General features: G+C 35.1%; 2 protein-coding genes across 6 annotated transcripts in view; one reads left to right on the top strand and one right to left on the bottom strand.

Annotated features, from left to right (window-relative positions):
* Positions 1-38,009: 38,009 nt before the first annotated feature.
* On the bottom strand, positions 38,010-129,234 carry CCDC18 (coiled-coil domain containing 18). Of its 5 annotated transcripts, none has more exons than XM_023503381.2 (29): positions 128,714-129,234; positions 124,767-124,901; positions 123,496-123,670; positions 122,045-122,215; positions 121,428-121,534; positions 118,979-119,107; positions 107,184-107,280; positions 103,558-103,679; positions 101,994-102,285; positions 99,178-99,302; positions 98,894-99,051; positions 95,388-95,611; positions 93,823-93,933; positions 93,441-93,572; positions 80,855-80,989; positions 80,617-80,694; positions 73,831-73,947; positions 71,547-71,714; positions 66,668-66,810; positions 58,852-59,015; positions 57,246-57,459; positions 55,601-55,700; positions 54,888-55,004; positions 53,299-53,442; positions 51,661-51,864; positions 50,500-50,637; positions 48,453-48,653; positions 42,929-43,399; positions 38,010-38,162 (listed from the first exon to the last, which is right to left on the bottom strand). In XM_023503381.2, exons 1-29 carry the CDS (start codon positions 129,157-129,159, stop codon positions 38,148-38,150), a joined length of 4,833 nt encoding a protein of 1,610 aa, XP_023359149.1. In that variant the 5' UTR covers positions 129,160-129,234; the 3' UTR covers positions 38,010-38,147. The 5 variants fall into 5 exon arrangements, with proteins under 5 accessions (XP_023359149.1, XP_031822952.1, XP_031822951.1 ...); XM_031967092.1 differs by having other exon boundaries at positions 127,959-128,805; XM_031967095.1 differs by lacking the exon at positions 38,010-38,162 and adding an exon at positions 42,142-42,516.
* Positions 129,235-133,051: 3,817 nt separating this feature from the next.
* Positions 133,052-144,179, top strand: part of TMED5 (transmembrane p24 trafficking protein 5) — a 26,516-nt gene continuing 15,388 nt past the window's right edge. The window contains exon 1 of the mRNA XM_031967096.1: positions 133,052-133,642. Within this exon, the coding sequence (XP_031822956.1) occupies positions 133,640-133,642 (3 nt within the window). The 5' untranslated portion in view covers positions 133,052-133,639. The remainder of the gene's footprint in view (positions 133,643-144,179) is intronic.

The raw sequence follows: 144,179 nt of genomic DNA, 5'->3' as shown, positions 1-144,179 counted from the left end.
CCTGAGGCCTGGTCCTCCTATATATCCACTACACTGCGTAGGGGAAAGAGAGAAGGAGCTAATAAAATTGGAATGCTATCTTGGAGTGGTTTTGTAAAGGGCTTTAAATGCCAGACGGAAGAGATTATGTTTTATCCTGGGGATAACAGGGAGTCACTGGAGTTTAGAGAGCAGGGTAGTGACATGATTAAACTAGTGCCGAATAAAATAAGATTGGCATCTTTAGAAATAAGGAATTAGTTTGGAAGTTCAGAGGATAGGAAGAGGAGGAAGAGAAGCTCAGAAGGATCTAAGGCTGAAATGTAGTGTGGTGAGAGGCTCGGGAAAGCCTTGAGTGCCAGAAGGAAGCTGGAAGGGTAGTTGGTAATCTGGGGAGAGGGTAGAGAGAGCAGTGAAAAAGGCAACATCCTTACAAGTTCAACCTACAAAGTTATTCTCCCTAGTTCAGATGCTGTCTGTGGGTGATAAAATAGCAACTTGAATGCGTGAGTGTGGGAGAACCCCAGGGATGTAAACTACTTTGTATCCCCACCAATCCGGGAATAATCTTTGGGTAGCAGGTGCTTCGTGACCATCCACTGATTCATCAAAAGATTGCTTTGGGAATTGCTGCAGCACAAACAGTTCTTCCCTAACATACCCTTAATTCCTGTCCAGCAAACCCTCCCTCCTCTGGGAGCTGCTTAGAACCTCTTGTTCCAGAAATGTTTGTCTCCCATGCATCTTGAAAAATCAATGCATCCCTGTCTGTGACATCGGAGGTCAGAAATAATCAGATACACAAGAGATGCACTCAATCCCTCCCCTGAATGAGAGTTTTATCCTATTGCATGTGATTGTCCAGAAAAAAGAGAGAAAAACAAACAGGAGGAACGGAGTGTTTGGCCCTGGATGCCAGGGCAGGAAGATAATTCCTTTGATCATTTATTCCTTTCTCTCCTCCTAAGATGATAAAGCCAGCACTGGAAAGGATCTCAGCAAGCATTTAGTTTCTCTTTTTGCAGATGGGGAAATTGAGGCACAAAAATGAAGTGATTTGTCCAAGATTGTACATGGCACCTGGAGCACTCAGAACCAGTCCCTCTGGCTCCAAATTCCACGGCTGATCCATCATGCCCTTCCCGGGGTCTCATGACCCGAGGCCCAAAATCTGTTTGTATCTTTGTTTTAGCGGCAGGAATGATCCCTAGGTATCCTTGTCTGGTCTCTTTCTCTTTATGCCTTCTTCCTGCCTCTATGTCTCTAAAATAAAATGTCTTCTCTCATGTGAGGCTCAGATGATCACATCAGAGGAAAGGTCTGGACCCACTGGAGGATTCCAGAAAAAGATGAACAGGATGAACAGAAAAGGACAGAAAAGTATGGGGTAGGAAGGTGTGTTGAAACAACTAAAAATTAGCCTGAAGAATAAAAACTGGATTGGGGATGAGATGGCGTGTGGAAGGGGGAATGAAGCATGTGTTCCAGGGACTGCCATTTTATGAAGGAGGTTAGGCTTATTATGTTTGGCCCCAAAGGACAAAACTAGGAACAAGGGATGGGATAAATGCCAGAGGGCAAAGTTAAGGTTTGGCTGATTGTAGGGAAAACCCTCCTAACAATTAGTGCTATTGAAATGTGGAATGGACTCACTTGGGGAGGTACTAGGTTCTGGACAAGCATTTTTAAGGAATATTGCAAAGAGAATCACTGTTCAGAAAGGAATGGCACTGGATGGACAGCAAGGTCCCTTCCAAAACTATAATTCTGAAAAGCACACAGTAACATAGTGGAGATCTTATTTAAATAAGTAGAGAAAATGTTATAAGAATTTCAATAGGGATACAATATTTCTAATGAGTGTGCTCAACAAATTTGTCCTCAATATTTCAGACATTTTATGATTGTCAAATGCCTAATACCCACTGACAACCATGGAGAGGCTATTTGTTGCAAATTAATGTAAACAGTCTTGAGCACACAGTAGGTCATTACCTCATGTTGATTTGACTTTCCTCCCTGCTATCAAAGGACTGATTATAGGGATTGATTTGCTTCTTTTCAACAGCCAGCCATTGCTATAATAACACAGTATTTTAATGCCCTCTAACTCTTCCCTGCATCCTGGTTAAATAAAGAAATCACCCAATACACACGCACACATCTCTATAAGGAGGTAGCATTATATTTTAAAGTGGTAACAATAACAAAAAAAAATAATAAACACCCCCCTCAAGAAAAAAGTATTCATTCTTCCACATTAACTGATGGGATCCTCTTCTAATGAAGTCTCATCATGCATCATATGTGGTGATGAAACATTAGCTCTATGATAGAAGAGATATCACAAATATCTTTGGGTTTTGGAGTAGTTGGGTTTTTTTTGTTTTGTTTTGTTTTGTTTTTTGTTTTTTTAGTTCCCTTGAAATAAGCAAGAGTATAAATATTTTACAACTAGTATTTTGGAATGTAGAACTTGTGCTGTAAAGTACACTAATCTAACCTTTTCATAAATAAAATTCGCGCTGGGCTGCTGCCACATTTTTATAATTTTATATTACACAAGTAGTCAGAAATTTGCTTAATACAAAGAATATCAGAAATGCATTTACACTGCATATATATATGCATGCTTCTACCTTATTTTTATATTGTAAATAATCTCATGTCTTTTTTTCCTGCCTTAAATCTCTCTTTCCTCTGATTTTCTGACTAAACAATCCATCCTGTCTGATTCTCTCATTTGCTCTTTTGCTTTCTCCTTATTGTCATGCTTTTAGTATGGGGATATGACATATCTCCTTGAATAGAAGCATCTTCAGAACAAGGACAGTGTTTATTTTATCTTTGCATCCCCAACACCTAACACAGTTCCTTGCATATATATGGCAGGTACTTAATTTGTTAAATGACAAAATGAAAAAATTTGACATCTCTCCTAAAGGCATAAGCTCTCAAAGGAAGCTACTGATTTGGTTAAATAAAGAAACGGCATGGTCAGAACTGTGCTTAAAATGATCACGTGGGCAGTAAAGTATAAGATATGCTGGCTTAGTGAGCGACTTGAGCCTGGACAACCAATTGGGAGCTGTTGCAGTAATGTAGACACAAAGATAAAGGTGTGACTGAAGGTGGTAGTAATATGAGTATAAAATGATGGAAGAGAGATAACAATGGAAAGATTTGGCGATAGCTGGCTATGTGGAATGAGGGAGAGTGAAGAGTAGAGGATAAGGCTGAGGTTATAAACCTGGAAGACTAGAAGAATGGTGTTATTTATGAAGCTTGAGATGACTTTAGAAGACAGCCTGGAAGTAGAGTGCTGGACTTAAAATCAGAAAAAAGCATGAGATCCATTTATGAACTTTCTGGGTGGGTGACCTTGATAAGTTACTTAAGCTACATGTACCTCAGACAATTCCTGTGACATCTAAAAATCATAGAGGGAAGGAAAAAAATTAAGTAAAATGGATAAAAGGATTTAAACTTAGGAAGATGAGGCCAAATCTTGCTTCCTATACTTATAGCTGAGCAAGTCGCCTAACTACTCAGTACCTAACTACTAAAAAAATTGCTTAATTTCTCAGCACCTAACACAGCTACTAACTCTCCAATACTGTATACTAGTTGAGTAACTTAACTTGAATCACTGAAAAAGGATCCATTCAGATACTTCTTTACACTGATGAAATCACAAATCTAAATCCAGACTATCTCCTCCTCCTCCACTACATTATCATTTTTTGTTTTTATATCATAGGTACTATTGAAACACATCATTAACCTTTCTGTACTCTAAAATCTACATGTTTTAACCATAGGAACTGTTAGCCAGCCATGTCTATTCTATACTTATTTTTTAACCCAAAGATATTTATATTTTTCCTATAAAATTCCATTTTCTTAGTTAAATAATTCCAATTTATTGATATTTATATAGCTATTTCATTAAATGTTTCCTAAATACATGAAAATATTTCTATTTTAAAAACATGATTTCCAAATTCTCTCCCTCTGTCCTCTCCCCATCTCTTTCAGAAGGCAAGTAATAAGATATTGATATTAATCATGCTATAAAAGAAAGCATATGCCAAAAAACATCACAAGGATGTATAAAAAAAAAGTACGCTCCAATCTGCTCTCAGCATTCTTCTTTTAGTTTTATCTCTGAAGGTAGAAAGCATCTTTTTTTAAATCATGAGTCCTTTGGAATTGTCTTGGATCATAGTCTTGATCAGAGTAGCTACTCTTAGTCGATAGCTCATCCTTACAATATTGCTATTACTATGTACTATGTTCTCCTGGTTTTGCTCATTTCACTTTGCATCAGTTCATATGAGCCTTTCCAGATTTTCCTGATCACCAATTTTTATAGCACAACAGGTTCTCAATGTTGAGACCCATTTGGATCCTGATGCTTTTGACCAAAATACTAGATATTTTAATTTTATGTCAAATATGATATTGTCAAAGAGGAAAGAGCTGAGCATATCTCATAATTAAAGTCCTCATTCTAACATTCAATTATCTAATTCACTTATTACTTTCTTTTAGAAGGGTGGAGTAGTGGTAAGTACTTTCAGCATATGTTGTGAAGAGTTCTAAATATCATGAAAGGTTTGAAAATATAAATCTGCTTGTCTAAGTTTTAATGGAGATTTTTAAATGCTACTTCTGGGAAATAAGGAGTATCTCATTTTATAGAGACATTTTATTGTAATAGAATAGTGAGGCTTATTTTATAGCTTTTAGAGATCTTGTCGTTAAACATTAAAAGTTAGGTTGCTTGTTCACAACTTGAAGCATAAATAGTGTGGGGCAATGTCTAGGATTTGCCATTAGCTGAGACTGAGTGTTTTATTATGTAAGCTCAGCTCTTGCTTTGGAGAATTAAGAAATGACATAATTACAAAATTACTACTCTGGGAGAGATCATACTCCTGCAAATGCTAGAATGAGTTATTGAGAAGACAAAGTGCTAAATTGGGTGGGGAAGCAATAGACAAAAGAGAAATTTATGGCAAGAATTGATGTTAGGATAAAATGAAGTTTTAACACTTGTGAAGAGATTAGATCTAGGAGTCAGAGTGAAGGATTTGCTACTAGGATAACAAAGATGTCTGAGTTCAATAAAGAGTTCACATAATTAACTATACTTAGCCTCTTGAAGGTGGGTGAATTTTCTTTAACCCAGCTATTTAAGTTCCCCAAATCAGTTGTGGCTGGATAGCTCCTAAGGCAACTTTAAATTGCTGACCTTATAATATAATTTCAATATTAAGTATTCTCAGAGCTAAGGTTTTCTAGGAGTTAACTACCCAAGGTTAAAAAATGGTGAGTCTGAACGCCTAAAACAATTAGCACATGAACTCCACCAATAATAGCCAGAGAATACACTTAACTTAATGCAAAGAGATAGCATCATAAAAAAAGTAGCTATAAAATAATCCCCTAATAAACCTGAAAATTTTTCTTCAAGCAATATACATGCTATTGATCCAACAGTGTCTCTACTGGGCCTATATCCCAAAGAGATCATAAAAGAGGAGAAAGGACCCACCTGTACAAAAATGTTTATAGCACTTCTGGCAAGGAACTAGAAAGTGAGTGGATGTCCTTCAGTTGGGGAATGAGTGAATAAGTTATGGTATATGAATGTAATGAAATATTATTTTTCTTTAAGAAACAATCAGCAAGATGATATCAGAAAGGCCTGAAGAAAGCAAATGATGCTAAGGGAAATGAGCAGAACCAAGAGAACATTGTATACAGCAACAAGATTATGTGATCAACTGTGATGGACTTGATTCTTTTTAACCATGAGGTGATTCAAGGCAGTTCCATTAGACTTGTGATGGAAAATACAACCAGAGAGAGAGAAAACAATGAAACTGAATAAAAGCATAGTATTTTCATCTCTTTTTGTTTTTGTTTTTTCTTTCTCATGTTTTTCCCCTTTTGATCTGATTTTTATTGTGCAGCATGAGGGATATGGAAATATGTTTAGAAGAACTGCATATATTTAACCTGTATTAGATTGCTTATTGTCTTGGGAATGGGGTAGGGGAGAAAAATTTGCAACACAAGGTTTTACAAAGGTGAATGTAGTATATAGAGTGGATTGGATGATCATTAAGGTCCCTTTTAACACTTCAATTTTGTGATGCTGTGACACTTAGGGAACACATGTGGCCAACATGACTCCTAGTCCAATGTTTTAGGATACTAAGTGGCCTTTCTTTTCTCATCGTGTCCTAATTGTTGCCCCCTGACCTTTGAAGCACTTCTGCCTACTAGGTATCCTTGGCCTCTTTCCTTTTGAGTATGATATCTCTTATAGGGTTAGTTGCTTCACTTCAATGGGAGAGTGTGGAAGAGAAAAAATTCTACTCCCCAACCCCTCAAAAGTCAAGAGTACCTTCTGCTCAAGAGCAGGATTTTTCTTCCATGATTGGCTCTCTACTCAATATTTATCCTGTAGAAAGTGTGTCTTGCTCTTTTAAAAGCTATCAGAACATGGCTGACTCTTTGACTAGCTGATGGCTAGCTCTCCTATCATTCATTGAGTCTATTTGAAAAACTTCTTCATTCTTCCTTAAAGAGTAACAAAGTTTAAACACATCCTTAACACTTCATTTTAGAACACCTTAATACTTTATCTTTGTTATCTGTTCCCTTACATTTTATAATTTCATGATCAGGCTGGGAAAAACTGATTAGGAGTTTTCTGATCAACCTCACTCCTCTCCCACCTGCAAACTACATATACCCAGTAAATACAATGTAGTTTTGGAAATGAAGATACTAGCAGTTTGGCGGGTATGGAGGAAGACATCAGGAAAAGTTTCATGCAGAAGGAGAAATTTGAACTACATCTTGAAGAAAATCAGGAATTCCAAGAGGCAGAAATGAGAAGGAAGAACATTCTAAGCTTAGGAATATAGCCAAAGCAAAGGCACAGAGATAGGAGTTAAGGTATCATATTACAGAAGATCAAGGACTAGTGACCAAATGATAGTGTGCCAGGGATAATCACATGTACAAAGGCTGGAAAAGCAGGAAGAGATCAGGTTACAAAGGGCTTCAAATTTTCTGATATTCACCATATATGATGCAAAAGCATCCTAAAATAAATTATCTCTGATCTTAATTCAGATGAAAGTTTTTCATACAAATCTACTCTTCTTTATTCCCATGGTTCTTAATAGATAACAAAATACCTTAATTTTGTATTCAGATCTGGATATTTTAGTTGTGATTTTGTAAAAGATTGAGGAAGAACAAGGAGGCTGAACCAAAGTATAAGAGGAAAGTGACTTTTGATTGTTTTTTTTTCTTATGGTTTTTTCCCCCTTTGCTTTGATTTTTCTTGTGCAGCATGATGAATATGGAAATATGTTTAGAAGAATTGTACATATTTAATCTATAATGGATTATTTGTTTTCTTGGGGAGGGAGGGAGAAAAATTTGGAGTACAAGGTTTTGCAAAAGTGAATGCTGAAAACTATCTTTGCATGGATTTGGAAAAATAAAATACTATTAAAAGTTAAAAAACAAAACAAAACCAAGAAGGTGAGTAAAAGATGAAAAATCAGACTCCAAGGATAGGCTGGGATCAGGTTTTACAAGGAAACTGAAGTACTTTTTTCTCCAGCTCATTTTACAGATGAAGAACTGAGGTAAACAGGTTAAGTTAGCTTGCCCTGGGTCATCCAGCTAGTAAGTATTAGAGGCTGGATTCAAACTTGACTCCAAGCCTAGAACTCTATGTACTATGGCACTGCCTCACTATTCTATGACTTGCAGTTAGGAAGACTAAATTCTAATCCCAGCTCAGACACTTATTAGTTATATGATCCTAAACATATCACTTAATCTTAATTTGTAAAATGAGGGAACTGTATTCATAATGACCTCTGAGATCCCTGGAAGCTTTAAATCTATGATACTATGTTTCTTTGAGAAGAGAGTACAAAACATTGGATATAATACTACTTTGAAATTATCTTGATATGAATTATTGAGTACTGTGGATAATGGAGAGTTGAGTATAAAGTTACCAAAAGTTTGTAAAATTAACTTTGGTATTCTTGAATAATAATGATACTTTTACATAATGCTTCCAACTAACTTGGATTAATACTGGTATTATTTTAATGGTCTAAATCAGCCTATAAGCAGTACTAGCAATATTTTAAAAATAGAACTTAAAAATTTTGTTAAAAATAAAATTAAATTTAAAAAATAAGAAAAATATTTTAAAAGAGCCTTTAAAGTAGCTGTTACTGAAAAGAGGAGGATAGTATGATGGAAGAAGCATGGAATTCTTGGAATTCCAAGACCTAGATTTGAGTCTTTACTTGGTCAGTTAGAAGTGTAATGAATGGATATAATCAAAGATACCTCCCCTCTCCATTGGCTCTGGATAGACTACACCCCAAGAAGAGTGCCTGGAACTGGGCTCCTTTCAAATTCCCATGTGCTACCTTCAGAGTAGGCCCTTGCCCTCTCTGTAAGTGCAATAATAAAATAAATGTGCAACAGAGATTTATGAATGGATTCCATATTATGTTCCCCACACTATCACCCCCTATTTAGTGTTAGAGATGTGGTTAAAGGAACATAAGAGAACAAAAGCCATTGAATCAGGAAGAGATTTTCACTGGGTAGACCTTAAAAGGAGTGACTCTTTGGAAAAAAAAAACATCCTCTTCCTCTCTAGAAAGCATTTGGCATGCAATTATCTCTGAGACTTCATTGGGGTTGGAGAGAATATTTCTTATTCTCTATCTTCCAAACACCAGCAATTATGGTGACTTTAAATACTTATGCTCTCTACTTGGTCTCCATCACCAAGAGATCAAAAAAAGAGGAAAATTTCCCAGATATACAAAAATAATTATAGCAGCTCTTTTTTTGTAGAGGCAAAAGACTGAAATAGAGTGCCCATAAATTGGGAAATGACTAAGCAAATTATGGTATATTCATGTAATGGATTACTATTCTGCCTTAAGAAATGATGAAAAAGTTGGATTCAGAGAAACCCAGGAAGACTTGTATGAATGACCTGATGCAAAGTAAAGTGATCAGAATCAAGAGAACAATGTATATCCTAGCAACATCACTGAAAAGAGAAGTAACTTTGAAAGACATAAGATTTCTGATTAAAGCAGTGACCAATTGTGATTCTAGAAACCTATAATAATCTATTGTTTCATAATATGGGAACCCAGATCATCATAGATTTCTAGAATCACAATTCATGATATGGGAAGGAGGCATTTTTGGATGTGGACAATGTGGACATTTACTTTGTTTGGTTAGCCATATTTGTTATAAAGTTATTGGGTTTTTCTAAGTTGGGAGCAGGATAGAAGGGAAAGAAAATAAAAATTTTTTCATTATAAAAATAAATGGAAAGAAATAACACATGCTGCCTCTTTGGTTTCTTTCTTTATCTGAGTTTAAGGGATTAAATTGAGATTGTGAAATAGACATTTCTAAACTTTGAGGTGATTCACTAAGTTCTAGAGATGAGGAGCTTCTGAGTCTGTCTCTCACTTGTTAGCTACACAGAGCATGAAATTCTGCCATTATACCCACCTCAGAGGACGATGACCATTAGGTAGAAGAAAGGATGTCCACTCCCCTCCCCCAGGTAGTTTACCAGAGTTATAAACTTTAAGGGAGCTATTCACCAAGGTGAAGGTGAAATGCCTATTCATTAGTTTCATTAAGTGTTTCATGTTTTAACATGATTAAATACCACCTCCTAGAATAGCATAGTAGTAGATATAAATTATTGCTTCAGATTTAACTGTCATTTGTGAGTCTTCTGTGTTTTAAAGAGTTGAGTGGGAAAATAGGTTTTTTATAAGGATCTACCTAATACACAGATTCCCTTTCTATCCTCTTTTGAAAAACTTGAAACAAGAGCTAAACTTTAAGTGATTGCCCCCTGGGGCTTTAGATTGAAGGCAAGAGAGATTGAGAATTTGAAGAAAAGACCTAGGGGCCAGGCTCCACTAGGAAAGATAGAACTTGGTTTGCATCTATGGGTTCATAATTGGGAGACCCTTTCCTAGAAGGTGAGTGCCCAGACCATCTGAGTCTGGCAATAGCTTTATGTTGTTATACTAGTTTTGTGATCATGATTAAAACTCTCTGAACTTGTTTCATCACATGAAAAATAGGAATTATATATTACCTGCCCTGTCCTGCCCACAGCCTCTCTTAAGGATTTTTTGTGAGATCAAGTCAGATGATGTTTGTGGAAGACTTTTTTTTAACTGAAAAGTAACTTGCAGATGTAGTTATTTTAAGGTTGTTTGTGGAGTTTTTAATGTATTTCTTTTCTTTTTTTTTTTTAAGGATATGTTGGTCAGTTATGACTATCCTAATTTTAAAATTCTTTAGTATTTTATTTTCCCCTAGTTACATGTAAAAAACATTCATTTTTAAAACTGAGTTCCAAATTCTCTTCTTTCCACCATTCCCACATCCCACTTCATTGAGAAGGAAAACAATTTGATATAGGTGACATATATGTAGTCATCCAGAACATTTCCATATTGGTCATGTTATGAAGAGACAAAAAAACCCCAAACCCAAAAATCTCAAGAAAAATAAAATTTATAAAGTATGCTTCAGTTCATATTCAGATGTCATCAACTCTCTGTTTAGGGATGGATAGCATTTTTCATCATAAGTTCGTCAGCGTTGTCTTAGATCATCATATTGCTGAGAATGGCAATCATTCACAGTGGATAATCTTATATTATTGTTGTTACTATTACACTGTACATTTCACTTTGCAGCAACTCATATAATCAGGTCACCTTTCTGAGAGCATCCATCCTACTCATCATTTCTTATAGCAAATCGTATTCCATCATAATTAAATATTACAATCAGTTCAGCCAATTCCCAATTGATGGGAATTCCTCAATTTTCAATTTTGTCACCAGAAAAGAGATGCTGCCATAAATATTTGTGCACATGTAGACCCTTTCTTTTTCATTCGTTTTTTTTTCTTTTCCTTTTCTTTCATAGCCTCCCTTTCTCTCCCTCTCTCCTTCCTTTCCTCCTACCTCCTTCTCTTCCTACCTCTTTCTCTTTCTCCCTCCTTCCCTTCCTTTCTTCTTTTTTCCTTTCTTCTTCTTTCCTTCCTTTTTTTAAAAATCTCTTTTGAGATAAAGACCTAGTATTGTTAGATCAAAGAGTATGTATAGTTTTATAGTCCTTTGGCCATAGTTCCCAATTGCTCTACAAAATGATTAAATCAGTTTACAATTCCACTAACAATGTATTCATGTTTCATTTTTCCCATATCTCCTCCTATCCTTATCATTTTCCTTTTTTCTTCTATTAATCAATCTAATAGGTATGAGATAGTACCTCAGAATTTTTTTTTATTTTTTAAAATAGCATTTTCCCCTGGTTATATATCAAGAAAATTTTGACATTCATTTTTACAAGACTTCAAGTTCCAAAATTTTCTCCTTTCCTCCTCTCCTGAAGATGGTATGTTTGGTATAGTTTCTACATGTGCTATGGTATAAAACATATTTCCATATTTCATAGTTGTGAAAGAAGTAATAGATTAAAAGGAAAAATAACATGAGAAAGAATAAAGTGGAAAAAATATGCTATCTGCATTCCAACTCTATCAGTTCTTTATCTGATTATAATAATTTTCTTTCATCAGTCCTTTGTACTTGCCTTGAATCATCTGTTGCTGACAAGAGCTGAGTCAATCATAGTTGATCATCACACAATATGGTTGAAACAGTATACAAGTTTTCCTGGTTCTGCTCATTTCATTTTGCATCAATTTGTACAAGTCTTTCCAGGTTTTTCTGAAATCTGCCTGTTTATAATTTTTTATTGCACAATAGCATTCCATTATACTCCTATACCACAGCTTAACCCATTCCCCAAATGATGGCCTTCCCCTCAGTTTCCAATATTTTTCCACCTCAAAAAGGGCTGCTATACATATTTTGGTATATGTAAGTCCTTTTCCTTTTTTATGTTCTCTTTAGGATATAAACCTAGTAACAATATTATTGGATTAAAGGGTATATGCAGAGTTTGGTTGCCCTTTGGGCATAGTTTTAAATTATACTCCAGACTGTGAACTCCAGTTCACAATACACCAAAACTGTGCATTAGTATCCCAATTTCCCCACATCCCTTTCAACATTTGTTATTTTCCTCTTCTGTCCTATTAGCAAATCTAATACTTATGAGGTAGTAATATCTCAGAATTATTTTAATTTTCATTTCTCCAATTAAGAGTGAGAATTTTTTGAGTTACTATTGCTATTTATCACCACCTATCTTCCCCCATACACCTATTTTATTCTATTCATTCTCTCCTTTCATCCTGCATTTCCTCAAAAGTTTTTTGCTTTTAACTACACCCTCCCCCAACCTGTCCTCCTTTATCACCCCCTTCTCCCTCCTTCTCTTCTCTCTTTCTCTTTCTACTTTCCTGTAGGGTAAGGAATATTTCTATACCTGAGAGTGTATGTTATTCCCTCCTTGAGCCAATTCTGATGAGAATAAGATTTGCTTACTCCTCCTCCTATCACTCCTCTTCCCCTCCACTGTAGAAGTTTTTTCTTGCCTCTTTTATGTGAGATAATTTATCCCATTCTACCTCTTCCTTTCTCTTTCTCCCAGTACATTCTTTTCACCCCTTATTTTTAGATAGTTCATATTTAACTCACTCCTGTGTCTTCTGTCTATATATGCTCCTCCTTCTAAATGCCCAAATAATGAGAAAGTTCTTATGAGTTATTTTCTTATGAATCATCATGTAGGAATGAAAATAGTTTAACCTTATTTAACCCCTTATGATTTCCCTTTCCTGTTTACCTTTTAATGCTTCTCTTGAATCTTCTATTTGGAAGTCAAATTTTCTCTTCATTTCTGGTCTTTTCATCCAATAGTGCTTGAAAGTCCTCTATTTCAGTGAATACCCATTTTTCCCCCTAAAGAATTATACTCAGTTTTATAAGGTAGGCAACTCTTGGTTGTAATCCTAGCTCCTTTGCCCTCTGGAACATCACATTTTAACCCTCTGATCCTTTTAGGTAAGAAAATGCTAAATCTTATTTAATCCTGACTCCATGATATATGAATTTCTTCTTTCTAGGTACTTGCAAATGTTTTCTCCTTGATCTGGGAGCTCTGGAATTTGAATGACATTCCTGAATGTTTTCATTTGGGAATTTCTTTTAGGAATTGAATGGTGAATTCTTTCAATTTCTATGTTACCCTCTGATTCTAGGGTATTAGGACAGTTTTTCTTGATAATTTCTTGAAAGATGATGTCTAGGCTCTTTTTGTTTTGACCATGGTTTTCAGATAAGTCCAATAATTTTTAAATCATCTCTTCTGGATCCATTTTCCTGGCCAGTTGTTTTTCCAGTGAGATATTTCAAATTGCCTTCATTTTTTCATTCTTTTGGTTTTATATCATTGTTTCTCATTGTCCCACCAATTCATTAGCTTCCACTTGCTCAATTCTAATTTTTAAGGAATTATTTTCTTCAGTGAATTTTTGTACCTCCTTTTTTCCATTTGGCCAATGCTAGGCATTTTTTTCTTCAGTGAATTTTTGTGTTTCTTTTTCCATTTGGCCAATTAACTTTTCAAGGCATTGTTCTCCTCACTGGTTTTTATATCTCTTTTGCCTTTTATTCCCTTGTTTAAGGTGGTGTTTTCTTCAGTTTTTTGTACCTCCTTTATCGAACTGTTTACTCTTTTTTTCGTGATTTTCTTGCATCACTCTCATTTTTCTTCCCAATTTTCCTTTACCTCTCTTACTTGATTTTCAAAATCCTTTTTGAGCTCTTCCATGGTCTGAGAACAATTTTACATTATTCTTGAAGGCTTTGGATGTAGGAGCTTTGACTTTGTTATCTTCTTCTGAGTGCGAGTTCTGATATTCCATGTCACCATAGTAACTTTTTATGGTCAGAATTTTTTTCTTTTGTTTGCTCATTTCTCCAGCCTAGTTCTTGACTTTTAACTCTTTGTTAAAGTAGGACTCTGCTTCCATGGTGGAGGGGTCATTGTTCCAAGCTTCAAGGGTTTTGTGCAGCTATTTTCAAAAATCCTTCTAGGGACTTGCAAGTTTTCAGATCCTCCAAGATGGTATGATCTAAAGAGAGCTGTGTTTACTATTCTCTCTCCTGGTCTGTGGTAGTGTATGAGTGTATGAGTAATCACACACACTCTTTTCTGCTCTAGAACTGTGACCAGCATCTCTGCTCCAGTGTGACTACAGATTCTGTGATGCTTGGGCTCTTCCTCTCCCTGGGACTGCAACCCAAGACTTTGACTCAGATCCAAGTATGGGCAAAGCAACAGAGTCCTGATTCAGTGCTAGCAAAGAGATCTCTTTAATCTCCTCCTGACCAGTTGTTTAACTCCCTTACAATCTGAAGGCTTGAGAGCTCCAGAAGGAATTGCTGCTGCTGCTAAATTCAGGGACTCCCAAGGCCTGCTCTTTGTTCACTAGGGCTAGTGCTATAATGGCCTATCCTGTTCTAGATTGTGCTCCACTTCCACCCTGGTGCAACAGACCTTTGCTGACTCTCAGTTTTTTGGCTGGAAAATTATTTCAGCCCATCTCTTTGGGATTCTGCTGCTCCAGATTTGTTTTATGGCATTGTTAAAGATGTTCAGAGGAGTCTTGGGGAGAGCTCAGGTGAGACTGCCTTTTCTCCATCATCTTGGCTCTGTCCCCCTAATAAAACTTAACTTGAGATACCTAGAGAAAAAAAGCCATAAGATCAAGTTGCCTTGCCACTTTAACTTCAATATCTATTTTCCTAGCGGACCCCAGCAATAAGTGCTTCTCTCCCTCTTTCTGATTTAGTTTGGGATGAGAAGGTGGGAATCCTCAGCAAAAATCTGGAAAATCTTTCAAACAGAGAACTATTTCTGTAAAATGATCCAGAGCCAAGACTGGATCTTCTTGAGGACAAAATGGAAATTTTCCTGGTGCCACCTTAGGGGAAAGGATTGTCAGAAGTAAAAGGCCAACAAATATATTGGAAAAGTCTTGTGACTGACTGATGACATTGTGGAAAGAACCCTCTTCTGAAGTCAGAGGATCTGGAAGTGAATCCTGTGTCTGATAGAATACTACATGTCTGCCCTTGAGATCAGTCACTTAACCCATCAGTGCTTCTGTTTCCTCATCCATAAAAAAGGGGTGGGGAATGGTTGTGCCCAATGTCCTGTGAGGCTCCCCTCAGTCAGGCAAGCTTTTATTAAGCATTTACTCTGTGCTGGCTGTGGAATTAAATAAGTGATGTATATACAAAGAAAGGCAGATCTAGATATAAGATCCTATTCTCCTATTCTTGCATCCTGAAGCCTGATGTGGGGGCACTGTGCCTAATATCCCACTGCAATGAAAGGATTCCTCTTCCTCTCATTCAACATCTGTTCCACTTCAGTCTTTTCAGTTCAGGGAGTCCATAAGGATTTCTTCACACAAAGATTATTGTGGTTTCCATCTAAAACAGGGATTCTTGGATTGATTTCATGGGGTCCATAAATTTGTGGGTTAAAAATGTTTAATACCTGTAGTCCAACCTTACTGGTTTATTTGGTAATCGAATGTATTCTATTTTATGCATTTTAAAATATCATTTTAACACAGATCCATAGGCTTCACCAGACTGCTCAACACCTTACACCCCTGGTGTGAAAGCCAAAAGCTGCTGCTTGTCAAGAAATCCAAGAAGTTGAATCCCCAGGCTTTTATTGCTGGTTAAAAGGCATCAGGTGTTATTAGCACGAATTTATTCCCAGCTGCTTTTCAAGAGCTAGAAAGCAGTATGGTAAAGGTTCTCTGGGCCTCCGGGACTTTGGTTCCAGAGCTCTTGGCCAGAAAAATATATTTTGCATATGATTTGAATTTCAATAAGCCAGCACCTCAAATCCTTGCCAGCGACAAAGGTCTTTGTCCCACCTCCTAGAAAATTTCTGTGTGTGAGCATTCAGTCTTGGTAGCCATGCAGATTAACCCTTCTCATCTCACATTCAACATACTCGGCACTGTCAGGCTGATGAAACAGTGAAGTGGGATCTGGTCTGGGCCCTGTGCCTTAGGAAGGAGCCCTTTTGTGAGGTCCAATTGTGAGTGATTGTGGAGGGAAAAAAGGTTGGAAAATCAGCCCTCACTTAGGTGGGAGGAAAGGGATATGCATTCTATTACTGACTAAAGTCCCCATAGAAATGTTTTGTCCCTTTTTGTACACCACAAAAATCCTGATGTGAAGCCAATTTTTCCTATGCTACTTTAAAATCAGAAGTTGAGCAACTTGTAATAGTCATGAGCTGCTGTTTTGTGCTTTGTTGTTCCTGATGTATAATTTCTTTAGTGTGGGAAACTCTTTTCACAGAGGCAGATCTGCTGACACTCAAGAGTCTTTAGAGAGCTTCTTGACCACTAGGCTCTAGGCCCAGGCTTTTGAACTTAAGATTTCCTGGTTCTAAGGCTAGGCTCAGGAGTATGCTGAAAACAGCTTAACAACTAATAATTTTAAGCTGACTCAAAATTATTTATGTTTTCCTCTATCACTTAAATCCCGACAATCAACAGAATAATAAATCAAGCTCCGATTTGTAGTTTATTGATTTCCAACATGTAAATGTTTGCCCTGAACATTGAGCTGGCTCCAGCACTTCCCCTAACTTTGGTTCATCAACAATTAACTTGTATTCATACAAACCCAAGCATATAGAGCACCCCACCTCCTCCACTTTTAGCCAAGTTAACTATTGGTTACCATATATTTCTAAGGTTAAGGGAGAAATTATCATTTTACAAATAGAAAATAAGAGGATAGGAGAGCTCTCTAGATTCATAAGGAAATAAAGACAATATTTCTTTTGGACCCACTCTCTCTGTAAGACTTTCTTGATCTCATTCTCCTTCCTTGCTTTCCCGATACTTTCAGGACCTAGTCACATAATGGTGTTATTTTTTTACTGACCACTTAGAAATAAAAAAGCTTATATACTCATCAGGAGATTGTTGCAACCTGTTCTTCCTTCTTTAACCCCCAACTCCATCCAAGCTCCTTCTTCCTCAAGCAAATGACTTTCCCAATATTTATATTTTTGAATTAAGTCTGACATTCACAGGTAATATGGCTTAAGATGTATAGCACTGGTCTTAGAATCAGAAAGCCGTGGGTTCTGTTGTATAATTAATCACTTCATCTCTTGAGTTTTTTTCATTTCCCAAATTAATTTATTATTATCAACTATTAATGTTTATATTCATGGGAATAATAATAGATAATAGATGTATAAGGGTGGTATTGATTCAGTCACTCACCCCAACTTATATTGGCCTCCTCCTGGCCTCCCACAAATTCTCCATCTCTTGATTCCAGGCATTTTCACTGGCTGGTTTCCATGCCTGGAATACTCTCTATTATCATCTCTGCTTTCTGGCTTCCTTTACGTCCCAGCTAAAATCGCACCTTTTAAAGGAAGACTTTTTCTCTTAATTCTAGTGCCTTTCCTCATATCCTGTATATAGCTTGTTAGTCCATAGTTCATTGCATGTCATTACTCTTTCCTGCATTAGATTGTGAGCTCCTTGAAGGCAGGGACTGACCATCTCAGCTTGCTTTGTATCCCCAGTACTTAGCAAGTGTCTGGCACACAGAAGGCTCTTAATAAATGTTTACTGATAGAACAAGGCCTGCAATGAATCAGGCAAGGCATTTCAATCAGACCCTACTGGAACCTTTTCAGATTGGTTAAGGGTCTTGGTTCTATCTATAAAAATTTCATACTAAAAATAAAATAATCCCTTCTCTCAATTTATAATTTTATAAAGAAAAAGACATAAATATAAATAGATACAAAATATATACAAAGTAAATATAGGGTGATTTTTGGAGGGGGTTGAGGTTAAGATTAGGATTATGGACCTAGCCCTGGAAAAGACTTTAGAGGCTCCTCATTTTATGGAAGTAGAAATAAGAGGCACAAAAAAGGCCCAAGAGATTTGTCCAAAGTCCAGCAAATTATAAATTACAGCACCAAGATTTGAACCCCCAAGTTTGTCACTTTTTCTCTGGGTCTGTTTCCTTATCTAAAAGATGAGGGCAATTTGACAAAATGATCTCCAAGGTCTCTTCCATTTCTATATCTATGATCTTATGATCTTTTCATTGTACCAGGTCTACAGAGAACTATATAAATGCTAATTGTTATTACTAGAGTCAGAGCTAGCAATTGTTATACATGGAGCAAATAGCTTTGCCAGGGAGAGAATAGGAGGGAAGAGGTTTAACTGAGGTACAATTTTGGGATGGGAAAAAAAAAAGTCATCTCACTGTGAGACCATTAATACTCCCATAATGAAAGATGTGTCCCCAGGACTGATGGAATTAAGTTTAAATGTAATGTTTATTAGAATGAATAAAACACAATACAACCTAGAGAATATTTGCATTTTTTAAGTCAATATGCTGTGTAAGGAACCAATTTCTATTTGAGTTTGATACTACTGTTCTAATTATTATTATTATTATTTTTTTTTTTTTTTTTGCTGACGCAGTTGGGGTTAAGTGACTTGCTCAGGGTCACACAGCTAGGAAGTGTTACACAGCTAGGAACTTAAGTGTCTTGAGGTCAGATTTAAACTCAGGTACTCCTGACTTCAGGGTTGGTGCTCTATCTACTGCACTACCTAGCTGTTCCTACTGTTCTAATTATCCATCCAGCTCAAAGACTCAATGGCCCTTCCTCAGTTCCAGCTCTAGTTATTATTATTCAAGAGATATAAAACAGCAGCAATGACAATAGCAGAAGGAAGCCATGCATTTGGATAAAATGATGAAAAAAATACTGAATGGAATTATTAGAGAATGTATTTATTTTTCAGATTCTCATGGGGTTGAAGTATCATGTGCTAAAGCACAAAAAATTCATAAGTAAATGCAAAAAGTCAGAGACCTTAAGTATATCTTTTTTGAACATAAAATGAAAATTATAATAAAGAAACTATTAAGAGAGTTGGGTCTAATAATTACATAATGCTCCTTTTCACTCATTCTCTGGTCGAGCTAAACTGACCTTTGTACTGGCTGAGAAAGTTGGTGGGACCTTGGGTGGAGGGCTATGCCTGGAGCAAGGGAAAACCTAAATTCAAATTCAGCCTCAGACACTTATTCGCTGAAATTTTGGGCAAATTACTTCTGTCTTAGTTTTCTCAACCATAAAATTGAAATAATAATACCTATTGATGAGTTATTTTAAGGATCAAATGAGAAAACGTTCAGCACAGTGGATAAATGCTTATTCTAACTTCTTCCCCTTCAAACATGACTCTCCATCACCATTCTATGCCTTTCCACTGTCTGTTCTTCATGCGTAGAATGTATTCTATTCTTACCTCTGCCCCTTAGAATCCTTAGTTTCTTTCAAAACAACTAAAAACTCTATCTTTTACACTAAACTGATGTCCCATGCTCCAGCCCCATCTTATCTCAATATACTGCTTGTACCTTTTCCCTCCATCTTGCCAATTACATTGTATTTTCTATATTCATAAATGTTGTCTCCTTGAATAGCATGTAACTGGCTTGAGAGTAGGGACTCTTTCAAATGCAATGGCTCACACAGCAGGCACTTAATAAATGCATGCTGATTGGTTGTCTAAAAACCAACCAAAATGATGAGTGGGTTAGAGATCAAATCATAAGGGTAATAAAAAATTCTATTAAAGAGAATGATAATGAAATCTCATACTGAGTTTCACGGGTTCTTCTTGCTTTTTCTTTCCACTGCTTCCTTCCTTTCAATCTGCAGATATGTTCAAGTTTCCCTTCCCTTGACTTTTCCACTCCTTTGAGATATTATTTTTAATGTAGTAAAGAAGCCTTGGACTTGGAGGGAGATCTGGGTTCAAATTTCAGCTGGCATTGGTAGTTTGGGTCTGATATTAGAACAAAAGAAAACAAGATCCATTCTAAGTCTTTCAGTAGTTAAAAAGGGATTTACTCAGCTACAGCAGGAGGATAGGCATGGAAAGCACTCTGTGGTAAATCAGCTGAGTAAAGCATCTTTGCCTGAGCTACCCATCGTGATCCACCAGTCAAACATTAGAATGTCTAGAGTTCTCCTTGCTATTTTACTAAGCAATGAGGAAAGTGATTTCAGTAATCTGAGTCTTTACTGTGCTGAGCCAATCACAGTTCAGAAGCAGTCTCAGCAACTTTTTTAGGAGAAACCGGTTTATCTTGGTGAGGGAGGGAATTAATGTATTGTTCTTATATGATACTGAGGGATCTTTGGCCAATCACTTGACTTCTCTAAATTCAATTACTTCTCCAGGTGATACAAAAAGCATTTTGTAAACTTTTAAGTATGAGTTAATAATTATCCTCTACTTCCCCTCTCCTTCCCTAAGCTTATAGAAAATATAAGCTATACTTATTGCCTCTACTTCCTTCCCACCTATTCATTTCTTAGTTTCATTCCTTGCTCCTGTCCAAGTCTCATTCCACTTGTCAACAAGCTTGAAATCTTTTAATTTCCATACCCAATGGTCTTTTTTTCAGTCATTATTCTCTCACTTTTAGGTAGCATTTGAACACTGTTGACCATTGACTCTTTCTTGGTCATCTGTCCACTGCCAGATTTCATTATGCCATTTTTTTCTTGGTTTTCGTGCCCTACTTTATTCCCAATTCCACTCTTCAGTTTTCTCCTCCTTACCTGACATCTTGTCCCCTCAGAGAAAATTCTACCCCTAGACATTTTTTTCTGATTGGTGACTGCCTACCTGGGATACTATATCAGGAGGCGCCTCAACAGGATTCTGCTTCCTTTCTGATTCTTCTCTCTGTAATTCTTTTCTTCTTCCTCTTTTTCTTTTTCCTTGACCCTGTGTAGATACCAACCCACCTCTATTGTATCCCTTAAATATTTTGTCTCTCCCATTAAATTTTTGAGTTGATTTCCTCTTGGTTCAGTTTGACATAGTAAGACCTATCTCTTGCTCTAATCTCTCCTCTCTCTCTCTACTGGTCTCAGTGCAGTTTTTGGCACATAGTAAGTGCTTAATAGATGCCTTATCATCGCTTTCTCTCTCTCTCTCTCTCTCTCTCTCTCTCTCCTCCTCCCCATTTAATCTCTTTCATTGTCATCTTCCTATAATTTTAAAATTTAATCTGTTCCTCAAATCTCTAGCTTCTCTCTCACTCTCTCGAAAAAATAAAGCCTAAGGAACCAACAAACTTTTCCAATCTCATATTTATCAAAGACTTCATAATTAGACAGTTTCTTTTACAAATGATTCTGTCCTCTGCCTCTAAATTGTAGCATTTGCTTTCATCTTCTCTCTTCTCCCAATCACAAAAGTAATTTCCATGTTAGCATGCTCTAAAAAGAAAACAAAGGAATAAATATAGATTTCAATATGCACTCTAAATTCTCATTTTCTATCGAAGCAGGTAGATTTAGGACATTTGATCTTTCACAGTTGTATTGGATCATTGCATGGTCCGTTAATTTTTAATCATTATCTTTAATAAATTCTCTCTGCTCACTTCGAATCCAAATATTAGAAATATATGACATTTTTGAGCCAATTCTCTCTAAAGAAAACCAAGGAGGTGAACTGATATAATTTGAAATGCACTCTAAATCTCGTTTTTATCTGTAACTGTATATCTTTTATAATCTTTTAATATATACGATCATTGTGTATTGATTGTACTTTATCCTTTATTTTGAAAATGCAACCCTTTTCATGGGAAGACTTCAGAATCTATATAGAGATTAAATATATGATTATCTATTTCAAGCCAAACATTCCCTAATAGATCTTACACCTAAACCTATAATAGGCAAAAATATTATGGACAGACTTCCAATAAGATTCTGGTATACTTCCTCCAACCTGCTTAATATCTCTGCTAGTTCATTAAGGATTATATTTATATACTTTGTCCAATAATTTTTGACTATAAAATATCACCACTATGATATTCATAGAGGTCAAAGAAAGGCAAAGGTCTCTATTGTTACAAAAATATAGTTTTTGTGGTTAGCTAAAAGCCTTGAAAGATCTTACCTAAACCTATAATAGGGCCAAAAAATATTTATTTACCCAGAATTCACAATAAAGACTATTGGTATACTGTCCTCCCAACCTGCTCTAATATTCTGCTAGTTCATTAAGGGATAATTATATACTTTGTCAAAAATGTTTGGACCTCACTAAGCAATATCACTCACTAAGTGATATTCGATAGAGGTCAAAGAAAAAGGAAAAGGTCCTATCTGTACAAAAATATAGCAGCTCTTTTTGTGGTAGCAAAGAATTGGAAATTGAATTTTCTTTCAACTGGGGAATGACAGAACAAGTTGTGAATTTCTCTCCAATACCATCTTAAGTCCTTAGAGAAAGTGGGCTCAGGCTTGTGGAGTTTCTACTTAGCATTGATATCACCAAGTAATATATGACATTTCTGCTGGATGAAACTTCATCTCATTTATGGCTGAGATTAGTTCTGGTGATCCTTCCTTGCTCCTGCGGGCTTCATCACTGGATTCTGTGGATTTTACTCCTGGACTTTGGGTGACCTCATTCCTTTGACCTCTCAAAGCACATAGGGTTATAATAATCTTCAGTCTCCCTCACCTTAAATGAAAGAACAAACACCAAGGCAAAAACCTGAGCCCATGTTTATGGGTCATATGTTGTTCTCAGATGGGGAGAGCCCAAAACTCTCCCGTCATAGTATTTCTCTCTATGCTCTTTCTGCTCTAGGCAGGAAGGAGTCAGATTAAAAGAGAAAAGACAGATTCTGATCAATGAGTGTCTTTTAAATGTTTCCCAGTTTCCATTCTAAAGCTAAAGAAACCTCTTCTTCTTCACTATATGCTTAGTAGATCAAAACTAGTTCCTGATGGTCTGCACATGCTTCAAAGTCCACATAGGGATTGCATCAGCCAAGCAGCCTGCATATCCTCATAAAGGCTGATCTTACTGGTCAATTCCCCAGTTATAAAATGAGGAAGTTGGACCAAGTGATTTCTAAAGTCCTTTTTAACTCTACTAAATTCTTTAATACATTATTTACTCACATAAAGACACTCTAGATAAGAATCCCAAGTTTAAACTATTCTGTGGGTTTATCTCTACTAAAAACCCTTACAAGCTCTCAATGATATATTTCATTTTACTTGTCAGTCAGTGGACACTATTACTTAAAAGGAAAGACTTTTGATGAAATAGCATTGTGGAAAAAGTAACAATAGGATGTTTCCCCCATAAACCTGGGGCATATTTTTCTACAAATGTGCCATCATTTGGAAAAACACACACAAGAAACATGGCAGGCTAGGGTATACATATGATGAGGTATGAAGAGAAACAGACAGAAGGGAGAGAGGAGAGATGAAAGAAGAACAAGAACAAGAAAAGACAAAGAACAAGAAAATGAACAAGAACAAGAACAAGAAAGAAAGGGAGAGGAGGAAAAAAGGAGGAGAAAAAAAGAGAGGAGGAGGAAAAGAAGGGAGGACACACATACACAGAGAAAGAGAGAGACAGAGAAGAGAGAATGAATACATTGCCACATGATTGTGTTATCCTCCGATCTAGTCATGTGGATAATGGGCAGGTAAAATTCTAAGAATAAACTGAAATTCCACATCAGAGTCCATCAAAGTTAATTTTAAATGATGTTTATTCTTTAGAATTAAGTCTAGAAACCATGTAAGTTTTCATTAATTTTTAAACTCTCTTTTCTTTTTTACAATTTAGATCACTTTAAATCTTCATAAGAAGCATCTTTGGATGCTTCCTTCCCATCTGATGTCTGAATTTACCTGAGCATTCAAGAAGTCTTTAGATGTTCTTTTGGCTACATACCATGGAAAGGCAGACAGTTTGACTAGAGCTTGAACTTTATTCTGGAATTAGCATCACTTTTTTTTCTTGGTTCTATCATGAGTCTTTTTATCCTAAAAGTCTTAGTGCAGTTTTAGGCTTTAACAACTTAAAACTACACTTTGATTTTTGGGATACCCTGTATCTTACTTCATTATGCTCACCAAGTTGGGCAAACAGTAGAGGCAGTTTTGCAAAAACCAAGCCATGCAGTGTGTATGTACTTATAAAAACTTAAGTTCCAGGTGTAAAAATATTTGGCCCTCCAACATTTCTCAGGAATGAATCACAGTAGTTGCCATTCCACTTTCAGCATAGCAACAGAACTGGTCTGGCTGGCCAGCCAGGCTTGAGAACACTGCTCTAGTAGAGGGATGTGCTTTTCTCTAAAGAAAAAAGCACCTAAGGTGAATTTTTACCCCTCAGATGTAGGCCACTGTTTTTAGGGTTTTATTGGCAATTTCATCACCCACATAAAGGCATTCACATTTACTAACGATACATGGAGGGAACAGATGGACATATAGAAAAACACACAAGATGATCTTCAGGGTCTGGAGAACAGAATGCCAGGCCTTCCCCTTCCCCAGAACTGCCTTATAATTCTAGATGGGATTATTTCAAGGTATTTACTAAGAAGAAAAAGTTTAGAAAGTCCAGAAAAACCTGGAAGAAAGCATTTGGTTCCAATTCACAAATCATAAATAAACAAGTACTTTTAAGATTTAATAACAAAATATTTAAAGTTTTGTTGACAAAGAACATTTTTCCTTTTGATTATAGAGTGCCCTAATTTTGGAGTGTACTCTTTTCTTCCTCCAAAAAAGGGCTTGCTTAAAAGTGCAGTAAAACTTTTAGTTCATCCTTTATAATCTAAGGGAACAATGTACTTTGCCAATATTACTTAAATCTTGCCACTCTATAAAGCAGTTTCCATTTCCTTTCCATATGGGAAACTAAATTAGAAATGGGATTAAGGCACTTGGTGCCTTAGGTAATAGTGAGAGAGGTTACCTAACATGGACTTTTCTGGGTTTAAACTGAGTAAACATTGAATGACTCTTAAAACTAGGGGAGAAAAAAATTAAGGTAAATTAGATTCCAGGTCAAGAAGTAAAATTATCTAAAATAATCTTTGCTGTTAATGCTATCTTTATTGTTGGGGCGGGGGGTGGGGGGCGGGAGTGGTTAGTGGTAAAAAAAAAGGTTGAGCCATTGTTTATTTGATTAAACTGCAGCAGCCCAATTTCAATAAATTGGAATCTCCAGACGGGGCTACAAAAACAAAAACAGAAGCTAACATGCAGTGCACAAATGTGTATATAGGTATCAAGTAAATAAAAGTTCATTGTTTGGGGGGGGGAATATATAATGAGGGAGAAAACAGCGGTGATCAAGTATAAGGCAATTTATAAACTAAAGATTCTCCACCATCTTTCAAAGAGTAAAATTCCATCCATTTATAGCACACTTATTAAGGTAAGAAAGTTAAGAAACTCAACAAATCCAGTACCCATTATGTACAAAATACTTTAATGGACACTTTGAGAGATAAAAAAGTATATGCAAAGGTCTATTCCTGAAGGTACTTATAATCTAATTGGAAAAATAAACTGGAGCTAGAAATCAGAGTTCAGAGCAAAGACTAGAAATTGGGAAGGACGAATTTTGACTTAATGGAGGAACTTCCTTGCAATTTGAGCTACAGATTTAGGTTGAAGTGAGCTGCCTTATGAGTTTAATGTCTTTAGATCCAGGCTGGTTCAGATACATTGCAGAGGAAATTTTTTTTTTTTTTTAGGGATTGTATTTGGCTCTTTGAGAATCCTTCCAGCTAAAATCCACTGACTAAGGCTAATTCAAGAAAAGCTAACAAATTAATGGTAAAAAGGCATTATGATAAATGACTAATGAGTGAGACTCTATATTCTATAGGATATAATTCTATAGGATTTCAGAGAAGGGAGAGACATCTAGCTGGGAGGTTTTCAGGATAGGTGGGATTCAAAAAGGAAGAGGAAGAACATTCCAAAGCAAATGGAATGATGTGAACAAAGAAACAAAAACAAGAATTGGAAAGGATTCATAGAATTTTTAAAATTTTATTTCAGATTAGAAACTTGGTAAACCATAAAATAAACATTTCAGTATACAAAACAAAAATCATATATGAGATTATGAATTATTTGTACTTTTCAGAAATACATATATACATTAACATGATACATTTTTCTTCTAACTGCATTGATGGTTTTGTGCAAAAACTTTTCAGTTTTATGTATTAAAATTGTCCATTTTATCTTTTATGATCATTTCTGTTCCTCATTTAGTTAAGAATTCTTCCCATAGAAGCAACAAACTGGGAAAACATCTTCACAGTTAAAGGTTCTGATAAAGGCCTCATTTCCAAAATATATTAGAGAATTGACTCTAATTTATAAGAAATCAAGCCATTCTCCACTTGATAAATGGTCAAAGGATATGAACAATTTTCAGATGATTAAATTGAAACTATTTCCACTCATATTAAAGTGTTCCAAATCACTATTGATCAAAGAAATGTAAATTAAGACAACTCTGAGATACCACCACACACCTGTCAGATTGGCTAAGATGACAAGAAAAAATAATGATGAATGTTGGAGGGGATGTGGGAAAACTGGGACATTGATGCACTGTTGGTGGAGTTGTGAATGAATCCAACCGTTCTGGAGAGCCATCTGGAATTATGCCCCAAAAGTTATCAAACTGTGCATACCCTTTGATACAGCAGTGTTACTACTGGGCTTATATCCCAAAGAGATACTAAAGAAGGGAAAGGGTCCTGTATGTGCCAGAATGTTTGTGGCAGCCCTGTTTGTAGTGGCTAGAAGCTGAAAAATGAATGGATGCCCATCAATGGGAGAATGGTTGAATAAATTGTGGTATATGAATGTTATGGAATATTATTGTTCTGTAAGAAATGACCAGCAGGATGAATACAGAGAGGCTTGGACAGACTTACATGAACTGATGCTAAGTGAAATGAGCAGAACCAGGAGATCATTATATACTTCAACAACGATACTGTATGAGGATGTATTCTGATGGAAGTGGATTTCTTCGACAAAGAGAAGATCTAACTCAAGTTTCAGTTGATCAGTGATGGACAGAAGCAACGACACCCAAAGAAAGAACACTGGGAAATGAATGTAAACTGCTTGCATTTTTGTTTTTCTTCCCAGGTTTTTACCTTCTGAATCCAATTCTTCCTGGGCAACAAGAGAACTGTTTGGTTCTGCACACATATATTGTATCTAGGATATACTGTGCCATATTTAACATGTATAGGACTGCTTGCCATGTAGGGGAGGGGGTGGAGGGAGAGGGGAAAAATCGGAACAGAAGTGAGTGCAAGGAATAATGTTGAAAAAAATTACCCCGGCATGGGTTCTATCAATAAAAAGTTATAATTATTAAAAATAATAATAATAAAGAAGTTCTGTTAACTTGCAAAAAAAAAAAAAGAATTCTTCCCATACCTAAAGTTGTGAAAGGTATCTTTCCTTTATCTAATTTGTTTAAGACATGACAATTTAATATTATATTGTGATAAATGATGCAAGATGTTGATAGGGAAGCAAAATCTAAAACTGAAGAGCTCTGGTCTTGTTCCTAGGTCCTTCTCTACTTTCTAGGCAGATGCTTATTTCTGCTTTTTTTTTCTTTTTCTCCTTTTAATGTCCCTTTAATGATCTGCCATCTGAATCGGAAATGTAGTTTGCTTAGGACTATTCCCTAGATTTGGGATTTAAAAATTTTTTTCATTCCTAACTCCTTTTCATCAGAGAAATTTTTACTTGTCCCCAGGTATTTAAATTAGGCATAAAATCAAACATTTTCTGATAATAAATCATAATTTCACAACACCCACATTCAATTACAAAGTGTCTCGAACCACAATTTAAGAAGCTGGATCCTACTAGAGTGGGGAAATGACAAAATAGTAGAGGGAATGTGGGGAAAATGAGATTTTTAAAATTATGTATACTCTTTGACCTAACAATATCAGTACTAGACATATATCCCCAAAAGAGATTTCTTTTAAAAGGAAAAATCTACATGTGCAAAAGTATTTATAGCAGATCTTTTTTGAGGGCAAAGAGTTGGAAACTGAGGGGAAGTTTATCAATTGAGGAATGGCTGAATAAGTTGTAGCGTGTGGTTATGATAGAATCGTTCTATGAGCAGGATGCTCTCAGAAAAACCTGCCAAGTCCCCTCCATAAGCTCATGCAAAGTGAAATGTAGAAAAGTAATAGCAATGTTCTGGGATGATCAGTTGTCAATGACTTTGCTATTCTCAGTTATACAGTGATCTAAGACTAGTCTGAAGAACTTATGAAAAACATTATTCATATTCAGATAAAGAATTGATTGGGATTAGTTTGAAACATACTTAAATTTTTTTTTCTTGAGTTTATTTTTAGGTGTGTGTGGGATATCTTATGTTTTCTTTTACAATATTTTTATTGACATGTTTTGCATAATCTCACATGCTTTCTCAATGTGGGAACATGGGTTGGAGAAGGAGGAAGAGAGGAAATCTGGAACTCAAAGTTTTAAAAGCTAATGTTAAAGATTGTTTTACATGTAACTGGGAAAAATAAAATAACAAGAAAGAAAAAAAATTTTTTTAAAAGAAGCTAGACCCTAGATGAGGGCAGCTAGGTGGTACAGTGGATAAAGTGCTGGGCCTAGAATCAGTAAGATTTCTCTTCCTGAGTTCAAATCTGACCTCTGACGCACACTAGTTGTATGACCCTGGACAAGTCAACCCCCTAAGTTTTTTCATCTTCATGTAAAATGAGCTGGAGAAGGAAATGGCAAACCACTCTGGTACCTTTGCCAAGAAAATATCAAATGGGTTCACAAAGAGTTGGGTACAACTGAACAACAATAAAATCCCTAGATGACACAGTGAATAGGTAGGCCTGGAGTCAGGAAGACCTGAGTTCAAATTCAGCCTCAAACAAATTAGCCATGTAACCCTGGGCAAGTCACTTAACCTGCTTCCCTCAATTTCCTCAACTGTTAAATGAAGATAACCTCTCAATATTGTGATGAGGATCAAATGAAATATTTGTAAGTTCTTAGCATAGTGCCTGGTTATTAGTAGATGGAATAAACACACAAAAGAAAGCAGGAAAGAGGCTGAGGGTGTGTGTGTGTGTGTGGATAAGGAATTCTCCTTTGGACATGTTGTGTTTTGAGATACTGGTGAGACATGGAGATGAAATGATCAGCTGGCATTGATGACTCAGGACTGCAGCTCAGGAAGGGCTGGATATGTAGATTTTTGGAGTCATTGAAATAAAGCTAAAGCCAAGATTTGACAAAATCTTTAAGACAGGTAGAGACTCAGGACAGACCCCTGAGTTTGACCTCTCAAGGGACTGGGATGTGGATGATGATCTTGTAAAGGAGATTGAGAAGTAATAACCAGACAAATTGAATCACAAATAAATAATAGCACAAAAACCCAGAGATGATGTTTTTTCTGTAAAGCTTTTCCTGGTTCTCCCTGTGGCCAGTGCATTTCATTTCAAGGTGCTAAATTATCTCCTCTGTGTGTGTTTGTGTGTGTGTGTGTGCATATAGAACATATATTCTTATGTTGCTTCTATCGTCTTATGTTGCTGGCATTAGAATGTTAGGCCCTTTGAGGGCTGACACTTCCCTTGTATCTTTTGTTTTTTCAGCCCCTAGCAGAGCAGTGGGCCTATTAACCAACACTGCACAGATGACTGAAGTAGATGAGAGTGGGCAAGTTGCAGAGAAATCAGAAGCACAAGGATTGAGAAAAGCCTGTTGTATTTAGTAACAAGATCTTTGGTGACTTTGGAGAGAAGTTTTAGGTGTATGGGGGTGGCAGATTGAAATGAAATGAGGAATGGGAAATGAGGAATAGAAGTATGGTTTTAAGGCATTTTACCATGAAAGGTGAAGTGATAGTAGAGTCAAATAAAGGGTTTCTTTCTTCCTTTCTTTTTTTAAGGACAGGAGAGATCCAAATGAATTAACTCTAGTTGAAGGGTAAAGAATCTGATTAAGAAAGTTCACATATGGAAATAGTGAGAAATAATGCTGTAATTACATTGGAAATGTAAATTGGAGCCAGATGAAGAAAAACTTTGAATTCCAGGTTTAAGAGTTTGAACTTTATCCTAAAGGCAATGAGGAGTTAGTTATTGGAGAATTTTGAGCCATGAAGTGACATGATTTAAGTTTGTATTTAGAGAAATTAATTTGGTGTCAGATACAGGATAAATCAGCAGGGGATCCAGCATCAGAGAGGCCAATTAGGAGCCTGAGGCAAAAAAAAACCAAAACTAAAAAGTCCTTCACAAAGATTTCCCAAACAACAAAGGCTGAGACAAAATGGTTTCCTGACTCAATTTGAAATGAGCAGGAAATTCTATCATTCACAGCACTCTACTGCTGGGACATGTGGGTTAATCAGGATTTAGCAATATTTAGCTCCCTTCACAGCTATTGTTAATAGTTACTCGAGTGCCACATACACTGTAGGGGATAGATCAGTGTGTACTGGTGAGTCTAAATCTGTCATCAGACCCATACATATACTTTATAATTAATTTGAAGAAAAACTGGTATACGTCTGTTCTCCATCCTGTGACTTGGATTTTTTTTTTTTTTTTTGGTAGAGGATTTGTATTTTACATAAAAAGATAGCTCACCAGATTCATTTCTTAAACTAAAAAAAAAAAAATCAAATATTTACAGCATTTTCCTTTTTTCTTTCTTTAAAACAATGGAGGGAAAAAAATCCTTGTAACAAATATATCTAATCAAGTAAAACAAATTCCTTCATTGGCCATGGACAATGGCCAATATAGACAGATAGATATTTCATTCTGCACCATACTCACTTCTCTATCAACTAGAAGACAATATGCTTTACTGTGTGTCCTCTGGAATTGTGGTTAGTTGTTACATTGATCAAAATTCTTAAAATCTTCATTGTTTTTATTGTATAATTATGTACATTTATAACAAAGCTTCTTTGGTACACTGTAACCTTTTACTGCTGCCCTTTGTAGTTACCTAACTCAATTCCCTTTTGTTAATTTTTTGTAACCAAAGATGCATCTCCATTATCTCCTCCTGTGCCTCATTCTATCTCACTCTACTCATAAAACTCCAATCAAAGGATACCAAACACCTACTAATGGTCTTTTCTCAGTTCTCTTCTCTTTGACCATCCTTAAACTTCTGACACTATTTTCTTTGTAATTCTGGGTCCTTTTGCCTGCTAAGACCCTGGTCTCCCCACTTTGTTTTGTCTCTCTGAACATACCTCTCTTTATTTTACTGGATCTTCTTCCACTTTACCTTCTGTAAATGGAGACACTTACCAGTAGATCTAGGGCTATTCTTTTTAGACATGCTCACTCTGAGACATTTCAGTCATTTTCACCTTCCACAACTGGGATATCTATAGGAATAAAAGCTGTCTGCAGCCTTGGCCTTTGGGACATTTGCCTTAGATGATCTGTCAATGTCTCAAACTTAGCCTGACTATCACATTAGGTGAGTATTGACCTGGATGTGCTGACCCCATTGGGGGAAGAAGGAAGAGCAAAGTCTGACAGCAGTGTCTCCTTTGGACAGGCTGGCCTAAGAAAGCCTCTGTTCTCTGAACCAGCTACGCCCAGAGAAAGAACTCTGGGAGATGACTAAAAACCATTACATTGAATTCCCAATCCCTATATTTATGCCCACCTGCATTTTTTATTTCCTTCACAAGCTAATTGTACAATATTTCAGAGTCTGATTCTTTTTATACAGCAAAATAATGTTTTGGTCATGTATACTTATTGTGTATCTAATTTATATTTTAATGTATTTAACATCTAATGACTAAAAACCATTACATTGAATTCCCAATCCCTATATTTATGCCCACCTGCATTTTTGATTTCCTTCACAAGCTAATTGTACAATATTTCAGAGTCTGATTCTTTTTATACAGCAAAATAATGTTTTGGTCATGTATACTTATTGTGTATCTAATTTATATTTTAATGTATTTAACATCTACTGGTCATCCTGCCATCTAGGGGAGGGGGTGGGGGGTAAGAGGTGAAAAATTGGAACAAGAGGTTTGACAATTGTTAACGCTGTAAAGCTACCCATGCATATAACCTGTAAATAAAAGGCTATTTAAAAAAAAAAAAAAAAGAAAGCCTCTGTTCTAAAAGAGGACTCATTGTCTTCCCACCAGTTTAACTCTTCTTACCAACTATGCTTGTAACTATTAAAGGTTCTGTTATCTCCCTGGGTTCAAAATGTCAGAATCATCTTTGATCTCATCATCCCCTTTTCCTTGTCTCTCACATCCAAAGAAGCTAATTCATGTCTTTATTGCATTATAAGTGGTACATTTGTCAGCTTTAACTTATCAAACTTGAAAAGATTTAAAAATAAGAGTCAAAAAGGGAGAGAGAGAAAAAAAAGAAATAGTTCTCAACTGTGCAATTTCACATATAATAAATGCATAAATTGAGATTGTCTTTTGGAAGAAATGAGATGGAAGAATTTTCATGTGAGGAAATCAGTAAATCAAAGACTTAAGAGTTGGAAAAGACTTCAGAAGTTTTCAGGGCAAACTCTCTCCAACTCATGAATCCTGTCTGTAAAAAACTCAAATGGGGCAAAATGATGAAAAGAGAGACAGACTTACTACTTGAATAAGACTATGATAATGAATAATGGAGCAAAAGCAATTTATAATCATTCAATTCTTACTTGGCTTCCATATACTTTGTTAAGAATCAACTTCAAAGTAAAAATGACAGAACAGAAATGGTTAATAAGGAGCCACTTGTTAAAATTTCTGCCTATCCTTTCAAGCACAGCTCAGGTTCCACCAGAAAGCCTTCCTTGATGTTCCTATCAGGAGCAAAAATTTCTTAACTCCCTAGTTCATCATAGATTCATATTTTCTTATTTTTTAAAATCACAGACACAGACACACACACACATACAACATGTAGCTGTTTAGACTTTTGTCTTCATCTGTGTAGAAAACTTCTGGAGCATCTTTTCCTTCCAACAAAGCAGATCTACAATGCTAGACTGGGACAAGTCTTGAATTCAGATCTTCCTGGGTCTGAATGGCTTTTACTCTACTACCATGGCCTATCATACCTATAGGGATAGAGACAAGAGTAGGACCTGTGACTTCATTAGTATAGAAACCAAAGTAGGTGATAACCTTCTCTGCTTGATCAATTGAATGCAAGTAGATGAACTAGAGATCAAGAGAGCCAGAAAAAAAAAAAAAAAAGAGAGAGAGAGAGAGAGAAAACAGGAAAATAGAACCATATGAAATTTAGTGAACATTATTTGAGCCACTATAAAGGGGAAAGACCACTGAAATCATAGGACCTGGGTTCAGATGCCATTGTACAATTTTGGCAAGTCTTTAATCTTCATGGGTTCTCAATTACCTCATTTGGAAAAGCAGGGGTCTTCCCTTCCAGCTTTGGATCTATGATTTATGACTGTCAAATTTTCAATTGATAGAATTTATTATACTTTGCCTCGAAAATGGGGACGGGAGAAAGATCAAGAAAAGAAGTGGGACTCAGGCCCTGGTGTGCCTTAGTTTTCATCCTAGTATGTGTCCATGAAATTAATAAATTATTCAAGCAAGGGCGTCTGGAACTTGGTTCCATATGGGCTTTTTGAGGCTACATAAACTCATATCTCCTTCAGCACTTGGGACATTGTTCTGTAACACAATAGGTGCTCAAACAAAGCTTTAATTCTTGTTTTAACCAGAAGGAAAACAACTCTAGGATGTTCAGCAGCACTCCTGGGATTAATAGGATTTGTTCTTGAGTACATACGACTGAGGCCATCTAGTGGGCTTATCAGTCTCCTACAGGGAGCCCGTGCATTCTAAGACTTGGGGAGGGCCAGGTGTTGATTTGGATCCCACCCTTCCTGCACTCTACCCTTGACCTCAAGGAGTTTCAATCCCCTACCCCAAGTGCTGTAGCTACAGCCCTAAATCAGACTGCAGCTAGATACAATTAAAGTTCATAATTCTTTTCAAAAAGATAAGCTTCACTAAAGCAAAATTAGAGGCAAGGAGACAGCAGAAGCTAGTTCATTACTACATTATGACATGGACCTGGAAGACAGAGGGAATGGATGGGGAAATAAAGATTAAATCTTTTTTGAGGATAGAGAGGTCCAAGTGCTTAGTATATGTGGGAAATGGCTCTTGGTCTCAAATATATGTGTTCATTCTTTGTACAAGATGGCCCCAAAGTTTCATGGAGTTTTAAGCTATTAAAAACAGGAAGACTTTTGGGAAACATCTTAGATATCATATTCACAGTCTATAACTGAGTTAAGAAAGCATATTTATATAAAAACTCAATCTAGCTTTAACCCACTGAGGTTTTCTCTCCTTTTGAGTTCTAAATAAAGCAAAATTAAATTCTTCATGTTTCTTCTGGAATTTATTTTATTGGAATGAAATTGATGATAATATAGTAGAAAGAGATGTGAAATTAGAGGACCTGACTCCAAATCCCAGCTCTATTAACAACTATCTATATGAAGTTGGTCAGGTAAATTTAACCTCTCTGGGACAGTGTTCTCAATGGTAAAATGAGGGAAGTTGAATTAAAAAATCATTACATTTTTCTTCTAACTCAAGATCTTTAGATGACACTAATTTTTTACTTCATTTGGACTGAATCATATACTTGGCTGAACCAACTTCATAAAATGGAGTTTGCCCTGATTTCTTGGTATCCAATCTGTTTTAATCTTTACAAATTCTTAAATACTAAAAAAAGATTTCCCTACATACAAAACACAAAAAGATGATTCTATGTGAAACAATGAATTTCATTTCACAAAACTTGCTTAAAACATGCATAACCACCACCACCACCTTATAACATATAATCAAGCAAAATGAATCCATACAGTGGCTATGTCCCTCTGTATCTTGAGTTCATTACTTCTCTGTCAGGAGCTGAATAACATGTTTCATCATAGGTTTATCATGGGTTCTCTGGAGAAATGTTTGGTCACTGCATTTATCAGAATTCTAAAATCCTTTTAAGTTTTCTTTTTTTATAGTGTCATGGTACTAGTATGCATTGTACCGGTTCTGCTCACTTCACTGTGTATCAATTCTTCCTACTCAGCTATCACTGACCTTCTTTCATAATTTCTTAGGTCTCAATACCATCTCATTATATTCATATGCCACAATTTGTTTTGCTCTTCCTTGTGTAAGAAGTGATCTAAGGCATTCATTTAAGATTCTACTTATTTTAACATTCAACCCTTTCAGGATCAGGGAGCTTGTTTTACGTGTTACTATTCCCTCCATCTTAGCCTTATCCCTCAATTTTTTCTAACTATTTGTAGGAGTGTGTCTCTGTGTGTGTGTGTTCGTGTTCAATCTTCTTCTGTTTTAGATTACACTGAGGTTCATCTGGTATCCACTTCTCCCATCCCTCCCTCCATGGCTATATATTATTCTCATGAACCCCAATTTTCTTCATTTCTTCTATCTTAGTGTATCCTTCCCTCTCTTTCCTTACTTCAAATATTTAAAACAGAACCCACCCAATATTCAGGTTCTTTAGACATTTGTTTCTTCTCCCTATTAGAATGGGAATACTACATCATCATATGGCTCCTTCTAGCTGCTCAAATAAATTTGCCTCCCTAGGTTTTTCTGGACTGTTAGGTTTGATTTTCAAACTTCCTTCTCAACTCTGGACTCTTCATCAGAAATACTTGAAATAAATGTTCAGGTCTTGTGTGATTCTAACTGTAGCTCTGACTATAGGTATGTTAACTGCTTCTTTCTGTATCTTTATATTATTTTTTCTTTGACATGGGGGTTCTAGAATTTAGCTGTGACATTCTTGGGACTTTTCTTTTTGGCATTTCTTTTGGGAGATAATTAATGGTTTATTTACATCTTTATTTCACATTATGGTTCTAATAGATTGTTTGAAAATAGTGTCTAGCTTTGAAAAAAACTTCATGAATGTTAGGGATTATACCACCTGGGGTTTGGACCCTTGGATCTCTGAGCTTCAGGAAGCTGACTATCTCAGGGTGTTAAGGACCTCAGAGCCTTATGCTGCCTTGGGCTGAGCTCTGTAGCACTACAGATAAATCAAGTAGCGTTTATATAGAAGCTCATGTGACTCAAGTGCTATGGACAAACAGAGTAGTCTGGGTTTGCTACTCCTAATCAGGCCTTGGGCTTGGCCCAGTGATGGCAGTTGCTCTTTCTGCTGCAATTCCTCTCCTTGGTGAGATGGGAAAATGGCTCTTGGGAGGCAACATATTTGCACAGACCTTTCTCTAAACCCAAGCCTCTAATTGTGAATAGACATTGGTATGAATCTTTTGAATTTTCTGTCAGTGTTCACATGGGAGCTGGGAGCCATTTTCCTTATTTATAAAGATGTAGGCATAGAACAAAAAGAGATCTTGTAGGAAGAATTGGTAGATCAAATCATAAATTAGAGTTAACTGTATAAAAGCTCTTAAGATGGAAGCCACAGGATGCAGTTATAAATGAATCAATAATTAAACCTCCCTTCTTTTCTACAATCTCTCAAATGGGTACCTAGTCTTTTATTTCTATTCAATCAACCACCCAACCAAACAATAAATATTTATTAAGTACCTACAATGTACCAGGCATTGTAAGAAGTGTAGGAGATACAAAGAAAATCAAAACAGGCTCAGCTCTGGAGGACATTACATTCTGAGGAGATTATATGTACATAGATAAGCATATACAGCATATAGATCAAACAAACATAAGGTTAACTGTGAAAGAGAATTTCCTCCTATTGCTTCTTTGAGGTACAATTTTAGGTTCTTTTTCCTCACTTACCAAAATAAAGTATTGATCTAAAGGTATTAAGATTGGAAATCCTGTGATATCATCCATAATTTATTTTTGAAGAAAAAAGTACAAAAAAGCATATCATATAGTTTGAGTCTCTAGTAGACTTATAGCTCCAAATTCTTTTAACATTTATCATCAATACATTTTTTCTTTATGCAAAAAAAAAAGTTTGTAATATTCAGCAAAATCATTTACATAGTGGTAAATCTTTCAAATTTCAGAAAATAATCAGGGTTTGTTAAATAATGTAGAACACTTTAGTGAATTGGGGAGGAACAACTCTCCTTAGGGAAGCGAATGATATAAAAAAGTGACTCCTTTTGAACTGGTTATTACTTCTGATATTAGCATGTGTTCATTCTTCTTCCAGCATGTGTTCTTTCTAAAGAAAAAGCACTGAGTTTGGGACTGTTTCTGCCAAGTAACCCCTTAGTGTAATTTGGCTTGCTTTCAAGATTAATTACCAAATTTTCTAGCTTTTTGCTTCCAATGTTTGATGCCCTGTTCTGCTCCCTGTGAGTATGTGAATGCCCTGTGATCTTTGTCAGGAGCTGTGGTAGATTGTATAAGCTGTATAAGATTGTCCCAACTTGGTCTGGAGAAGGATTCTCTGACAGAACCTACAGAAAGTCTACCTCTCTATTGGAACTTCTAGGACAGGAAAATCCATCACCATATCATATATTGGACCATATTATAAGAGAGGAGCATTGGGCTCATGATAAAAGCTTACATACTACTTGTTACTTTTCAATATCACACAAAGATTCCATTTGATCCCAGTCATAGAGAATAAATAGGAGCTAACTAGCACAACAACAAAATCAATAACAGAATGGTCTCTTAGATTAATTATTACTTGCCAATTAAAAAAATCAGATATTAATATAAACTACATTAAATAAAATAGATAGCAATTTGACTGCAAATTTTAAAAAACCTTAAAGCATTTTTAAAAGTACCAAACAAATCAACAAAGCATTTAACTAGATGTCAAATAAAGACCAAAGAAATATTATTAGGTTTATTAACAAAAAAGCTATTAAGTAACATTTTAAAAATTATCACCTGAAATTCAAATTAAAGTTTTAAAAATACTTCCTCCAAAAGATAATGCAATGTTAAATATAAAATTTATTCAGTGATAAAAATAGTCAATATAAAATAGAAACTATATATGGTACTTAAGGATAATAGAGTGTCAATGGTTCAATTTTCTCATCATACCAGTATCTTCATTTAATCACAAATCTTCCTCCTGGAATAATGTGAAATGCATAAGGTTAATATATTTGAAATATTATCCTTTTGATTTATCTCATTTGAGAGCCCACTATAATAACTACAACTAAAACTTAACCCGTTAAATGGGGAACATTTTCTATAAAGGTTTGTTGAACCACAGGGAGGAAAAAATCCACAGAGAGCTTATAAGGAAGTAAAACACTACTCCTAATATTTCAAGATCTATGATTTTCTACATATCTCCTATGGCGGAGTCCTGGGCCCTCTTCTCTTTGACCTCTATATTATTTCAGTATTTCAGTATTTGGGATCCCATCAGCTGCCACAGCATCTCTATACAGATGATTACCAGATCTACATATCCAGCTCCAAGCAACATCAAATGATGCATGGATTTCTCAAATTGGATGTCTTGTAGCCATCTTAAACTCAACCTGGTCAAAGAGAACTCATTTCCCCCCAACTCCCTAACTTCCTCTAAATTTCTCTACTCTTTGAAAACCATTAGTCTCCCAATCATCTAGGTTTCCCAACTCCTTAATTCATTACTCTCACCCCAAAATCTAATCTGTTGCCAAATTTCCCCATTTTAATCCACCCCTCTATTCAACTGTCAAAGAGATTTTTTTTAAAGCATAGATTTGATCATGTCATCTCTCCACTTAAAAAAACCTCTAGTGGCTCATTATTATCTCTAAGTACATGTCTTTAAATATGAAGTCTATTTAAAAGGCCTCTTTTATTTAAAGGTTTTCATAACCTACCTCAGAGCAGGGACTATGTGATTTTTTAATAATAGCTTTTTAATTTCAAAATATATGCAAAGATACTTTTCAGTATTCACCCTTGCAAAACCTTTTGCTCCAAATTTTCCAACCTACCTTCCCCCCATCCTCTCCCCCAGACAGAAAGTAATCCAATATATGTTAAACACATGAAATTCTTCTATACATATTTCCACATTTGTCATGCTGCACAAGAAAAATCAGATCAAAAAGGGGAAAAATGAAAAAAGAAAAAAACCAAGCAAACAACAACAACAAAAAAGAAAATACTATGCTGTGATCCACATTCAGTCTCCACAGGCTCTTTCTGGATGAAGATGGCTCTCTCCATCACAAGTCTATTGGATTACCTCATTGTTGAAAAGAGCTACGAGGGACTGCATTTTAACCATTTTTGTATTTTTGGAATGTTTAGCATAAAGCATGAAACATATTAAGCATTTGATAAATACTTGTGGATTGATTAATTTATGATGTCATTGTTATAACTATCTTCAATCTATCCACATTTTCTTATCCTGTACAACTTCTGTATGCCCATGTTAACTACTACTGTATGTGTTTTCCTATAAATCTTCCACAAGGTGTCCACACTGAGGTCAACATGGTAACCAATGGAAGAAATGGGCACATCTTCCCTTTCTACATGAATGATCCATTCCTTCTTGGTCATTAATTTCTTTGATACACTGACACTTCTTTCTCCTATGCTTCTTTCTCCTTTTTCATGATTCTATCCTAGAAATACTATCAAAACTGGGAATGTTGTTATTTTGGCACAATGGCTTTTACTTTTCACCTCTTCTCTTAGAGAAAGTACTCACCAACAAATATTTGATAACTGGGCTATATTCTACTTTTCCAATGCTATAAACCGCATTTTATCTCTAGCCTATGTGTCTTTGCATGAGCTGTGCCCTATGTCTGGAATGTTCTTCTTGGGCAGATATGATTTTTTTTAAAAAAGTGAATTGTTAAGTAGAGAAAGGAGCTAATATACAATTGGTGAAATTAAGAAACACTTCATGAAGGAGATAGAATCTGAATTGGTTGCTGAGGAGAGAGATTTTTACAACTAGAAATGGGGAGGAGTCATTCTAGGTATAAAAGGACAGCATAGACATTTTAAGTAATGGAAAAAGAAGATGGTAAATAGGGAAGTTTAATTGGAATATGATAGAATGAGGAGTGAAATAAATCCAGAAAAGTAGAATTGAACAAATGGAAGCTAATAACTTTCCGAGACATCAAGAATCAGTCAAACAAAATTTTTGAAAAAAATAAAAGAAAATATAAGATATGTCATTGGAAAAACAACTGGCCTAAAAAATAATCCAGGAGATAATTTAAGAATTAATGGATTACCTGAAACCCTTGATTAAAAAAAAAAACAAAAAACAAAAAACAAAAACCTTGGACATCATCTCAGTGTCCTGATATTCTAGAACTAGATGGGATAAAACAGAAATTGAAAGAATACACTAATCACCTCCTGAAAGAGATCCCAAGATGAAGACTCCCAGGAATATTATAGCCAAATTCTGGAACTTCCAGATCAAGGAGAAAATACTGCAAGTAACCAAGAATACTTGAATTGCATAGTGGAGCCACAGTCAGGTTAGCACAAGATTTAGTAGCTTCTACATTAAAGGACCAGCGGGCTTGGAATATGGTATTCCAGAGGACAAAGGATCTAGGAGTTACAACCAAGAATCCCAGCAAAACTGAGTATAATCCTTCAAGGAAAAATGGATATTCAATGAAAAAGAGAACTTATAAGCATTCTTGATAAAAATACTAGAGTTGAGTAGAAAATTTGATTTTAAAATACAAGACTCAAGAGAAACAAAAAGGTAAACAGGAAAGGGAAATCATTAAGGACTTCATAAAGTTAAACCATTTACATTTCTAAATAGGATGAAAAACTTTATCCCCAAAACTTTATCACTGATTAGGACATTTAGAAGGAGTATACATAGACAGAGACATAGGTGTGAGTTGACTTTGAGTTGTGTGAGTTGTGTGAGTTGAATTTTTTTAAAAATTAAGGTGTGAGAAAGAGGGATGTATTAGGAGAAGGGGAGAGAGGTAGAATGAGGTAAATTATTTCACATAAAAGATATGTGAAAAGAGTTTTTGTTATGGAAGGGAAGATAGGTTTATAGGTAATGCTTGAATTTTATTCTCATCAGAACTGGCTCAAAAAAGGAATAACATAACACAGTTTGGTATAGAAACCTATTTTGTCCTATAAGGAAGTAGGTGAGGTAGGGAATAAAAGAAGAGTGGGGCTGATAGAAGGGAGGGCAGAATGGAGGAAGCAGTGGTCATAAGCAAAATATTTTTAATGAAGGACAGGATGAAAGGAGAGAGAGAAAAGGATAGATGGGAAAATAGGATTGAGGGAAACACACAATTAATAATCATAACTGTGAATGTGAGTGAGATGAACTCACCCATAAAACAGAAGTGGATAGCAGAATAGATTAAAAACCAGAAACCAACATGTTATTTATAGGAAACACTTCAAACAGTGAGACACACAAAGTAAATAAATGTTTAAGTGACTGGAGCAGAGTCTTTTATACTTTAGCTGAAATAAAAAAAAAAGCAGGGGTAGCAATTATAATTTCAAACAAAGCAAAAATAGACCAAATTAAAAGAGATAAGCCGGGAAACTACATCTTGTTAAATGGAATAATAGATAATGAAGTAATGCCAATGCTAAACATATATACACCAAATGTAACCAAATAGTTAAAGGCAAAATTGAATGAGCTGTAGGAAGGATAATAAAACTATCAACCTTCCCATGTCAGAAGTAGAAAATAAACAATAAATATATTAAGGAGATGAATAGAATTTCTTTAAAGTTAGATATGATAGGCTTCTGGAGGATACTGAATGAGAATAAAAAAGAATATACCTTTTTCTTAGTGGTATATGGCAGCAGCACAAAAACTGATCATGTATTATAACAGGCATTAAAAACTTCACAAATTCAGAAAAGTAGAAATGTTAAATCCATCCTTTTCAAATCATAATGCAACAAAAATTACACTTAAAAAATTTTTCAAAAAAATTACATTTAACAAAGGACTATGCAAAAGTAGATTAAAATTTATTTGAGACTAAAGAATCTAAACTTAAAGAATGAGTGGGTCAAAGAATAAATCATAAAAACAATAATTTCATCAAAGAAAATGACAATGAGACAAAATGCCAAAATTTATGGGATTTAACCAAAGTAGTATTTAGGGAAAATTTCCCTCTCTAACTCCTACATCAATAAAATAAAGAGCAGATCAGTGAATTGGGCATGTAATTTAAAAGTTATGAATAGTGAGTAATAACCCAATCAACTTTACAAAAGTCAATGACAACCAATAAAAATTTATTCTGATGCCCAGGGCTCAACTGTGTAACTTAACATTATAATAAGAGCAATTTATCTCTATTAACTACAATTCAACACTGAACCTAATGAGCCCTTCTGTCTTTCCCTCTCTGTGAGCTTCACCCTTCCATTTCTCTTTTGTGTCTCTGACTTTTTGCCATCTGATTAACTCTTCCCCTGTGAAACTAAAGTATATTTTTTAGTATTTGTTATATTACTGAATAAAATTGTAATTCCTTCTTTTTAATTTCAAAAGAAGCTAGATGTTTCCTATCTAGCAAAAAAAGTCATTAGTTTTTCCTTGTGCAGCCCTTAAATTTTTCTTGTATATCATTTTCCCTCCATAGAAGAAGACTCCTACCCATGTTTAAAAATGGTCATTATTTTATTCTAATTAAAATTCCCATGTTACAAAAAATATTCCCATATAAAAAAATCCTCTATTACTTTCCAAACACCAATTTTTCTCCCAAATATCAACTTAAAGCAAAATGCAAAAGTTTTCATAGTATAGAAAATTCTATCTGAAAATATTTTTCCCAATATAGAAACAATATCCACTACAAAAAAATGATACTCTTCACAAAAATACAATACCTGATTTGTACCAAATGCTGATATAGAAGACTTTTTTGACAATCTTACTTCTTTGTTTATGTATTTTAACATTCCACTAAGAGTAGTGAAGTCATTACTTTGAGAAGCGTCATCATCATTTGCATCATATGTCATTGGGTCGAATACATCTGATGAAGTATAAAGTACCTCTTTTTTATTTTCTGCTTCTGTTGGTAAAGGATTTTGAATGAGTACTTGCTTTAGATCCTCTAAGAGTTCTTCAGAAAGATCTTCATTGTCATCAGTCTTGTAGCTTAGGTCACTGGCACTAATAGAGCGACGCAATTTTCTAGATTTGAAAAATGATGGCTGAGGTTGTTTGAAAAACCTTGCATCTTGAATATTATACATTATTTCAGTAGGAGACAAAAGTGGGACTGGTAGATACTTGAAGCCTTCAGTCCTTTCACGCCCAGAAAGTTTGGCTTGCAACCTAGTTACCTCTGATTCCTACATAAAAATAAGAAATTTGGTCACTCACATATCGTGAATTTCAGACCTGAAAAAGTAGTTTAAACTTTTATCCAATGTAGTATTACTTTGCACAAATATCCAGAGAAAAGGATTCACTTGTCTCTGAGGTAAACCATTGCATTTCAGAAAGCTCTGAGTGTTAATTTGGTTTTCAAAGCCCCTCATAACCTGAGCCCTTCCTACCTTTCCAATCTTCTTCCATCTTATTCCCTCTTTCACATACTCTTATGATTCAGTGACATTGATATTACTGTTTCTCATACAAGACATGGCATTTCTTGATTTCATGCATTTTTCTAATTCAATTTTATTTTTTCAGTTTTGAATTCTCTCCCTCCCAACTTCCTGCTTCCCACCCATTGAGAAAACAAGAAAAAAATTAAAATATATCTAGTTGAGAAAAACAAATTACTATATTAACCAAACAAGTCCGCTCACTTCCAAATTAACATATGCCTCAATGTGAACTGAGTCTATCACCTCTCTATCTAGATGTGGTAACACATTTCATCCTAAATCCTCTGGAACTGTATAGTTGGTTCCATTATGTTGATCAGAGTTCCTAAATTTTCAAAATTGTTTATCTTTATGTATCCCATGAATACACAGTTCAGCTACTAATTTTACTGTGAATCAGTTCATACCAGTCTTCCCATCTTTTCTCTAAAACTATTCCCTTCATCATTTCTTACAATATAATAGTATTCCATAATATTTATACCATAATTGTTCAGCCATTTCCCAACAGATAGCATCTCTTAAGTTCCCAATTCTTTGCTGTAATGAAAAGAATTATGAATATTTTTTGTACATATGAGTTCTTTTCATCTTTCTCTGATCTCTTTGGGGTAATACAGTTAGTAGTGGTATTGCTGGGTCAAAGAGACTCCAATAAATTTTCAATTTCTTTCGTCTTGGAAATCTTTCTATCCTCATCTCTTGTCTTCTGGCTTCCTTCAAGTCTCAAGTAAAATTTCATTTTCTACAAAAAGATTTTCCTTTTTCCCTTTAATAGAGGAAGGATTTATTATCTTCCCTCTGAGATTTTTTCTATGATAAACCTTATTTATGCCTTATAAATGCAAAGTATAAATGTAAGGTATTGTGTCTCCCCATTAGATTGTGAGCTCCTTGAGAGAGGGATTATTTTTGCCTTTGTTTGTGTCCTCAGTACTTAGTACACTACTTGGCATACAGCAGGCTTAAGAAATGCTTGTAAGAAATGTTATGTCTTTTAACCACTTATAACAAATCTGTTTTAAATTTTTCCTATAATTTTTTTGCTCCCTGAATTAGCATTATAATTAATTCCTATTCAGGCCTGAAGAGCTAAATAGGATAGGGACTGATTTGTGGTGTCATTAATATAGGGAATCTTTGCTGATGATATGATGGTATACTTAGAGAACCCCAGAGATTCTACTAAAAAGTTATTAGAAATAATCCACAATTTTAGCAAAGTTGCTGGTTATAAAATAAACCCACATAAGTCATCAGCATTCTTATATATCACTAACAAAATCCAACAGTCAGAGTTACAAAGAGAAATCCCATTTTAAGTAACTACTGATAGTATAAAATATTTAGGAATCTATCTGCCAAGGGAAAATCAGAAACTTTATGAACAAAACTACAAAACACTTGCCACACAAATTAATTCTGATCTAACTAACTGGAAAAATATCAAATGCTCTTGGATTGGGCGAGCAAATATAATAAAGATGACAATACTACCTAAACTAATCTATTTATTTAGCGCTATACCAATCAGACTTCCCAAAAACTATTTCGATGACCTAGAAAAAATAACAACAAAGTTCATATGGAAAAACAAAAGATCAAGAATTTCAAGGGAATTAATGAAAAAAAAAATCAAATGAAGGTGGCCTAGCTGTACTAGATTTAAAATTATATTATAAGGCAGCGGTTACTAAAATTGTCTGGTATTGGCTAAGAAATAGACTAGTTGATCAATGGAATAGGTTAGGTTCAAAGGACAAAACAGCCAATAACTTTAATTATCTAGTTTTTTGACAAACCCAAAGACCCCAGTTTTTGGGATAAGAATGCATTATTTGACAAAAATTTCTGGGAAAATTGGAAATTAGTATGGCAGAAACTAGGCATTGACCCACACTTAACACCGTACACCAAGATAAGGTCAAAATGGGTTCATGATCTAGGCATAAAGAATGAGATCATAAATAAATTGGAAGAGCATTAATATAGGGAAATGCTGAGTAAGGAAACACTCTACCAATGCAGGATGGTATCATTTCTGTGACTTCTAGACTTAGAAAGCTGCCTAGAGCATTGAGAAACATGCTCTAAGTCAGAATGTATCAAAGGCCAGCCTTGAAATCATGTCTTCATAGTAATAAAATCCAGTTTTCAAATTCTTCCTGACTTAGTAGGCTACAAATTCATGCTGCTACTAGACATCATCTTTATAAAATTTTATCCTAGATAGTACACAGCTATGCAAAAAGCCCTTCAAAAACATTCACAGGACTCATTCAACCCAAGGAAAAGTGTGAAAAGCAAACAATTAATTTTATGTTGACAGGCACTATTAAATATAAAATGAAAAGAATGAAAACCATTAAAAACTGATTCTTTCCTTCAGAACTCCAAAAAGAGATTAGATGTGTATTAGGCAGCTTGCCTTCCCAAATAACTTTTTAAATTAAAATTTTTAAATCAACAGAAATTATTGTGAACAGAAATTCAGTTGAAACTATATGACAGGGAAAGCTATGAGGAAAAAAAAAAGAATACTGTTACTTAGTAGATCAATCTGGTATTGTGTAAACCTTCCATTTCTATTAATTTTATGAAATTTAGCAAATTAGGCAAATCTAATTTTTTTTTATGCTTCTCTCTCTTTGCCTATATCTCCCTTTCAATATCTTTATAATCTACCTAAATTCAGATTATTTCCAGATGGGTACTCCTAGTTTTTTAATGGCAAATTTTTTTTGAGTCCTTACTAGTACATTTTAGCAAAGTGGGCTATAAAATTATGTGTTGACACTAGAGAGGTAGACAAAGGGCCTATTCTTTAAACTAAGATGCTTAATCACAACATTTAGAACCCAAAGGAAAGTACAGAAGAATACAATGAATCTGTAGCAGCTTACCTTGTTTGGGGATCCATTATATAGTACTATCTTGGTTATTTGGCATAGTTGTAACATAAGGTATCTTAAATAACAAACTTTTATTGTTGACCTTTTAAAGTTTTTTGGTAGAAATCACAAATATATTACATAATATCTCTGCTAGAAGTTCAAACAATATGAAATATCACATAACTGTTTCTTGATGACCCAGCAACATGATTAGGAATGGCACTTTTTGTATGGTGCTAAAATCCAAGGATGCCTGCAGAAGCACCTGGGGTGGCTGGGTGAGCCCTCTCATATTCTCCCCTGACTTTCACTTTTCTAGTGGGAACATCTTCTCTTACTCTCTTGTGACTGTTTCTGTGCTTGTGGTTGCTTTCTTCTAAGTGAACTGGTAATTGACTTCTGGCCATCTCTGCATCTCTGCTGATTATCCTTTCTTCTCCTTCCTGGTTTCTGGGTTTATCTGAACTAGCTAAAAAGCTCTTTACTTCAGATTTGCTCATTGAGGAATTATCAGATCTTCTGTCATTTTCATGTCCTTAAGTTTTTTTCTAGCAATTTCTATCTTTCATAAACACAAGGTATTTTTGTTGACTTCTAAGACTGGTTTGTTTTGAACAGTAAAGGATGCTCAAGATATCTGAACACTTGATAAGAAGAGTCTTATATTATACTCATTACAATGTGATTTAGGAAAACAGGAGAAGTTTGGGGGAAATAAAATAGAATGGAGAAGCTAGACAACTTCCTAGCTTTTTCTGTCAGTCTTTTACAACATGGCCTTGATGTTTTATTTAAAATATAAATTCTCAAGAGCACAGAAATAATTTAATAAAAGTACCAAAAAATGTATTCAGAAAAACTTCCATTAGTGTGGATAACAGAGAAAATCATTTCAGAAAAGGTACTGAACTGTTCCTAATTTTTTAAAAATAGTCTTGTTAGCAGAGTTTTGGGATTTTCAATAACTTTACATTCTACAGAACTTAAAAGTTTCTTTTTTAAAGAGCTTTCCAATTTTCAAATAGCTAGTTTACAATCTTTCTTGGGCTTTAACTGACAAATTTAACATATATACTAGCAATTATGTAGCCCTACTGGCATGTTTTCTATTTGTGTATTAATATTGGTTTTTAATTCCCAAAATTTTGGAAGCAGAGAAATTAAATAAAGGTGAATACCTAAGTCCACATGTTTGATGTCTTCAGACTAGTGCTTATATTCAAATCCAATAATAGATAATGAACTTCATGATTTTTCAATTTAGCAATTTTAACAAATATTAATTCTTAAATTTTTTTCTGACTTTTTATTGGCATCAAACAGGAAAACAATATGAGCCCTAAAGTAGGTAGGCTAGGATTAGGTGAATTTAAACTTAAAAGTTCACAAAACTTTCCCTGTAATAATATGAAAGAATATACTATATTAATAAATATATTTATTACTACTTAATAGTAATGAAGTGCATTTTTTTCTTAAATAAGTAGAGAACTAATCATATCATAGTCTTTGTTACTGTTTAGTTGTTTCAGTCATATCCAACTTTTTGCGGGCCCCATTTGGGGTTTTCTTGTCAAAGATACCGGAGTGGTTTGCTATTTCTTTCTCCAGATCATTTTACAGGAAGATGAGGAAACTGAGGCAAACAGAGCAAGTAACTTGCCTGGGGCCCCCTCAACTAGTTAAGTGTCTGAGGTCAGATTTGAACCCATCAGGAAGATGAATCTTAAGATCTGGCATTCTATGTACTGTACCATCTAGATGCTCCCATCATAGTCTTTATCCAAGCAAAATGTATAAGAAATATAAGGAATTTAGGAATGACAATTTTATGCATAAGAAATATATTTCTTTAAAGTCAAAGCTTTAAAGTTTTCTAGACTTTATAGTCTACTTACTTTAACAAGCAATGCTTCGTTGGCAGCTTGAATCACTTCATTCTTGTCCTGCACTTGTTTATGCAGATTGCTTAAAGTACCCTGAGTTTCTTCTAATTCATGTTTTGCCTTCTCTAATTGAACATTTAGTTGCTGAACTGAAGATTTCTGGTTGTCTGAAGATACCTTCCATTTTGTACGATTTTCTCGATGTGTAAGCATCTAAGTATTTTAGAACAAAAAGAAAGTGTCATAGATTTGGTTTTGTTTTATATTTCCTTAATGTTTTGACTACTTAATTTAACTTAAATATATAAGCAAAGCACCTCATTCTTTTTATGGCTAGAAATGTCTTATTTTTCCTATCCCCAAAATTAGTTTTCCCACAAACCTTATTATTCAAATTGCTGCTTTTTAGTGGAAAGTTTTTAACTGTATTTTCCAGCATTGCTATTTAAAGGCTGCTACTCTTTTTTCTTTAATTTACTGCAATATCATTTTTCTCATTTTTATATTGAATTAGTCCTTTTTTTAGAATTAAAAATACCTATCCAAAAAGAAAGACCTTTTAAAATGGTATATAGAGCAATAAAATAATGCTGCTAGGGACAAGGTTTACACTGTGTCTGCAATTATTTCTTTTAAATATAAGATAATATAAAAAGAGACAGTCAAGAAAAAAATAGAACAAACATCATCTAAAAAAATCATAGAAGGCATTACAATCATGCAAAATGAATGGATTATTAGGGTAGGGATATTTCATTTGATTCTAAGTTTTATGATAGCTAGAGCAAAAGAAAATAAACCTTTTTTTAGAGACAAAATATTTTTTGGAACTCAAGAAGAATTTATTGCATGGCATCTTTGTATAAGAGATACTGCATAACAGAGTGGATAATACCATCAGCTACAGTTTCATATAAGACAAACATTGTTCAAAAAGAAAATATTTTTATCACCCCTCTATAAAAGTTAAATACATATTGCACAGTATAATTGTTTTTACGAAGCTGAATATAACTGATCATGTAATTTTTTTTCAGATGAAAATAGACAAATATTTCTATTTGAATGAACAAATGAATAAGCATTTATAAAGCCCTTGCTATGGGCCAGGCACTCTGTCAGGTGATTTGGATACAATTATAATCACAAGAGAACACCAGCAGAATGGATAGCTAGTCTCCCCATGAGACTCTTTAAAATAGCAGCTCTCTCAAAGGAGTCTGAATAGTGCTGGAGGATCAATTTCAGGTCATAATTGAGTGCTCTATTAAGTACATGTAGTACAGATATTGTAGTACAGATATTATGTTGGTTAATATAAGGTTTGGGAAACACTAAATAGGAAAGAAGTAGAAGACATTACACTATTATAAAAACTGAAGTTCTGGAATTGTGCTCTTGTTAGACAGAAGACACTTTTATGAATATTTAAGACAGGTTCTCCTTATCTCTCAGTGGCTGGAAATGTAAGGACTCATTATAGACCGATTGTTACTCTGATTGGCATAGGAACTCTGATCAGCTGTTCTAGCCAGGTGGTCACCTACTTTAGCTTCCTGAAAGCTTTTAAAGTCCCTTACAAACTGGCTCCAATCACCTTCTGATATAATCCATTAATGGCCTTTCTGCCATCTCCAGTCACTTGCCTTTGCACTACCCATACTCCATGCCACAGTTCACTAACTTCATCGCCTTTTGGCATCTCTTGATAACTGCAAAACTCAGCTGAGCTCACATACCACTTCCATATTGTCTTTCCTTATCTCTCTAGTGCCAAAACCCACCTCCCAAAAGACACGGTCTCTTCTCCCATTTGAATATAAGGTCTTTGAAGGCCAGGATATCTTAATATCCCACATCCCTAGTGCCTATCACAGTGCTCGACACATATAAAGCAGGTGTTTAAATGCTCCTTTTTACTCATTCATCCACTCATTTATTCATTCATTTATTTATAGAAAATGAATGCTTGATGATTGACGTTAGCAAAAAGACCAAGACAGAATCCAATGAACATTTATCCAGGTTTACTCAGTCTAATTCAATTTGTTTTCTTTACCTCTAGATGATAAGCTTCTTTCAATGATTCTATTTCTGTCAACAGTTTCTTTACTTCTGCTTGCAGTCTGGCCTCCAACTGAGTTTCACGTACTTGTGAAGCTCCCAATTCTTCAGCCAAATGGTTCGCATGTAATTCCTTCAAAACACACATTTTAATTTTTAATAAATCTAAAATAATCCAACAAATGAACTGAAATGTAGTTTGGGAAATAAATGTTTAATGAGTGACTACTTTATACAAGGCACCGAATTAAAAGCTCTGAAAGATTCAGAGATAAATAAGACTAATTTGCCTATAAGATCCTCAAAATCTAGTGCAATAACACAGGCTTCATAATTTGTTCCTTCCAAGTTTAAAGATAGGCTATCTTCTGCAGGAACTGGTTATAGAAATAGTAACATGCATCACAGTAATGTAGGAATAGAAGTAATACTATAGAATCAATATAATGAGAAACTAGTGGTTGTTGAAGTTAGTAAAAATATTTACTTAATTATATAATTAAGCAATATAGGCTAAAGACTTATTATTTCAGAGTATAACAACCATATGAGCAAATTCCTGTAACTACATTCATGTCTTTGTATGATAATTATATTATATAGTACACTTAGATGCTTTTTGGCACTAGTATCATTTCTGATAACCCAGTTAGGACTGGGGCTATTAAGACAGGTAATTTTCTAGAGAATTTTTTTTTTTTAATTTAGGAGCACAAAAACATAATACCAAATGACTGTCATATATGTTCCTTGCCTATACTGTTTATGAATATAGTCAAGCAGAAAATGTACATAGTATATATGCTTTCAATCAACTCAGCAAAAGTTCAGGGTCAAAAATATTTAACTGACCCCCCAATTGAATTAACATCCATCTAGTGTAGGGATCAAATGAATTTTTGGTGGTTAACATCCAACCAGAGTAGGAATCCAAGGAGATTATCGGTGATCATGTCTAATGAGTAAATGGAAGACTGTTTCCATTGGTCCTCATCAAAATTACTTAACTTTTAAATTTTAAAAGTTGTACCAAACATTTCCTAATACACAATTTATTGCAAAAAAAATCTAGATTAAACCTGTTTCAGAAATCCAAAAGGTAGCTGACATAATTTAATAATAGCTGTAATAAAAGAAAAATGTTTTGAATAGAAACCTTCTCTCTAGAAAGATGTTTTGTTTCATCTAGTTCATTTGCAAGTCTCTCGGCTTCTCTCTGAGCTTGGACTTGCTGTCGGCGGGTCTCCAGTAGCTCCTGCTGAGTCTGCTGAATCTGCTCCTCTGCTAATCTCACCTGCTGCCCTAAATCCAAAGCTTCTTTGTATTGGGCTGCAATACACTGTTCCTGCTCTTTCATAATCTGAAAAGCAGAAATCATTCTTAAGTTTCATACAATGACTGAAAACCCTAATTTTTGCCCTGATGCCTCTTGAAAGAATAGATACTGAACATTCCCATTTTGCTGCTCATTACCTTTTGACCCTGAGGAAATTATTTAACAACAGCCAGCATTTACAAATCACTTTATACACATCATCTCATATGACCCTCACAACTGTGTAAGGTAGGTGCTAATATTATCCCCTTTCTACAGATGAGGAAAATAAGGATTAGAGGAGTCAGATGACTTACAACCAATAAGTGTCCATGGCAAGACTTGTACTCCCACCTTCCTGACTCCAGGTCCAGCATCACTGGGCTACCTGCTGACATCATGAACCTCTTTAGGCTTGGTTTCTTCAATTTTAAAATAAAGAATCTGGACTCTTAAATTTCAAAGAAGGCCCGCTCTTCCAGCTCTAGATCTATGATCCTACATGAACTTTTTTTTTCTGATTGTGCTTCTTCTCAAGTTCTTCATATGCTAGGAAGGAAATCTGTAATAGAGTGTGCTTTGGACAATACTTAGCAACATATAGTCATTCCCTTATCAGAAGCACATTTTATCAGCACAACATCAGTCAGACAGGTCTAATAGAATGTTTAGACTTGGTTAAGTCTAATGGAATATTTGAAAGAACCCCACAACATCCTAGCATGTGCAAACTACATGAGCAGACAGAAAAGTCAAGAGATGAGTGATGCCGTAGAAGCAGAAACCTTAAGATCCACCAACTGATGGGATATATGGGATGAAGGAGAATAAGAAGTCAAGGATAATGTTATGATTACTAAGTAATTGGAAAGAGATAGGGAAGTATGGAAAAGGAGAGTATTTTAGATTACTGTTTTAGTTTTCTTGCTCCTGGATATATGTTACAAATATGTAAGTTTGTATCAATATATTAGTCTTCAAAAAAAAAAAAAGCCCCTCAAAGATTAGGTATCACAATAGGCAACAGGTATGGGAATACTATACATAAATAGACACTAAAATAATGACAGCAAATTGAAAACCAGGGAAACACTTAACTGTATCCACTATATTTCACTTTAAATAAAACAACTTTCTGGAGAAGAAAAATAAGGAGCTGATTCTTTAATTTGCAAAATTAACAATAGTATCCTTTTAAAGATGACTTTTCTCCAATGTATTAGAAACATGATACAATGTCTAAAAAAATTTTTAAACAATGTTTTTAAGCACATACAGTGTGCTAACTATTTATGGAATCAGCATTGGTTAAATGGAGAAAAATGCTTGATATTTCTTAAAAATTGAGAAAATAACTTAAAAAGTTTGATCAATACATGTTAAAGCTCTGTGTGATGTTATTCATGCACAATAGAAAGTGAATGACTAAAAGGCAATTTTATTCTTTAAGGTGAAAAATCATTTAGAAGAATAACTTACATTCTCAATCTCTGTTATTTTCTGTTGTTTTCTTTCTGTTTCTTTTTTTAATTGATTAATCTCTTGTTCATTTTGTAGTACTTCAAATTCTTTTTCACGAAGCTGGTCTTTACTAATTTGTAAGTCTTCTTCTAAGACTTCTATCTGGATATTAAAAAGCAACTAATTAAGGTTATCATGACATCTTAATTGTTATATTTGCACACTAAGAGGCAATTCCTTAAGATTACTAGATCCTAATTCTAAATACGATAAAAAATAAATTAAAATTTTGACTTATCTCTATAAACTATTTTGTTACTTAGCATTATTTCATATTTTTCTAAAAAGGAAAAGCTCTTATCATACTTAGGAAAGTAATACAAAAAATATGTATTTACATCTATACAATTACATACTAAAGACTATTTCCATTTTATTGAAAAATAATAAAATTATACTATATTAGTTTTTCCATCACAAATTGTGATCATCTTTTCTTGTCAATTTATTTGTTTCACATAAAAAAATCTGCAATATCAAGTCTTTTATCCTAAACTGTAAAACTTAACCTGAAAAATGCCTATATGCTAGTGGCCTTAACAATTTCCCTTCTGAAGTTCACACTATTGGTACTTTCAATATTCTTTTCATAGATAGAGAGATAGATAGAACACTTATCTACACTGACTTCAGCACTTGCCTTCCTCTCACTCACTATATTCTTGTTATGTCAATCTCATCCAGTCCCAATGGCTTCAATAGCCAGTTCATGGCTATTTTTATGAGGCTGATTCCCAAATTAATCTGTATTTCCATCAATAACCATTTCCTGAGTTTCAGAGCTGTATTTCCAACTCCTTACATCAAATTCTTATTTGGATATTCCATGGCACTCCAAACTTAATACAGACAAAACAAATTCATCACATTACCTATCTTTCTCTTTCTCACTTCCCTATTTCTATTAACAGTGACTATATTCTACCATTACCCAGTCTTGAAACTCTGGATTTCTAAAATCTCTCAGTTCTGTTACCTCATATCCATCACTTTAATTTAGTTTTTAATTACTTAAATACATTCCTGACTAGTTAACTTATCTCCATTTTCTTCCCACCCCAATCTCACCTATATACATTATAACTAGTTTAAACATTCTAATGTGCAATTCTGATTACATAATTTCTCTGTTAAAAATCCTCTAAAAATAGTTTAAAAGAGTTTCCCACTATACAATCATTTTTCTTTTAACATAAAGGATAACATAATATCCTTATATAGTTTTAAAATGGAAACATTTAAAATGGAAACCAATTTTTGCTTTGGTGGAGGGGGATAATTGGTAAATTTTCTTTTTGCTGATATGGACTTCTAATCTGCTACTCAAACGTAAATATTTATAAGTTATTATTTTGGTTGCCTATGGTAGCCATTTTTGTCCACAATATTTGTAATAACACATTACACATACATATATACATAAAATGATGTCATGTGTCTATATTTTAAAATACAAGATAGAGGTTGTTTTTACTATAACTAGTTGCAACCTAAATTATTTAAGTTTCAGAGCACACAAAGGCTTTACGAAGAATTAATTAAGTTACCTGTTTATTAGATTCCTTAAGTTCTAGTTTTGTTTTCTCCAGAGTACCCTCTAACTTAATTATTTTTTGTTCCATTTCTCCTCTATGTTCACGAATAGTAATGTCCAATTGTGTAACCTAAACAAGAAAGCAAATACATATACAAAATTGCTAAGGATTCTTTTCTACTATGATAATAAAATTATTAGGAAAACTCATATTTTTAATGAAGTTAATACCAAATATATTGTACAGCAGTATTCATGGGAAGTGTAAAGAATTCAAACATATAGTCTCAAAAGTAAATTATTAAAGGGCCATGCTATTAACTTCAACATTTTGGCTCATAAACGGCACACAAACATTATAAATCTATTGAACAGAAACCTAACATAATCTCAAATGAAACATAATAATATAACTGATATAAGATTACTAATTAAAAACAAAATAAACAACCCCATCTATCTAAAGATTACTACTTAGAAGATGCCCCAAATCTTATTTCTGTCATCACCCTTCAAAGTCTTCACCTTCTCCCTTCTAATAACTAGGGAACCAAATCCTTTATTTCCTGTTTTATTACATTATCTAGCCTAGCCCAAGAGGATCAAAGGCTCAGATACTTAAGTCTGGTAATTTAAGAATTCACATGTTAATTCAGCAAATAACATTAAACTGTTTAAGTGTGTTGCAAAATACAAATCTATTAAAGTATCACTAAAGAAACTGACTTGAGCGGCTCTTTGCTTCAGTTCCCAATTTCTATCTTTCAGTGCCTGGTCCATGGTAAGAAGTTCTTGCTTTTTGTCCTCAATATCAAGCTTGCAATCTCTACAATTTGATAAAGAAAAATACAAAGAACAAAAAGGATACTGAAAATATAAACTTTATTAACAGACAGAATTCAACTAGTAATTTTTCCTGGAAGCTATAAAAGAATGCAACATTTCCTTATCAAAGGATCTTTTGAAAGATGTGAATAAAGATCAACAATATTGTTATCACAGATTTCTCAAAGGCAAAATAATATTATTTCACATTTTGTGATTTTAAAATGAATTATTACAAATTAGTTATCAAAGCACAATCACAACTACAAGATTGATGTGAGATAAGTCTGAAATGATTAATATAATTATCTTTTGTTTCAAAATTGCCTTTATTTCCCCTTTTCTCTTCCCCTTTTAACAGCTTGTTAATTGCTAATGCAACCAAATTTGGAATTACAACCTAGGTTAAAAACTTGTAAAGATTTTATCTTTCCAAAAACCTTTGCAATTATTAATCTCAAAAGTAAAGCTGAACTGTCCTTGGGATTCTGAAGCAACTGAAATGAAGAAAACAATCATTTTTTTAAATTCAAAGTTTTCTATTATCTTTTCTTCTATTTTCAAATGTCCAAAGGTAAAAAGCCAATTTTTTTAAATTACCTTTCAAACTTGGAAAATAACCTCTTTATAATTCTTCTAAAAATTCTTCAATAAAGAATAAATCGAAAGCAAATATTCATACTGCTTAGAAACAAAGTATTCAGGATTCTCTAAGGTAAGGATGATAAGCTTTCACTTATTTAAAGCTTGGCCTTCTTAGAACCCTGGGTTAAATGGATTATTTTAGATCTTGCCTAGAAGATGAGAGCTCCTGAACAACGTAATTAATAACAACATATTTGCATAACAATTTAAAGTCTTATAATGTGTTCTTACCATGATCTTGTAAGATACACTATACAATGAGAAGCGGAGATATTCTGCAAGCTTAATAATAAAAATTTCTATGTAAAAAATACATGAAGATTTGTAGATATCTCAGTTTAGTCTCATAACAATCTTGCAAACTAAGTGTTATATGTATCATCATCACCATTCTACAGGTAAGGAAACTGAGGCCAAGAAAAGTTAAGTGATTTTCTCCCAGGTTCTAAGGGCAGTAGTTTTTGGAGATGCTTACCAATATCACTCCTATCTCTGGGTCTCACACCAAAGAACTAAGTTGATCTCAGTCTGCTTGTCTTATAGAATAATTCCTACATACTGTCCTTCATAACTTACTGTTCTGATGCAACTCCTGAGTCCTTCCTATTCACTTCTGTCAACCCAGCACTTACCATTTGTTATTAATTCCTAGCACCGAGTAAAAACAATTCTAGCCCAGTGGTGACATATGGGGCCAAAGGTATCCTTGGTATGAAAAGAGTTGAAGCTATGATCGACATGGCACAATGACAATAGAGATGATCAGTGTGATAGATGGATAGTCTGGGGAACCAAGCTGGTTGCTACTTCAGATGTCTGGGTCCTTCATAATTTAAAGTAATTAGAGAAGGCAAGGAATATAATAATCCAATTATAGTGTCACTTAAAATGCTTAACTCACCTAAGTTCAGCTGTGAGATCTTTTATAGTGGAATACTTTTCCTCCAGAGATATTTGAGCATTCTGTAGTACATCTCGCAATTCTTGCAGCTGCTTTAAAGTATTTTTTAATTCTACATGAGCATTTTGCAGTTCAGTCTCTAGCTCTTCTCGTTTCTGCAAGGCTTCCTTTAGATCATTTTGAGAATGTTGATGTAGTTTTTCTAACTCTTTCACTGTTATGAGGGAGAGCAATTTTAAAACCATAATCTACTATTTTAGTATTGAGATCTCTGTAAATAATCATAATAAATGAATAACCAAATTTGAATCATCTTCAAGTGATTATAAAAAAAGAGGAAAACACTGAACACTCATAGTTCCTTGCAATCTCACAATCCTAAATTCTCACTTTATTATAATTCAAAAATCAAATTAACATTCATTTATTAATTGCCTGTTACGTACCAGGTTTTGGGCTAGGTGCTAGGACACAAATAAAAATGTGATACGGCCCCTGCCCTCAATGAGCTTACATTCTACTGGGGAATACAACATGTTAAGTCATTGCAGGATATAAATAAAACAGTGATAGGAGTAAACTAAAAACTGAGAAAGTCAGAAAAGGTTTCTTGAAGGAGGTGGCATTTGAGTTGAGCCTTGAAAAATGCTAGGAGTTGCAAGTGGCAGAGTTGAAGAGGAAGGGCATTCTAGGAAGGGGGCAACTGCATGGATGGAGATGGGAGATAAAACATCACATAAAGGTAGTCATAAGTATGCTAATTTGACTGAAGCACAGAATGCATGAAGGAAATGCTAATTAGCCTGAAATTAGAGTTAGAGAAGTTAGAGAAGTTAGAGAAGAAAGAATGTGAAAGACTTTAAATAATAACCAGAGGTGTTTCTAGTTAATCCTAAAAGCCACAGGTAGTCACAAATTTCTTGTTTCTCTAAAGGAGAGACATGTCTGCACTAGGGTGTTTATGATACCAGGAAAGAGACTGGATGTGGGAAGTGAAAGAGGATGAGGGAAGAATGGTATATGAGTCTTGATTGAACCTGGATAATTGGAGGCTTCCTAACTCAATAGAAATGGGAAAGTAATGAGGATGGGTGAGTGTAAGGGGAAGGATCAAGAGTTTTGTTTTGGATATATATGTTGAGTTTGAGGCATTTATGGAATATCCAGGTAAAGAAGTTTAAACAGCAGTCATTTGTAGATGTGGGACTAAAGCTCAAAAGGGGGATGAAGGCTGGAAGAGTCATCTACTAAGAAATGATAACAGAATCCGTGGGAACTGATGAACTCATCAAGAGATAGTACAGAAAGAGAAGAATACATTATCCAGTGCAGAGCCCTGGGACATACCCACACACAGAGTAAAGTACATGGAAGATGAACCTGCAAAAAAGACTGAAAAAAACATTAAATGGACAGGTAGGAAGAGAACTGTAATAGATCAGCATCATAAAACCTAGAGAAGATTGTGTGTATGTGTGTGTGTGTATGGAAGGAATAGAAAATAGAAGCTAAGGAGGATTAGGACTGAGAAAAGGTCACTGACTTTAGTAAGAAAGAGATTGAACAAAATGAGCTGACAGTTAAGCCCAGCTAAGCTATTGCTTACCAGCTTTCACTTTTTTATCTAGCTCTGTCTGTGTTTGTTCTAAGGTCATATCTAAATGATTTAACTGGATTGTTTTATTCTCTCCATCCCGTCTTAAGTGAAGTATTTCTTTCTCCATTTGAAGCAACTCATCCTTGCACTGATCCATCTCCAATTTTATGTGCCTGAACACAAAGGAAATAAAACAAGCAACAAATAAAAAAGTAACTGCAGTACTTAAATTTTATTGAATTCTGTGATGTATTCTAAGTTGCAAGGTTATAAAGTGCTGAATGACAAATAGCACTACATTTTTAAAAAGCAAGCCTTCAAGTATAAAAAGTACCTAAATATATTTACTTTTATTCATATGACATAGTTACCTATTAACAAAGGAAATATAAAATATCTAACAATACTAGTAGTAACATGTGGTTCTAATTTAAGATTTAGAGTAGTTTTTTTAATTTTAATTTTTGTACACTTTTTAATGTGCTAAGGTGTTATAATGATATTACATATTTGGAAATCATTCAATTAGCAACTTCAAATACCCAGAATACAACTGAGAATACAGACAATTGGGGGGGGAAAAGGCATCAGAATAGCCAAAAGTCTACATGCTAAAGTTCCTCAAACTCTCAACCCTAATTCAAATAAACTACATGAATACTAGAGTTCCTTCCAACTCTGAAATTCTATTATGAATCTAAATTTAGTTATTCAGTTTTCTAGCTCAAAGCAGATAAAGAACAGTAAATTAGAAAGAAGATTGGGAGGTTGCTAAAATATATATATAGGCACAGTAACAGTTTGACAGCAAAGAAAGAAAATTCATTATTAAACACAAATAACTTTCAAAATGTAACAATCTGAGGTCACTAAGTATAAAGGCAAATGGCCCCATATATTTCAAAAGTGACCATCGGTCATGGAGAAAGGGCTAATTTATTTGGCATAAAAAGCAGCATGGCATCTTGGACCAAGGTGGCCTTGAAACCATAATAGGCCTACTTCTGACACAAACTGGCATGTGCCTTGGGGATAAGCCATTGAATTTCTCATTGATATAAGTATCACTATAAGACAGAAATTGCAGAAAAGATGCCAAACTACAATGGGGGAGAGGTGGATGCTTTTCATTTGAATTTTACATATCAGTGAAATTCACAGATTTATTTTTCTTGTTTCTATAAAGGGATAAGGGAAACATATGATAAATATATCTAATGAAGATTTCCCTCAAAAATAATTTAAAGTTTGGAGTTTGGGCATCTGATGGAATAAGGGAAGATAACTAAACCTTATGTGGAATACCTTTTTTCTTTGACCATGCCATATAAAAGAGATATTGATAAATACATCAAGACTTGGAAATAAGATTCAAGCCTTTTATAAATAATAGCAGATACCAAATATTTTTCTGTTAATTTTCAAAATTTTATTGGAGATCTTAAACTTGTGATTCTGGGGAAAAAAACCTCATCTTTCAGTACCATATTTGAAAAGCAAGGTAAATTTTTAGAACCCTGATGCTAATCTAGCCTCACCACAGATGAATAGGAGACTGAATGATTTATATACTGGACAATGAAGTTTTAGATTACTGAAAGATATGCAAGATGAAACTTAAAATATATGCCAAATGGGAAAAGAAAAATTGTCTTTTTTTTTTTTTTTTTTTTTTGGAGGTAGAATACTTTCTAACCACAGATTTGGAGAGTCAATATACAAAGTACAATTTTATTTTAATGGAAAGTAAATTCTTGAGAAAAGTGTAAGTTTTATTAGCTGAATTGTTATCCCTGACAGCAATGCTAAGAATAGTAGATACAGGGCCTATTTTTGAGGATGAGGTTTTCTAAAACTAGGACTTTTAAAAAATAACAAAATTAGAACTATATAATGCAAAAACTTTCAACTATTCAAAACTCATCCTTACTACTAATGATGCTGGAATAGTTTTTTTTTTAAAAAAAGGAGCAGTCATATTCATAAAGGAAACTATGGAGCTATAAAGAGAATAGTCAAACTGATAAAATGGAAAAAGAAAACTTGCTGCTACCATGGAAGCTACCATGGAAGTAGCAGCTTAAGTATGAAACTATCTTCTCTTTGGGGAGGTTAATCTAAAAAAAAAATTAGAAATTTACATAAGAGAAAAATGATTTATCTCTTCATCAAAACTGAGAAAATTATCTTTAAAAATTATTTTTTTGTTTTTTTATTTTATTTGGTTAAATGTTTTGTGATTATGTCAAAAAATTTAAACCTTCATTTTAAAAAGTTTTGAGTTTCAAATTCTCTCCATCTTTCCCATCCTTCTACCAACTCTTGAGAAGGCAAATAATATTGATTGTACATGTAAAGACGTATGTAAACATGTTTCCATATTAGCTATATGTTGCAAAAGAAAACACGCAAAACCTAAAAAAATACAGAAAATGAAAAAAAAATAAACTTCAATTTGCACTTAGTTGTTTACCAGTTCTCTCTCTGGCAGTAGATGGCATTTTTCACTATCAGTCCTTCAGAATTGTCTTAGATCCCTGTCTTTATAAAAGTACTTAAGTCTTGGGACAGCTAGGTGGTGCAGTGAACAGACCCCCAGCCCTCAAGTCAGGAGGACCTGAGTTCAAATCTGACCTTAGACACTTACCACCTTCCTAGTTGTGTGACCCTCGGCAAGTCACTTAACCCCAACTGCCTCAGCCAAAAAGAAAAAAAGAATACTTAAGTCTTTCGTCTTTCACTTTGATTAAAACTTACAATGATGCAGTTATTATGAACAATGTTCTCCCATTTCTGCTCACTTCACTTTGATGAATCAATTCATGTAAGACTTTCCAAGTTTTTCTGAAACCATCTAGCTCATCATTTCTTAGAACAGTGGTATTCTACCACAATCATATACTACAACTGGTTCAGCCATTCCCCGACTGATAGGCATTCTCTCAATGTCCAATCCTTTGCCAGCACAAAAAAATCTATTATAAATGAAATTGTCAATTTCTAAATGCTACATTCATATACAGATTGTTTGTTTAAACTTTTCCTTGAAAATCTTCATCCAACTTCTAACTCCTTAGGGTTCTGTGGAATTTAGGATTTGTATTACGTTCACTAATTCAACAAACATTTATTAATACCTAATATGCATAAAGTAGATAAAAGGATAAGACTAGTTTTAAAAAAAAACACCAAACCCATAGTCCCTGCTGTTTAGAAACTTATAATTTGAGTAGGTCAGCTTCATTATAAGTTTAAAAGGATTTTGTAGGGTAGACCCTAAAAACTTACCATCACTCAGGCATAATACATATTACTCCCTCTAAACCATGTACTAAATTGACTTTGCTCTTACTGCTCTTCATGTACATCCTTCATTCCTCTGCATAGGCTGTTCCCGGCAGTCTTGAATGTATTCTTTCTTCACCTCCAATTTCTGGAATTCCTGTCTTCCCTTCAAGGCTCAATAAAGAAGGCTTTTCCTAATTCTCGCTAGCTGTTAGTACTCTCTTGAAATTATATTTTTTAATGTATGTGTATTATATATATGTGTGTGTGTGTACTATATATATGTATGTATAATACATATGTACATATGTATAATATGTTTATGTGTAATACATATATACATATTATATGTAATCCATCCATCTACATATCGGTTGATACACACATATGATTTCCCCAAAAGAATGCAATAAGCTCTTTTCATTTTGTTTCTCCAGGATCTAGCAAAATATCTGACATAAACTGTTTAATAAATGCTTGTTGATTTGACCATTTGTCTGGTTTCCATAAGAAAAAGAATTGGAAAAATCAGTCAATCAATAACTTGTCTTCCTACTAACTCTCTATATAGGTACCTATTTATTAATGTGTTGTTTCCTCTAATATTAATATTAATATTAATATGCTCCTTGACAACAGGAACTGCTTTGTGTTTAAATTAAAAAATATTTTTTCCAATTACAAGCAAAAACAATTTTACATATTTGAAAAAATTTTAAATTCCAAATTCTCTCCCTTTGTCCTCCCTTTGAGAAAGCAATTTGATATTGATTATATAAATATAATCAATGCTAAACTATTTCCTTATTAGTCAAATTATAAAAGAAAACAGAGACCTTACCTAAAAAAAGAAAGAAAAATAAATAAAAGATATGCTTCAATCTGCATTCAGAGTTTATCAGTTCTCTCCCTGGAGACAGATTGTATTTTTCAATCATAAGCTGTTAGAATTGTCTTGGATCACTGTATTAGTAAGAATAGCTAAGTCATTCTCAGTTGATCCTTGTACAGTATTATTGTTACTGTGTACAATTGTTTTCTGCTCACTCTACTTGGCATCAGTTCATTTAAGTTTACCCAGGTATTTTTTTTTTTAAGTCCTGCTCATGTCTTATAGCACAATAGTATTTCATCAAAAGCATATTCCCCAACTTGTTCAGCCATTCCCCAAGTGATGGGCATCCCCTCAATTCCCAATCCTTTGCCTTTTCTTTGCCCAATTCTTAAGTGTCCAATTTTTAAATAGCTTACAAAAAGAGATGCTATTTTACCTTTTTGCAGATAAACATTCTTTTTTATCTTTCTTTTGGATACAGACCTAGCAGTGATATTGTTGAATCAAAGGGTATATAAAATGCTCTTTGGATGTAGTTCCAAACTGTTCTCCAGAACAGATGGATCAGTTCACTACTTTGCCCAGAGTATATTAGTGTTCCTATTTTTCCACATCCTCTCCAACATTTCTCATTTTCCTTTTCTTTCATATTAGCCAATATGATATGTATAAGATGGTACCTCAGAGCTATTTTAGTGCTCATTTCTCTAATCAATATTGATTTAAAGCATGGCTATGGATAGCTTTGATTTCTCCTCCTGAAACCTGCCTATGCATATCTTATCATCCAATAAATTTCACTTAGTTCTCTAAATATTTAGGAAGTGAGGTCTTTATCAGAGAAACATGATATAAAATTACCCTCCACCCAGTTTTCTGCTTTTTGTCTAATTTTGGCTACATTAATTTTGTTTGTGCAATATAATTTAATTGAAATTATCCATTTTTCATCCCATAATGTACTCTTGTACTCTATCAGTTGTTTGGTCATAAATTCTCCTATTTCTTAGCCAGTAGCAGATTGTTTTGAGAATTACCATTTCATAATACAGTTTGAGATCTGGTACTGCTAAACTACTTTGCACTTTGTTTTTTTTTTTTTTTTTGGATTCCCATAATATTCTTTATCTTTTTTTCTTTCAGATGAATTTGTTACTATTTTTTCTAGCTCTATAAAATAGTTAGTAGTTTGATTAGTATGATACTGAATTAATTTAGGTAGGATTATAATAGTATTTTTATTTTATTAGGTCATTCTAACTGTGAACAATGTTTTGCCATGTGTTTAGATCTGACTGTGTCAAAAATGTTTTGTATGTACTTGTTTTTATATAGTTTCTAGGTTTGTCTTACCAGGTAACACTCCCAACTATTTTATAATCCCTACAATTATTTTAAACGAAGTTTCTCTTTTTTCTTTCTTTCTTTCCTTTTTGCTAAGACAATTGGGGTTAACTGACTTGACCAGGGTCACATAGCTAGTAATTGTTAAGTGTCTGAGGTCTTCCTGACTTCAGGGCCAGTGCTCTACCCATTGTACCCCCTAGGTGCCCCATCTTGTACAATTCTAATTGTAGCTCCAGCATTTGAATTTTTTTTCTTGTTTCTTACAAAATTTTCTCTTTGATCTGGGGTTTCGAAATTTAGCAATAGTATTCCTGTGTGTTTTCCATGCAGGATTTTTTTGAGGGTGATTGGTGGATTTTTTCTATTTCTACTTTCCCTCCATGTTCTATCACTCCAGGATAATTTTCTTGGATTATTTCTTGCATTATTTTGTCAAAGTGCTTTTTTTGGTAACAATTTTCAGGCAGTCCAATTATTTTTATATTTTCTCTTGATCTGTTCTCCAGATCATTTTTCTTATATTTCACATTCTGTTCTATTTTTTCATTCTCTATAATCTGTTTTGTTATTTCTTGGTCTCTCACAGATTCCCTAGCTTTTTCTTATCCAGTTTTAATTTTCAAAGAGTTATTTTAACTTTGAGACTCTGTATCTTCTTTTCTAGTTGGTTAACTTTTTTTTCTCTCATGATCTTGTTTTTCTTGGATGGTTTTTATTTTTTATTTTTAGTTTTTTAGTTTTTTTTTCAATGTCTCTCAACTGACTTCAAAATCTTTTTTGAGTTCTTCTATAAATTTTTTCTGGGCGGGGAGTCATTTCATATTACTCTTCGGATTAGAAACTTTTTTTTACTTCGGTGTCTTCCTCTGAAGATGAATCTCAGTCTTCTTTGTTCCCATAGTATGTTTCTATGGTGGGGTTCTTTCTACATTGTCAGTCTTTTTTTTTTTTTTTTTTTTAATAACAGTTAGTGTAAGCACCTCTAATTCTGGGGCGGGAGGATGGTGTCTCTGGTACTCTCTTTCTGACCAGGTACCCCAAACCAAAAGCCCCGCCCCCTCCAACATGTGCCCACAGCCAGCAGCCTCTCTTCCCCCCTGCCTCTGCACTCATGGGTATGCTGGTTCCTTCTTACCCAGGGCTGAGTCTCAGCAGCCACAGTTGGACCTGTTGTTCCCAGTCTTCCCAGACTTAGACTCCACAAACAGTACAGGATATGAAAGTTTCTGTATTTCCCCCAGAGAATCCAGCCACACCCAGCTTGCCCTGAGGCTCTCCACAGGTTGTTTCTGTGGGGTTAGCCCAGAGTATTTACATTTCACAATGGGTTGGTCTTATTTTTTTTTCAGATCTTCTTAAGTTATATCAGGAGGATCTCTTACCATAAGTCTTCTCGATTTTTCATGAGTCTAAATTTGATCTAATTGTGGAGGAAATTGGGAGAGCTTAAAATTTACCAACCTACTTCTCCATCTTCCCAGAATCCTTCCCCAAGCCACTTTTCCAGTGATTTTTAGAGGAATTAGTGTTGTATTTTGTCAAAAGCTTTTCCTGCATTTACTGATAAAATCATATGTTTTTGATGTTTTTGTTACTGATATGGTCAATTATTCTAATAGTTTTTAGGAGTTACAAGTATCATTTTCTCTTGTAGGACTATAAGCAGTTTTAACCTTAATGAATCCTTTATAATTTCTTTTCCTCTTTATCTTTTTAGGCTTTTTTAAAGTCTTATATTTGAAAGTCAAATTTTGTCTTTTCATCAAGGATGCCTAAAAGTCCTTTATTTCACTGAATATCTATTTTCCCCCCTAAAAGATTATACAAAGTTTTGTGGGGAATTGTTTTTGGTTGTAATCCTACCTCCTTTGTCCTCTGGAATATCATATTCTAATCCTTCTGATCCTTTAATGTAGAAGCTAATAAACTTTGTTGTTATCTTAACTGTGGCTCCACGATATTTGAATTATTTTTTTTTTTGGCTACTTGTAGTATTTTTCTCCTTCACCTGGGACCTATATATCTTGGCTATAGCTTTGGAATTTGTCTACAATATTCCTGGGTATTTTCACAAAGAATATTTAAAGAAGCATTTTAGAGAATTGACGACATTAGTGGGAAAAGAACAGCTGTAATGCAATGATAACAAGTAGAATTACCAAAACACAAGTAAAAAGACAATGGTTTTTGTAATTTTGCTAAGACACACAAGTGCGAATCAGTAAAATTTAAATAAGCAATGTTGTTATAAATACTCCTCTATCAATGCACAGTCTACAATTTTAAACTATTACATTTTTATAGTTTTTATAAAAAGGAAAAATATTTAGGGATAATAAGGAAAAATTAAAGTTGTACCTGGCGGTGCTAGTTAATTCAATAACTTTCTGCCTTTTTGTATCTGCTTCATGAGAGGCTGATTCAAGTTTCTCCTCTACTTTTCTCAACTTCTCAGCAGAAATTTCTTTCTGTTTTTGAAGTTCTTGTTCCAGTTTTGATACCTTAATGAATAGTTTTCAATTTAGTATTTTAAACTCTTATGTTATAGGTCAAAGCTTCCTATACCAGTCTTTAGAAGAAAAAATATTATGACAATACTTAACTATATACTAACTCAAAATGGATTGCCCCAAAATCCAAACAGGATAAAAGAAAAATACGAATCTTTAAAAGATAAAAAGGACATGAATTTTTCTTAATGTGCTTATTCATTTAATAAAGGGCTCTTATCTTTGGCCCGATCCTGCTCATTAACTGTGACATAGATGAGAGAGCTAATCAAAGGGAATGCATATTTATCAAATTTGTGATGACATGAACCTGGGATGAATAATATGAATAATAGATAAGATAAAAGAATTAGTTCCCAGAAAGATCCTGACAGACTAAAATGCCAAACTAAATATAACAAGGCAAAATTTAATTGTATTATACTTAAGCCTACTAAAGTCTGACTCTTTAAAAATTCAATTGCATAGGAAACTAAAGGAAGAAGACATGGCTAGAAACAGTTAATGTGTAAAAGATCTGAATCAATGTTGTGACATGGGAGCCAAAAAACCTACTAAATTCTTTGTATTCAGAAAAGTGTAGTATTTAAAATGAATGTGATTATCCCACTATATATACTTCATGATCACAATACTAACACTTGAGTATTGTATATACTGTTCTGGGCATTATACTTTGGGAGAGACACTGAAAAACTGGAATGAACCTGGAGAAAGAGGAACAAAAGTATGCTGTAAAAGGACCATTTGAGGAAACTCAAGTTTATTCTAAAAGAGAGAAGCCTTTTTTAAGGCTTCTTAAGGCTTAATTATTTAAAGAGTAGACAGAAAGAATTCTTCAGTTATCTGAAAGTTTATCACATGAAAGAGAGAGATTCAACTTTTCCTGTTTGACCCTAGAGAATAGAACTAGGAGCAATTAGCAAAAACTGTAGGAGAAGAATTTCAGCTTAACCTAAGGAAAAGCTTCCTAAAAATTCTATTTCTCCAAAATAGAGTGGCCTGCCTCAAGGTGAAGTGTGAATGAATTGATTTTTTTAAATTTAGCAGTAAATAAGAGGAGAGAAAAAAAGGAAAGCTTGAAGAGACAGAAGAACTGCCACAGACAGATAATTTTAGAGTATGATATTATATAATTAAGTCAACAACAATCAGTAAATAAACATTTATTAGCACTCTGCCACACAATGTGATAAGAAGTTCTGAGAGTAAAAAAAAAAAAAAAAAGGGAACAACTACAAACTACTAGTTTCTACCTTGAATGAGCTCACTATCTAGTGGAAGAACAATGCATAAAAAGAAGTTTTAAAGAGTGGGGAGGAAGGGAAATTATCTAAACTTGGGGGTATGATGAAGTCCTGAAGTCCTACAGCTAGATGGGAAATGATATGGTTGCCCTGGGCACTTTCTTAATGGAAAATCTGGGAGAACTCTCTTGATCTCTATTCTCTTTAAGCAGAGGAAAGGAAGTACCCTAGAGAGAGAGGGTACTGAGAAGGGGTAAGTTTCAGAGTTGAAGTAATCTTATAGAATGATGAATTTCTGGATTCAATGATGATATTCAGGAAACTGGGAAATTTACTGCATTTACAGGAAGAAATAAAGGAGCCAGTGGAAAGGCAGAGACTGAAGAGCCAAAAGTTATAATGATTTATGAAACAAAGTTCAGAAAGAGATATGAAGGAATGGGATCAAGAGCAGTTTATTTCCATATACAGCTATCTGTATCTATCTATATCTATCCATCTATTGATCAATGTATTTATGTACATAGAGATACATTTTGAGATATCTTCCTAGAGACAATAGTAAACCCATGATTATTAATGAAGTTATTGAGACAGTATGGAAGAGAAAAAGGCCTAAGAACCTTAAGCCCATGATTATTAATGAAGTTTTTGAGACAGTATGGAAGAGAAAAAGCCCTAAGAACCTTGTGGAATACTCATAGTTAATGAATAATATGGATAATGTGGAATCAAAGAAGTTAAAAAAGAAGTGGTCTGAAAAATAGGAGCAGCAAGAGAGAGTAGTGTCCTTAATACCCAGAGAATAGAATGTACAGGAGAGAAGATAGTAAACTGCAAAATATTTCAGAGAGTTCAAGACAGGTGAAGATCATAAGATTCTACAATAAAAGATCATTGGTAATTTTAGAGAGAGGTGTTTCAGTTGATAAGGCTGGAAGCTAGAGTACAAAGAGTATAGGAGTGATAGAAGAGGAAGTGGGAAAACAATATTGAAAGAGATAAAAGATACAACGTGATATCTTGGAAGTCTAGGCAGATATTACGAAGGTTCTTTTTAAAGATGGGGAGATGTAAGCATGTGTGAAGGCAGTTAGGAAGAAGACGGGGAGAAAGAGAGGGAGAGGGAAAGGGAGAGGAAGAGGAAGAGAGAAGGGAAGGGAGAGGAAGAAAGAGGAAGAGGGAGAGAGAGACAGACAAAAAGATAGAGAGACAGAGAGGGAGACAAAGACAGAGAGACAGAGAGAGAAAAAAGTGGAAAATAATATCAACGGTTTTTGAGATGAAGAAACTTAGAGAAGTAGAGTTTATTTATAATGGCTTCAATTTCCTCAGTAAAATAAGAGTTGAAGTTCTCATTGAAATGTTGGATTGTGTTGTGGCAGCCCTTTTTGTAGTGGCTAAAAACTGGAAACTGAATGGATGTCCATCAGTTGGAGAATGGTTGAATAAATTGTGGTATATGAAAATTATGGAATATTACTGTTCTGTAAGAAATGACCAACAGGATAATTTCAGAAAGGCCTGGAGAGACTTACATGAACTGATGCTGAGTGAAATGAGCAGGACCAGGAGATCATTATATACTTCAACAACAATGCTATAAGATGACCAGTTCTGATGGATCAGTCCATCCTCAGCAACGAGATCAACCAGATCATTTCTAATGGAGCAGTAATGAACTAAAATAGCTATGCCCAGAAAAGGAACTCTGGGAGATGACTAAAAACCATTACATTGAATTCCCAATCCCTATATTTGTGCACACCTGCATTTTTGATTTCCTTCACAAGCTGGTTGTACAATATTTCAGAGTCTGATTCTTTTTCTACAGCAAAATAACGTTTTGGTCAGGTATACTTATTGTGTATCTAATTTATATTTTAATATATTTAACATCTACTGGTCATCCTGCCATCTAGGGGAGGGGGTGGCGGGGGGGGTAAGAGGTGAAAAATTGGAATAAGAAATGTTGGATTGTGGTGGGAGAGAGTTACAGGAGACTTGAGAAGGAAAGAGGAGGTTTGGAAGAGCTTTGAGGTGAGGGAGATAGGTAATTAATTAGGCAGGAATAAATGGACTGCCTTGTTGTGATGAATTATTATCCTGCTAAAGCTAGAGAATGCAATAAGATCAGAGAACATAGATGGTAGGAGTAATTCAGAGCAGATTTGGGAAGAGATAAGCAATATTAGCCAAGGGGACAGGTAATCTGAGAGTGAGGGGTAATGTAGAATTGAAATGGAGAACTATTAGACTAAAAGTAGAGAGGGAAGAAAATAAAGTTCTAAGAGGTAGAAGGATTAAAACATCTCAGTGAGGAAAAAATAGCATGAGGCAGAAAAGCATAGGGTACAGTGAAATGAGAGATCAGGGTCAGAGGAGAATTTAAAATTTTTTAATTAGGAAAAATGGAACACTTTTGAGTGATGATGGCATGAAGAAGGTAATAACGGCATGAAGAGTGTGAGTTTCCCTCCTGGCTGAGATGAAGTGAAGGAGAAGGTCAAAGGATTTAAAAAGACTGAGGAAAATAAAGTAGTTTTTAATTGGATTTTACAATGTACTAAGTATCTGCTCCATTTTAAAATCTAAACTTACTAGACTAAGCCTAATTTAGGTTTGGCACATAATAACTTTCTCTGATACCCCAGTTGACAGTGTTTTCCCTTCCTAATTTCCCACAAAATAATCTTGTAAATATACTATATATACTTATTTATGTATGTGTTGTCTCCTCTTGTATAATGTAAACTTCTTGAAGAGAGGGAATATTTTCTCTTTGTGTACTTACCACTTTATAGAACATAGAATACAATAGATACCTAATTCATGTTTGTTGAATGAATAGGTTCCTAAAACAAATGCCCATCTCTTTAACTTCAATATTTTTCCAGTGATCCTACATAATTACAAATCATGGCACATAATGTAGCAAAAATTAATGTAATATAATCGAAGAGACAGATGACTAGAAAAGGTGGTTTGGTTCTAGAGTGAGAGCAAGCACTAACTAGGGGCCAAAGCAAATCCTGCTCAGAGAGCCATGAAATGTCAAGAGAACTAACAAGAAGGACTCTAACACACTAGGTGGATCTCTGGTGCAGAATATACCAAAGACAAAAATAACAACAACAGATAACTTTCTTGTTGACAACTTGAAAGTACAACTTTCAAGGCTTCCAAAGAAGTCTTCTAAATATTAATACATTAATACATTGTGACCTAAAACAAACCTTGAGTTATTTATTGTCCTCATTTTAAAAATAAGAAAATTGAGGCTTAGAAAGGTTAGATGATTTCTTCATAGTAATACAACTAAGTAAGCGAATGAGAGGCAAATGGAATGAGAAAATATGGGCTATAATCTGGACCTTTGGAGGGAATATCTACATCAGCAAGGTCAAAGAATCATTATAAGTATTTAAAATACAAACTGAAATAGCTAATTTTTAAAATTATTTTCTACAGGAAAGATACCTGTTTTTCAAGTTTAGCTTGAGAGTCTTCTAATTCTCCATTTCTCACAGTCTCATCTTGTAACATCTGCTGCTGTTGCTGCAAAGTGTGCTGCAAGATAACATTTTGTTTGGTAGTCTCCTGTAGACTGTGAGTTTTTAATTTTAATTCTTTCTGCAAACAATACACCTAAAATACAAAAAAGCATTATGGTAACATAGTATTTATAATTTCAGAGTTGGATCTACATTTTATATAAAGTATAAGGTAATACTTGAAAAAATATCTTAAAGAAGAAAAAGTCTTCACCTACCCACTAGAATTTGCAGCTGATCCTATCTCAGTGGATTTGCTCCTTCTACTACCTCAACAGGAAGAAAAGGGTAACAGTAAATGTGAAAGAATGATAAGCAGAAGCAATGCTCCATCATCATCATTCTTCACACATTTAGAGGAGGGAACAACAGCTATATAAGAATAGAATTAGAAAACCTTCATTAATAGCTTAGATGTGCTGACAAAATGCATACCTGAAAAAAATAATTTAAAAGAAAAATAGTATTTAGAATAGTATTTATTTGTATGATCAAGAAGGAAAATATAATATCCTTTAGAAAATAAGTTGAGAAAAAGCCAACACTGAGTGTTATGTATGACTGAAGATTAACCTTCAAGAGGAGTTGAGAAAATACAACTACTAACATTCAATGTAGAGATAGAAGACTACATCCAGGTTTTCTGTACTGCATTGTCAGATATACTTTCTGTTCTCATTACTGCCTACTGAAGAAGCATTAACCAAAAATATTTGGGATTGGTCAGAAAATAGAAAAGTATTAGTGGCACAGATTAACATACAAAATTCAGAAGCAAGTGGAAATATTTAGACCAGTATTTGATAAGATTTTTGCCAATGGGCATAAACTACCAGTGAAAGATTCAATATGACAATCTGACAAACCCATAAAGCATTGCGCTAAAAATTAAATTTAGATTTACTACATTGAGCTGCCAGATAGATAAATATTTGTTAAACACCTATTATGAGCCAGGCCCTTTGCCTGGCTAAGAATGAAAAAGAATGTTAAAACTATCACAGCTTCCAAGGGCTCATGGTTTAATGGGGAAGAAAATAAGTAAACTATGTACGAAGATATATATAGGATAAATTGGAGAAAGTATTCCAAGGAAAGCACTAGCATTACAGAAAATTATTAAAGATCGTACAGAAAAATAGGATTAACTGAGCCTTGGAGAAGGCTGGGAAGTCAGAAGGCACAGAAAAGGAGGAAAAGAATTCCACAAATGGAGCCAGTGAAACAGATCTTGAAGGTGAAGGAACAACTAGGATCACCATGTCCTTGAATCAAAACTATGTGAAGGGACGAGTTGAAGTATAAGAAGACTGAAAAGGTAAAAGCTGGGGTAGGTTATAAAAGCTTTAGAAGTCAAAAGGAAGATTTTATATTTTATCCTGATGGTAACAGGGAACCATTGGAATTTATGGAATAAGGGAAGTGGAGGAAACACAGTCAAGACTTGTGCTTTAGGAATACCAGTTTGACAGCTAAATGGAAGAGGGACTGGTATAGAGATTTGAGGCAGTGAGATCAACTATCATTCTACTGCAATAGTCCGGTACAAGATGAGAGATCCCATAACAGATAGATAGCAGTGACAGAAGAGAAGTGGGATATATCTGAGAGATGGTACAAAGGTGGATTCAACAGGACTTGGCAACTGATTGGATGGGAGGTGTGGGTTAAAAAGTGAGAAACTGAGGGTAACACATAAGTTGCAAGCCTGGGTGAATGGGAAGTTAGGGGTCATTTTAAACCTGATATTATACTGAAATGAAATATTTTTGAATATGCAATTATAATAATTTCCAAGGGAAATATTTCTGGCTGCAAAGCAAACATTACAAATCAGGGCTTGATTTATTATTTTGTTGATTTCATCTAGACTTAAGAAATTGTTAATAATGCAGGTTTTAAGTTTAAAAGAACAAATCCTAGTTTCACGGTTTATTCTGAGAAATCATGGAAACATTCAGGAGTCAAAAAGTTTCTCTCCTAGGTAGTTGTTTTTTACTTTTCTTCTCTAGAAGGAAAGAGAAAACAGTATTCCCTCATGTTTCAGAGCTAGAAATATTGGTGGTTTTATCCTTATTTTTCCCTCTTCCTGTCTTATACATTAGTTACACTATGTAATTTTGGAAATTGCTTTGATAAAATCCTATAAATCACCTAGAATTATTTTATAAATATGATTCTGTACCATCTCACACATAACTGTAAATTACCTCTTCAGATTTCTTCTTTATTTGTTTCTCAAACTTGTCCTTGTTTCCCTCCAGTTGGCTCAAATGTGCAGCCAATTCTTCTTTACACATATCCAGGGCTGACTCTAACTGTCTGACCTAGTCACAGATAACAAAAAAGTCAAACATGTAATGCTTCAAGAAGTCAGCATCAACAAAAAGAAGCCACGAGTGCCACCCTTCCTCCCTCACAAGTGTCAGTCAGTGCCTGTCCATGCTTGGCATTATCGGCACAGACTTTAAACCATTAAAGAAATATAATCAATGAATTCTTGGCTATTGGAAACTTACCTTCTGGAGCAGCCTCAGGGAAGCTGCAGGAGATTTTAGAAGACATAAAAGAATAGCAGAGACCAGAGGAAAGGCAAGAACAGAGATTTAAAACAGTAACAAAGGTATTAAGTGGCTAACTAACAGCAGAGACTAAAAAAAATCAGTGTGAAAAATGAAGGAGTCCCTCAATACAGGCAAAGGCCTAGAGAAGAGCCCCTGGGATCTCAGCAGCTTCCTGAGCATTGCTGTCATGCACAAGGAAAACTAGGTATAGGGAAGCTCTGCATAAGAGGTGGGGATGACACTGCATCATGGTTCAGAAAGACTAAAAGACCTGTCCCATGCTGAAAATCAATCTGAAGTACACCAGCTTTTATTTTTACCTTTTTACTCCCAGTGCTGAGACAAATAACAAGTACTCGATAAATGTTTGTTGAAATGAATTTGTAAAAATAATTATGTGGAAATATATTTTGTTTTTGCCTAAGTGTGTTCTCTGTCTCTTTCTCTCTCCCCAAGTTTTTTCATTCTTCTTAATCTTTTTTCTTCTCCAACAGTACCTTACATCTCTCTTCCCTTTTCCACCCAGGGCCTTGTCTCATACTTTACTTTAAAAATTGAGACCAATTGAGCTCCTTTCCCCAGTTGCCATCAGACAACTTCCTTTGCTATCTTCTCATTTACTTCAGATGAGGGGGCTCGTCTCCTTATCAAAGCAAAATTTTCTGTGTTGTATCCTTGGTCCTGAACACTCCTAATTTCTCCACTAATTGCTTACAGCCTTTTCCCATCCCTTCCTCTTATTCTTTTTTAAACCTCAATAATCTGGCTTCTGACCTCATCTATCAACAAAAACTGTCCTCTCCAATTTTAAAAATGATCTCTTAAATGCCATTTTCTCAAATTCTGATTCTTGTGAACTCTGTAGCATATGCCACTGTTGATTACCTTTACATTTGTGGATATTTTCTCTTCTCTAGGCATTTGTAATACAAGTTTTCCTATCTGTCCAACCATTACTTCTCATGTTCCATTGCTGGTTCTTTATGCAGGTCATGCATACCAAAGCCCTACATTGGGCCCCCTATTCTTTTTACTCTATGCTGTCTCATTTGGTGATCTCATCAGTTTCCATAGGTTCAATTACTGTCTCCATGCAGTTGAGTCCTAGTTCACTATACTTGACTCTAATTCTCTCTTAGCTTTAGTAATGTATCTCCAATTACCTGTTGGATATTTTAAACTAAATAGCCAATGGGTATCTTAAACTCAACATGTTCAAAAGTAAACTTATTTTTCCTCAAAATCTTCTCTTATCTTCCCAATCTTTCTATTACTATTAAGGATGCCATCAAAAAGATTTTAAAAAACAAAAGGGGGAAAAACATATTTGTACAAAATATACTTATAACAGCTCTTTTTGTGGTAGCAAAGAATTAGAAATTGAAGGCATGTCCATCAATTGAAGAATGGTTGAACGAGTTGTGATATATGATTGTAATGGAATACTATCTTACTATCAGAAATGATGAACATAATGATTTCAGAAAAAAACTACAAAGATTTACATAAACTAAAGTGAGCAGGACCAGATCATTGTACAAAGTAACATCAATATTGTAAACTGCTTATTGTCTCAGAGAAGGAGAAGGGAAAGAAAGAAAAGAATATGGGACTCAAAATTTGAAAAATGAATGTTTAAAATAAAATATCATTCAAAGAAAAAATGGAGGAGACATAAACTTGTTTCCCAGCAGGGAAAAAAAATAGGTAAGGAAAGATTATCAGTGAGAGAGAGAATGGGGATGACAGAGGTAGTTATTTTCTAGAGAATATAGGATAGAATGGGATATTGAAAATTCATGAAGAGGAATTTGCCTTGGCAAAGAGAAAGGCTACCTCTTCACATGAGATGGAGATGAAGGAGAAGATAAGGGTGATATGATAAGGAAAGAGAATCAAAGAAGTAGGAACAATGAATGGCTTCAATTTTTCTTAGTAAAGTATGAGGTAAGGTCTTCAGTTAAATGGGTTAAAAGGAGGGGGTATAATAAGACATTTGAAAAGAGATGAAAAGGTATGAAATAGCAACTAAAGTAAGACAAAAATTGATTAAAGAGGTGTAATGGGATTGTCTTGTTATAATTAAGGGCCCATTTGAAATTATGTAGCAAATTTCTAGTGGACCAAGCAATTTTATAATTTTTCTCCAGCTCTTTTCAGCAAGATTGAATAAAAGTAAAAATAATCAAAGGATACTGTGAGTGACACAAGGTTGATACTTAACAAGGCATTATTCACAATCATATAGTGGGGCAAGAGAAAAGTACAGTGCATAGTGTAGAGTTAAACTGATTCACTAAAGGGTCAGATTAAAGAGGGAGGAAAATGTAGATTACCTCCACGATCAAATACAAAGCCCTTTCTCATAGAACTCTCTTCAAAAAACAGCTTCTTTGAAAAAAAGGCTGTGCAAAATATTTGTAGCAGCCCTTTTTGTAATGATAAAGAATTGGAAATTGAGTGGATGCCAATCAGGTGGGGAATGGCTGAATAAGTTATAGGATATGAGTTTAATGAAATATTATTGTACAAGAAATGATGAACAGACTAAATAGACTGATTTCAGAAAAGCCTGGAAAGACTTAGATGAAATAATGATAAGTGAAATATGAGTGGAACGAAGAGAAAATTGTACACAGCAACAAGATTATGTGATGATCAACTGTGATGAACTTGGGCTCTTTTCAACAATGAGGTGATTAAAGGCAATTCCAATAGACTTGGGATAGAAAGTGTCATTCACATCCAGAGAAATATCTATGAAGACTGAATGTAGATCAAAGCATGGTTTTTTCACCTTTTGTTGTTATTTGTTTGATTTTTTCCTTTCTTGTATTTTTTCCCCTTTTGATCTGATTTTTCTTGTGTAGCATGATGATGTAGTATGGAAATACATTTAGAATTGCACATGTTCAACCTATATTGGATTGCTTGCTGTCTAAAGGAGGGGGAAGGGAAGAAGAGAGGAAGAAAAAATTGGAACACAAGGTTTTGCAAAGGTGAGTGTTGAAAACTATCTTTGCATATATTTGAAAAAATAAAATACTATTTCAAAAAAAAAGCAAATAAAAAATAACTTAAAAAATAAAAATAGTTACAGGTAGCATTTTTAACAGTCTATTTTTTGCCCATTTTTGTTCCTAGCATTAGCATAGTGCCTGGTACTTAAGCATACTGACTTGCTTATTGAGTGATTGAAAACATTTTTTTAAATGGCCTCTTCATTTCTCATCTTATACTTTATTCCCTTCTCTAATCCTATAATTCAGTTGAATATAGTTATTCAAATACAAAAGTCCATCTCTTTTTTCTGTATCTTTGCAAAGGCTGTTAAAAATGCATGGAATATTTTACCCCCTCACCTCTTAGTTATCCTGGCTTCCTTCAAGACTCAATTCAATCCCAACTTCTCTAAGAGAGAGGTCCAGTGCCCCCTTCCTATTCATGCCTTCCTTTTTGGGATTTTCATCTACTCTATATACCTATTGTACCTATTTATTTATTAATAAATAAATTATGTGTCCCTGGTTTTAAGAGGAGAGTGTTCTTTGTCTTTCTTTCAATGAACTCCAAGACTTAGCAGAATACCTGGCACATAGAAAGCACTTAATGCTTCTTGGGTTGCCTTGATTGATTCTATATGCTCCCTTTTCTCCTCTGACACTGGCACAATCCTGGTCCGTTTCCTCATCACCTCATGCCTAAACTATTGCAATAGTCTGTTGGTTATTATTTCTGTCCAAGTTTGCTGTCTCTTTTCATTCTTATCTATCCTTGCACTCATCTATTAAATTGTCAACTTTTCCGTTTCAAAGTGCAAGTTTGATCATGTTCTCTTTGCCCTCCCACCATTCAATCAGCTTCAGGGGCTTCCTAATCCTTCCAATATCAAAATTAAAATCCTCTGTTTGGCTTTTAAAATCTTCCATAACATGGCCTCTTCTTACTTTTCTAATCTTCTTTTTAATCTAATCTAGTAACTAACTTCCTTTGCTGTTCCTAAAAACAGACACACAATCTCCTGCCTTTGGAAAGTTTCATTTGCTGGAACTCTCTCCCTTCCCCCTCTGTCTCCTAACTTCCCTGGGTTTTTTTTTCTAGTGCCAGCTTGCTGAAAGAAATCTTTTTTGGTCCTCCCTTAATGTAAATTTGTTGTTGTTATTGTTCAGTCATTTCAGTCATGTCTAACTCTTTGTGACCCCATGTGGGGTTTTCCTGGCAAAGATACTGGAGTGGTTTGCCATTTTCTTCTCCAGCTCATTTTATAAATGGGGAAACTGAGATAAAGAGTTAAATGACTTGCACAGGGTCACATAGGTAGTGTCTGAAGGATTTGAACTCAGGTCTTTCTGACTCCACTGGCGCTTTGACTACTGTACTATTAGCTGCCTCAACTGCAAATGCCTTCTATCTAATTTTCATCTCCAGTTAGATAATGTCTAATATCTTTCTCTGATACACAGTTGTTGGCATGTTGCCTATCCCACTAGACTCTGAAGTCCTTGAGAGCAGGAATATGCTTTGTCTTTCTTTGCATCTTCTGTACTTAGCACATGCCTGGAGCAGACCCTTACTTAATGACACACTGACTAGAAAAGGACTGAGAAAGGAAACAATCTGAGAGGATTGCTGGAATTCAATTAATCTGTATCTTAACAACAACCAAAAAAATGCAATTCAATTGACCAAACGCTGACCAGTCTGCTCCAGTAGGCACCTCTTGATTCTAGTTTAATATCAGGATATCCTTCCCAACTAGCAGTCTGCTAGCACCCACATAGAACTTGTTAACCTGGTATCTCGAATCTCCTTTCCAATGAGCTTTATGATTGCACTAATGCAATATTCTTTTGGGTTGGAAGCAGATGCTATATTCTTGTTTCATATGTATAAGTTAACTGACATGATCCAAATAACAAGTTATGTTAATGATATAGCCACAAACAGAAAACACGGGGCTCTTTGGTTGTGACAGAGTAGAATGCACACAAGATTTGGAAACAGAAGATGTAAGTTCAAATCATGGCCCAAATCTTGGGTGACCTCAGGAAAATCACTGAACTTCTCAGGATTTTTGCTCATCTCTGAAATGAAGGGATTAAGAGACTAGAAAGCCTACATGTTACATGTCAGTGCTGCTTATGTCATACTTTATTATAATAAAAATGACTTCTTTTATATTTTAAGCCTATAAACTACTTATCCCACAAGTGAATTCATAAGAACTTAATTTTTTATATTCATCAAATAAAAATTGAATATAATGTTCTATTGAGGCGCAATTTATAAGTTGAAATAACTATTGTGTTACAACTATTGGTACTTACAAATTAATGTGTGCCTCAGGATTTCTACTGGCCCAACATAATCTAGCTTTGAAAAAAAAACTAATGGAAATCACTTTCCATATAAGAATTTAATTTTTTAAAAAGTGGGCATACAACAACAATACAGATGTTTTATCAGAAATATTATTTCATGCCTTTAATCTTTACATTAAATAATATATTTTTTCAGTCCTACATGTTTATTTGGTTGGAGAAGAAACACACAAATGAACAAATTTTAGACTGTTTTAGCAAAAGATAGGGATAACAAAAGATAGAGATAAACATTAAGTCAGAAGATTATCTTTCATACATAATGACAAAAGAATTTTAGAGAAAAATAGAGAATGAATATTATGTAAAAAAATTTTTTTAAATGCTTACCAGATAATTTTAAACCAGGTAAGACAGAAAAATGAAAGTAATGACATATTTAATTGCATTTTAACATATAACTTTTTTTGCCAGATCTGTAATTTCATTGGCATGAAAAATGTCTAATAAGAATTCTATCAACAATGATTAACACTAACTCTGCAACTTACCCTCTTACTGAGTTGCCTGGCAAACTAAAAGGTGAGATTTGCTCAAGGTCATACATCAAGTATATGGTAGAAGGTGAAATTTGAAGTTGAATTTTCCTAATAATGTAATCAACATTCTCTCTGCTACTCTGCTCATGCTACTTTATATCTTGTAAATAGAGGTTATGAAAAATTGAAATTCACATCTAATATAAAATCTTTATGTTAGCTAGGCGTTTCAAATATTACCTGAATTACTTTGATTTCCATTTCCATTCATTTCTGCTCTTAGCCTTATGCATAGTGAAATGGGGAAAAAAGAAAGAACCCAGAAGGAAAGTGCCAAGAAAAGAAGTTTTAATGGTTTATAAACTAGATCATTAACTACTTAATAATCAAAAGTTGCTCACAGTACACAATGAAGAAATAAAGAAAATATATTCAATAGTAGGTAAGTCTGCATTTGTAGAATATTCCTTTTTTATAAAGAAACTTAAAAAAAATTTATTTGGAAAAATAAAGTTCTGAAAACTCCTCTACTAAAACAAGAGAAAGAATTTCTTAAATGACAATGTACTAACTTTGATTGTTTCTTCAGATACTTGGTTCTGTAACATTTTCAAAGATTCATCTTTCTTGATATTCTGCTTCTCCATTTCCTATAAATGTAAAGATATAGCCAATAATATGTAAACATGCATATAAAAAGTTTATATACCAGGAAAGCAATAAATAATTAGCTAAGAATAACAACCATATAATAGAAATAATTGAAAAAAAATTTATGCTTAAATAATATCTTATAAACATGATTTTTACCCCTCTTTTTTCCTGCAATAGTCTATCCAGTGATTCAAGATGATGCTGTTTATATGCGATATCCTGTTGCAAAATGGACACAGTCTTCTCCTGTTCTTTGAATTGTTGGTCTTTCTTTTCTAGCTGAATTTGAAACTGTGCATAAAAACATGATTAACTGATTTGCATATAATTTTTTTCAGGGACTTCAACATTTTTAATGCAATTAAAAACCCCCCAAAATCTATCAGTAGCCCAGAACATATCAGTAGCAAAGTTTAAGAGAAAATCTATACTCAAAAAAAAAAAAAAAAAAAAAGGAAAATACACACTAAATCAATCAATAAATGTACATCCTATGATGTACTTGATCATAAAATTTAGAGTTGGAAGAAGTCTCAGAGATTCTTTGGTTCAATCTCCTCATTTAACAGATGAAGAAACCAAGGATAAGAGAGTTGTTATTTGGGAGGCTAGAGGTGCAGTGTGGATGAAGTACTGGGCCTACAATAAGAAAGATCCAAGTTTAAATCCAAACTCAGATATTTACAGTCTGTGTAAATTATTTAATCTCTGTTTGTTTCAGTTTCCTTAACTATAAAATGGGAATAAAACAGCACCTACATCCCTCTTAGAGCTATTGGAAGGATCAAATGAGATAATATTTGTAAAGTACAAGATTTGACACTTGGCAGGGGTTTAAGAAATATTTTTTTCCTCCTTTCCACTTATATCATGTTATCACAATACAACAAGCATAACAATAAATTACACCAGAAATTTTAGGGGCTTTGGAACTAAAACAATCAAGAAAAAAATAATGAAAGAAAACTATAAAAATTCCATTTCTGTTGAGCAATTAGATAATAATACTTACTAGAGAACATATTTTATATAAAATGTTTGATGATTTGAAGAATGTTCCTAAAACACAATGTTCCCAAAATGTGACAGATACATATAAACATCAGAACACTAAAAACCTAGCTATGTTTCCTTATGGGGATTCTGCATAAATAGCCAATAATCAGATGGCTGCCAAAAGCAGCAAAGAATTCACTAGTTCTTTGCAACTAAGTTTTAATATTAATAATGATCCCTTCTACTCTTTCATTTACATTTATAAAATATTTGAAAAGAACAATAAGACATTCAAAAATTGCTATGTGATTATAATAAGCAAGCTTGACCCTGGGAAAGAGAAAAGAAAATGGTCCTTCCATTTTTTACTAAAAAGATAGACTACAAATGTGTAATGTTATTTATGCAGTCAAACAAAGGATTCTGGTCATTGTACGTTGGTTACAATTTTTTTATGGTTATGAGAAGGATCATGGAGATGAGGGCAAGGCAAAAAATAGTGATAATATGATTTTCAGAATTAATAATGATATGAGACAAAAGGTATCAAGGAAAATTTTTTGAGAGTATTGCTGTTGTTTTTTGTTCTTGAAGAAAATCAAAATGACATTACTACACTTGGGTCAGTATACAGTGTTGCTGTCCAGCTGTGGCTGATCTGACCAATAAAAGCTCGGAAAGCTTTACCACAAAGTTGGACACAAATAGTCTATATGAACAATTGGAATGGAAATGTCTCTAAATGTATACATCTCACATCTCTTTTGAGCCACTGCAATTCTGCTTTGCACAGCATCTTATGTGATGTAGGCACAACCTGCTGGGAAGTCTTATGCCAGGATCTCCCATGTTTCATGATATATACCAAAGTTCTTCAGAGAGACTTTGAAAGTGTCCTTGTATCTTTTTATTTCCATGTGAGCACTAGCCTTATGTAACTTCTCATAAAATTGTCTTTTAGACAAATGTACATTTGGCATTTGAACAACATGACCAGTCTAAGAGACTTGTACTTTTTGCAGTAGGATTTGAATGGTTGGCAGTTCCGCTCACCAAAATCTTCCTAAGATAATTCACATGGAAATGATTGTTTCCTAACATTGTACTAGTATACTGTGTCCAGACTTCACAGGCCCATTACAGGGAGGTTGGCACAATAGCTCTGTTCACCTTCAGTTTGGTATGCAACCTAATATCTTTTCTCTCCTGCACATTCAGAGGAGCTAGCTCTGGCAATGCATATGTTAACTTCAACCTCTCATCTATGTGGACATCCCTGGAAAGTATACTAATCGAGGTAAATGAACTGTGCCTAACCATAACCAATGGCTCCACACATATATACATAGGGTGGTGCTGGCTGGTAGAGAATCTGTTTTCTTGGTGTTAATTGTCGGCCAAAATTAGCACAAGTAGCAAAGAATCAATTCATACTCTGTTAAATCTCAACCTCAGGGGCTACATTAAGTGCACAATCATCTGTGAACAAAAAGTCACATGCCCACTCTCCCTTCATTTTAGTATTGGCTTTGTAGCCTTTTCAAGTTAAATAATTCACCATCAGTGTGACAGTTGACCTTGATACTGTTATGAATGAAAAAAAATCCAAGAGACATAGTTCCCAGATAATTAATAATTAACATATTAATTAGGCTAGCTGATGATAAACTGATGGTCTCTTGCTTTTCTTTTTCTTTTCTTTTTTTTTGGGGGGGGGGGTTAACCAAATGAAGACATTGAATGCCTAAATATCTTTGTAAAAGAGACCCCCCCCACAAATGAAATCAAACCTGATTGGTGGACATTTAATGAGACACCAAGACTAGGAGTCTTCAGCTCCTCCTGTTGATAACATAGCTTGATCATAAGACTCAACTACCTCCAACAATCTAGACAGGGAAATCCATCTTCATCTTTTCTCCTTAAAGAGCTGAGTTATCCTAAATTCTAATGGAGGATTGCAAGGATAAAGGCTCATTTCTTAGAGGCAAAAAATTCATCTAGATTAGATTCTGTTTATACACTAAACAGAAGGCCTTCTAGTTCAGAGAGGGTCTAGCCTAATATTGAGAAGCATGCTCCCTGAGAATTAGGGATATCCAACCAAATAGGTATGTCCTTCAGAGACTGACTGACTGACCTAAGGAAATAAAGGAGAAAAAAACCTGGATTCTAGTTTAATAATTGATTTTTTTTTTGGGGGGGGGTCCCACAGTTTTCAGGTAGTCCAGTTATTCTTACATTTTCTCTTTGATCTGTTCTCCAGATCTGTTGTATTTCTTAAAAGATGCTTCACATTCTGTTCTATTTTTTCATTATATTTTTGTTTTATTCTTTCTTGGTTTCTTATAGTTTTATTGACTTCCCCTTGTTCAATTCTGAATTTCAAAGGATTATTTTCTTGTTTAAGACTCTGTATCTCTATTTCTAGTTAGCTAAGTTTTTTTTTTTTTTTTCATAATCTTGGGTTTTGGTTTTTTGTTGTCTTTTTTTGGATGTTTTTTTTTCTTCTTTCTTTTTTTAAAAACTTTTTCCTCAATGTCTCTCACTTGATTTTTAAAGTCTTTTTTGAGCTTTTCTATAAATTTTTTTTGGGCAGAGAATCATTTAACATTATTCTTTGGGATAGAAAAGACTTTTTAAACTTCACTGTTCTCCTCTGACGATGAATCTCAATCTTCAATCTTCCCTGTTTCCATGGCTGGGTTCTTTCTTCTTTGTCCATTCATTTAAAAAAAAAGTTTAAACTATTAGTGTAAATCCTCTAATCCTGAGTTTGGGAGGATGGTGCCTCTAATTTTACTTCAGCTTTCCCTTCTCACATGGAACCCCAAACCAAAAGCTCCATATCCTGCAAATGCCAGCAACCATCTCCTGCCCCACTACCTCTGCACTCAACCTGTGTGCTAGTTCTTTCTAGCCCAGGGTCTGCCTCAGCAGCACAGCTGGGCATGGTGTTCTTAAGCAACAGAGGTTCTCAATGTTCCTGGACTCAGACCCCTAATTCATTCCCTGCTATCTGGAAGGTGAAAGTATCTGTGATTTGGTCTAAGGCTCTAGCCAAACCTAGCTAGCCTCAGGGTTCCCCACTTGCTGTTTCTGTAGAGCTAGCTTGGAAGTATTTGCACTTCACACTGATTAAACCCTGTCTTGGGGAGGGAGGAAGGGTTGTCCTAGGAGGACCCTTGTTTGGCCCTAAGTCATCCTTGTTTTTCACCAATCTAAGTTCACCCAGAGGTGAAAATTTGTTCTGTTGTGGAGGAAAACTGGAGAACTTGAAATTTTCTGACATACTCTGTCATCTTCTCAGAATTCTCCCCTTAATAATTATTAATAGCAAAATAATTTTTCTCATTCTGTTTTTGCCCTCATTGAAGGCATTCAACAACATTGCTGAAAATATCATGCTAAAAACCATGGGAGCAAGCACACACATTTGTTTTACTCTATTGATGACTAATAGAGAACGAGAGCATCATCTATTATCTAGAACCCACACAAGCATGCCATGTAAAACTGGCATAGAATACTGATGAACTTTTCTAGGCAACAAAATTTTTCCATAATCTTCCATAAAACTTCATGAATAACAGTATCAGGGAGTCCTTGGGAGGAATGCAGTCAGAATTCCAAAAAGTGACTGTTGCAATAGCCACTTACTATTGAAGACTTGTATGTCTCATGACCTTCTTATCACCCACACTGTCTTCTGTTTACCTAAATTCAATAAAACTTCTTGGATGCACCCTTGCAGTAAACTTGACATTTAATTAAGTATGTCATTTGTAAAAAGAAACAGGATCTTGGTTAGACTGATGACCTTTGTGGACAGATCCCTGTTCTGCTCTTGGCATTTTTCCCTAGTTGTTGGGCAGTAAACACTATTTTGACTATTCCTTTGTCTTTTCTTGTTGGAATCTTTACTAAAGTGTTAAGACATTTCTTTACAAAGTGTTGAAGACATTGGAGTTAATTTAATCTTAGAGTTATTTTGGGCCAGAACTTGAAACAAAATACTAAGTGGAACTGATTGAACAATGCTTGTGTTCACACCTTTAGAGAGCTCATCAAGTATCTAAGTACTCAATGGAGTTCACACGAGAATTCAGGGCTGGCTTAGTCTGAATTCACACCTTCCTTAGGGCCAGAGAGCATGCTGGGAGATAACCCAGAATCCCTCTCCCTCCAGAAGGCGGAGTTAACCTTTGGGAGATCACATAAATAGAGGGAGCTCTTGAAGCTTGAAGTTACTTCTTCTGGTGGAACAGACTGGAGATTGAGAAGCCACGAGTCGGAGCTGGCTGGAGGCTGAAGAAAGCAGAGGCAGAAACCAAGGACAAAGCTGCAAGATCTCTTGAGCCAGGCAGAGAGATAGGCCTCAACTAACAGGGCTAATTTGTAAGGAGAAATAAATGTTTTGCATTTTTAGCAGCTGGCTGAGATTTTGGATTAATTATTGATTGCAATTGAGACTAAGGCTACCTTCCAAGGAAAACCCCAACACTTTCTGAAGCCACTTTGGCTCTTAATTAGATGACCATTTAGGACGTGAAGGATTATGCTATTAGCTATTAAGGAGGACTGGCAAGAATCCCGCTAGCAATGACTAAGAGAGCAACTTCCCCATTTCCTTTTTCTTTATAGAAGTGAACATCAGAAGCATCCTTTAACTCTTTGTGTCATATAATCCAAAAGATTTCCATTAGTTTTTGCGTGACTGGTAGACCTCCTGATGGGCAAATCTCTGCTAGAATAGAATCAGCACCAGGTGCTTTGTCACACAAGGGGCATCCAATGGCATTCAAAACTTTTTTTTCAGTTGGAAATTTGGCTAAAGAGGGACTAATTTCACCTGAGGATATATAGTCAGTGGCTTCAACATTGATTGATGATCTGTTCAGAAGATTATGGAAGTGTTCAGGCGATCTCTCTAGGATCATATCCCAATCACTTATCAATATAACTCCTTAAGCACTGAGTGGCTGAGATACAGCATAGGTCTTTGGTCCATAAATAGCCTTCAGGATATCATGAAAGCAGTTTGGATTATTACTATCTGTGTAAAACTGAATTTCATCTGTCTTCTTACTGAGTCAAAAATTTTGCATCTCTAAGCTTTGCTTGTACTTACTTTACTTCTGATGAACTTAAACACTGCCTTCTTAGAGACAGATGAACTATCCTTCTGGGTAAATCCTGTGGAGTTCTTGTTTTTCATTTATTAACTTCGAAGTTTCATTTTCATCAATCCAATCCTTATGTTTGTGAGCATTTTGGCCCAAATGAGCAAATTTAAATGCTATTCACCAAATCTCCGAAGGCTACCCACTCCTTTTCTGTTCTGTTGCCAACTGTGTGTTGGCTCAACTTTCCGGCCAACTTAGCAATGACTTCCCAATTCAAAGAAGTGAAACTCATTGTTGACATTTAGTTTTCTGGTAGTTGTCTTTCCTTGTGGCTGATGCTTTTAATGAATGTGAATATTTACCTTGAAGAGAATAAGTCTATGATCAGTCTAACACTCTGAACCACACACTGCCTTCATCACTCTTACATCCTGTCTCTTTTTACAATGACATCTTCAATTAAATACCAACGTTTGATGCAAGGGTGCATCCAAGGAGTTTTATTGCATTTAGGTAAACAGAAGGCAATGTGGATAATGAGAAGGTCATGAGATGCACAAATCTTTAGTAGTGACTGTTGCAATAGTCCCTGTTGGAGTTCTGACTCTATTTCTCCTAAGGATTCCTTATTAAGTCTCATAGTTTGTGCTTAGTCTGGCATTAAAGTCATCCAGAATTACAAACTTGTCCTCATTTGGCATGTAAAGACAAGTGTCTATGGGTTTTCATAACATTTTTCCTTGACCTCATTAGGTTCATTGTGGTGGGAGAATAGGCACCGATGATGGTGCCATGGCACTTTCATAAAAGCGGCAATCATATTGTCATGAGCCTATCATTCACTGTTTTTGGGAAACATAAAGTTTGCTGATTAGATTCGATTCGATTGTGAAACCTATGCCAGCTTTACAGAGCTCCTCTTCAATGCAGCCTTTACAGAAAAATGCATATTCATCTCCAACTTCAGAAAGCAGGCCTTCATTTGCCAACTTTGTTTCTCTCATAGCTACTATTTGGATACAATTTACACTGAGTCCTCTCACAAGAGCAGTTTGTTTTTCAGGTCTATTGGATTTCATGCTGTTCGTAAGCATGCATAAAGTCCATCCATACACATTAGCGGAATCATCTTTGCAGAAGTTTTTGCACATTTTTTGTTTTTTGACCACAGAGTAGAATCCCTGCCTGCCACAGCAAACAGGCCAGGGCTAGGTTAGGTGAAACAGCAAATTTTAGGACATCTTTTCTAAACTCTTCCTCATGCCAGAAAATGAAGAGTAGGTATCCAGGGAGCTGCCAAATCCCACTGCTACTTCAGTCCATTGAGAAGATGACTCTATGGTCTGGACTACCTGTGTGCAGGGTTGTGACTACAGCTTTCAGCGTATTTGCACCTGCTGCTTTGCCACTTGCTTCTTAACACAGGACTTCCAGGTACATAAAAAGAGGGAAATGGCATAGGTGATTGTCTTTAATCTTGCACATAAACTGAGTGCAAAGTCATTGGCCTTTGCTGTCTCTTCCAAAGTCACTGAAGTGCAGTGGCCAAACAGAAGTCAAGAGGAGTGGCAAAAGCAGGAGGCAGTGAATACTCTTGGCATCGTGAATGTCTGACCAAGCTCTAAGCTCTTCACACTGCCTGCTTCCACACTCTTCCTGGCCTGTGCAACAAATTGATCACATCTGCCTATTCCACTAGGGAAGTCTTCACATGCTTAGGGTAGACACCCCCATAAATCAACGACAAGCTTGAGGCTTGTCGGTTATCCACAACCTGGTTTAGTCTGGCGGCCAAAATGGTTTTACCACAGTGTAATCTCTGTGCATGTTACAGCTTCTTGGAACCACATTGAAAGTTGGATGACAAGTAGACATCAAAGGTGGAAAGTTGGAAAGTAACCCTGAAAAGGAGCTAAGCAGCTTTCCCACCAGAGGTAATAGTACAATTTTTTTTACAGACATCTTCAGGAACAGGATTATATTTCCCTTCAAGAAATACAATATTGCTAAGATGTTCTTAATATCTAGTAGAAAAGCAAACTTCTATAAATAAAATCTCCTAAATGGAATGATCTATTATTCTAGATAATGTAGAAGTCATTGAACAAATAATCATTACAGATTAGATTTTATCTAATCTAATAAAATGATTCCATTCAAAATTTAATGTGCAACCTGTCAGATTGGCTAGAATGACAGGGAAAGATATTGCAAAATGTTAGAGGGGATGTAAGAAAACAGGGACACTGATACATTGTTGGTGGAATTGTGAATACATGCAGCCATTCTGGAGAACGATTTGGAACTATGCTCAAAAAGTTATCAAACTGTGCATACCCTTTGATCCAGGAGTGTTACTACTGGGCTTATATCCCAAAGAGATTTTAACGAAGGGAAAGGGACCTGTATGTGCACGAATGTTTGTGGCAGCCCTCTTTGTAGTGGCCAGAAACTGGAAACTGAGTGGATGCCCATCAGTTGGAGAATGGCCGAATAAATTGTGGTATATGAATGTTATGGAATATTATTGTTCTGTAAGAAATGACCAACAGGAGGATTTCAGAAAGGCCTGGAGAGACTTACATAAACTGATGCTGAGTGAAATGAGCAGGACCAGGAGATCATTGTATACTTCAACAACAATACTACATGATGATCAATTCTGATGGACATGGTCATTTTCCAACAATGAGATGAACCAAATCAGTTCCAATAGAGCAGTAATGAATTGAACCATTTATACCCAGCAAAAGAACTCTGGAAGATGACTATGAACCACTATATAGAATTCCCAATCCCTCTATTTTTGTCCACCTGCATTTTGGATTTCCTTCACAGGCTAATTGTACACTATTTCAAAGTCTTATTCTTTTTGTACAGCAAAATAACTGTTTGGACATGTATACATATATTGTATTTAATTTATACTTTAACATATTTAACATGTATTGGTCAACCTGTCATCTGGGGGAAGGAGGGGAAAAGTTGGAACAAAAGATTTTGCAATTGTCAATGCTGAAAAATTACCCATGCATATATCTTGTAAATAAAAAGCTATAATAATAATTAAAAAAAAAAAAGACTTACTGTGCAACAATACTACAACAAGCATTTAATTCTAGGACACTAATGATCAGGGGTAAAAACTTTTTTTCTGCCAAGTGACATTTGGCAGCTAGCCAGAGCAGTCATTAGAGCCCCTAGAGGATGAGTTCAAATCCAGCCTCAGATACTTAACACTTACTAGCTGTGTGACCCAGGACAAGTCACTTAACTGCAAATTTTTGCTTTGCAAAAATTTTAAAAAATGAATAAATGATATCATTTGCAAGCCATACAAAATTATCAACTTATAGAACTTGAGCAGTGTGTGTGTAGGGGGGTTATTCTGTAGCTTTCACCTCATTATCCTTCGCATTTGATTTTGCAAATGATTTTGCCAGCATTATATGGTCCGTGGGTCAGATGTTCCCTAACCCTGCTCTAGATGAAGATACATTCCTGGTCAGCCAAAGAAATCATGGGGGTGTGGAGGGTTGGTTTGGGATGTTGGAATAAATTACCACATCCAAAGTGTGGAGATCTGATATTGTTAAGGCATCAGAAAAGTTCCCCATAGCTTGGAACTGGTGGGCAGTCAACAAAGAACTAGTGTTTTCATTTGTATGAAAATTCAGAGAAAGTAAGAGTTGAAGAGAATGAAAGGATGTGATATTATCTGGGGAATCAAAAAGATGTTGGCACAAACAGAACTACCCTGAAGGCAGAAAGTGAAAATTGATATGAAGGCCCTAAAGAATTCTGCAACATTCCAGAAAAGGAGGAAGAAAAGCCAATTCTCAAAAATCATCTAATCTCTATATTTTAAGATCTAGATAAAAGTGATAATCAAATGAATTCAGACAATTTATCTGTTAACAAAATAAAAATCAGAACACTTTTCTCATCTCTGTGTGCTTTATCATGTGCCTGACCTTAAAATGGAGCTTGATTTTAACAACTTCAATACAGGACAAGTTCCCCTTCCTTCCAGAACATAGTCACTACCTTATTTCAGGCCTTGATCACTCTTATTGATGCAGTAGGTTCTTTGTCAGTGGGTCAGTTTCCCTGCTTCTAATTTCTCTATTATCCATAATATTCAAAGGAGCCAAATTATTAAGCTAGATATGACCATGCCATTCCCCTGTTCAAGATTCTTTAGTGGCTTCCTGTAGAAGAATATATGATCTTAAGCCTGGCACTTAAAACTCTATATAACTTGGCTCATATCTTTCTTTTCCTTTGTTAGATTGAAATTGTAAAAAAAATTATAGTTTAATATTCAAGGGAAGATTTTTTAAAAACATTTTAAACTACTCAGAACTAGATATTAATGGCAAAGAGATTATGTCTAATGTATTATGTGGAAATAAATAATTTTTAAAACTAAGCAGTATTTTTGGAATGAAGCATTCAAAACAAATTGATCAATATGAATATTTCATTAATAAAAAAGCAGATAGAGTCAGGCTATACATTAAGAATTTCTTAGCCTGGAGTGTAACTCCACCTTACCTTTCATAGCATTATTCCACATGATCATATATCCACATCTATAATTCTAGTAAAACTACATTACTTTATACCAGTATATAATCTATACTTTCCTCCATCACAGTCTTGCATGGCACTTCCCCATCTCTGCCTGTTAAAATCCTACAAGTCCTTTTGTTCATAACATTCCCCAAGGGATACTGAACCAGATTAAAATGTTCACTGAGAAATATTTAACAAAATAAGTAAAAATACAATAAAATATGAATAATATTACATTTCATAACTAAGATAATATGAAATCTGCAGGTATCCTTATGTATAGATTAGTCACCTTCCATCAGGATCAAATGAGATAATAACTGTCAAGTACTTGATGTAGTATCAGACACAAAGTAAACACTATATAAATGTTCATGATGATGTCAGTGTTTGATATTCCTGTGCCAAGTTAGTGAAGTCACAGGACTAGATTCTATCCCCTATCTGAGGTCATAGAAAGATTTACTCTGTAATTCAGTGGTATGATGGTCTTTACAGACTAAACTAATATACACAATTTTTCTCAATTTTTGGAGGGTCAAAAATCATTTTAGGCAAGTCTGTGTTTATATTCTTCCTGAGGCTTAGCAACCAATAGATACTGTTCATGGTTGTCCTCTTTACAAAGTGTGACCTAAAGGTTAAGCAATTCTTTGACACATCTTCCTTTTCATGCTAAATCTTTTCATCATCCTCCAAAACCATACACATGAAGTAGAACTTTTTACAAAACCATGATACTGTCTCCATTTCTAGGAAAAAAAAATACCTCAAAACATAACTTTAGCATGTACTGGGATAAAAGCCTAGGAATATCCTTCTCTAACCAAACTACTTAAAAAGTTCCCAAATTATTCCATATTGCCTAGTTCAGGGCCCTACAAATTTTGGGTTACCATGTTACCATGGCATCTAGTTTTTTCCATTTTAATATCTAGTATTTCTGTCACAATATTAGGTAATCTTTGGCCAAAAAACAAGGTTCACTTTTTACTATCATAATGACCTGAAAAGAAGTCTACTAAACTGTATTCAAGTGTTATCCAATGCAGGAAGCAATGAAACCTTCCACACTGTATATACTAGGATTTCTTTGACTTCAGTAAAGCTGTTCCAACTCCAACCAAGGCCCTAGTCTCTGCAAAAATCAGATGCGAATGCAAGGAGGCATATAGAAGTTAGATTTAGATACTAGGGCATCTTCTAGCCATGTATATAGATACATTATATAGATATATAGACATAGATACAGGTTAGGAGATATCTAAACTAGAAGTGAATAGTTCTTGACTCTTTGCAGTAATCCTTTGAGATTAATTCTGTAGCTATTTGATGACCCAGCTTTAACAATGATAAGAAACAATATCCTGTGGCAACATATTGTGGAACTAATATTCTGTGTTGTCTTTTGTTTTTTGTCCCTTGAAAACTAAACAATGAACCTACCTACTAAATCTGGAGAATGATACCTAAAGAAAATTGGTCTAGCCTTTTGTTATACATCTTTAATATGAGGGCCATTCCAAGACAACATCAAATCTTTTGAGTCAGATCAAAAGAAAACAGATCCTGATCCAAGCCCACATTTTCTGGACAAATATATCCCAAATTTATAATTTCCAAGACTGCATAGAAGAAGGGTACCCAACAATTTTAATTACAACATTTATCATAAAAATTTTCTAGACTGTTTTTAATCTTTTTGGCAATAATATAAAATATTTTCTAAAATTATAATGAAATCTCTTTTTAAGTTTCTTTTTTAACCATACTGGTTAGTCTACTTTGAAACAGCTAAAGGTTATCCTATTCTCTGGAGCTTTTCACCCAAACTAACATTCTACTTCAAATTTTCTCCTTTCCATTTAATCAAAGGTTCTTAAGTATAGTTACTCTCATTTTTTTCACCTGATTTTCATCCAAATGCTATCACTAATAAAGCATATGGAAGCATCTGCTGAAGTTTTAAAATGAAATTATTAAAATTATTTTAAAAGATTAAAGGCAAAATAGAATTATATTTTAATTCAATAAATTCTTACTAGTTCAATCTGATGTTCCATCTCTTTGTGTTGTTCATAATGAATTTTCTTTGCCGTTTCAAAAGCTACACACATTTTCTCATGTTCTGAATTTATATTTGATTCCAAACTGTGTATCTTTTCATTCTTTTCCTAGAAAATACAATAGTACTTTTAAGGAAATAACTAACTAAACATATTAATGATGTATTTAATGTGAAAACATAACATTTCTTAAAATGTGCAAAACAAGGACCAAGCAGTTGTTAAGTGTTTTTATCTAACAAACAACATTTGAAATTTGTCATATAAATTACTTCAATAACAATGCTAATGTTTAAAACATGCTGTTAAAAAGTATAAAAACAAAGAGAAATGCTCTCAGTTAAAAGGCTATTTTTACCATAACTTCCTGTTCCAGTTCAGAATTTTTTGCAGCAACAGAAGAATAAGCATTTGTTTTTTCTTCAAGCTGTTTCTCTAATGTGAGAATCTGAGAATTTTTCTTTGTCATCTGAAAAAAATGAATATATACTTTGAGATGAGTGTAGTTGATAAACAGAAAATAAAATTTCTTTTTCTAGGAAATTATAGCTAATTTTCTTCTACAGTTTAAAACTCTTTTCATATATACTACTAAACATACTATGTGAATCTGTAGTATAGTAGAAAAGTTTTGGCTATGAAGTCAAAAAGTAATTTGTTATTCTACTTCCTACCTATGTTGTTGAGCAACTGAGGTTACAACAATTCCTCTCTCTGATAAAAATAAAGGGATTCTACTCAATCCCTAAAGTTCTTTTCAGTTTAAAGCTTCTATTATGTAAAAACCTAAGCAAATGTACAGTGATAGATATCTTTGTATTTTTTGATAATACTTTTGGATTCCATACAATCACAAGTTGTTTTTATAATTAGTAATCCACTATGCAGTAGCAGAGATGAGAATCAGAAACAATTAGAATAAGAAAAATGGAAGTAATCTAAGCTATCTCCCTGGGCCCAAATAGGACTTTAACTGAATCAATTCAAAACATTTTCTAACTCAAATGTCTGAAAATTTCTGGGAAAGATGATTGCATAAGTTGCATAAGTCACTCTTATCACTATTCACATCCATTCCCCACAGGGTTTCCCTCTGTCTTAGTAAGGGAGCTGAGGGAAACAAACATAAAAAACACAACTACTCTAACCCAGGCATGGCTCCCATATGCAGCTTCTAGTTTAGAGGAAGCAAAGAAGAAAACAAGCATTTATTAAATGCCTTTATGATAAACATACTCTACAAATACTGTTACATTTAATCCTCACAATAATCTTGGGAGATAGGTACTATTACTTCCATTTTACAGATGAAGAAACTGAAGCAAATAGGCGTTAAGTGGCCTGTCCAAGTCATAAGCCTAATAAATGTCTGAGAATATATTTGAAGTCAAGTCTTCCTGACTCCAAGCCTAGCACTCTATTCATTGAACCAACCAGCTGTTAAGCATAGCATACCAAAAGAAAAGCAATAGGTTCCTATCTCTGTGGAAACTTTTAAAAACTTCTATTTTCCCTTTATATAGCTGAAGAATATTAAAAGATTCAATCTCTATCACACATTTCTCTCCTTCCAAGTAGGTAGTATCAGTTCTTTATTCTTTCCTTTGCTGTTCAACTGGGAGAAAAAATTTTAAATATTTATAATAAATTTGTCATACTAAAATACTGTGGATTAAAGATTTATCTACAAATTACTGTTTCTATTGTTTCAAATAAAATCAAATGAAGTCATAAAATGCAATTTCATTTTAAGTATAATATAAAATTAGTACTTTTCCCACTATGATTATAGTACCTTTCAACCACTAGAAAGTATAATAATTTTCAGATCAAAACCAAATTTAATCTATAGGTTAAAAAAAAAGACACCTCTCCTATATTTCTTCTGCATTAGAGTTAATTTATTTTTAAAAATCCACTTACCTCAGATTCCATTTTACTAGAATTGGTAATTTTCTCTAATAATTCTTCTTGTATTGCTTGAAATTGGCTGGTCCTATGAGCCATGTCAGCCTTTAATTCAGAATTCTCAGCTTCTGTTTTGGCCAACTTAGCACGTAACTCTTCTATGCCGGAAGCAAGTCTTTGTTTTTCTCTCTCAAAATTCTTGCTTACAATATGTAACTTTTGACATTGTATATGGCCTGCTGTGACACAAAATATAATTTTACATATACTGTTTAATATTAAAGTTATCACAAAACACACTTGGGTAAATAGTTCAGAAAAATATCACAAAACAATTTCTAAGATGAACATAAAGAACTGGAAAAAAGGTGATTCCATTATGAAAGTGATGTGTCATCCTGCATGATGCATGAAATAAATAAAAATCCCAGGAATGACCTGTTTTAGGTAGTTATTTCATCCAAATATTAAAGGATTGATCCTTTAATGAGAATGTTTAAAAATATAAAGATTTTAAGTGATATTCATACATATCTTCAATAGGATATACTGAATAAAATGTAACTTCTCTGACTTTCTCAAGATCATAATCAATAGCAAATTTCACTTAGCTATATTGAAGACACAGATGCTATACATGGTTGTTGCTTGCCCTTCATTTTTGAAGAGGACCAATGACATCATGGGATGATGTTTTGACTTGGGCATGAAGTGGACTTGAGTGAAGCAGAGTTGCATAAAGTCATCAACCTTTCTCTATCAGTCATTGAAGTCCAAAAGACAAAAGTCAGGATGCATGGTGATAGCCCAGAATGCAGGGAATGACCTTGCCACCTTGATATTGGACCAAGCACTCTATAGTACCTGTTTTGGTCACCTTCATGGCTACTGCAACAAATTATTTTGATCTGCTTATTCTTCTGGGGGAGATCTTTTAGATTAGAATAGTTTACTATATAGTTCTCCTAACTCAGTAACAGGTTTGAGACCCATCAGTTACTCCTAACATAGTTGAGCCTGTCTGCCAAGACTTTTGCTGGGGAGCAACCATAGCTTCTTGGGGCCACAGGTGAGAGATGGGCAGAGGTACTAGTCCTCCCTGAACACCCCATATACTCAAAGAATGTAAAACTACACTGCTGCTGGGATACTTTCCTTATGAGGGTTTTTGAGGGGTACCATAAGGGAACCCCTTTATGCTAGCTTCAAATACTTTCCCCTCCCCCTCTTAAGATTTCCTCTGCCATAGAGAACTGTAATTCTGATGCTCAGGGGACTTTGTCTGACACCTCTCATGCTGTAAAATTGTCCTGATGTCCCTGTTCTATTCTGATAGAGTGCCTGATGGATTATTTTTCCTCTAGATTTGTGATTTTATCAATGTGGTGAGCTCCTTGAAGGGGTCTTCCTCTATTAAAATACCTTCTTTCCCATTTAAAAGTTTTAAAAAGCTGCTTGGGGATTAAGAGATTAAGTGAAAGTTCAGAGTCAGATTTTTCAGTATGAGATCTGAACCAGGAGTTCTGAATGATGAGGCCAGATTTCTAGAAGCTTAATAGTGCTTCTCCTTTTAAACATTACCCCAACCTTCTGCCTACAAACGTACCCAATTTTTCCACATCTTCCAAAATTCATTATTGGATCCTCCCCTCCCCACTACCTATTTATTGCTGCATATATCTTCTCCTCTTGTGGCTAAACTCCTTGAGGAGGTCATTGATAATTGATATCTCCATTTCCTTTCTTCTCAAAATCTTTTTAAACTCTCAATATCTAGCTTTCAACCTCATCATTAAACTGAAACTGTTCTTTCCAAAATTACCAACCACCTCTTAAATGACAAGTCTGACAGCCTTTTTTAAAAAAAATCTTCATCTTTCTTGGCCTTTGAAGATTGACCTGTCAATCACTTTTTTTGCTTGATACTGTCTTGTCTAAGTTATGATGACACCATCTGTCTTAGTTTTCCTTTAACCTGTCTGATCCTTTGTAAGTCTCCTTGGCTACCTCTTCATCAGGTCAGGCCCAATAGCTGTGGATGTTCCCCAGGGCCTCTCTTCTAGGCTCTCTTCTCTTTTCTCTCTATTATTTCACTTAGGGATCTCACCATCTCCCCTGGTTTCAATTATCATTTCTGTGCTAATGATGCTTAAATCTACTTCAGATCTCATAAGTTCGTCCAGCTCTAACTTCTCTCTTAACATCTAGTTCTAGATCACCAACTGTCTACAGACATCTCAAACTGGATTGTCTGGTAGACTTCTTAAACTCAAATGTCCAAAAGTAAACCCAATCCTTTGTCCATTACAAACTTCCTTATTATTGTCAAAGGTGCCATCATCCTCCTAGTCCACTCACTCACAGCGTAGTGTTAATCCCTGACTCCTTACTCTCTCTCCCTCCCCATATCCAATCTGTTGCTCAGACCTATCAGTTTTGCTTCTCTTTGATGACACTGCCGCTACCTGGTGAAGTGATGGAGATCCTTATCACCTGATGCTTGAATTATTGCAATATTGCCTGCTACAAGAACCTGGTTCAGTCTGTCCCAAGTCTCTCCACTCCAGTTCATTTTCCATTTAACTACCCAAAGTGGTTTTCCTAGAGCACAGATATATGACCATCTCATCCCACTCTTATTCAATAAGCTTCCTACCTTTACAACCTTTTTACACCTTACTTCTCTTTCCCCTCATACTCTGTCACATTGGATTCTGCTGATCCTGGAAACAAAACACTGTCCTTGGCATTTTCAGTTTTCTCCATGCCTGGAATTTTCTCTTCTCATCTCTGCCTCTTAGCTTCCCTAGCTTCCTTTAAGTCTGAGTATGCATCCCATCTTCTAGAGGAATCTTTTTCTAATAATAATAATAAGTGCCTTATCTCTGATATTACCTCCAAATTATACTGTTTGAATATAGTAATCTACATATGGTTTTCCCATCAGACTAGGAGCTTCTTGAAAGCAGAAATGGTCTTTTGTCTTTTTTTGTATTTTCAGTGCTTCGCACTGTGCCTGAAACATAGCAGTCACTTAATAAATGCTTTCTGATTTGACTACTGATTCTAATTGCCATCAACAATGCTCCATTTGTGCTACTAATGATGACTGCTGAAATCTTTCTTCTCTTTGCATTTGTAAGAGCTTCTAGGGTCTAGGAAATTAAAGATTTCCCTTCTGCATGGCTGTATTCAAAATAACCAAGATTTTACCATAGGGAAACAGGTAACTAACAGTGACTAAGAGAGGCCTAACTTATAGAGTGAACGGAATCATAACACAATAGATATGGGGTTACAATGTTTAAAAAAATCGTTGGATAATAGTAAAAGGAAGAAACAAAATTATGCCTTATATTATTTGATTAAAGAAAATAAAGAATAAAAAGAAATTTTGCTAATCCATTAGGTATTAGTGAATAATTTCATAAAACATCAGATCATAAGATAGAATTGCTTCCCCCAAGAAACCATCATAAAAATTATAGTTCTTATTAAAGGTAAATTATAATTTTACATACTTGCTTGATTCCCACTTAATTTTACAGGTTCTGTTTCTAAGCCACTTAATTGGCCACCCTGTATTTCATCATCACCAAAAATAGCACCAGGAAACTGACTGGCAGTTAGGTTTGTTTGAAGTGTATTGATTTCTGCCTCTTTCATTGCAAGCTTAATCCTAGCAACAAAAGAAAGGAATACAAAAGGTTGAAGAAAAAGTACATTTAAAGAAAATATCTATCACTACCAAAAAGAGAAGATATTTTAATGATTACCATCATTCCAGAAAAATGAAACATTATACCTGAGGTTTGAGATCACTGATTGATTTATATCACAGCAAGAAACACAGAAATCTTCTTTGGTTGAGAACTTTTCCACTTGACGCTTACAGATACACATTTTAGAATTAAATTTTTCTCTGTTAAACTGCAAGTTTAAAAACAAGCATGGTTAAACATATATGCATGTATTTTAAAATAGAAAACCCTAAAAGTTCATAATGAAAGTTGTAGCTTATACAATAATTCACTTGAAAAAAGATTTGCAGGTGTGGGGATAAGAATATTAATCTGAGCTAACAGCATAATATGGTAGCCAAAAATTTTATGATGATTCTAGGTTCCATAAATAAAACTACTGGGTCCAGAATGTAGAAGGAACTGATAGTCTCTTGTACTCTGCCTTGGTCAGATTATTTTTTGGAGTATTATGTATTGAAGTATTATGGAGTATTATATGGGTATGTCATTTTAAGGCAGGAAATAACCAGGTCAAAGAAGGATCACCAGGATAGTGAAATAATTTAAAATTATGTATTGTAACATAAAGGAGCTAACACTTCAACCTGAAGAAAAGAAGGCCTAAGACTTTTTGAAGATCACAGTTTTCAAATAAAGGAATGTCATGTAAAAAAAAGTATTAGATTTACTCTGATACTAAAGGACAGGATATAGGATCAATGGGTAGAAATTAAAAGGAGATAGGTTTTAATTCAACACAAAGAAGAGCTTCTTAACAAGAAGAATTCGTTTTGGAATGCCTCGGGTAATTATGAGTTCCCTGTTGTGGAATTGTTCTAGGGAAGCTGTTGACCACCTTCAGAATTTGTGTGAGCTGGATTTCAAGAGTTCCTTTCCAACTTGTAGAATTTGTAATAAGGTTCTAATATGATGTTAAGATTCAGAATTTCAGGCTTAAAAATGTACTTTTTATATGACTTTTTATTTTTATATGACTATTTCATAATCATATAATACAGTTCATAGAGTGCTTTCCTACACAATAATTTCAGGAATTTAATTTCATTTTACAAATGAAACAGTTGACTATTCAATCAGCCAACATTTATTATGGCTAAGCATTGCGCTGGAACACAAGAAAGGCCAGCACAGGGTCAAAAAGGCTAAATGACTTGCCTAAGGGTACACAGTTAATAGGTAACAGAGCTAGGACCCTTGTCTTATGATTCCAGTCTATGGCTCTTTCTACTAGGGAGCTTTCAACTGTAGTCTTCTTCTTTTTTTAGACTGGGTCTCTCTATCCCTTCACAGTGAGAAGTGCTCAGGTTGCCCCCCAACCTACTCCATGCTCTACCTGGGGCCACACCATATTCATGAAGGACTCAGTGCTAACTCATACTTGGCCTTGCTTACTGCAGCTCAGACCACACTGAGTCCAGGGGCCCATCAGCCTCAGGTTTCAGGGTAATTGGATGATAGGTACAGGCCAACATGTCCAGTTCTGCTCCCAATTATCTATGTAACTTTACTTTCCTGAGCCTTTATTGTATTTTTTTTTAAAAAATCATTATCCTTAGGATCCCTTCCAGCTCAAAAATTCTGTGACTATCTAGTAGTTTTTTGGCAGCTGGGTGGATATTACAGACTTAAAAGAGTAATGCATTAAAATGTATGTACTACATGGGATTATAAGGGGAATCAACTATATTGAAATTCAGTTATCAAATATTTTAAAAATGAGTTGTGTTACGGAATATTATTGTTCGGTAAGAAATGACCAGCAGGATGATTTCAGAGAGGCCTGGAGAGACTTATATAAACTAATGCTAAGTGAAATGAGCAGAACCAGGAGAAATTATATACTTCAACAACAATACTATATAAAGATCAATTCTGATGGAAGTGGCTATCTTTAGCAATGAGAGGATCCAAATCAGTTCCAATTATTAAGTAATGGAGAGAACCAGCTAAACACCCAGTGGAAGAACTATCGGAAATGTGTGTGGACCACAACATAGCATTTCCACTCTATCTATTATTGTCTGCTTGCATTTTTATTTTCCTTCTCAGGTTGTTTTTACATTCTTTCTAAATCCAATTTTTCTTGTGCAAGATAACTGTTTAAATATGTGTACATATAATGTATTTAACATATACTTTAACATATTTAACATGTATTGGACTGCCTGCCATCTAGGGGAGGGGGTGGGGGAAGAATGGGAAAAGTTGGAACAGAAGGTTTTGCAAAAGTCAATGATGAAAAATTACCCATGCATATGTTTTGTAAATAAAAAGCTATAATACAAAAAAAAAAAAAAAAAGAAAAATTAGATATGATAGATCTTTGGAGAAAATTAAATGGAGACAGAAAGGAGGGAAAAAAATGAGTTCTTGGGGCCTGTACTTTCTAGAGCATGAAATTGAATAAGTGATTTTACTGAGATCATCAAGTATAAGAAATAATCATAAACCGTTATTCACTTGTAGCCTCCTGACCCTACATCTGTTCTTCTTACCCATCAGTACTCCCTTTACACACAAACTACCTACACAACCTCAAATTAAGAAGATGAGTTTAGAGGTATGATGAAACTAACTGTCATGTGGTGACTTGAAAAAGATAAGACATAGCACATGCTTCATGAAAGAAGAGTGAATAGAGATTTTAAGGGATAGAAAGCAGGCATTAGGTTCAAGAGAATGTGTGAAGAAGAGTACTAGATAGGTATAAGAAGAAAAGAGAATCAGCAGAATGAGATCAACCAAGCAAAGCAACCACAGCATGATACTATATCTGGTAAAGCACCTAAGGAGAATTTTCTTTTCCTGTTATATAAAGAACTAGATGTGGATAGGTTATATTTTTAAACAGACTTACTGGCAACTGGGAAATAATCATTTCCAAACTGCTTAGTTCTTGCCTTGAATCTTCAATTTCACTCTGACACAAACTCAGTCGCTCATTCTGCTTTGTAATAAGGACTTTTAATTCTCTGTTTTCATTCACTAGAGCAAGTTTTTCTCTAAGAATTTCTTCTTTGTCCTCTAACTCATTCTCCAGTTTTAGGATGTTTTGTTTAGACTCAGTTAATTGTGACATGATCTCAGAATTTTTCAAAACCATATTCCTTATTCTTTCTTTTCCATCATTATTTTCATCCTTTAATTGCCTATGAAGGAAAAAAAAAAAAGAAAAAATGAACTGAGGATAAGGATATTCTCTTTTTTAATAATCATTCTTAACACCATCTTTTAACTTATTAAAATAAAAAAACACTTTCAAATAAAATCATATAATTAGAATAATTTAATATTTTAATGATCTTTTTATTCTTATTTTAAAGTGCATTCCAAGAAAGCTGACTGCAAAACATTTCTCATAACACAAAGGATACTTTAATTTCCCAGGCTAAGAATTAAAGAACACAACAGAAAACCACAGATTATTATTCTCAACTATAAAATACTTTTCTGAAGCAGATAATGTTCTATTGATCTTTAAAGGACTTGACTCAATGAGAGGGTAAGAATTTAAACTCTGCAACTTATAAGAAGGAGCAAATAGAGAAAACTGATTCTAAGATTAAAATAAGCATTAGCTGCTAAAACAGAAAGCTACATAATGAACTGTTTTTTCTTTCTTAGAAAAATACAAAATGTATTTTTTTTTTTAAAAAAGAAAGCATCTTTTGTGTGTTTACTGATCCATTCCTTGAATTGGGTTAAATAAAATTTATTTTTGATGTACAAGCAATAGTTTATCAAGTAATACAAATTATTCTTATTTCAAATTATTATATCAATTCTTTAAGTATAAAATAGATATAAAGATATGCAAAAAAGTGTGAATCAACACATTAAGCTAACATCTGAAATTAAAACAACTTTATACCATATGGGTATTTATAACAAAGAAAAATGTAGACTTTGCATTTAAAGTATGCTAGCTACATGAAACAAATTACATAAACATCCTATTTTTCACAAGCTTTTTGATAAGTAAGAGTAGAGGAGAAAAATTGTTATGGAGACCAAATTCTTTAATGGTATTATTTGGATGTTCTGGGGTTTTTTGTTTTTAAGCCAGAAATAAATACAAAATACAATGTGGACAGTTGGTTAATTGACACAACTTTAATAAAAATGTTCATTTCTATACTGAAAACAATTAAAATCTCTATTAAATAAAAAAATCCTAAATTCTTATCAACATAATATTCATTTATGCTAACAAATTATATCATTTTTATTTCACCTATCTTATTCCTGGAAATTTTTTATTTAAGCTTATAAAGATGTTGGGAAATTGCTATTCTTAACAAATCAAGGCCACCCTTAGTCCTTGCAGAGAATTTGGTTTTCTTTTTTTGTTGTTGTTTTCATCTTAATAGAACTGTCTTTTCAGTTCTTTGTAATGTGTCCATTGCAGATACACAGCATACCTCAACTTGTCTTTCATGGATTCCAAGTCCTCTTTGTATACAACACATTTTTCCTGTAATCTTTTATTTTCTTTTTCACAATTTACTAGATTTTTCTCTAACAGCTCTTCTTCAGCTTGAACCTGAAATGTTAAATGAAATGAAAACACTAACATTAAAATTGTGACATGATTTAAGCATCCTTTAAGCAACCTGGGTTCTAAAATGTGTAAAGAGGGCTGATGTATTCTGAGCATTCACTAAAACAAGAGTCCCCAGTATTTCTAAACAAAGAGTTGGGCTTTTTTTCCTTTCCCTAAAACACTTGAGCTTATGGGAAGAAGAGAAAGTTTACTTAAATTTGAAATGCAGTGCAGAGATGGAAGAGAGGAGGTCTTTATCAACTCTCATCTCCTCAAAGAGAAGTTATTATTATTCAGAATCCATCCTGAGGGCAACAGTTCTTTGCTTTTAAAGAACCCCAATGGGCAAACCATCTGAAAAAGCATTCAGTGAAAGCAATACCATAATTAATAGTTAATGTTATAAAGTTATGCCACAATGCAAGCAAATATAAATTTCAGATTAAAAATGAAGCAATTTGTCTTCTAGCTTTTTCCCAATCTTCACTCTCCTAATTCCTAAAAGGGGAACCTTTCATGGCAACTATGCTTCTCTGCTGCTACAAAAGATCAATCACTAACATCCTTAATGCTTTGCAGCAAATGCCTTTAGAAGCAAATACTCACAATTCTGCAACTGTGTTATCAAATTGAGTGAAAACTCACCTGCCCAGTCTTATTCCCTTAGGAGATAGTTCTATAGCTTTACAAAAGCAGACATGATTATCACTAAGATGTAAAGGCAATTATTATCTCTTCTCTAAGGAATATTTGTATGAAGCAGAAAACAAACCTACCCCTAGTCAAAAGAATATATTTTTTTTTACTGTCAAATCCTGACTTTTTTTTTTTTTTCACTTTTCTGCACCTGGCATTGTTAACCCTTCCCTTTCATTGAAATGCTTTTTTTCTTCCTTGATATGTGCTGGGCACTGTACCATCTTGGTTCTGCTTCTTTTTTTTTTTTTTTTACTCTTTTGAGTGACTTTTCTTCTTAGCGTTTTAACTGTAGGAATTTCCTGCTAGATTTTGGCTACTATTTCTCTTAAAGGTTTCTTTCCTTCCTCAAAATCTTCCTGCTTCTTTCATTTGCCCTCCTCATGTATAACTGTCATATCTCCCAAGTAGAATGTGAGCTTGAGGGCAGAGAAAATCATTTTTATCTTTGTATCTTCCATGTTTAACATATGCTTGCACTCAAGCCCTTAAACATTTGCTGAATTGAATTGCAGAGTTCATTAATACTCTGCTTTCAAATCCCTCCACTGGGTTTTGTGGAGGGAGGATGGATTTGGTAAAATTTAAAACCACTCTTTGATAATTTCCACATTTATATCTCTTCTAAATGTGTATTTTCATCTGAGTTCCAATTAATACCACCAACAGCCTACTAAGCATTTCCAGTACCTCCTTAGATTCAATGTATCCAAAATTAACTTCATCTTGTTGCTCCTCAAACTGGTAATCCTGCTAACTCCCACCTGTATCAATATTATTTTCTCATTTATTCATGCTAAAAAAAAAATTTAAAGTCCCTTTTGACTCATTCCTTTCAATCTTCCTCCAAACTTTGATTTAATGCTAATCTTTTATATTTGACCAATTTTGCAGATTTTTTTTTTTTTTTTTTTTTGATCTGCAAACCAGGAAGCTGGGCCAGTGATTTGGTCTATCAAGATTCTTATTCTTGTCTGATAGCTAGTGTGATAGCCGTTTCTCTACATTATGGATTATGCTTCTAATCATTGATTAAATTTATTATTGATTAAATCATTAATTAAAAAATAGATTGAAGTAGGAAGGGGAGTTGAGAGAAAATGAATTCTACAGTCACACATGGATAGCAAGCCTGAGAAACTGGGAATGTTGTACTAAAGTAATAGAGAAAGTGTATTGGGGAGAATCATTTGAAGGAAAAAGTAATGAGTTCTGTTGTAGTTCTGTGGAGTTTAAGATGTCTGTTGGAAATCCAACTTTGAGATGTTTGAAAGGCAATTGGAGAAGTAAGTTTGGAAGTCAGTAAAGGTTGGTGTAGGGTAAGAACATTGGAGAATCAGCATAAAGACAAATTAAATACATGAGAATTGATGGGAACACCAAGAGGGAAACAAGGTCCCAGAAAAGGACCTAAAGGGGCACTGATGATCAGAGAATGTGATGTACAAAAGAATCAAGCAAAAGGATAGAGAAGAAGCAGTTAGGCAGAAGAACTACCAGGAGAGTGGTATCTTAAAAACATTTAAGGAGAATGAGGTTTGAGAAAAGGCCTAAGATCTGGCAAATGAGAGAGCAGTGGTAACTTTGGAGACATTTTTAGATGAAGAAGAGTATGTGAGGACAGAAAGCAGAAGCACCTAATATTTACATACAAGGTTGTTTAATGAATGAACTACTTTAGCTTAAAGTGATAAAATAAGTGTCATAGAGACACTTCAAATTTATGTATTACAAGTTGTTATTTCTATGGGCAAGACCTCTTTAATCTGTTTTTATAAAAACAGTGTCCTATTTTTTATTTATCTAAGGTTTTGTGGCTTTCTCAAGATTCTATTAAAAGTGCTTAGTGTAAGTGGAATTTATAATTAGTAAGAAGTCTAGCTCTTATCAACAGATAATGTGTTAGTTTTCAAGGATCCTGTTAGTTTCAGGATGTGACTGGGGGTGGAAAAGAGAAAAGTCATATAAGAGAAAAGAAGAGAATGAAATGAAAATGACTAGGGAAAAGAAGGAAAGAAAGGAGATGGGGGAAAAAAAACAAGAAAAAACTAGAAAAGACAGAATAAGCCAGCCCAAGCAGGGATGAACAATCACAAGAGGACAACAGAAGAAGCTCTCCTCCTGCCCAGTCAGATGTCAGAAGATGGGTTATTGTATGGACATAACTAGCTACCCACCATCTTTCTTTTCATAACAGGAAGCTCCTAGGCCATGGGCCACTTCTGCTTTTTCTTAGAATTTACATGCTAATGGTGCTAAAATTACTATGCCAGTTCTCATTTAGCCTAAGTGGAACATCCAGCCCAAACACTTCAGCACTAACACCCCTTGCCCTGTTCCTAACCCCAGTCAATGAGCTCAGCTTCAGAGTCTCTTGTCTAAAAGAGTTGAAAGTTAAAGCACAATTATCAGACTGCTTACTGTCTTGAAGAATAGGCAGAAGGGAGAGGAGGGAGGAAGGGATTAAAAAATCATGTAATATGAAAAATTGTTTTCATATGCCATTGAGGGGGGAAAATAAAATAATATTTTTTTTAAAAAGAAAGTAAAGCAAAAACTGTGTGTCTTCATTCATTCATTCAACAAATATTTACCAAAAGCAAAAGAACTAAGAAACACTGCTGAGGGAAACTCAAAAGTTTATTATATTTTCAAGAGCACATTACATCTTATCATATTTACAAAAAGTAATCAATATATTTCATACAAATAACATACTCTGATTTTGCTGAAATTTAGTACAATAATTTTGTAATTCTAGACTGAACAATAATGACTAAAAGGCCCCCAGAATATGTTCTCTCTTACCCTTTCCAACTTTTCAGCTACTCTTTCTTTATATTCTTTGAAAGCTTTGCCCAATTCTTCAGCATTTTCCATTGCTTCATTCCTTTGCTGTTCGACCCTACAACATAAATATTTGGCCATTATAAAGGATTAAAAAATATATAATATCTGAAAAAGATAACTTTCTGAAATATCCTATAATATATGCTTTCCAATTTAATAACTCACAAAAATGTTAATGAAAATCTAAAAATTTACAATATTAAACTAAATTATAAAAGTGACCATGTTTAAAATTAAAAATAATTTCAGAATTTAAATGTACAAAAGCTAATTAAATCAAATGCAAATAACTATTCTTTAATAATTGCTTAAAAAACCCAATAACAACAAAAAAACCCCAACAATACTTTACTATTATAATCTAGACAGAAGTCATCTGGTTCAAATCTCTTATTTTATAGATGAGAAAGCTGGAGGGCATGGAGATAAAGGACTCGTGCAATATTACACAAGTTTAAATCATTTGAGGTGAATATATATATTCTTTGACTCCAGAGATACTGTGATTTCTGCTGAACTACACTAATTCTATTACCAATCTCCCATACAGTGTGTAATATGAGAAGCAGTATACCTTGGAACTTGCTTCCAGAAAAAAGTCCTTGATTTCAGCTTATTTTTTGGTTCTTTGATTATAACAAACATTATCACAAACCCTGAAATTCTGCATAAAGGTAGGATAATAATAAAAGCTCATTTATACTAAAGTATACTATACTATACTCACTAATACTAAAGTGTTATGGATAAGTAAATTCCCCAAAATACCTTAAGTTTAAATATTTAAGAAAGCAAAGCTGATCAAACTGTGCATATCTTTGATCCAGGAATATCTCTCCAGGCCCTGTACTCCAAAGAAATCATAAAAAGGAAGCACATGTAAAAAAATGTTTGTAGCACCCCTTTTTGTAGTGGCAAAGAACTAGAAACTTAGTGGATGTCCATCAGTTGAAGAATGGCTATAAATAAGTCATGGTATATGGATGTTATAGATTATTATAATATATAATATATATATAATTATATTATTATATTATATATTAATAATAATATATTATATTATTATTATTATATATATAGATTCTATAAGAAATGATCAGTGGGATGATTTCAGAAAGGCTGGATAGACTTACATGAATTGAAGCTAAGAGAAGTAAGTAGGACCAAGAGAACTTTGTACATTGCAACAAGAAGACAATGTGACGATCTTCAACAATGAAGTGATTCAGGGCAATTCTAATAGACTTGTGAAGAAGAGAGCCGTTTGCATACACAGAGAGGCCTATGAGGACTGAATGTGGATCACAATATAGTATTTTTGCTGTTGTTTGCTTGCTTTTTGTTTTCTTTTTTTCCCTTTTTGAACTGATTTTTCTTGTGCACCATGATAAATATGAAAATTGTACGTATTTAACATATATTGGACTTGCTATGTAGGGAAGGAGAGTGGGAGGAAGGGAGGGAAAAAAATTTGGAACACAAGGTTTTGCAAAGGTAATTATTGAAAACTATCTTTGCACACATTTTGAAAATAAAAAAGTTATTATTAAAAAACAGAAAGCAAAACTGTTTAATTTTCAATGGAAGTTATTCTTTAAAATATTACTGCCTTAGTAAAATAAACTAAGACTACAATTGTACTTCATAAAAAGATAGACATTCCTTCAAATGACCCCTGTTGCCTTCCTACCCTGTACAATTCTTATGCATATCCTTCTGTCAATAATCCTCCAAAGAAGACTCAAAGCATCCACCAGGATTCTTTCTCTTAATTTCTTCATACTAAATATCAATAGTACATGTGGGCTATCTAATAGTTATCTTTCAAACCTACTAAATAGACCACCTTAATTTCTTTTATAGCTAATATATTTCTTTAATGATATATATTATCCCACTTTTATATCTGTTTATTGTACATTTAATCATCTTTTATTGTTCAGAATTTCAAATCTCTCCCTCCCATCTTACTTTTCCTCCTCCCTCTCCTCCTGAGAAGGCAAGCAATAGTTTATTACACATGTGAAATTATGCAAAACATAATTTCAAATTACTCATATTATAAGGAAGGAAGGAAAAAGGGAGGGAGGGAGGGAAGCAGTGAAAGAAAGAGGGAAGGAAGGAGCAAGTGAAAATATTATATTTCGCCTGGAAAGACTTACATGAACAGATGCTGAGTGAAATAAGCAGAACCAAGAGAATATTGTACACAGTAAAAAGATCATGTGATGAATAACTATGATAGACTTGGCTCTTTTCAACACTGAAGTGATTCAAAGCAATTCATCTAGATTTGGGATGGAAATTGCCATCTGCACCTAGATATAAAACTATGGAGACTATATGTGGGTCAAAGCACAGTATTTTCACCTTTTTCAAATTATTGGTTTTGTTTGCTTTTTTTTTCTTTTTTGTGTTTTTTCCTTTTGATATGATTTTTCATGCACAGCATGATGAATATGGAAATGTTGTCTTAGGGACAACTTTATGCTGTCTTAGGGAGTAGTGAGCAGGGAGAGGGAAAAAATTTTGGAACATATGGTATTGGCAAAAGTGAAATGTTGAAAACTATCTTTGCATATATTTGGAAAAATAAAATACTATTAAAATTTTTTAAATGTTTTAAAATTATACTTCAACTTGCATTCAAGAGCTCATCAGTTCTCTGAAATTAATAACATTTTTCATCACGAGTCCTTCAGAACTGTCTTAGATCAAAGGCATGACAGTATTGATGAGTACCCAAAAGCCTATTAAGAGTCTTTTTGTTTTGCTTTGTTTTTTGCTGAGGTGACTGAAGTTAAGTGACTTGCCCAGGATCATATAGCTAGAAAATATTAAGTGTCTGAGGCAGGATTTGACGTCAAGTCCTCCTGACTTCAGGGCCGCTCTATCCACTGCACCATATAGGTGTCCCTAAGAGTCTTAATGATCAATTTGATCTTTTAAAAAATGGAAGTATACCAAGGAAAACCAATGCCCAAATTTCATACAGATATAATAAAGCTAAATTTCAGGCACAGAGTCAAGGTTTTGGAGATGTTTTCCTTTAGTTCACCCAGCATACCTTCTACACAACAACCTAGAAAACATGCCAGACCAAATTCAAAATGGGAAAACCCAGGAAAATGTCACAGTGAGTTAAATTTCCATGCTAGTAGATAATATTTCAAACCCAAGCTTAAGAACAGTCACCAAGTTTAAGACGACAATGACGGCTGTTGACCTGGGTGATGATAGAATTGCAGTGCCAGGTAGCATTCTAACTCGTAGGGACTGAAAGAGGGCCAAGACAATGTACCAGAGCAGGAAGTAAAAAAGGCAAAAAGAGAGCCCAGGGGACCCACAAACTAATGCCAGGTGCAAGAACTAATGCTATATTGTGGGTGGAGTTGTGAACGAATCCAACCATTTTGAAGAGTAGTTTGGAACTATGCTCAAAAAGTTATCAAACTGGATACCCTTTGATCCAGCAGTGTTACTACTGGGCTTATATCCCAAAGAGATCATAAAGAAGGGAAAGGGACCTGTATGTGCACGAATGTTTGTGGCAGCCCTTTTTGTAGTGGCGAAACTGGAAACTGAATGGATGTCCATCAGTTGGAGAATGGCTGAATAAATTGTGGTATATGAATATTATGGAATATTACTGTTCTGTAAGAAATGACCAACAGGATGATTTCAGAAAGGCCTGGAGAGACTTACACGAACTGATGCTGAGTGAAATGAGCAGGACCAGGAGATCATTATATACTTCAACAACAATACTATATGATGACCAGTTCTGATGGACCTGGCCATCCTCAGCAACGAGATCAACCAAATCATTTCCAATGGAGCAGTAATGAACTGAACCAACTACACCCAGAGTAAGAACTTTGGGAAATGACTAAAAGCCATTACATTGAATTCCCAATCCCTATATTTATGCCCACCTGCATTTTTGATTTCCTTCACAAGCTAACTGTACAATATTTCAGAGTCTGATTCTTTTTATACAGCAAAATAATGTTTTGGCCATATATACTTATTGTGTATCTAATTTATATTTTAATGTATTTAACATCTACTGGTCATCCTGCCATCTAGGGGAGGGGGTGGGGGGTAAGAGGTGAAAAATTGGAACAAGAGGTTTGGCAATTGTTAACGCTGTAAAGTTACCCATGCATATAACCTGTAAATAAAAGGCTATTAAAAAAAAAAAAAAAAACTAATGCTATAGAAGAAATGATGCTATATGGCAGGTATCCAGTTTCAACTGACAGACCCAGTAAAGAGAAAGTTATGAATGAGTAGGATCTTAACTGAATGCTAAATACAGAACAAATTCTGAAAACTTTGTTGTGTGCCTCTGAGCCCAGGAGCAGAGCAGACATTCAATTCTAATCTTTAGCCCAATAACATAAGCCTGCAATGGAATAACTAGGAAAAGCAACTAAGACAAAAGAGAAGGCAATCATTTAGTTGCTCTGAAGATGCAGAATCTCTCAGTAGGCTAACAGTGACTGAGTCAATCAGCAGTCTTTATTCAACTATACACAAGTCAATAGACTCAATTTGCAAAGCTCAGACTGAGAAAGCAATGGGGTGTGTGTGTGTGTGTGTGTGTGTGTGTGTGTGTGTGTATGTATCAAAAGGCATAGTGTTTACAAATTTTAGAAAATAAATGAGCTATGGGGATAAATAGACAGTAAATTAACTCTTCTCAGACCTAGATAAATCTAAGCACAAAATAAATATAAAAGAAGCAAAGAGAATTTTAGAAAAGTTAGATATAATAAGATTTATGACATGGAAGTTTACCTATTTTTCTCAGCTGCATAAAATACTGTCCCAAAAATTAATCATGTATTATTAGGACATAAAAAAAACCTCTCACAAACAAATGCAACTTAATCCTAAAGAATGAATGGATCAAAGAACAATTCAAAGAAGCAATCAATAATTTCATTAAAGATAATGACAAAGGAGACAATATATCAAAATTTGTACAATGCAGCAAAAGCAGTACTAAGGGGAAAACTTATATTTCTAAACATTTACAATGATAAGAGAGAAAAAGAGCAGATCAACAAATTTGACATGCAATAAAAAAATTAGAAAACCAACAAATTAAAAGCCCTCAATTAAACACTAAAGTAGACATCCTAAAAATCAAAGGTAAAGAAAATTGAAATAAAACCAACCCCTCCCCTAAAAAACGCCTAAGAAATAAAACTAGAAGCTGGGTTTTGTAAAAGACCTTGTTTAATTTTATTTTTAAAAAGAAGAAAATTAAATTACCAGAATCAAAAATAAAAAAGGGATTTTCCAACCAATGAAGATGAAATAAAAATGACAATCAGGAACTATTGTACCCAACTAAACACCAATAACACTGACAATCTTAATAAAATATATGAATATTTACAAGAATATAAATTGTTCATCTTAACAGGAAATAGAATACTTAAATAACCCTATCTTTAAAAAGAAAATCAAATAAATCATAAATGAACTCCTTAACCAAAACCCCCCAAATCCCTTAGGATTAAATAGATTTACAAGAGAATTCTACCACATATTTAAGGAACAGTTAAATTTCAATATTACATAAACTAAAAAACATAGGTAAAGAACTACCATATTCTATGACACAAATATAGTATTGATACTTAATCCAGAGAGAGCTAAAACAAAAAAAGATAGACCAATTTCACAAATAAATATTGATACCAAAATTTTAAAGAAAATATTAGCAAAAAGATTGCAGCAATATGTCACAAAGCTCATATGTTATGACTAACCTTGCATTTGTAGCAGGAATACAAGTCTGGTTCATTATTGGAAAAACTATAAGCATTACTGATCATATATAACAAAAACAACAAAAATCATAATTATTTCAATAGATGCAGAAAAAATTTTTGATTAAATACAATATCCATTCCTGTTTAAAAAAAAAAAAAACCCAGCAACACTAGAAAATATAGGAATAAATGGAGTTTTCCTTAAAGTGATAAGCAGTATCCATTTACAACTAAGAGCAAGCATTATTTATAATGTAGATAAGCTAGAAACCTTTCCAGTAAGAGTGAAGCAGGGATGTTCATTATCACCATTATTATTCAATATTGTACTAGAAAGGCTAACTATTGCAAAAAAATAAGAAAAATAAACTGACAATAAATAAAGGCAAAGAAGAAATAAAATTATCACTTTTTTCAGCTGATATATCATCAGAACTGGTTCATATAAGGAAGAATATATGCATGTCTGTCTATACCCAATATATATAATACATACACATACATATACATACACACACTCAGTTGGAAGGTAGGAGAGAAAAGCGATTAAAAAAAGGAGGGGGAGGTGATAAAAAGGAGGAGAGAGTAAAGAGGCAGTGGTCAGAAAGAAAATTCTTTTGAAGAGGAGGGTAAAAAGAGGGAAAGGACATCTTTTTTTCTTTAAAAAAATCCAAGTTGTTATATGGAGAATTATATAGGAGAGGTAACACAGAGCCAAGAGGGAGGGAGAGTGTGGACAAATATGATTATGTAAAAAAACAAGACATCAATAAAAACATATTTTAAAAGTTAATCTGTTCAACATACTCCTTGAGATCTGAAACTGTAAATTCAAGGCCTGTATCTTCTTTATTTTTTGTGAAGTGCCTTAGTTCAATAAGAGAGAGAGAGAGAGAGAGAGAGAGAGAGAAAGAGAAATAAAGAGAGAGAGAGAGAGAGAGAGAGGGAGGGAGAGAGAGAAGAGAGAGAGAGAGAGAGAGAAGTATAAATAGAAGAAAACAGAATGGAGAAAACTGCATAGTTAGTAATCATTAACTGTGCAAGACAAAGGGATGAATTCACCCATAAAACAGAAACAGACAGCAAAATAGATTAGAAACTAGAAGCACAATAAACATTGTTTATAAAGGACACACTTGAAATAGAAAAGCCATTAACACAAAGTTAAAATATATGGCTGGAGCACAATCTATTATGCTTCAGCTAAAGTAAAAGAAAGCAATTATGATCTCAGACAAAGCAAAAGCAAAAATAGCCCTAACTAAAAGGGATAAAAGGTATCTAGAGACAATGAAGTAATAATATCAAAAATTTTACAGTTTCTCAATTAAAAGCCTCATTTTTCATAAAACAATGCAGCCAGGATTAGAAGGGAAGCATAAAACTGGGGAAAAATTTTTACATACAAGGGCCTCATTTCTAAAACAGAAAATTGACTCAAAATTATAATACAAGCCATTCTCCAATTGATAAATGGTCAAAAGAACAATTTTCAGATAGAGAAATCAAAGCCATTTCCAGTCATATGAAAATGCTCTAAATCACTATTGATTAGAGAAATGAAAATTAAGACAACTGAGGTACTACTACACACTCTGAGATTGGCTAAGATGACAGGAAAAAATAATGATAAAGGTTGGAGGGGATATGGGAAAACTGGGACACTGATACATTGCTGGTGAAGTTGTGAATTAATCCAACCATTCTGGAGAGTAATTTTGAACTTTGCCCAAAATGTTATCATATTGTACATACCCTCTGATCCAGTAGTATTTACTGGGCCTGTATCCCAAAGAGATTTTAAAGGAGGGAAAGGGGCCCACATGTGCAAAAATATTTCTAGCAGGTTTTTGTAGTGACAAGGAACTGGAAACTGAATGAAATGCCCATCAGCTGGAGTATGGTTGAATAAGTTATGGTATATATACATAATGGAATATTATTGTTCTATAAGAAATGATCAGTAGAATGATTTCAGAAAGGCCTGGAGAGACTAACATGAACTGATGCTAAGTGAAGTGAGTAGAACCAAGAGAACCTTGTACACGGCTACAAGAAGATTATACAATGATCAATTCTGATGAATGTGGCTCTTTCCAACAATGAGGTGATTCAGGCCACTTGGGATGAGGAGAGCTATCTGCATCCAGAAGCACAACTATGGGGACTGAATGCGGATCACAACATAGTACACATTTTACCTTTTGTCGCTGTTTGTTTGCTTTTTTTTGTTCTCATTTTTTTCCCCCTTTGATCTGATTTTTCTTATGTGACAAGGTAAATGTAGAGATATGTTTAGAAGAATTGCACATGTTTAACATATATTGGACTGCTTGTTGTCTAGGGAAGAGGGGCTGGGGGAAGGGAGGGAGAAAAATTTTGAGTACAAGGTTTGGCAAGGGCAAAGGGTCTGAAAACTATCATTGCGTGTATTTTGATAATAAAGTTATTATTAAAAAAATTTTTAAGTCTCATTTTTCAAATATATATGGAACTAAATCAAATTTACAAACATAAGTTATTCCCAAGTTGATAATAATCAAAGGATATGAAGTCAGTTTTCCAAAGAAATCAAACCTATCAATATAGTCATATGAAAAAAAAGTTCTACCATCACTACTGATTAGAAAAATGCAAATTAAACCACCTCAAACCTATGGAGGGGGACGAGGGAAAAGACATTAATAAATTTCTAGTGGAGTTGTGAGCTGGTCTAATCATTCTGGAGAACAATTTGGAACTATGTCCATAGAGTTATAAAACTATCATGTTATTTGACCCAGTAATACCATCACTAGATATATATCCCAAAGAGATCAAAGAAAAAGAAGAAAAGACTTATCTGCACACAAGTATTTGTAGCAACTCCTTTATGTGGCAAAGAATTGGGAATTATAGGGATAACCTACCCACTAGGCAATAGCTGGACAAGTTGTGGTTTATTATTGGGATGGAACATTGTGCAGAATAACTAATACTATAATGATGATCAACTATGAAAGATCAACTACTCTGAACAAAACAATCATTCAAGGCAATTGACAAGAACTCATAATGAAAATTCCTCTCTTCCTCCAGAGACAGAATTTATGAGCTCTAAACATATAAAATGAAGCCTAACTTTCTCATTTCATTCTTCTTGCTTTTGTTTGCAAAATGACTAATATGGACAGAGTTTTCATGATTTCATTCATAAACTGGGTATCATATTGCTTGCCTTGTAAAGAGTGGGTAAGGGAGGAGTTGGAAGGAAGGAGAGAATTTGGAACTCAAAATTTCTGAAGAAATGTTAAAAACAAAAATAATAATTTCAAAAGATTAGAAAGATAGGGGTGGGTGGGATTAAGTTATAGAAGGCTGTGAATGCCAAAGGTTTTTATATTTAACCCTGAATGCAATAGAGAGCTACTGGAGTTTACAGATTATGGTGATGTGCTCAGATCCTCACTTCAGAAAATTCACTTGGGTAGCTGTAAAAAGCTATTCAAGTAGTTATAGTCATAATTCAGAAAGGCCTAGTGGCAGGCTAATGAGAGTCTGATGTCAACTATGAGAGGGGTCTCTCTCTCGTCAAGTATTCTTAACATTATATCATTCAACATTTTTATCAGTCTTGGAAAAAGGCTTAGATTACGTTTGTAAAATTTGCAAATGATACAAAATAGAATAATAGCTAACACATTGGTGGCCATTCATTCAACAAGCATGTATAAAGTAGAGAAATACAAGTCTTCAAACAAAATCCCTTGTAAGGATAAAAAAAAAAAAGCTTTTAAAAACTATACTTTTTTTTTTTCCCAATGGAAGCAATGATAAGGAGCAGAAGAACAAAATTATGATGGGGAAGAAATCAATATTATTTTAAATTTATTTATATTGTTACCATTCATTGTCCCTCTGTCTTGGGAAAAGCACATGTAAAAGAAGAATGGAATAGTTTGTGTAAACTAGTTGCCAGAATGTTGCTTCCCCAGTCACTCTCTCTACCTAGCTCAAGTAGAATAACTCAAAAATGAATAGGACTATAGAATTCCAAAGCAAAAAGAGATTTTGCTAGATTTGAAGGAGGAAGGACTTTGGGCTCAAATTCTTCGTCTGATCCTATGTAACTGCAGGCAAGATACTTAACCTCTCTAACACACAGTTTCCTCATCTCTAAAATAAGGAGATAATACCTATAGGATTACCCATATATTTTTGTGAGACTCAAAAGAGAAATGGAAAGCACTTTGCAAATATTCAAATATGCCATAAATAAGCAATATTATGTTCCCATGACTGTGAATGGAAATGGAGATATGAAGACAAAGGAAGAAAATGTCTAAAATTTACCTTATACTATTTTAATTCCTGTTTAGTTCCTCCTTCTATTGTTGGTATTGCTATGTTGGTACAGCATGGCTTTTGTTGGTATAGCATCATGTTGCTAACATGACACAATTTCTGTTTGATATAGAGAAGCTAGTTCTGTATATATAAAACCTAAGTTAGAAAAAGGGAAACAAATGACACTTCCAGTAGATAGATCTAGGGAATAAAGAGAACGAAGACTACTTTCTGCCTTCAATAGTTCTGGGACTGACAAATTAGGTTTGCCTTTCCTCCCATTCTTGACGAGATTTTGAAGAAATCTCAATATCAAATGAAGAAAGTAAAGCTTTCTTTTCTGAAGCATCTCCAATCCCTGTATTATTAATTTTGGAGACTAAAATCAGACATGTGTCCACTTTTTTGTGAGATTTTCATTGATGTGCTAACTTAATATTGACCAAGAAGCTACTGTGGATAAAGCATTATTTACCTCTATTATCAACTTCAACCAATGAATCAGCATTTATTATATCCCAACCATTAGGGGTAGTACAAAGACAAAAGGGAAATGAAACAGTTCCAGCTTATGTTACTAGTGGGAAACAGACATGTGACTATATAGACACACAAAACAGATGAAAAGTATTTTTTGACAGGGAAGGCACTGGTAGCTGGAGAATTCAGGAAGGGACTCCTGTGACACTTAAACTGAGTTTTAAAGGAAAGTAAGGATAAGAGGAAGGAAGGAAGGCACATTTCAGGCATGGAGATTACCATTGTAATAGAAGGAAGGTAAGTTTGGGTGAATGATAAGAATGCAGGAAAAGGATGAATGGGAATAAGACAAAAGAAAACCAGGGTTAGTGAAAGGGCTTTGAATATTTCATGTGTGATCCAAGAAGTGATAAGGAGCTATTAGAGTTTATACCAAGGAGGAAAGTGACAGTCAACAGAATTAAAACTGATTTAAACACCCTAATCTCCAAGGTCCTCAACTTACTCATTTTCCACAACCTATTTTCTCAGTCCCCCAAATACATGGTCATATCTTTAATATGGCCATCACATACAAATTCACTACTTCTACATTCATGAATTCTCAAATTCCTTTATCTAATTATAATCTCTATTTTATCTCTTTCTCGGCTTTGCAACCCCAAACCAAATTCATCATCCTCATTGCGAACTCCAATATCCTCAAAAATGTTTGTTCTTTAGCAGGCCATCATCCCTTCATGGACTACACTCTCCCTCCCTTCCCCATCTTGACCCCCTTAGTGAGTCGGTTAGACTATCCTCTTCTCCCCCATCCCTTGCCTCTTTATCTGATAGACAATCTTGTCTTGCTTGTCAAGCTCAGTCCTAGATTATTGCAAACATCCACTGACCTTCCTCCTTCAGTATACTGCTGAACCAAGCTGGAAAAAATTATGAAACTCTGCTAACACACTTCTACAAGAGATGAAATTCTCAATATCAAATGAAGAAAAAATGCTGACATTACAGAATTCTCATTAAAAATATTTAAACCAGTTGATTTCAAAATTCCTATTTAAATTACCCACCTGTTAAAAATACTTAATTATAAGTATAGATAATTAAAATGTTCCCTTATATTTGCTAGAATTAAAAATGATTTCAATTTTTAAATACCTCTTTCCTTGTTTATTTTGTTCAAACAAATCCAGTTTCAAATTTGAACATTCCTCTTTCCATTTCTGTAAACTTTGTTCCTTTTCAATCACTGTTTTCTGGCTCTGTTCTAATTTATCTTCTGCTTCCCTATGAAAAGAAATGAGCATGAGGTTTTAAGACAATAAAGAAAAGATTATTTTAGAATTCTGGTATTTTGTATACATTATAGGGTAGTATATTCCTATAGGAGACAATTAAGTTGTCTCCAAAAACAGTGCAAAGAGAAAATTCTGAATCTGACATTTCTTGAATTAACCTCTTAGCTCAGTAAGTCAGCATTATGTTCCTCAAGTTTCAAAATTCAATCCATTTAATATTTTTAATGAAAACAACATGGTAATGAATATATAGTAATGAATAATAACTCCCATGACAATAATTAGTATGTAGTGATGAGAAAAATTATCATTAATTTCAATGTTTATATTTCATTAAATACAAAAGCATCCATATATATTTTGAAAAAATAATATATTTCTGTGATTTCATCAATATTTCTTATATTCAGATGCAGGACAGTCATTTTTATAGGCTTGTTTTCTACCACAGGAAGGAAAGTTCAGATATTTTCATAAGCTTAATACCTATTTAATTGAAGGTAAAACAAATTGTTTTGAAGCAATTAGAAATGCAATGGATAAAGCGATGAAACACCTCAGAAAGACCCGAATTCAGATCCAACTTTAGGCACTGACTGTTTGACTTGGGCAAGTCATTTAATCTATCAGTCACAATTTCCTCAACTATAAAATAGGGATAATAATAGCACATATCTCCCAGTGCCATCATGAGGATAAAATGAGAAATTGTAAGGTATTTTGCAAACCATGAAGCACTATATATATATTGTCAAGTAAATATTAACATAATCAGAATTACACACAATCCATGACCAAATATCAGCCACAATGATACTTCGTTTTTCTAGAAGCTCAGGAATTTGCTATCTAGTCTTTCTTGCTATGTTCATTAGGGAAATTTTGCTGCTTACTCATATAACTAACATTGGGAAATAGTTTAGCAAATGAACCAGAATGGGATGTCTGGTTAAGTAAGGGAAATGACAATAAGAACCAACACTACCACCTATCCATTTCAGTTTTATTTCCTCCCATGTCTTGTCACTAATTGACCTCTACTCCGAATATAGCTCTAGGAATAGTAAGAGTCCCCTCTACCCAGAGGCCTCCTTAATCCAAAACATTAGCCACCTCTCCTCCTTCTCAATGCCCTTCTTCATCAAAGGAATCTAGGAAGAATGACAGCAAGCTGCTCCAGGTCAAAGAAGCCCCACTATTCCTCTTTGTGTGCCAACAGAGGCCAATAGGGGTCAGAGTATGTAGCTGGGGCTCAATGATTGTCGGCTGACTGAATAAAGGAATTAAAGCAGCAAACAAGACAGTGAGGGTTATGAGAAGGTAACAATTCTTGATAAATTTATTCTTTATTCTATGATTACCTTTCTTCATTTTTATTCCAATACCACTACTAAATAAGCAATTTATTAGGAAGAAAAAGTACACTGGAAAGAGTAAAGCTACCCTCCATCACTGATTAGTGGATTACTATTCATGTAACTGTAGGCAAGGGGCCCTTAGCCTCTCTTGAGCCTTCTGAAGATCCTCCTATCTTTAAATCTACGATCCTATGATTTTAAACACTTTGTTTTCAAGGTCTGATTGTATCAAAAAGGATAAGAAAATTAACTAGTTCAAACTTTAGTCAGAAGGTATAACAGGTTTAGTCTTTTTTTGGCTCAATTACTGCATTTTGTAATGTGATCCAATAACAGTATTCAAATAACTCTTTCCCATTAATTTGAATTGCACCTGGAGAATATGACTTGTTTTCAACTACTACTTATTTTACTTCCTCTGCAGAATAAGTATTCTGCATGAAACTTAGTCTTTATCTTAAGTTATAAGGAAAGAGAAAAACTTTTTCCAAATGAAATAGCTATTTGCTCAGCTATTTTCATCAACTTTTTTCCCTTTCAGTTTCTGGTTCCTCTCTACCAGAAAATTAAGTAAAATGAGAAGAGTGCAAATCTCAAAACATCCCATTTGTGGTGTGTTTGTTTTTCTGCCAGTGAAGATTAGTATCCTCCATTACATGATGGTATAAAATGTAACAAAAATAAGATAGAGAATTTTATATATCATATATCTCTAATTATTAGAAATGTATATTTTAATGAAGTAGCACAAGAAACAAATATATCACTATACATAAAAAATGCATCATAATGGAAAGGAAGGCTCTGAATGAAGATTAGATTCAGTGAACATTGGGCACTATTTCTAAAAAATTGAATGCCACTGACCATTAAGAATATAAGAGAAAAAAACAAAAATTTAACAAGGCCATACATTTAAGATAATAATATAGAATATTTCTTATTTTCTACCTCAAAACTTTATCTTGAGCTGAAACTTCTGCTTCCAAATTTATAATCTGTTCTTCTAAAATTGGGACGCTAAAAGACTGTGACTGAGTATTTTCAAGAACACAAATCTGAAACACAAAAACATATTTAGTCTCTCTGAGCCTGTTTCCTCATCTGTAAAGTGAAACTGAGCACCACCCCCAATGATGAATTACAAAACTGATAAATGCAATTAAGTTTCAGGAGGTAACCACCAACCTCTTTCCTTTCAGGACCTAAGTATCAAAAGAAACAACCCTGTTTCCCCCCTCCTCTTTTATTGATCTGAAGGTCATATTTACTTACCATTAACCTTAACATTTTAAGCATCTCCAGTTATGCAGGGAGAGATGGTAAGGGGTGGCACTACATATAAAGGAAGGGGAACCAGCTTTCCATTACCCCAGAGTATATAATACCAATAGTTGTCCTACTCTAAAAAACTCTAATTGGTATTATACAATAGCTATAAATAAAACTGATCAAGAAATAAGCAATACTAAACACCAGAATAATATTTTTCTTTAATCAGGAAATGTAAAAAAGGATAAATTGCTTTTTACCCTAAACATAAGTATTTACCATTTTAGGATACATACTTTTGTTCTTGATTGCGTCAATTCAAAATGGAGAGATTCTATTTTATTCATTAGGGCATGATTCTGAGAGATCAAAGACGCATTATGTTGGCGAAGTTTATTCAGTTTCTCCCGGAGGCCTTTATTTTCCTGATCCACACTTGTGTTAGTGATAGAAGATGCAACATAAGACTACAGCAAAAAAAAGAGTCATCTATTTTGGATCATCTTACTTTTAAAAAACAAAGTTATTTTACATTATAAATGAGAAATAAAAATTAACAACAGTTTTGTCAGTCAATGAGTGCTAACCATTTCTTTACAGCTAGGTCAGTCAGAAAGTGGAGTCAGTCCAGGTGGATTTACTATTTTCAAATAATAGTAATAAATAAATGTTTTTCTTCCTTCTTGATCTGATTTTTCTTGCGCAACTAGATGGCTGTGTGAATGTATACATATTGATCTGGCATGTATTTTGGCATATTTGGCATGTATTGGACTACCTGCCAAGTGGGGTAGAGGATGGGGGAAAGAAGGGTAAAATTTGCGGCAGGGTATATGCAGGGGTCAATGTTGGAAAAATTTCCCATGCATATGCTTTGTGAATAAAAAGTTTAATTAAAAAAATTAATAAATATGACTTAGTTAAGGCATTTAGTTAGGAGAATATGTAATAGTCTTCTGGATTTCATAGAATAGAAGAAAGAGTACTAGATATGGTTGGCAGTGTGGTTCACTATTTGTGGGCAACCTTGGCTAAACTGCTTAATCTCTTTGTGTCTTAGTTTCCTTATATGTAAAGTAAGCGCATTAGACTAGATGTCATCTCTGATGTGGCTTCCAGTCTTAAATCCTATCATCCTTCATAGCATGTGTAGGAATTTAGGAATTACTTCTATCTTCTGGCTTGAATCAAGTTCATTGAAATAGTCATGCAGATTCCTTAAAAAACAAAATTGTTCAGTTCCCAGAACTGGAAAAATTATTAAAGTAGCCATAATGAGTACTATTAATTTCTGAATCCTAGGGATAATAAGTATAGCAATAATAGGGTCTACTATTAAGAAATATTTCCTCTTAGTTAAGAGCAGACCCTTTTATTGGTTAAGAAACTGCCACCATAATCAAACAATAAAATCAAAATCCAAGCACCCATCATAGGTGGAGGTGGGGGTGGAGCTGAAAAACAAGGAAATAGATGACAAGTCTTACTTTCATGTAGCTAAAATTCAGTTGTGCAAATAAACTGTATAAATACAAAAGATAACTGATATAAAAGATAGAAAATATCACTTGCCCTAAAACTGACACTTTTTAGGAAGGAAATATGAACAAGCATTGTATTGTCTCTGTGCTCAAAACTATATACTAGAGTTATGAGAAATACAATAGATAATGACAGTCTCTATAAAAACCATAACACATTCAGAGAAGAAATGTTTTATTAAAATAAAGCTAAAAATAATAATAACCTTGTCTCTTGATTTTCTTTGGAAATCACTATTGCTGTAAGGCATTTTACCAGCATTTTTATGAGTAGAATAATTTATAAGTCCAGGGTGGAAAGGTTGAACAAGATCATCCACCGAGAGTCTCTCAAACCTTGTTGGATGGATACCATTCTCAGAAGTGTCAACTGCATCAGTACTAGGAAGAAAAAGAAAAAAAATTCTTCTACCCCTTAAGTAAATAAATGAAAAAAGCTCTTAAGTTCAAAGAAATGAAAAATTTTAAAAAAGAAATAATGGATTCATATATTTGAAGTTACTGGTTCTTCTATTTAAATTTTATTTCTTTAAAAATTAAAATCCAAAGTCCACTTCTTGCTCATGAGCAAATCATCAATCTTCTAAAGTTACAGAACAGCCAAGATTTCTCTTCATAGAGTACTAAAAGACTAACTTTAACCTTCGTACATAAATTTTAAATCACAATTTAAATATTTTTTTAAATTTATCAAATTCAATCAAGATTTTTCTGGGTAATTGAGAGGCATAGACAAAAGTGAAAAGTCATTCCCCTACCTCTCTTCAAGGAGATTATCCACTTAAGAGTAAAGGTGATATGGGGGACAGTCGAAAAGTGTTCTAAGAAAGTTTAAAGGAACACCTAATGTGAAAAGGATCCTAAAAAAGAGATGAGAAAATAGTCTAGTCATAAGGAAAAGTTAATAGTTTAGTCTGTATACACAGAATATTTATAAAGAAATAATGTGAAAATAGTTTGGAAAAATAGAATAGGATTAGACTGTAGGACACTTTAAATGCCATGTTACAAAGTTTACATTACACAATGAAAAGTCTGACTAAAGAGATTTTTTTTTTTTTTAAGCAGAGGAATACCATGGTCATAATTTTATTAGGAAGATTATTGAATAGCCAGGTGTAGAATGGACTGGAAAGGAGAAAACAAGGAAAAAGAAATACTAGTTAGGAGCTTGCTACAATACTTTTAGAGATAAGATGAGGGGCCCATATGTCCAGATTTTAGTTTTTTCATCTATAAGGAAAAATATGATATGTAATTCAGATTTCCCAATTTGAAATTACTAGGATTATTTGATTCCATGCTACAATTTTTTCTTAATGTGAATGTTTTTCAAAATAGAACGTTTTTATTTTTTAATTGTGGACTAGTTTTTCCTAATCTGGGAAGAAAAAAATTTCAGAATTTTCAATTTTCCTGACAGGACAATAAATTTAGGCATAATGTACATAATTCTAAAAATTATTTAATCACTTACATAGAAAGCTCTTCTAAATTCTGTAAGCTCCATTCTGTTTTCTCTAATTCATTTCTTAATGAAGCAACATTTGCTAACAGATTTTCTTCTTCATTATCTTTACCGTAGTATTCCAGTGTAGTGGGTTCTATTTGGCTAGGGGGGAAAAGGCACATTCTTTTATTAGCTTTTTTGATATGTCACATAACTTCTCTCAACTTCATTTCCTCATTTAGAAAAATTAAAGAGTTAGACTAAATTACCTCTAAAATCCCTTCTACTTCTAAACTTATATTAATCTCTAAATTACGAGATGATTTTATTGTTTAACATTAGCAATTTTCAAATCTAAAATCTTCAGATTAAGTTGATTAATTTCAGCTTTTTCTTTCATAATGTAAAAATTAGTGGATTTTCTATTTTACTTAAAAGTATCAAGTCAATAAAAAATCTGACTCTCAATCATGTTGGATAATCTTATTACCTAATCCAAATTCATTAACTGTTTGGTTTTATATTTATTCTTATTTGTATTGCATAAAAACCCAATTTCAACAGTTTCCTGGTTTTGTTTTCCAAAACTGGTTCAAATATTCCCTATATAAAAAACATGATTTTTATCACACCAGTATAATTATATAGAAAAAGGAATTTGAGGGACTTTGTAATAAAATGTCACAATAAAGAGCTACAAAATAAAGCTCATGAGGTTGTAGCTATCACTGGCAAAACTGCTCAGCCCAATCCATACTGATTTTACTTTTAAAAGTTTTATCCAATGTGGGAAAACTGGGTCACTGATACATTGTTGGTAGAATTGTGAACACATCCAGCCATTCTGGCGAGCGATTTGGAAGTATGCTCAAAAAGTTGTCAAACTATGCATACCCTTTGATCCAGGAGTGTTACTACTGGGCTTATATCCCAAAGAGATTTTAAAGAAGGGAAAGGGACCTATATGTGCACGAATGTTTGTGGCATTTAGGGTTAGGGTTAGAAATTGGAAACTGAGTGGATGCCCATCAGTTGGAGAATACTTGAATAAGTTGTGGTATATGAACATTATGGAACATTTTTGTTCTATAAGAAATGACCAGCAGGAGGATTTCAGAAAGGCCTGGAGAAACTTACATGAACTGATACTGAGTAAAATGAGTAGGACCAGAAGATCATTGTATACTTCAACAACAATACTATATGATGATCAATTCTGATGGACCTGGCTATCTCCAGCAATGAGATGAACCAAATCAGTTCCAACAGAGCAGTAATGAATTATACCAGTTACACCCAGAGAAAGAACTCTGGAAGATGACTATGAACCACTATATAGAATTCCCAATCCTTCTATTTTTGTCTGCCTGCATTTTTGATTTCCTTCACAGGTTAATAGTACACTATTTCAAAGTCCAATTCCTTTTGTACAGCAAAATAACTGTTTGGACATGTATACATATATTGTATTTAGCTTATACTTTAACATATTTAACATGTATTGGTCAACCTGCCATCTGGGGGAAAGGGTTGGGGGAAGGAGGGGAAAAGTTGGAACAAAAGGTTTTGCAACTGTCAATACTGAAAAATTACCTATCTTGTAAATAAAAAGCTATAATAAAAAAAAGAAAAAAAAAAGAAAAGTTTTATCCAAATTAGAAAAGATTAATCTTCAATTAGCACCTCTAAAGTTGTGAATATTATACTTTTAGAAACACAAACTTTTCCCTTCATCTCCCACAAAATCCCATTTTTTATACATTAGTATTTCTTTTTTTTATTTATTTATTTAATAGCCTTTTATTTACAGGATATATGCATGGGTAACTTTACAGCATTAACAATTGCCAAACCTCTTGTTCCAATTTTTCACCTCTTACCCCCCCACTCCCTCCCCTAGATGGCAGGATGACCAGTAGATGTTAAATACATTAAAATATAAATTAGATACACAATAAGTATACATGACCAAAACGTTATTTTGCTTATACATTAGTATTTCAATGACAAAAGTAGTTGTATTAATTTAGGATTATGACAATTTTGCTTCTTTTATATAATCTTTCTTTCTAAACCTGAAATTAAATTGCTCTCTCAGGGCCCTTAAACTCTGCACATCATTAACTATCTCTCCAACCTCTTAACACTCTTATTAGCATGTCCCCGACTTATTATGACACTGCTCTCCGAATTCCCTGCTCCCCCCAAAATATGAGATAATACACCTACTGAAGAAGCGAGGGAGGAACTAAATAGTTTACAATCCTAGTAACTAGTAACTATTGCCAAATCAGTTGCATTGGAAATTTTCGGAGTAACTTCACAGACACCAAAATACCATATGCTGAACTGACTGGAATTCTCAAAATTTCTTTTTGGCTTTAATTAATTTTTCCCGAGAAAATGGGCTAACTCACAGATTCTCTTCACCATCCTGTCTTACCTTTTAAACCTGATGTCTAACTCCCTGTGAAGAAAAAGGGAAATACAGGGGGAAATGGGGTATAAAATGAACTATAGGAAAGGAGTCCAACACTAAAATAGAATTTGTTAGCTATTTTATTGAATTTGAATATATATATTTAATGTAAAATTCTCCCAATTAATAGCTAAGAATAATAAGAAGCCTATTGGCATATGTCCATAAAAGTGACTATGCATAAATATGCAAATGTGTGTACATATATGCGCACACAGATTCTTGGGGCGTTTATGGGGAGAAAGGTTACTTTTGTCTCCTCGCTTATTACAAATCGGCTTCTTGTACCACAGCACATAAAAAGGCAGTAATAACTCCTAAGGAATCAACATTTCCCTCCTACTCTTCTACGTCATGTCAAAGTCCAAGAACAATGAATTTATTCAAGATGATTATAGCTAGTTTTTTTTGACAGTGTTTTAAGTTTTTTGAACAATGAAGATGCCAAGGAGAGCAGCTTTTGCTGGACAGAATTCATTACCAACTTAGGCTGGCAAACTTTCTGTAATAAACATCAAAAAGCAGTACTAGTATTATGAACAGTCTACTTTTAATGCTCTCTTCCCACCACCTCCACCCGCGACCTCCGGACCCTTCGCATCCTCGGTAACACAACTGGGCACGAATCGGCTGACAGAGAATTAGGGGTGACGTTTCCCCCTCCCCCTTCCAGCAAACTTCTCTAGGCTCTCCGCTTTCTGCCGAGGGCGTCCGGGGCAGAATCCTCTATAGACACACACCTTAAAGAAGCTCTCGGATGGAGGCTGCTGTGACTTGAGGAGGAAGAGGACGGGAAACTGTCCTTCAGCCCCCAATTAAGGTCTGAACCAGGACCCAAGACGTGCCTTGAGGACGTAAAGGCAGTAATGTGGCTTCTCCCTTTTCTTGAGGAAAGAGAGCCAATCCTGTCAGGCTCCGACCACCCCAGAGAGGCGAGGGAGCGATGGGAACCCGAGTTCATGGCTCCCTCCGGCGGACGAGAGATGGACAACGGCGCTCTGCCCAGGCCCGGTTCTAGGCTTGTCTCTCGGAACTGATCGCCCGCCGCCGCCGCCGCAGGGGCAGTGTTTGAAGGCAGAACCCAACCCCGAGGCAGCGAGCGCCTCTGCTTCTCCTCTGCCTTCTGCTGCGACGGCCTGAGGCCTGTCTAATTAGGCCCGCTTTGGGAAAGGTCCGAGCGGCCTCCTCCCTAAGCTTCCACGTCGCACGCCTCCCAGATACCTCTGGTTTGTAACAGCCGCGGGAACCGTTAAAAACACCCCCTTCCCGACTCCCCTATCCTGCGCAAGCGCAAGACGCGTCCGGGAGGCGCACAAGGCCTTTCGGGGACTGTAGTCCAGGAGGCTGGTCCAGGTTGCGCCCTTCGGCAATCCCAGGAACTACATTTCCCACAATCCTTCCGAGAGGACTACGGCGGAAGGGGGAAGCTGAAAGGTCCCTTCTGTGGGGCGTAACTTACCGAAAGTCCTCACCCGGTGTTCTAGCCCTTACTCACCGGTTGGCTTGTGTTGGCGAGAGCTGCGGAGGTACTGGCGTGGACATCTCGGGCGCCCGGTAGAGAGTGGCTGTGGATCTGGTTTGCGTTTTGCCCCCATGAGCGGACGAGTAGGGGTCCTTGGTGAGAAGAGTTGCAAGTTCCAGGGCTGAGGCTGTGAGCGGGACCGGCTGCAGCGGCATAGCGTTGTCCGGGGGTGACCGGTGGACAGCCGCCCGAGACTCCAAGTAAATCCTCTTGGCGAGTCTCCGGTGAAGAGAGGACGCTTGCCACCGTTTCAGGAAACCGGAAGGTCCCAAGCCCGCCCAGCTGTTGCCAGACCCGAACGAGATGGACGAGCCCAGGGTCTGGATCCCCCTCTCTCTGTTGCTGGCTGCCGGCCCTTTGGTGCTGCTGCCGCCTGCGGCGTCGGGCTTCTCGCCTTCGCTGGACAGCGACTTCACCATCACCCTTCCGGCCGGACGCAAGGAGTGCTTTTATCAGCCCATGCCCCTCAAGGCCACGCTGGAGATCGAGTACCAGGTAAGCCCCCGCAGAGCCTCCGCGTCCTCCCGCCGCCCGCAGCCGGATGACCCCCACCCCCACCCCCCGGACCTCAGGGACAACTGTCTTCGCTAATGGGGTCAGCGAAGTACATTCTGGAGAGGAGAGGGGCCTCCCTAAATGCCGCCGCCATCCCCCGGCCTGTCACCGCGTCACCGGGCGGGGAAAGCAGGCAGGCGTGACCAGGGCTACCCCGTCCGCCCCCTCCGCTTTGCCCCACTGGGAACCGGGCCGGAACTAGTGATGTCCGAGACTTTCCCCTTTGTTTCATAACGCGCCCGTCGCTTTCCCGGCCCGCACTTGCCTGCGTGTGTGCGTGAGCTGCGGGGCGCTGAGAGACGTTGTGGGAGGCGGGGGCGCTCACGCACGCTTCTCCCGCTAGTTCCCGCATCCAAGCCCTTTACTTCTGTAAAGCTTTCTTCCCTGGAGGCCTTGCCTTAAAGCCAGGCCCTTTGAGCAGTTGTCCTTGTTTCCTACCAACTACCTAGATGTGGGTGAACGCTGTGCTCTTACTCTGTTACCTGTTTTCTTAGCGTCTGCAACTTCCGCCAGAGTTTTGCTCGCTGCGGCTGCATGGGGAAGAGGAGAAGCAAATCTGGGGCCTTTATAAGAAATCAAGGATTTAGTTAATTTTAGAAATTAAGACTTTTAAAAGAAATTTTTAAGTTTTTATACACGTCAAGCCCTCATTCTCTTTGTAGTTAGTTCTAAACCTTAAAATGATTTAGCTTTTGGGAATGTTTGTCTTTGGCCTTCTCCCTTCCCTCCCTTTGCCCTTTTTCTACAGAAACTGATCAAAATTCTCTTTAGAACATATTGAAAAAGAAAATACTATTATCATCTAGTTCTTCGAACAGCAGCTGAAAATGGGCGTATTTTTCTGTTTTGCTTTTCGTTTTTTTGTTTCAGTTTTCAAGGCAAATCTCTCTCTCTCTCTCTCTCACACACACACACACTTCCCTATGGAAGCACTTACTGGTAGAATCTAAGTGTGACTGAAATGCATCCTGCTTCCAAGCGTCCTTTCAGTTATAAGTTTGTAAACGCAGAATCCATCAACTTTCTCTAACCAAACACACTAGAAGAAAAAAGTAGAAAAGAGCAAAAAATAATAACTTTTTTGGGGTTTATATGTAGTACAGATTCAAAACAATTTTGGTACGTATTTTCTCACTGCAGAATAGTCATTACTAAAATGAGCTTATGAAAGAATTACAAATAAACTGTTTTTTTCTAGAGGCTAATTTTTTTCAGCTTAATTAGCAAAAATTAAGCTAGAACTACATTGTAAAAGAAAGATTTATTCTATTTTGTAGACTAAAAGGTCTGCAAATAGTATAATAAATATAGTGAATTAAGAAGGGGGAAAAGAGCACTAAGGGAGAGGGAGGAGCTGTGATTCATCAAAGGCTTCACAGATTAGGGGTCACCCAAACTGAACCTTGAGAGAAAATCAGGATTCTGAGATAAGGAAGCAGTGCATCTTGGGCATGGACATGGTTTGTGAAATACACAGAGGTTGGAGATGAAATGTCAAGTTCCATGGACAGCTAGTACACTGGTTTAACTAGGTCTAGTATGAGATAAGATTAGACCCTGACTGTATGAGAACTTTAGTGTCAGAGAAGGAATTTGTATTTTATCCTCATGACGATGTGGAGAATCACTGGAGGTTTTTTTGAACAAATAAGTATTTTTTTTTCATTTGTTCAAACAAATAGGATTATTTTGGCAGCATTTGGAAAATGGAGTGAATCAAGAAGAGATCAGAAGCATGGAGAACAATTTAGAGATTCTTCTTGGCATTGTCCAAGGGAGAGGTGGTGAAGGCTTGAAGATTTCACATGGTGGTCACCAATTGGAAATGAGGTCTGAGAGGGAGCCCAGAGTATCAAAGATGAACTTAGATGACCAAGAGAGTGATGGTGCCTCCCCTACAAAGGGGAAGAGCTTAAAGAGGAAATTGAGCTCTCTTCTGGGTTTGAGATGTGCACTGCATGTTGAATAATGCAGATACATTTAGATATGCATTATCAGTATAGAAAGCATGCAGTGAGGCCAGGAAGCAGATTTCACAAAAGTATATAGAAAAAGAAGAAAAGAGGACCCAAGAGCCTTGGGATGAAGGCAGCCATGCTAAGGGAAGAAAGGAAGAAAGCAAGCATTTCTTGGGTCATTACTGTATGTCACTATTGTCTCAAGTGCTTGAAAAAATGTATCTCATTTGATCCTTGCCACAATCTTGGGAGATGTTAATATCCCATTTTACAGTTGGGGAAACTGAGGCAAACAAAGTTAAAGTAATTTGCCCAAATTCATACACCTAATAAGTTTATGAGGGTGGCTTTGAACTCCAGATCCATTATTCTATCCTCTGTGCCATCTTGCTCCTCAAGGATGTGGGAAATAGATGATCATCTAACAAAGGAAAGTAAAGAGTGATAAAACAGAAAAAGGTGGAGGAAAGAACAATGTCATTGAAGCCAGAGGAGAAAGTGTGCAAGATGGGCAATGTGAATGGTCAGCAGTCTGAAGGAGCAAAGACAATGAGGATTAAAGAAATGCCATTGTGCCTAACAATTGGAGCCTTAGTGAGAATGTCTGAAGTCATATTGAATGATAAAGAAGAAAAAACAGTGAGGGAAGGCAAAAATTTATTTTGAGGAGTTTGACAGTGAAAAGGAAGTGAGAAAATAGCTTGAGAAGAATGATCAGTAATAGCAAAGACTTTTTTTAAAGCATGGACTGAACCTAAGAATGTAGGAAGCAAATAAAAGATTAAGTGAATTGGGAGAGAAATGGGGAGATTGAATTCGACAAGTTAGTTCATTGATGTGATCAAAGGCAAAATAGAGGCATTTCCCTTTATAAGAAGATGGTCTACTTCACTGGTAGGAGTAAAGAGGAGAGGCTGAGTAAATATGTACAGAGGTTTTGATATGTAGAGTAGAGCATATTGTCAATGTGTTACTTTTTATGATCTGCAGTAAAGTAAAAAGGAAAGATAATTATTGGAAGAAAGTGATATGTGGACTGACATTAGTAGTTTCAGGTGAAAAGAGGTTCAGATCAGCTCTGATAATAGAGAAGGCCTATTCAAAATAGGTAAATATAAATTAGTAGTGAAAATTTGCTACCTAGCAAAATAAGGTGACTTTGTCCACCTGTGTTTAATAGCTTGGGAGAAAGCATATGGGATGACCCAAGCTTGAGGACTGATAAAGTGCAAGAGAATCATGGGTGGAGGATGGTGTACATAATTGAGCTGATATAGTCAAGTTTGTAAGGAGAAGGGATGATGGGTTAAGTATGGAGATATTAGGGTGCTTGTAGTTAAGTACCTACTCTCTAAGCACATACTTGATGTAATGTAATGATGTGGTCAATCTAGTTGGGAATACTTAGGGTAATGTGGTGATGTGATGTTCTACAGCTGCGCATGCCCAGTGTGGTGTGGTGATGTAGTCATGCTGGGGTATTTAAGAAGAGTCCTAGGGACAGAGAGCTCTCTAGGCCGCAGTGATCTCAGCCACAGAAAAGACTTCAGGCTCCAGACTCCATCTTTGATCAGCTATGTGTCTGCTCTTCTGCCTCCTTCACTTCCCTCCCCCACTAAGTCCAAGGCCTTGGGCTGATCCCAAGGTCCACCAGAGAGCTAGCCTCAGACATTACAATATGGAAATAAACATTGTTTGAGTATTTCTCTAATAAAGGCCTCATCTCTCTCTCTCTCTCTCTCTCTCTCTCTCTCTCTCTCTCACACACACACACACACATACACACACCAAAAAATCACCTATTACCTTAAATATATGTACTTGACTAGAGTGAATACATCTATAGCAAAAGAATTATTATCTCATCAGCTATACTGAATCTTACGTACACCTTTTCAGAGTTCCAGTCCTCTACAGTTGATAACAGCTGGAACCTAACAATAATTTACATATTAAGATAGGTCATTCTGATCCCTCTGCTTTAGGTTCTTACCTCACCACTGACCCTTGTAAAATGGGTGCAACTTCTGATACTGTAAGGTGATTTTAGATATACGTGGCAAAAGGAGCTGTATAGCAGGAAATGACCTAGAGGGGGAACAGGGTGTGCAGAGGAGGAAAACAGGAAGGCAGTAGTGAAAGGTTGTTTACCCCAAGATTAATGATTTTGTTATTAAGTAGCCTATACCGTGACGAGGGTAAAGAGAGCTGGGTATGAGATGATGTAATGAGATGGTATATATGAAGGAATGTAACTGCTAGAAGCTGCAGATGCCATTAGAGAAGATGTAGGGTGCTTAATAAACGCTTGCTGTAATTAGTAACATCTGTGAGGAAAGATAGCAGCTGGAGGGAGCTGCTTTGGAGACATCCAAGTACCTGGTGAATGGTAAGGAACCCAGTTATAGTTCCCCTTGGTGAGTAGAGGGAACTCAACAACTATACTTCCTGTTTCAATATTTTTAGGTTACCTTAAAGCTACCATTAATGTGTGCATTTATGTGGAAGGAGTTCTTTGTATACCTAAACATAATTTTCATAACCTAGATATATTTTACTTAAGTAAAGATTCATTTTTAATGTTTGTTAGGTACATAGCACTGTATATGTACTATAAGGGATATACAATTATGTAACTTATAAATTTTCAGTTTGAAGAGATTTCAGAAGTTATTTAATTCACTCTATAATCAATATATGAATATCCTCATCATCATCACTAAGTGACCAAGCCAGTTGAACTCACTATTTCACAAAGCAGCCCACTTTATTTTCAGACAGTTGTAAATGTATAGGAATCTTACCCTTTATGTTGAACCAAAATCTCCCTCCCTGCAGCTTGAATTCATTTCAGTAAAGCATTTATCAATGAATCTTCCTGCCACTGTGCTAAGTGTTGGAACTATGAAAGAAAAAAAATTGTCCTTACCCTCAAGGAACTTACATTCTGCTACAGATAGATAAGCAAGCCTAAGTTAAGTTGAACAGGAGAGAGCACTAACTTGGGGAAACAGAAAAGAACTAAGTCTTGAAAAAAGGTAAGATTCTGAGAAGCAGAGATGAGGACATCCTAAGATGGTAAGTGGGAGGTAGGAAGTAGAGTCTCAAGTTCAGACAAGTAATGCATTTTGACTGGAATATAATGTGAGTAAAGGGCATGAGTGTAATAATGTGAGTGTGAATAAATCTGGAAAGGTGGGTTGGCCAGATTTATGGAAGGCCTTAAAATCTAAGCCAAAAAATGTAAATTGGATCCAGTAGCCACAGTTTGTATTATGGATCCCTTTGGCAGTCTAATGAAATCTAGAGAGCTTTTCTAGGAATAACAGTGATTTTAAAAAATCACAATTGGAGAAAATGCTTCATTTCAGTTAGAGATTAATGAAAATAAGGATGGTAATGTTTTTCCTATCTATGTTTACAGATGCCCAGAAATATGTCCACAGATACCTTGGTAATCCATATCTCAATTAAACTCCTCTCTAGAAGCTTATAGGAAATTGTTTTTTGTTGTTGTCTTGTTGTTAAATCGGGGAATTTGATATAATCAACATAATCAGCATTGACTACTTAGTTAAATACTTTGTGGAAATCTAATGTTAGAAGCAATCTCAGGACTTATAAATGATTTGGAGAAAGGGAAGACCTGGAAGCAGAACAGTTAGGAGACTTTGAGGGGGATAAAGACCTTAATAATAATAATAATAATAATAAAGACCTTAATCATGATGGTGGCCATGTGAATGGAAACTATATGAAACCTAAATTGTTTAAATAAATTTGATATCTGATGGCATATGAGGGAGAAAAGAAAAGGGAAGTGTCAAGCATGTCCAAGCTTATAGGCCTTGCTGGGGGAGAGAATAGTGATAGCTACAGTAAAAATATAGGAGTTTTCAAACGTGAATGCTGCTATTATGGAAATACATTTTACAAAAGTGTACAAAAAGAATCTATAATTGTTTACTGTTTTTTTTTAGTGAGGAGGGAAAGTGAGAGAAAATTTGGAATTCAAAATGTTTTTAAATGAATGTTTAAAATGTCTTTACGTGTAATTAGAAAAATAAAATCCTATTTTAAAAATGAATGTTGCAAAATTATAAAAATAAGGTATGGCTCAAAAGATCTGGGAGAAGATACTCTTAACTCACCTTTTTGCAAATATAGGAGGTCCATAAATATTGCATATTGCACATATTTTTACTTTTTCAATCAGTTATGCTGGGATAGTTTTCCCTTTTGCTTTTTGTCTTCAAAAACACTAATTGTTATATGTGATGACTATTTAGGAGGGAAAAAAGAGAGATTTTAAGAAAATGTGATATTTTTTTAAAAAGAAATCAATTCAAAATTTAAAAACTTTTTACAAATTTAAAAATAGGAATATATACTGACTTCTAATGTTCACTACTTGAATTTTTCTTCAAAAACAACCACCACCACCACCCTTGCCAACTTCCAAAATTTTCCTTTTGCTAGGCTAAGCATCTTCAGTTCCTCTGATGGCACCTCAGATGCTTTGGTCTCCAAGCTTCTCATCATCCTGATTACCCAGTATATTTGGTAGATCTAGAACTGCCCAGAAATGTCTAAATGTGGCCCCTCTAAGGAAGGCAGAACATAGCAGAACAATATCCTCCCTTGCTGTAGACTCTCTGTGTCTTTTTTTTTTTTTTTAAATAAAGCCTAAGATCATATTCAGCTTCTGCTTTTAATGTCACGCTCCCAGTGCTTGCTGAGCTTCCTATCCATTAAAACCTAGATCTTTCTCATATGAATTGTTGTTTAGTCATGCTTGTCATCTTTTACTTGTAAAGCATTTTATGTTTATCCCTATTAAATTTCATTTTAATTAAATTGGCCTATCTTTCCAGCCTGTCAGGATATTTTAGGCTCAGATTTTGTATGACATGTTGACTCTCCTTCCCACCTTCATGATAACTGTATTTATGATAATCTTATCATCCTTGTCATATATTAAGGAAAATAGCAGCAGAAAGACAAAAACAGATCCCTGAGATCCTCCACTCCATACTTTCAAGTGGATATCTATTTTGGTAAAGACTACTTTTTGGATCTAGTCATTCACTTGGTTCAATTTTCTGAAGTCATACTTAGTCACTATATTAATCAAAGTTCTGAAGTTTTTATGTTCTAAATTTTCTCTTTCCCTCTTCCCTCCCCAAGACAGCAAGCAATTCAGTATAGGTTACACATGTACAATTTTTCTAAATATATTTCCATATTCATCATGCTGCATAAGTAAAATCAGATGGAAAACGAAAAAACTCAAAAAAAAAGCAAACAACAAAAAGGTAAAAAAAAAATATATATATATATATATACATACATACATACACACACACACTTTGATCCACATTCAGTCTCCATAGTTTCTCTCTAGATACAGATAACACTTTGCATTCCAAGTCTATTGGAATTGCTTTGAATCATCTCATAGTTGAAAAGAGCCAAGTCTATCACAGTTGATCATCACATAATCTTGTTGCTGTGTACTTAGTTGTCCCAGTTTTCCCATATCCTCTCCAGCATTCATCTTTTTCTATCATCTTAGCCAATCTGAGAAGTATACAGTAGTACCTCAGAGTTGTCTTAATTTTCATTTCTCTATAAAGTAGTGCTTTAAAGCAATTTTCCATATGACTAGAAATGACTTTAATTTCTTCATCTGAAAATTTTAACCATTAATCTATTGGAGAATGGCTTTTATGAAGATTCATCTTCTTGAGTTCAACTCTGGCCTCAAGACACTTAACTGTATGACCATGGGCAAGTCATTTAACCCTCAATTTCCTCATCTGTACAATGAGCTGCAAAAGGAAATAGCAAATTATTCCAGTATCTCTGCCAAGAAAATAACAGATGCGGTCACAAAGAGTCAGACACAATTGAAAAACTACTCAACAACAAATCCATTGGAATTTGTTGAGGCTTATGATGTGAAGTGTTAGTCTAAACCTAATTTGTCAGTCTTCTTACCAGTTTTCCCAGAAGTTTTTGTCAAATGAAGATTTTATCTTATAAATTTAGTCTTCTTGGGGTTATGGATTACTTCTGGATCTTGTTGACCTAATTCATTCTATTCATCCGCATTTCTTTTTTTAACCAGTACCAAGTAGCGTTGATTACTGATGTAGTTTGAGTTTTCATAACACTGATACCTCCTTCATTTCCACTTATTCCCCTCATTATTTACCTTGAGATTTTGGCCCTTTGTTCCTCCAGTGAATTTTGTCTAGTTATACGAAGTGTAGATGAGAACAATCTATAGCACTATGTTTTGTAATGGGGTGAAGCTCAAGTTGATGCACTGAGGTCCCAAGCACGTGAGGCTAAATAATAATTGGACCATACTCTATTAATATATATGCTTGGAGAAATAATGGCCCCCGCCCACTCTTTGTGCAAGTCCTGATGTGTTGTATAGGAAATGATGATTTTGGTGGGTGGAGGCAGGGGGGCAGAGAGAGAAGTGGAAAGAGACTGCTGGCTGGCGTCTTGTTGCAGCTGCTCAGAATGCTAATCCCCCTTCACCTCAAAAAGAATAAAGATTGAAGATTTTCCCTTAACCTGAATTCCTGACTCTGGCTGATTTTAAAATACGTGGTCATCATAATGTTTTAGCCAAAATCTATCTGAGACACAAACAGTTCTACTTAAAAGAAGGGGAAGAGTTCCTTCTTCTGGTCACAATACCCTCCCTCATCTAATAAACTCCAACTTCTAATTTATAGTAATTGTGACACAAAAGACAAAACTCTATGGCAAATTAAAACTAAGATAACAAAGTTTAAGGTTTTTTTTTGTTTGTTTGTTTTTTGTTTTTTTTTAGTTTCCAAACAGCAAAATAATCATTTTGCTATCACACCCTTTAAGAAAATATTTTCCGGAATCAAACTATTACTTCTAAGTAAAAACATGTCCAATCTATTTGGTTACCATAAAGAAGAAAACCCTATCTAATAAGCTCTATTATGAGAGGAGTAAAAATCAACTCCAGATCAAGTATCTAAATCCTTTATTCAAGAGAGGCCAAGGAAGTCTTTAATGCAAGTAAGAACAAGGACTTTAGGCCTTGACATGGTTATATTATTTAAAACTTAAAATATAACAGAGGCTTTAATGTTAGTGTTTCCCAAGGTAACTTCTCGATAGCTTTTTTTTAATTGCACAATATGCATAATTTTTTTTTGTAAGTACTCTCATGACCAACATTTATTGCAAAGTGTGATGACCGCATATTTTAAAATCAGCCAGAGTCAGGAATTCAGGTTAAGGGAAAATCCTCGATCTTTATTCTTTGTGGAGATGAAGGGGGATGGCGATAGGAATGTGAGCGGCCTCAACATAAACCCGGCCAGCAGTCTCTCTGCCTCTCTCTCTCCACTCCCCAAAATCGTCTCTACATCATTTCCTATACAACACAACAAAACTTGCACTAAGAGTGGGCGGGGCCATTCTTTCTGCAAGCATATATTAATGAGTGTCGTCCAATTGCTATTTAGCCTCATGTGCTTGAGACCTCAGTGCAACGACTCGAGCTTCAGCCCATTGCATCTCCCACTTTCTTTAGTTTTAGGACACAGGTGGTCATGCCATCCCTGACTTCTCAGGGAGGTGAGAGCCCCCAAGGGGAGGTGATCACAACCTCCCTGACTTCTCAGGAAAGGAGGTGAAAGCACCGAAAAGGAGGTGATCACAACCCCCCTGATATCTCAGGAAGGGAGATGAAAAGCACCAAAGGGAAGTGGGGGTTGCTAGCGGGTTTCTGGGCTGAAGGATCTTATTAGAAACAGGTATGCACAAACCCATCAGCATGGGAGGTATTACACAAGCACATAGCAATAACACAGAGGCTATTAGTGATGACCCTCCCCTCAGTCAGTGCAGGCTCATTATGGTGTAACAAACATGAATTGTACACGCAAGTAGTGATATAACAAACAATATAAATCAACATGGTGTTGTAAGATTGCCAGAAGTCCTAGAAGGAGGGTATGTAAACAACAGTCATACATACACCTTCTTCAGCAGCCAAGAGATAGTCCAAAACCAATCTATTGTCCCTTGCTTCACATGTCAGGGAATCCAATGATCCCCCCAAGTTTTTAAAATCCTGCAACATTCCTTTTATGTATTAGGAAAGCCAATGATTCCAGCAGATTTTGAAGTCCTGCAACAGTCTTATCATTTCTCAGAAAATCCAATGATTCCTGTGGGCTTTCAAGTCCTACAACAATCTTATGTCTCAGAGAATCCAATGATTCCTGAGGGTTTTCAAGTCCAACAATTTTCGATGTCCATGAGTCAAACGCCATAACTGCCACGCTCTTTCAGTGGTGGGCACAATCAGCAACAGAACCACCCAGTTATTTCTTAGGTCTTCTCCTTCGTTTCAAGTGTCTGCTCCGTCTCTCTGCCATGGATAAGGCGAATATGGCTTGTTGGCAATCTGATTCCTTTTCCACCTGTAGAGATACAAGCAAACCCTCTCCCCCAAGCAGTTAGCCTATCTGGTCCCTTCCATTCACCACTTTTTGGGTCTCTCCACATCACCTGGCAATTATCTAAAGATAGTGGAGCCGCTCACACTGGACATTGCCCTTCCTGTGGGTTATAAAACCTGTCTGCCGGAGGCAGTGCATCTTTGTCAAAAATCAAGAAGGGTTAGATTTAGAAGTTCTCTATGGTTACCTGTGGCTCCCCCTTTCTTTTGTTTTTGGAGGAGCTTTTTAATGTCTCTGTTTCTCCTCTCTACTATTGCCTGTCCTTGAGGATTAAAAGGTATGCCAGTAGTGTGTAAAATCTTATACTGTGCACAAAAGTGTGCAAAATGTTTAGAAGTATATGCAGGACCATTGTCTGTTTTTATTGCTTGTGGCACACCCATAATTGTGAATGCTTGTATGAGGAATTCAGTGACCACTCGGGCTGTCTCTTTTGCTGCTGGTATTGCAAAAGTGAATCCTGAAAAGGTGTCTACCACGAAGTGGATAAAAGATAGGCGGCCAAAAGATTTATAATGGGTCACATCCATTTTCCAGATTTCATTGGGTCTCAAAGCACGAGGGTTCTTCCCTGGAGGCAGTGTAGGAGCATGGAAAGGAAGGCAAGCCGTACAGGCTTTTACTATGCTCCTAGCTTCCTCTTTTGTTATTCCAAATAATAAATGTAAAGCTCGAGCAGCCTGATGATATTTAGAATGAGATTCCAGGGCTTCTTGGAATAAAGGAGTATTGACCAACATAGTTAGAAGGCTATCTGCCTTTGAATTACCATCAAAAATGGGACCTGGAAGTCCACTATGAGAGTGGAAATGCAAAATATAAATCTTACTTGGATGCTTTCTCACTTGCTCTTGAAGTTTCTTAAAGAGCTGATATATATTAGAGGCTGCAAATTTTATTTGTGCTGTGGCAATTCTTTGTACCACACCTATTGAATAGGCCAAATCAGATATTATATTTATGTCTCCTGGATAATAAGTAAGAGCTAGAATGATCGCATACAATTCATTCTACTGAGTGGACTGAAAAGGAGTTCTGACTACTCTCTTTATAGTTGTCATGAGAGTATACAGCACAAATATTATGTATGGATGCATCTGTAAAGATAGTTGGTCCTTTAAGAGGAACTTTAGAAACTTTTCAAGAATCCATTGCCAATTATGTAATAGTCTGGTTATCTTTAATAGAGACTCGTGTATAAAATTTGGAGTCATAGCTAATAAAATTTGCCACTCTGGGATAGTCTCACAGCACACATTAATTTGTGTATTAGTATAAAAGGTATATGTCTTGTCAAGTCTTGTCCCAGATAATTGTACTGCTCGCTTAATGGCCTTTAATAAAATTCTAGCCACAAGCACTGGGTAAGGAGTAAGGCTTTGTTCTGGTTGTGCTGGGAGGTTCACCCACTCTATCGCACTGTCTCCTTGATGAAGAACTGCTGTGGGTACCTCTTGTGTAGCAAAAACTGATATTTCCAAGGGTTTTTGAGTCACTCTTTCAACCACATTGGCTAAAGCCAGTTCAACTTCTCTCAAAGCTTATTGAGCTTTTGTAAGCTGGTGTGGTGAATTTAGAGCACTGTCTCCCTTTAAAATATATAACAGTTGCAATTGATAGGTAGTCAAGCCTAACACTGGTTGCATCCATTGGATATCTCCTATCAATTTCTGAAAATCATTTAAGGTGTTTAGCTTCTCTGTTCTTAAGGACAGTTTTTGTACTGTAAGCACCTTAGGGTATACTTCATATCCTAAATATTGAAAAAGAGCACGTCTTTGAATTTTTTCTGGAGCTATGTACAATTTGTAGTTCCTTAGTGTTTCTATGGTCTTTTGTAGACATGCTTCTAACATTTGTTCCTCAGATGCACATCCCAATATATCATCCATATAATATAATAACATAACTTTTGGAAATGCTTTCCTTACTGGAATAAAAGCAGCAGCAACATACATTTGACACTTAGTAGGGCCGTTTTTCATTCCCTGTGGCAAAACTGTCCCTTCATATCTTTTATAAGGCTCAGCTAAGTTAACGCTGGGCACTGAAAAGGCAAATCTTTTCATGTCCTCCTTATCCAGAGGGATAGAATATAAACAATCCTTAATGTCTATAACCCAAAGAGGCCATTCTTTAGACAATTGAGTAGGGGATGGAAGTCCAGGAAGAAGAGTTCCCATAGTTACCATCTGTTCATTCACCTTTCTTAAATCAGTCAACATCCTCCATTTTCCATATTTCTTTTTTACAACAAATACTAGAGAATTCCAAGGACTTGGAGAAGGTTGTAAGTGTCCTTGGTCAAGTTGCACCTGTACTATATCTAATAAGGCCTGAATTTTATCGCTACCTAAGGGCCACTGTTCTATCCACACTGGTGTATCAGTTTTCCATTGGACAGGAACAGGTGAAAGTGTTGGCAGGCCTGCAACAGCAGCCCTGCTTAAAAAACCGAAGTACTCATTTTTAACCCTAATTGCTGTAAAACGTCTCTTCCCCACAGATGGATGGGGATTTTTTCAACTATAAAAGGAGTAAAAACTCCTGTTTTGCCTTCAAAAGTCCATCTCCTAGGGGAAGCACTAACTTCAGCTGCTATTGATCCTCCTACGCCAGACATATAGGTGTCTGCTTTAATCTTTGGCCAGTGACTGGGCCAATTGGCACCTCTAATGACTGTACGATCTGCACCTGTGTCTACCAGTCCTTCCAATGGTATGCCATTTATATAGATCGTGAGCATAGGTCAGTCAGCTGTTACAGCTGCTGTCCAATATATTGCTGGATTTTGTGATCTGGAATCAGAATCTGGGACTATCACCAGGTTGCTTATTAGGATTCTGTATGAGTAAACCTGATGCTACTACTTCGATAAGTCACACATTGTCTACTTGTATTAGTGACTGGGATATTATTTACACATTCCCCAGTTTCCCACATCGGTGTGTGGATGGACACTGTTTTGTACATATAAAAAGGAGCTGAAATGGTCAAGTCTACTCTGCCTGGAGGCAAAGGATCCATAGGCTGGAGAGGAACAGATTTCACCTCTCCAGGGGGTATCTCAGTTGTCTCAGCTGCATACCATGCTATTCTCCCCAATTGTAATCCCTTTCTTCCATCAGGTTGCTTCCTGGCTGATTGATTGTGTAATCCCCTTCTCCCATCATATGGCTTCCTGGCTGATTGGTCATGTCTGGGTACTGGACTTCTAGGCACTCTCTGGGTGTACCATTGGCTGCCATCATGCCCCAAGTGTTTTTTGCCTGGGGCCTTGGAGCTGGGCCCCTCATCCTGTTTCCCTGAATCATTCTACATTCTGAAGCCCAATGGAAGCCTCTGTTGCATTTTGGACATGAAGTATTGGGTCTTGTTCTCCCACCCTGTTTTCTCACTCTGTCTCTATACCAACATTGAGCTTTCAGATGCCCTACTTTACCACACTGAAAGCACTGACGAGTCTCTCTGGAAGTCCCTTGCCAGAAGGGACCTGTCTTCTCATGTTGGGATCTTGGGAAGTCTGCATCATAGCCTGGCTATAAAAGGCATTTGTGCCCACTGTGGCACAGTGTCCTATGAACTCCTCTAAAGGAGCATCCTTGCACAGTCCTAATATAATTCTTCTGCAAACCTCATTAGCATTTTCCTTAGCAAGTTGCCTTATCAAAATGTCTGCTACTGCATTTTCACCATTAGTTCTTGTGATAGCTGTCTGCAAATGTCCCACAAAGTCAGCAAAGGGTTCATTTGGCCCTTGTGTTATTTTTGTGAAGGCCTCACTCTTGTTGTCTTTATTGTGGAGAGAGACGCTTTGATAGCATTAGCAGCAATTTGCTCATATGATGTTACGGAATAACTAATCTGTACTGTGACGTCTGCATAGGAACCTACACCTGTTAGTAGGTCACAAGAGCCTGCAGCATGAACTGCACTTTGACTATTTTGTTGGGCTTGTATCCTACAGAGCTCATTATATTCAAAAAGCCACATGTAGTTTTGTCCAGGTTCTAGGTATACCTTTGCTATAGATTTCCAGTCATTAGGGGTTAAGACTTCATAAGCCTTATGAAGCTGATGTAGCTCCATAAAGTGTACAAGCCTTTTTCAGGTCTTTGAGGATTTCTATATCAAAAGGAGCGTATCTTCTACTTTCTTGACCTGAAGAGTTGAACTATTGAATCACATGAAAAATTTGAGGTTGGAGCTGTCTCCCTTCCGCCCTGGCTTTAAGTAATCCCTTTTGCAATCTAGTCATAGGAGCAGTTGGATGCTGGGGGGAAGGTGCTAGTGCTGTCACACACCCCCTGTCCCCCACTACCCCTCTTCCCTCCATCCCAGAAGGTGGAGCTGATGGAGGAAAGTCAATTACCTGCTTCTTCTTTGAGCCTCACTTAA

The sequence above is a fragment of the Sarcophilus harrisii genome, chromosome 4, assembly GCF_902635505.1.
Source record: "Sarcophilus harrisii chromosome 4, mSarHar1.11, whole genome shotgun sequence".
NCBI lineage: Eukaryota > Metazoa > Chordata > Mammalia > Dasyuromorphia > Dasyuridae > Sarcophilus > Sarcophilus harrisii.
The sequence above is the reverse complement of the archived record's forward strand: the minus strand, read 5'-3'. Positions and strand labels throughout refer to the sequence as shown.

Bases quoted from the DNA above. Each gene is read 5' to 3' on its own strand.
- CCDC18 (XM_031967095.1), bottom strand. From the start codon at position 129,159: ATGGTGAAGTCGCTGTCCAGCGAAGGCGAGAAGCCCGACGCCGCAGGC. The intron at 119,108-121,427 runs GTAGAAAATAAG...TTCTTTTCATAG, and splicing joins GCTCAAGATAAAGTTTTGAG to GGAAGCAGAAGATAAATTAG. The intron at 93,934-95,387 runs GTAAGTGGATTT...CATTTTTTTCAG, and splicing joins CTAGTAAAATGGAATCTGAG to ATGACAAAGAAAAATTCTCA.